Here is a 121,896-nt window from a genome sequence, read left to right on the forward strand (position 1 = left end):
AGGTGAAATGGATAGATTCCTAGAAAGACAAAATTCCTAGAAAGACTAAATCATCACAAGAAATTAAAATGTTAACAATCCTATATATATTAAGGAAATTGCATTCCTCTTTAAAACATTGCTATAAAGAAAATTCAAGCTCCAAATGGCTTCATGGTAAACTTCATCAAATATTTAAGAGCAATTTAATATAATATTAAATAAACTCATAAAATACAAAAGAAAGGAACACTTCCAAAATGATTTTATGAGACCAACTTATTCTGATACCAGAAACAAAGATACTATAAGAAAACTAACTACAGGCCTACATTCCCTGTGAAGAATAGATTTTCAGGGGCACCTGGTTGGCTCAGTGGGTTAAAGCATCTGCCTTCTGCTCAGGTCCTGATCCCAGGGTCTGGGGATCGAGCCCTGCATTGGGCTCTGTGCTCAGCGGGGAGGCTGCTTTCCCCCCCCCCCCCCGCCCGCCTGCTTCTCTGCCTACTTGTGATCTCTGTCTGTCAAATAAATAAATAAAATCTTTAAAAAAAAATAGATTTTTTAAAAAAAATTTTTAAATTAAGTTTATCCAGCAATATATAAAAAAGCCAATAAATTGTGGTGCCTGGGTGGGTCAGTTGATTAAACTTCCAACTCTTTTTTTTTTTTTTTAATATTTATCTACCCATTTGAGAGAGTGCAAACATGAGCTGGGGAAGAGGCAGAGAGAGAGGATCCCCAAGCAGACTCCCTACTGAGCGCTGAGCCAGACATGCCTGATTCCATGATCCTGAGATCATGACCCCAGGTGAAACCAAGAGTCCTATGCTTTGAAACCAAGAGTCCTATGCTTAAGCAACAGAGCCACCCAGGCGCCCCAAGTTTCCAGCTCTTGATTTAGGCTCAGGTCATGATCTCTGGGTCATGGGATGGAGCCCTGCTTCAGACTCCACTCTCAGAGGGGCATCTGCTTTAGATTCTCTCTTCCTGTCACTCTGCCCCTCCCCATGTTTACTCTCTCTGTTTCTCTGTCTCTCTCAAATAAATACATCTTTAAAAATAAATAAATAAATAAATAAACAAGCAAGCCAATAAATTATTACCAAGTTGGTATTTTCCCAGGAAAGCAAAGTTGGGTTAACATTCGAAATTTATTCATTATAATTTATCATATTAGCAGAATAGAGAAGAAAATGCGGATGATCACTTGCTTAGATGCATAAAATGTTTTACCAAATTAAACACCTATTCACAATAGTAACTCTTAAAATATTAGGAATAGAAGAGCATATTCTTAACCTGATTTTTAAAAAGCTTCTGTGAATCACACTGAATGATGAAAGGCTGAATGCCTTAAGCCTGGGAACAAAACAAGGATGTCCACTGTCACTACTACTCTTCAACATTGTACTAGAGGTCCTAGCTCATGTGAGAAATGAAACTACATAAATAAGAAAAACTAACAGGTACACAATTAAGAAAAGAAGTAGAACTGTCTTTTCTCACAGGTGACATAATTATGTATGTAGAGAATTCTAAGAAATCCATAAAAAAAAAAGCTACCATAACTGACAACTCTTAACATGTTTCTAGGATACAAAGTCAACATACATAAATCAATTTTATGTCTATATGCAAGTTAACAAACAGTTGGAAAGTGAAATACAAAAAAAAAAAATGCTACCTACAGTATCATCAAAAATCCTGAAGTACTTAGAGATAAATGTATCAAAATATATATAAGACCTGTAAAATAAAAATCATAAAATGCTGTTGAGAGAAATTGAAGGAACTCTAAGTAAATGGAAGATACAGATATACTAACCTGTAGATTCAATGTAATCTCAATTAAAACCCAGAAAGTCTTGCTTGTATTTAAAAAAAATAGAGAGCAGGGGCGCCTGGGTGGCTCAGTGGGTTAAGCCGCTGCCTTCAGCTCAGGTCATGATCCCAGGTCCTGGGTTGGAGCCCCGCATCGGGCTTTCTGCTCAGCAGGGAGCCTGCTTCCTCCTCTCTCTCTGCCTGCCTCTCTGCCTACTTGTGATTTCTCTCTGTCAAATAAATAAATAAAATCTTTTAAAAAAAAATAGAGAGCAATTTCAAAAGACTGGTATAATCTAAACAATTTTTATAAATAAATAAATAAATAAATAAATAAATACAGAAGCCTATACTACATCATTCCAGACAATAATTAAAGTGTGTGGTATGGGCATAAACATGAACATACAAATTTTCTAGAACAGAAAATTCTGAAATAGATTCATACATTTATAGTCACACATTTATAGTCAATTCACACATTTATAGTCACTTGAATTTTGGCAATGTGTCAAGGTTCTTCACTTGGGAAAAATAATAACCATTTCAATATTGCTGCTGGAACAACTAGACATAAATATGAGAAAAATGTACCTTAACTCTGACATTGATGTACCTCACACCATATATAAAAATTAACTTTAAATTGATCATAAACTTCTACAGATAATTTTAAACTTTAAAACTTCTAGGAAAAAAACAGATAAAGAAGAAAAAATCTTTATGACCCTTAGATGGACAATGACTTAAGAAAAAGGAAAATCAGACTTATTCAAAATTTAAAACTTCCACTCACTAAAAACAAAACTGCAAACAGACCAGGATAAAATGTTTTCACTATATATTTCTGACAAATCTAGAATTTTTTAAACTTACAAAAGAGTAAGACAAATAACAAAATTGGCCAAGTATTTGAGCAGACACTTCACAGAAGAAGATATGTAAATGACCAAAAGCACATGAAAGGTGCTCAACATTATTAATAATGAGAAAAATACAAATAAGGGCGCCTGGGTGGCTCAGTGGGTTAAGCAGCTGCCTTCGGCTCAGGTCATGATCTCAGGGTCCTGGGATCGAGGCCCGCATCGGGCTCTCTGCTCAGCAGGGAGCCTGCTTCCCTCTCTCTCTCTCTGCCTGCCTCTCCATCTACTTGTGATCTCTCTCTGTCAAATAAATAAATAAAATCTTTAAAAAAAAAAAGAAAAATACAAATAAAAGCACAATGAGATACTACTCCACATACACTAAAATGGCTAAAATGAAGACTAACGATACCGGGGCACTTGGCTGACACAGTCAGTAGAGAATGTGACTCTTGATCTCGGGATTCTGAGTTCAAGCACCACATTGGCTGTAGAGATTATTTAAAAACAATTTTAGGGGCACCTGGGTGGCTCAGTGGGTTAAGCCTCTGCCTTCAGCTCAGGTCACGATCCCAGGGTCCTGGGGTCAAGAAGAAAGCCCATCAAGCTTTCTTCTCAGCAGGGCGGCTACTTCCCCTTCTCTCTCTGCCTGGCTCTCTGCCTACTTGTGATCTCTGTATGTCAAATAAATAAATAAAATATTTATAAAAAAATAATTTTAGGGGTGCCTGGATGGCTCAGTGGGTTAAAGCCTCTGCCTTCAGCCCAGGTCATGATCCCAGGGTCCTAGGATCAAGCCCCAAATCAGGCTCTCTGCTCAGCAGGGAGCCTGCTTCCTCCTCTCTCTCTCTCTGCCTGCCTCTCTGCCTACTTGTGATATCTGTCAAATTAAAAAATAAATAAATAAATAATAATAATAATAATTCTAAAAATCCTAAAAAAAACATAAATAAATAAAAGACTAACAATACCATGTGTGGGTGAGGATATGGAGAAACTGGAACTCTCATGCATTGCTCATGGGAATGTAAAACAGTACACATGCTTTAGAGACCATTCAGTGTTTGTTAAAAATTTAAATCTATATTTACCATATGATCCAGCCATTCTATTCTTAGATACTCATCCAAGAAATGTATGTCTATAAAGAAGACTTTTGTTCATAGAAACTTTATTCATAGAAGCCAAAAACTGAAAACAACCCAAATGGCCATCAACAGGTAAATGGATAGCCAATTGTGGTATATTTATGCAATGGAACACTGCTCAGAAACAAAAAGAACTACTGACATGCAGAGAAACGTGGCAGAATCTCAGAAACCATATGCTAAGCAAAAGAAGCCAGAAACAAGAATACACACCATATTGTTGCATTCATTTAACATTCCTGAATAGTTAAAACTAATCTTTAGTAACAGAAAGCCCTCATGGCCTGGAGCTAGGGTGCAGGGCGTTGTGTGTAAAGGGCATGAAGGCATTATGGAGGATAATATCTGGATTCTGTATCAGATGTCTATTCGGTATCTTGATCGCGATGGTTACATGGGTGTACATAATGGCCAAAACATTAGATGGTACACTTAAAATGACTGCGTTTCATTATAGGTAAATTAAATCTTAATAAAGTTGTTCTTTAAAAAAATGAAGAGTCAGGTGCAAAGACAGAATACTTTTTCCAACTTCAGATTAATTCCATTTCTCATGAGGTATGGGTCTCCCAATAGACAGTGTGCTGAAGGTGCTGATAAGCCCACGTTCTGAGCTGAAAGTTTCCCATTAGTCACATCAACTGTCACAAGCAATGCCTGAGATACATCCTTGAGAGCCCTTTAAATGGGCCTCAGGTCCTTAATGGCTATGAAATTTGGAAGGATGGCAGCTCCTGTCTTCCAGTCCAGGGGATGAAGATGGCCTTCTGATTTAAGGACCAAGTAATATCCTTGTCAGCATAACCAATGTGTTCTCCCAGTGGCTGCTACCAAGGGAGACTTGCCCTTGGCCCTAGCAGTGAACAGACCTTCGCTGAGTTTGTGAGGGCTGCAAAATTGCACACAGGAACACCAGAGGCATTATACATTATTGTTGCCAAATAATTTTAGGACTTGTCAACATCTAGTAATCCCCTATAATGCAGGCATGCTTCTAAAATGGCAAACAATTGTTTACTGGAGCCAATAGAGGTTTAACAATTACAAAACTAATTAAGACCAAAAAAAGAAAAAGAAAACAGTGAATAAATAATTGTCCGTGCAGTTTTCCACCTTCCTATCATCAAGAAGCGAGTAGTTTAGCTGATCTGTGCTAAGGGGGTTATGGCATATGCTTTTAAAGAATACATATCCAGAAAGGAATTATTTCCTGAATGTGTTCCATCTAAATCAGGGATATTAAGAAGTAGGCCAGGAAGAAATAAATCAAACAAAGAAGGATAAGTTCCTGAATTCAAGGATTTACTGAAGAATTCTGTAGAATTTTGCTGTGTCCTTAACTTTCTCATCAAAGGGCAACATTCAGATCAGAATACTATGAAACAAGAAATGGGAATGTGGGTTTGTTTGGGGGAAAGGAGAGGAACCAAATCTTCTCCAATTTTGTTTAAAACTCAGGAGGTTTGGGAGCTAGAAGGGACCCTCAGGTCATGTATCTCTGATATCCCCCACTTCGGGAATGAGGTGGTAATGCCCACGGAGACAGATGAAGATTCAAAGGCAAACATGGCTCAGCTTCTAAGATAATTCTGTGCACTTAGAAGGTTTCCTGCACACACATTACTAAATATTAAAACAAACACAGATATACTATGAAGTCAAGTGAGCAATTTGCCAGAAATTTTTAAAGGGACCTTGTCAAAAAGCTTTACTGATTGTACTGGCAGCTCCAAACCCATAGGCCTTCTCTCCTCTCTGCCACCAGATGTACCCAGTGGAATGTCAGAGAAGAACAGAATGAACCAACTCCTCACCAAGTCTATGATGATGGAAAGAGGGACCCAGGAAATGAAAGGGACTTGTCCAGCCCCTACTGGGTCTATGGGCACAGCCAGAACTCGGTTCCCCTTTCTCCTCTTCCAGGGCTCTTCCTCTGACCTACGACAGGGTGGAACTCAGAGGGGGAGAGTCTGCCCAACTCCATTTGCTCCAGTCTGGGCTTTGAGGTAAAAACAGTTTCCTTCGTTCCTCTTTTCCTGGAGAAATCAACCCCTGGGTGATGGTGCATGGTCCTTCTCTAAGAGGCAGGTCACATCCCTTCCCACCCTGTTTCCACTTTCCTACAACACTCTCCCACTGAAACAGAGCTGAGTACCATCTGCCTTTGTGGGTGGTGTTTAAGAGAACCCACACCTTCATTCATTCCTTTACTCTTATCCTATGCATGTTGATGGAAATACAGAGCTAAGTAACAGCCATTGCCTCTCCCCTCAGGGAGGTTACAGTCTAATCCAGCAGGAAGGTAGGGAGAATGGTGTCCATTCACTTGACACATAGTGTGAAGTCTCCATCTTGGTTCTAATTCCCAGTAAGAGTTTCAATGACAAAGAAAATGATTTGCTCTACTCATGACCAGTAGCTGAGTTTGCTCAGTCCTATCTCCCCAATGAGGGAAAGTAAATGTTCCTTTCTGGTCCTGCCCCCACTAATATTAAAAATATCCACAAAATATCCAAAAAATAAACAGTGGAACTGAAGTTCTAGAAATGAGTCCTTGAGGAAAATACTTGTCTGATGGTGATGAAGCCTGCAGCAAACTTCAGGAGAACAAGTCCTGGTGCTAAGATGGAGATTCAGAGGCTTTGAGTATCCTAAGGATTTTTTCCCCTTTTATCTAGGTGGTGTATCCTCCCCTCTACTTGCCACCTGTGTCCATGTGAAGGCAGGATGGAGATTAAGGCCAAACATCCTGACCAGCAGTAACAGAGTGTGGCCCCAGGGACTCTCAACCAAGCAGCTTCTTCTCCCTGCCTCCCTCCATGAGCCACACCCCTTCTTCTGGTCTTCCTGATGCCTCGTGTTTCCCTGCATCCTGTTGAAGGAGGGAGCACCACAAGCAGCCTTCCTCTCCCCCTGGACCTTCTAAGAAGAAGAAGACCTGGATGTCAAAGGCCAACCACCCACCTAAAGTTGAAGAGAAGAGCCAATCAATGTTTGCAAATACAACTGTTGAAGGGTAGATTGTGTTCCAAAGCATCACTCTATCTTGCCATTACTACCTCTCTCCATACTCTACTTTAAAAAAAAAAAAAAAAGCAGGGGAGGAGTCAAGATGGCAGAGAAGTAGCAGGCTGAGACTGCTTCAGGTAGCGGGAGATCAGCTAGATAGCTTATCTAAAGATTGCAAACACCTACAAATCCAACGGGAGATCGAAGAGAAGAAGAACAGCAACTCTAGAAACAGAAAATCAACCACTTTCTGAAAGGTAGGACTGACGGAGAAGTGAATCCAAAGCGATGGGAAGATAGACTGCGGGGGGAGGGGCCGGCTCCCGGCGAGTGGCGGAGCAACGGAGCACAAAATCAGGACTTTTAAAGTCTGTTCCGCTGAGGGACATCGCTCCAGAGGCTTAACCAGGGTGAAGCCCAGGCGGGATCAGCGTGGCCTCAGGTCCCGCAGGATTACAGAAGGATCGGGGGTGTCTGAGTGTCGCAGAGCTTACAGGTATCAGAACGGGGAAGCCGGCTACAGAGACAGAGCCGAGGAGTGAGCTCTAAGCTCAGGGTTACCTTGAACCGGTCGCAGGCTCGGTCAGCTCGGAGCGCGGCCGGAGGCCAGGGTGACAGGAATAATTGGGCGCTGTTCTCTGAGGGTGCACTGAGGAGTGGGGCCCCGCGCTCTCGGCTCCTCCGGGCCGGAGACCGGGAGGCCGCCATCTTCATTCCCGCCCTCTGGAACTCTACGAAAAGTGCTCAGGGAACAAAAGCTCCCGAAAGCAAACCCAAGCGGATTACTTAGCCCAGCCCCTGGTAAGGGCAGTGCAATTCTGCCTAGGGCAAAGACACTTGAGAATCACTACAACAGGCCCCTCCCCCAGAAGATCAACAAGAAACCCAGCCAGGACCAAGTTCACCTACCAAGGAGTGCAGTTTCAATACCAAGGAGAGCATCGAAATTCCAGAGGAGGAGAAAACAAAGCACGGAACTCATGGATTTCTCCCCATGATTCTTCAGCCTTGCAGTTAATTTAATTTTTTTTCTTTTTAAATTTTTTTTCTCTTCTTCTGCCAATTTTTTTTAACTTTTACCCATTTCTTTTTTAACGTTTTTAAACTAGTTTATCTAGTATATATATATTTTTTCTTTTTTATATTTTTTCTTTATTTGTTTCCTTTAACCCACTGAGCCACCCAGGCGCCCCGTTTTTGTTTTTTTTTTTAAAGATTTTATTTATTTATTTGACAGATAGAGATCACAAGTAGGCAGAGGCAGAGAGAGAGAGGAGGAAGTAGGCTCCCTGCCGAGCAGAGAGCCTGATGTGGGGCTCGATCCCAGGACCCTGGGATCATGACCTGAGCCGAAGGCAGAGGCTTTTATTTGTTTTCTTTTTTAATTGTTTCTTTTGTTTTGTTTTGTTTTTGTTTTTTCTTTTCTTTCTGAACCTCTTTTTATCCCCTTTCGCCCCCCTCACGATTTGGGATCTCTTCTGATTTGGTTAAAGCATATTTTCCTGGGGTTGTTGCCACACTTTTAGTATTTTACTTGCTCCTTCATATACTCTTATCTGGACAAAATGACAAGGCGGAAAAATTCACCACAAAAAAAAGAACAAGAGGCAGTACCAAAGGCTAGGGACCTAATCAATACAGACATTGGTAATATGTCAGATCTAGAGTTCAGAATGATGATTCTCAAGGTTCTAGCCAGGCTCGAAAAAGGCATGGAAGATATTAGAGAAACCCTCTCCGGAGAGATAAAAGCCCTTTCTGGAGAAATAAAAGAACTAAAATCTAACAAAGTTAAAATCAAAAAAGCTATTAATGAGGTGCAATCCAAAATGGAGGCTCTCACTGCTAGGATAAATGAGGCAGAAGAAAGAATTAGCGATATAGAAGACCAAATGACAGAGAATAAAGAAGCTGAGCAAAAGAGGGACAAACAGCTACTGGACCACGAGGGGAGAATTCGAGAGATAAGTGATACCATAAGATGAAACAACATTAGAATAATTGGGATTCCAGAAGAAGAAGAAAGAGAGAGGGGAGCAGAAGGTATATTGGAGAGAATTATTGGAGAGAATTTCCCCAATATGGCAAAGGGAACGAGCATCAAAATCCAGGAGGTTCAGAGAACCCCCCTCAAAATCAATAAGAATAGGTCCACACCCCGTCACCTAATAGTCAAATTTACAAGTCTTAGTGACAAAGAGAAGATCCTGAAAGCAGCCCGGGAAAAGAAGTCTGTAACATACAATGGTAAAAATATTCGATTGGCAGCAGACTTATCCACAGAGACCTGGCAGGCCAGAAAGAGCTGGCATGATATTTTCAGAGCACTAAATGAGAAAAACATGCAGCCAAGAATACTATATCCAGCTAGGCTATCATTGAAAATAGAAGGAGAGATTAAAAGCTTCCAGGACAAACAAAAACTGAAAGAATTTGCAAATACCAAACCAGCTCTACAGGAAATATTGAAAGGGGTCCTCTAAGCAAAGAGAGACCCTCAAAGTAGTAGATCAGAAAGGAACAGAGACAATATACAATAACAGTCACCTTACAGGCAATACAATGGCACTAAATTCATATCTCTCAATACTTACCCTGAATGTTAATGGGCTAAATGCCCCAATCAAAAGACACAGGGTATCAGAATGGATAAAAAAACAAAACCCATCTATATGTTGCCTAGAAGAAACTCATTTTAGACCTGAAGACACCTCCAGATTTAAAGTGAGGGGGTAGAAAAGAATTTACCATGCTAATGGACATCAGAAGAAAGCAGGAGTGGCAACCCTTATATCAGATCAATTAGATTTTAAGACAAAGACTATAATAAGAGATGAGGAAGGACACTATATCATACTCAAAGGATCTGTCCAGCAAGAAGATCTAACAATTTTAAATATCTATGCCCCTAACGTGGGAGCAGCCAACTATATAAACCAATTAATAACAAAATCAAAGAAACACATCAACAATAATACAATAATAGTAGGGGACTTTGACACTCCCCTCACTGAAATGGACAGATCATCCAAGCAAAAGATCAACAAGGAAATAAAGGCCTTAAATGACACACTGGACCAGATGGACATCACAGATATATTCAGAACATTCCATCCCAAAGCAGCAGAATACACATTCTTCTCTCGTGCACATGGAACATTCTCCAGAGTAGATCAAATCCTCCGTTCTAAATCAGGTCTCAACTGGTATCAAAAGATTGGGATCATTCCCTGCATATTTTCAGACCACAATGCTCTAAAGCTAGAACTCAATCACAAGAGGAAATTTGGAAAGAACCCAAATACATGGAGACTAAACAGCATCCTTCTAAAGAATGAATGGGTCAACCAGGAAATTAAAGAAGAATTGAAAAAATTTATGGAAACAAATGATAATGAAAACACAACGGTTCAGAATCTGTGGGACACAACAAAGGCAGTCCTAAGAGGAAAATATATAGCGGTACAAGCCTTTCTCAAGAAACAAGAAAGGTCTCAGGTACACAACCTAACCCTACACCTAAAGGAGCTGGAGAAAGAACAAGAAAGAAACCCTAAACCCAGCAGGAGAAGAGAAATCATAAAGATCAGACCAGAAATCAATGAAATAGAAACCAAAAAAACAATAGAACAAATCAACGAAACTAGGAGCTGGTTCTTTGAAAGAATTAATAAGATCGATAAAACCCTGGCCAGACTTATCAAAAAGAAAAGAGAAAGGACCCAAATAAATAAAATCATGAATGAAAGAGGAGAGATCACAACAAACACCAAAGAAATACAGACAATTATAAGAACGTACTATGAGCAACTCTACGCCAACAAATTTGACAATCTGGACGAAATGGATGCATTCCTAGAGACATATAAACTACCACAACTGAACCAGGAAGAAATAGAAAGCCTCAACAGACCCATAACCTGTTAGGAGATTGAAACAGTCATCAAAAATCTCCAAACAAACAAAAGCCCAGGGCCAGACGGCTTCCCAGGGGAATGCTACCAAACATTTAAAGAAGAACTAATTCCTATTCTCCTGAAACTGTTCCAAAAAATAGAAATGGAAGGAAAACTTCCAAACTCATTTTATGAGGCCAACATCACCTTGATCCCAAAACCAGGCAAGGATCCCATCAAAAGGAGAACTACAGACCAATATCCTTGATGAACACAGATGCAAAAATTCTCACCAAAATACTAGCCAATAGGATTCAACAGTACATTAAAAGGATTATTCACCACGACCAAGTGGGATTTATTCCAGGGCTGCAAGGTTGGTTCAACTTCTGCAAATCAATCAATGTGATACAACACATTAATAAAAGAAAGAACAAGAACCATATGATACTCTCCATAGATGCTGAAACAGCATTTGACAAAGTACAGCACCCCTTCCTAATCAAAACTCTTCAAAGTGTAGGGATAGAGGGCACATACCTCAATATTATCAAAGCCATCTATGAAAAACCCACCGCAAATATCATTCTCAATGGAGAAACACTGAAAGCTTTTGCTAAGGTCAGGAACACGGCAGGGATGTCCATTATCACCACTGCAATTCAACATAGTACTAGAAGTCCTAGCCTCAGCAATCAGACAACAAAAAGAAATTAAAGGCATCCAAATCGGCAAAGAAGAAGTCAAACTATCACTCTTCGCAGATGATATGATACTCTATGTGGAAAACCCAAAAGACTCCACTCCAAAACTGCTAGAACTTGTACAGGAATTCAGTAAAGCGTCAGGATATAAAATCAATGCACAGAAATCAGTTGCATTTCTCTACACCAACAACAAGACAGAAGAAAGAAAAATTAAGGAGTCCATCCCATTTACAATTGCACCCAAAACTATAAGATACCTAGGAATAAAACTAACCAAAGAGGCTAAGAATCTATACACAGAAAACTATAAAGTACTCATGAAAGAAATTGAGGAAGACACAAAGAAATGGAAAAATGTTCCATGCTCCTGGATTGGAAGAATAAATATTGTGAAAATAAAGGAATCTACACATTTAATGCAATTCCTATCAAAGTACCATCCATTTTTTTCAAAGAAATGGAACAAATAATCCTAAAATTTATATAGAACCAGAAAAGACCTCGAATAGCCAAAGGAATATTGAAAAAGAAAGCCAAAGATGGTGGCATCACAATCCTGGACTTCAAGCTCTATTATAAAGCTGTCATCATCAAGACAGCATGGTACTGGCACAAAAACAGACCCATAGATCAATGGAACAGAATAGAGAGCCCAGAAATAGACCCTCAACTCTATGGTCCACTAATCTTCGACAAAGCAGGAAAGAATGTCCAATGGAAAAAAGACAGCCTCTTCAATAAATGGTGTTGGGAAAATTGGACAGCCACATGCAGAAAAATGAAATTGGATCATTTCCTTATACCACACAGGAAAATAGACTCAAAATGGATGAAGGACCTCAATGTGAGAAAGAAATCCATCAAAATCCTTGAGGGGAACACAGGCAGCAACCTCTTCGACCTCAGCCGCAGCAATATCTTCCTAGGAACATCGCCAAAGGCAAGGGAAGCAAGGGCAAAAATGAACTGTTGGGATTTTACCAAGATCAAAAGCTTTTGCACAGCAAAGGAAACAGTTAACAAAACCAAAAGACAAATGACAGAATGGGAGAAGATATTTGCAAACGACATATCAGATAAAGGGCTAGTGTCCAAAATCTATAAAGAACTTAGCAAACTCAACACCCAAAGAACAAATAATCCAGTCAAGAAATGGGCAGAAAACATGAACAGACATTTCTGCAAAGAAGACCTCAAGATGGCCAACAGACACATGAAAAAGTGCTCCATATCATTCGGCATCAGGGAAATACAGATCAAAACCACAATGAGATATCACCTCACACCAGTCAGAATGGCTAAAATGAACAAGTCAGGAAATGACAGATGCTGGCGAGGATGCGGAAAAAGGGGAACTTTCCTACACTGTTAGTGGGAATGCAAGCTGGTGCAACCACTCTGGAAAACAGCATGGAGGTTCCTCAAAATGTTGAAAATAGAACTACCCTATGACCCAGCAATTGCACTACTGGGTATTTACCCTAAAGATACAAACATAGTGATCTGAAGGGGCACGTGCACCTGAATGTTTATAGCAGCAATGTCTACAATAGCCAAACTATGGAAAGAACCTAGATGTCCATCAACAGATGAATGGATAAAGAAGATGTGGTATATATACACAATGGAATACTATGCAGCCATCAAAAGAAATGAAATCTTGCCATTTGTGACGACATGGATGGAACTAGAGGGTATCATGCTTAGCGAAATAAGTCAATCGGAGAAAGACAACTATCATATGATCTCCCTGATATGAGGGAGAGGAGATGCAACATGGGGGGTTAAGGGGGTAGGAGAAGAGTAAATGAAACAAGATGGGATTGGGAGGGAGACAAACCATAAGTGACTTTTTTTTTTTAAAGCTTTTATTTATCTATTTGACAGAGAGAAATCACAAGTAGGCAGAGAGGCAGGCAGAGAGAGAGGAGGAAGCAGGCTCCCCGCCGAGCAGAAAGCCCGATGCGGGGCTCGAACCCAGGACCTGGGATCATGACCTGAGCCAAAGGCAGCAGCTCAACCCACTGAGCCACCCAGGCGCCCCCCATAAGTGACTCTTAATCTCACAAAATAAACTGAGGGTTGATGTGGGGAGGGGGGTTGGGAGGGGGGGGTGGGGTTATGGATATTGGGGAGGGTATGTGCTATGGTCAGTGCTGTGAAGTGTGTAAAACCTGGCGATTCACAGACCTGTACCCCTGGGGGTAAAAATATATGTTTATAAAAAATAAAATTGAAAAATAAATTTTTTTAAATGATTATGTTTTAGATTTAGATTCTGAAAAAAAAAAACATCTTTTCCTTCTTGACTCATGATAAAATAGGATTTTATTGTTCTGCAGCCTGTTGAGGCAGGAGACTTGGATTCTTGAAAACAGATTAGCAGATGCCTGCTGGGTTTATAAGCGGCCCTGTAATTTCTCACATAGATTCTTCTTGTCCAGCTTGATTTGAAAATGCTTGATTTGTTGGGGCGCCTGGGTGGCTCAGTGGGTTAAGCCGCTGCCTTCGGCTCAGGTCATGATCTCAGGGTCCTGGGATCGAGCCCCGCATCGGGCTCTCTGCTCAGCGGGGAGCCTGCTTCCTCCTCTCTCTCTGCCTGCCTCTCTGCCTGCTTGTGATCTCTCTGTCAAATAAATAAATAAAATCTTTAAAAGAAAAAAAAAAAGAAAATGCTTGATTTGTGTATAGTTTACTACCAGGTAGTTTAATACTTATAATTTTCCTTGATCCTTGCTACAATTCTGTGAGAACTTTTTGTATTATACTGGGGAAGAAATTTATTCAGCCAATACTTACTAAATGCCTCCAAGTGTCATCACCGTGAAATAGATACAAAGCTGAGCCAGACACACCTCCTGTTTTTAATATTTCCAATACTCTGTAATATAGGAGCCTCACCACCCCTGTACTATCCAAATAGTATCCATTAATACATGATATTAGTGAATGCTGATGGTTGTCCTGTCATCTGCTCTACCTGGAGAGAGCAGGGGAAGATGTAATGAAGTTATTCTGAAGAAATCTAATGAAGATATTCTAGCAGAAACTTGAAGGAAGACAACTTCCAAGTGAGACCTTTGAGGAAAAGAGAAGAGGGTGTTCTCCAAGAGGCAACAGGGTATGCAAAGGTCTGGTAGCATTCATGAGTATCATAGCATGTTTATGGAACTTCCCAGTAGAGATGCTGTAAAGTGACTTCTCTCAGGTCCTGTGACATCAAATTTGGGGATCAAGGTCAGCTTTCTACCATATCTTTCTCCCCACTCGTAAGGGGCCAGGCCCTCCCAAACACACTGAGCTTCCCGAATGGAACTCTGCCTGACCAGTTGCCCTCTCAATGGGTGCTCACAGCAAATCACCTCTGTTATTTATGACTTTAAGCTGCATCTCTTTGGACAAGCTATCTCAATACACTGGCAAATTGCAATAGATATGATCATAGTAATAACATCACAAGAATCATCAGATGCTATTGAAACAAAAATGTACCAATTTAGGCTAGGCTTCAGCCACCATAATGTGCATTTACGTTTATGCACATTTATGATTTATGGTAAAGATGATGCCCTCTATGATTCCCTGGAAGCTGTGATAGCTGCCCCCTTCGCAATCTGGTTTTGTTCGGCAATTTATCTCCCCTCCCCCCATCCTCAGTTTTGCTGCAATCTGAGCTTCTCTGCATGCTAACCCAAGGCTAAAATCATGATGAACTACTAATTGATAATTCCTTTCAATCCACTTTTCACTGACCAGGACCAGATTGGGTTTGTATAAATAACCTTCCTGCAGCAATCAGCTCAGCAAGTTGGTCCCTTTATCATTTTCCTGAGGCTGGCTGAATACCACATTCTCTTGCCCCCTATCTGCTGCTGTCATTCCAGCTGCTCTAGTCATTTCCAGACTCTTGAAAGCAGACAGTGTCTGCCACTGATGTTCTCTGCAGAAAGAAGCTGTCTGGTTGGTTGGAAGTGGGGGCCAGAAGACTTTTTTGAAGCTCGCATATCAAGAATATTGGGTCGACTTCAGATGTGTACTTATTTGAGGAGGCTGCAGGGAACCACACATAGAAAAGGTTGCTTTGCTCTTCTGTACCTACTTTAAATTCCATATTTCCCAGTAGCGTTTTCTTCCAGGAGTCCAGGAAATATTTTATTGACAACCAGGGACATGACCATAAGAGAAGGAGGCACACAGAACTGCAAACCCATCTCTCTAGCTCCACAGTCACCTTGGTGCTCTTCACCTCTCTGAGTGCTTATTATAGTCTCCAGGTACTAGGATTACCAGGATTATCTAGGATTACCAGGCACTAGGATTACTAGGTTTGTGTATCTTTTCTCTATTCCATGTTGAGCTTAAAGGACAAAGAGTATCATAGTTACCTCTCCCTCCCACATGTACAACAGAAGTTCACTAAAACCTGGGTAGCTTGTCAAAGGCAAAAACATGTCAGTAATATCTCAGTAAAGCTGTGGGGAGAGGCAAACACCAGATGAATAAGACTGATTGTATTCAGGCTACCGCAATAAAAAAAGCACCCCAGATCCAAAGATCAGGACCTCTCCACAGGGTGGTTTTGCCTTAAACTTTGAGGGGAGCAGAAGGAGAATAAATAAGTTGCAAATGAGGTGATTTACAGTTGGGGTGGTTTCACAAGCAGGACATGTCTCAGTCAGTTATCTGACCAGGAAATATTTTCCTTGGTGGGTAGCTAGTTTCAGTGGGACAAACAGTTCTAATCTCAGCTAATCAATCATGAGACAAAGAACAGGAAGTTGGAGAGGCTGTGTCCAGCCTTGTCAGCAGGTTCAGACAAAAGGAAGAAGGGCTGTGTTTGGCCTTGTCCTGGGGAAATAAGGGAGCCACCCCGACTTCTTATTGGAGCCACAAGAAAGAGTAGACTTTGAGTCTTATCTAAGTCATAAGGGGAAGGATAATTCTTTGTGATAAACTGTTTCTTGGAACACAAAAGGCTAGAAGATTTCTTAACTGTCCCTGTTTTCCAGGAACAATGGGCTCAGGTCAAGTTTGATACTGTGAAAGGAAATAAGCAGATATGCTATAAACACATGCACACACACAGAATGTTTGTAGAGAGTATATACATATTATATACATATACATCTATATCTTCAATATATCAGTTTATATTGGCCAGTGGTCTCTTCAAAGAAAGAGTATTCCTGCTTTCTTTCCCTGCCTCTTTTATCTGTAACCTACTCAAATAAAGAACTAGAGAGAGAAGACAGAAAGTCCAAAGGGAAGAATTGCCTTTGAGGTGACTAGATTCTAAAACTTGCAGGATAAATATCACATTGGCAACTGAAGGTGTGAGAAGCAGTGAAAACAAAGAGTGTTTCTACATGTGTATTGGGTGGTCAAGGGCCTGTGATCTGAAGAGCTGTAGTAAGGAAATCATGAAGGTTTGGTGTGATCCTTGTTGACCCCCTGGTGGTCTATCACTGGCCATCACCACAGTCTGGTAGAGCTGAAACCCCAAATCCCTACTGTTCTGCAACCACCCGCCTATACCTGAGGCTCACTGGGTTAGCGCCCCTGAGGAAAGAGTACACATTTCTGCACATTTCTTGCTCAGGGCAGGGAGCTTGCACTCATGTACATCTAGCCCAGACTGAAGAGGAGAGAGGAGGCATGAGCCATAAAGAAAAGAGTTTTAAGGTGAGGAAGTTCTTTGAAAAACAAGCTTTGTTTGAAGTCCCTCTTCTTTTTTAAGTTTCCATTTGTTTATTCCTAACAAAGAGTAAATGAGCAGCACTGGATAAAATTATTCAAAAGAAAAAAAGGAGGGGGCGCTTGGGTGGCTCAGTCAGTTACACATCTGCCTTCAGTTCAGGTAATGATTCTGGAGTCCTGGAATCCAGCCCTGAGTTGCATTGGGCTCCCTGCTCAGAGGGGACTCTGCTTTTCCCCACTCCCACTTGTGTCCTCTCACTTTCTCTCTCTCAAATAAATAATTAAAATCTTAAAAAAAAAAAGATAAGCTAAAATTACAGAAATTCTTGTCTTGTGGTATTTGGTGGGGTGCCCTACTGTTTTTAACTCTAATACCCTATTACCTATTATAGTCTTTGGCATATAGTAGGTACTCAATTAGTGGTTATTAGTTGACTGAATTGCCTTTCAATGGTATATCTCATCAGGAGATGTAGCCGTACCTCCCAACATTTTGTCTGGCTTGTCAAAACACAGCAAGGCTTATTTGTTTCTGAGATTTTAAGAAGCTGTCCTTGTCATTAGTGTGGCAGGTGAAAGACTTTACCCACAGACCCAGAAGATGAAGGCCAACTGCTCAAAGACAGTACAGGTGGATGTCCAGGAGGTGCCAATTCTCAGTCAAAAGGAAAAAAAAAAGTTCTCTTCCACTTGACTGATGAAGGTTGACTTTTCATTCATAGAGAACGAAGTTTTTCACACCATGATTCATTTTGGCCTTGGAGGCCCGGGTCCTCCCCCTCTTCCTTCCAGCCCTTGTTCAATGGAGCTGAATCTCGGGCTTCTGCTTCATCTCTCCTGATTCATGGAATCGGGGCATGGTCAACCTGGGAAATGGCCATAAGGGGCCCAGGCTTGTGCCAGGAGATATGGGCAGCTGAATCCAAGGTTCCTACTCTAGGAGCAGGTGTGAAAATGCAAGGCCCCTGAAGGCAGTGTAAGGAGCACCCTCAGAGCCTTCCCCAGGGTGGGGTTTGGGGTTGGGTAGTGCTGGGGAAACTTTTCTCCAGTGACAGGGACTCACAGGGAAATCAGAACTGAGTTGGAGAGCAAAGCTCAGAGCTGAAGCCTCGTTCCCACATGGCCCAGTCCTCCTGAGGTGAAGCTTTCAGGAGATGCCAAGGCCAGGCTGTACATCTCCACCAGCTGGTCTCCCTGAGCTGAGTATTATTTAGGAAACTTCTCTAGCTTGCTTTGCTGTTTGACCTACTGGCACCACCAGTTTCTAACTTTCCCAGACTAATTTAGAGAGGTTTTTTGTTTTTTGTTTTTAATTTTTTCTCTCATGCAATCTGAGCAGATTAACCCACTGAATACCAATGTGTTCTGCAAAGTTCTGCTGTGGGAATTTCTCTACCTCCTTGATGCAGGGCTTCTTCTTCCTTTGGCCTTTTTATAGTTTTTCTGACCCCCAACCACCAATTCTCTGATTCTCCAGACACCAACTGGGTACTCGGTAATTCAATTCTGATACTTAACCACCCAGAGTTAGTACAGACCCGTAGGTTTAGGGCTCAGTCCCACAAGATTGCCCCCCAACCACTTCAGGTGCCAGCCACAAGTCCTGGGCCTCCTGTACTTCTGACCAACAGGTTATAAGGCAGAAACACCCAAAATCCCTTCCTAGGGGTTGAGAACTTGCTAGGTCAACTCACAGAGCTCAAGAAAGCACCTTACTTATTATTAGCACTTTCTTATAAAGGGTACAACTCAGGAACGCCCAAGTGGAAAAGACACACAGGGCAAAGATGCATAAAGAAAAGGGAACTCAGGACTCCCTGCCCTCTCCAGGTATGCTGGCTTCCTAACACCTTGAAGTTCTTGTTTACCAACCCAGAAGCGCTCTGAGCCCCATTATTTAAGGGGTTGTAGGAGGTTCCATTTCATAGGCGTGATTGATTGAATCACCGGCCATTGGTGATTAATTCAATTTCCAGCCACCATCCCTCCCCAAAGGTTGAGAGGTTAGGGCTGAAAGTTTGAAGTTCCTGATCAAGGCCTTTCTGGGCCTGAAGCTATCTAGGGGTCTGGATAGAGTTACCTCATTAGAACAAAAGAGGCTCCTATCACCCTCATCACTCGAGAAATTCCAAAGTTTTTAGGAGCTCTGTGCCCAAAACCAGGGACAATAGCAGCTCTCTAAAGTGTTTCCTGCTCCTTGTTTCAATAAGCTCATAAACAATTAGATATGGCATTTTGAGTGTGTGTAGTGAGAGGGAAGCACAAAAAGATAGGAAAGACAGTGTCACTTCTACAGGGAGGCTTTTGGCAATGTCACTAGTAATTAGTATATTGATTACAGAATTATCCAAGGCAATGTCTTATCAAGTGCTGAAGTGGGCATTTTTCCAGTTTCCTGCCCAGCTAACACTGCCTCCCATTCCCATGTCAGAGAAACTGACCCCACCCACAACATGTACCCTTGGCTGGGTCACAGCTGATTGAACCACAGTGGTGTCCAGTGAAAACCAAAGCGGGCTTAAAGAGTGTCCCTTCCAGGGTGCCTGGGTGGCTCAGTTGGTTAAGTGACTTGATCTCAACTCAAGTTTTATTTTTTTGGTTTTCTTTTTTAAGATTCATTTATTTATTTGAGAGAGAAAGAGAGAACAGGGGGACGGGCAGAGGGAGAAGGAGAGAAAGAATCCTAAGCAGACAACCCACTGAGCACAGAGTCAGAAGTGGGGCTCAATCTCACAACCCTGAGATCATGACCTGAGCTAAAAGCTGAAAGCAAGAGTTGGGCACTCAACTAACTGAGCTACCCAGGTGCCCCAATCTCAGCTCAGGTCTTGATTCCATGATTGTGAGTTCAAGCCCATGCTGGGCATGGAGCCTACTTAAGGAAAAAAAAAAAAAAGTATCCCTCCCACAACATTGAAATTCCTGTGTATTTCTTTAAACTGTTGAACTAGAAGGACATGTAAGAGCAGAGGGATACTGACCAAGTAATGGACATGACATATCACAGAAAACATTTATATGGAAAAGCAAGACACAAAGAAAACCTGAGACCCACAAGAGAGGAGCAGACTTGCTTCCTGAAGGCTTTCAAGTCCCTCATAAGGCCCAGCTACATGACCTACTCCTCAGTTTCAGGAGATACATTTGTGTCCTTCTAGTACATTCTCTTCATATGCCTGAGGTTGGAGTAGCGTTTGCTGCTTTTGACCAAAGGAGATTGACTAAGACAAGTGTTCATCTACATGGTCTAGGCCCTGACTGCAGTAAGAATTCAAAGAAAGGAAAGGAGCAGCCAGAGAAGATGTCACAGGAATGAGGGTTCAGGTTGGGCCTTAAGAAGTTAGAAATATTTGGAGAGGAAGGCAGAGGAGGAAAGAGAGTCACAGATGGTGAAAGTAGCAGGACCAGAGGCAAAGTGACAGGAATGGACATACGTAGTGGAGACCATGGGGCCAATCTGATTAACAAGATGTGTTTATGTTTTGAGTCTATGACAAGTAAGAGCAGGAAGATCAGAAATGCCCATTTTGAGGGAGGTCATGGTTGTTGCCCCTTGTAATGTTGACCTGAAATATCAAGAATGCAACATGAGAGCCTTCCAACTTTCCATTGCCTTTCCATTACCCCTTTTGCAAAATGCTGTGACCAAACAAGGCAGTCAGTTGTGAACAGCCACACTGGGTGGGACCCAAAGCTATCTCCATCATTTACCAGTGAGACTGAGCAGGATACTAGATGATCTGGCTTCAGTTTGTTCATGTTTAAACTAGAGATAATAAGGGGCACCTGGGTGGCTCAGTGGGTTAAAGCCTCTGCCTTCGGCTCAGGTCGTGATCTCAGGGCCCTGGGATCGAGCCCCGCATCAGGCTCTCTGCTCGCAGGAGCCTGCTTCCCCCTCTCTCTCTCCCTGCCTGCCTCTCTGCCAACTTCTGGTCTCTGTCTGTCAAATAAATAAATAAAATCTTTTAAAAAATAATAATAATAAATAAATAAATAAATAAACTAGAGATAATAATACCTATGCAGAGGCAATTTAAGGCTAAATGAAACTATGTATGTAAAGTGCTTGGTACAGTCTCTCAAAGATGTTAAAATATGTGCCATTACCCACATCCACTGTACATCAGTATCACTGTTAATTAGGTTTATAACACAGCACTGATTAGGAATTATGATAGTAATAATAACACTGTTGATTACTTGTTGATTGAGCACACACTCTGCCACAAGCCCAACATTAAATGCTCTCTGTCTTCTTATTCAATCCTCACAACAACCGTGAGTGAGACATTCCAGTACAAGTTTACCCTTATAAAACTCTCCAATGAAATTATGGCCAAATGATTATCAAGTTTAAACAAACAAAAGCTTCTCTGCTGTGAAGAGGAGTTGGACACTGTCATGAAAACAAATGCTCTCCCTCAAATCTAAGCTCATCAGGCTCCGAAGAATATGGCTTTGTTCTCATGAGAAGGGCGGGTCAGAGTTCAGAATTCAAAGAGAATTAGCTGCTCATAAGTTGGTAATGTGAGGAGAAGGTAGACAAATATGGAAACAGTCCAAGTGTCCATCGACTGATGAAGGGATAAAGAAGATGTGATGTGTGTGTGTGTGTGTGTGTGTGTGCATATACTATATATATATGCAATGAAATATTATTCAACCAAAAGAATTAAATCTTGCCATTTGCAATAACACGGATAGAACTAGAGAGTATTATGTTAAGCATTAAGAGATCAGAGAAAAACAAATACCATATGATTTTACTCATGTAGAATTTAAGAAACAAAACAAATGAGCAAAGGGAAAGAGAGAGAGGCAAAACAAGAAACAGACTCTTAACTTTAAAGAACAATCTGATGATTACCAGAGGGGAGGGAGGGGGGTAGATGGGTAAAATAAGTGATGGGGGATTAAGGGATACTCTTGTTGTGATGAGCACCGGGTGACATATAGAAGTGTTGAACCACTATCTTGTACACCTGAAACTAATAGAACACTGTGTTAACCAACTGGAATTCAAATAAAAACTTTTTTAAAATAAATAAATAGTAGCATAGGAAGGAGACTTTGGTTCTAGATGCAGATTTGCTATATACTTAGGTTCCTTACATGACCCTCAGACAAGTCATTTGACCTCTCTGGACTTGGGTTTCTTCCCTTGTAACAGATGAGTTTTTTCATATATAAAGAATGTGCCTTAGATCAATGGTTCTAATGCCTCATTACACATTAGAGTCACCTGGGAAGAATTGTTTGGGGTTTTGCTTTGTTTTGTTTTGTTTTTAATAGGATGTCCAGGCCTCTACCCAGGCCAATTAAATCAGTCTCTGGAGAATGGATCCCAGACACAGATGTTTTTTAAAATTCCCCTATGTGATTCTAATGTGCAGCCAAGTTTAAAACCCAACAAACTAGATGATTTTCAAGAGTTCTTCCAGATTTAAGATTCAAAGTACCAGACACTTGAAACAAGATGAAGAAAAAGTAGATATCCCATCATTTGAATTGGAAAGAGTCAATGAATATAGTGTGGTACAAATAAAAGTTATGGCTGCCTGGTGATTTGGGGCAACTATTTGAAAGGCTAAGCCCACTGTGGTGAAAAGATGTATGAATCTGGACAAAGACTATGGGGTTGGCAGTAAACCTAGAGTTCAGCATTCTGGGAGACTTACTGAATTTATTAATCAATAAATATTTATTGAGCACATAGGCCAATCACTGTTGGATTATGTAGTTGAAACTCAGGTAAACTGGATGTGGATAGCTAGATATGGGCATAATAGAGATCCTAGCAGTGGAGACATTAATCGTTTCTCTGTAGGCATCAGGAATTGCTCATGGAGGAGGTGATATTTGAATTGAACCTGAAAAATGGGTGGAAGCACGTGTACATGCAGAACTCAGGTTGAGGGTGGGAAGCACTTTGGAGACAGGAGGAAGAGGGTATATTTAATCAAGGAATTCTGCCTGCCGCTGGCACCTCTCCTCTTTCCGCCTGGAAAAGTCCTCTCCTTTCTCAACAGCCAGCTGAGAGTAACTTCCTCTAGGACACCATCCCTGAGGCAACGTCTGTCTCCCAATACTTCCCTATGCTTGCCTCCATCGTGACACTCACACATAATAGCCTTGGTCACTCTGAGAGCTCTTCAAGGGCAGGAACGACCTATATCTTCAGCCACAGTCTGGTTTCCATTGTCTATCACATGTCCTGGCTCATAGAGTCTCCAGTAAGTGTTTATTTAGTTGAATAGGGAAAACAGTCTTTTTCAAAAGATAGATTGTATCATTCTTTAGCTGAAAATTTTGTAATGGTTTCTTGTTTACTTTAAGTAAAATCCAGACTCCTTACTGGGAGTCTATGTACCTAAAACAAGTACCTAAGACTATGTACCTAAAACAAGACTTCACAGTCTTGAGCCACATGTAAATTTAACTGCCTTCCAGGACCAAACTTCACTCTTCTAACAAGGAAAACAATAAAATACAGAGAATCATACTATGGCACGTAGCATGCAATCAAAACTTTCTAGTTATTTGAAAAAGCATGAAAATATGACCTAAATCATATTGACTGAGAGAAATCAGTCAATAGGAACAGATACAGAAATGAAAGGAGTGGCGGGGCTAGCAGAAAGGGCTTTAAAATAGCTGTTAAAGGAGATCAAATACATAGTAAAAAAAAAAAGTCTCAGTTGATATTAAAGAATGCTGGAAAGGAGGGGAAAAGGAACAAAGAACAGATGGCCCAAATAGAAAACAAAAAGCAAGATGGTGGATTCAAACCCAGTTAAACATAAAAGAATTAAACCCTCCAATTAACGGGCAGAGATTGTCTGACTGGATAAAAATAAAATTGAAAATAATCACATGGGAAATGAGAAATGCCCAGTTTAACCAACTCATCAGGTATGAAGATTTAAGTAATGAGTGATACAATTGGAAACCCTGACTGAAGCCAAATTATGTTGGGTCACAAATATCAAATCCTATATTTACTTTGGGCACTTGTGCCTTCTGTGTGCAAATAAACAGTCCACCCCATAACATGGAACACCCTTCTGGAAGAACAAGTATAAACCTGACTTATTTTCCAGAATGTTTTATTTCATAAGAGAAGGAAAGCTTTCTCCCATCTGATTCTTCTTACCTTCCTCATGAGGAAACAGAGCAGCTGTAGTCATGTATCTCAGCTGCCCAAGCTACCAATGCATAAAGAAGGCAGGGGATAAACAAAACCTCAACCTTTAAGCTACACACTATGATCTTTCTTTTAAAAGTGAAAATATATTTGGACACTGAAGAAAGTGTAAGTCTAATCTTCTCTTGTCATTAAATCAATAAAGAAATTAAAGAAAACATTACTCAAAACTGCAGTTCTTAGAAGATATCACTTTTTTTATGATTGTCATTATTATTATTTCATTTTTCAGTGGCCACTGAGTATAAAAGTTCCTGGAGTTAAAGGCATAGTAAGATATAGAAAAGATATTGCTTTTGCCTGAGTTTCATGAAGCTGATATCAATCTTTTATTTCATAAACGTCAGGCTGGTTATTGCTTTAAACACAGGCTTTGGTGCATTAAAAGTGGCAGTGACAGGAATACAAATAAGAGAATTCCCAAGGATACTAAGCCGGGGCCAGGGGAAGGATTGGTTTCCCTCCCACGCCTGGAGAATGATATTCAGGAAAGGTCACATAACAGCCAGACTTTAGAGATAAATCTGAGCTCAACTGACTCAGTGAGTAAGTCAGAGGTACTGTGTTTGTTCTTGTTTTTTCTCAACCAGAAGAGAAAGGACAAAGGATCTGACTGAGACTCAGAGGGAGGTCTGGCTGTGGGGAGGTCGAAAAGGCCCAGACTTGCACAGAAGATCTGGAGTTTACCCCACAATTCGGCCCCCGAAATAGTGTCCCCTGGAGGCCTCAGTTGGGTTTGTGCAATAACAGCATTTCCAAGCACACTCGCTCTGAAAGTCCTTTCTGGCTTGAAATTTTAAGGATCTAATACATACCTGCATGGAGAAATCGCTGACATTTGGAAAATACTCTTCAGAACCCCAGTTGTCTCAGTGCCAATCACAAGTTCAAGAGGAATGAAGGGTAGAGTTGAATACATTTTTAGCTAAACTGAAGGCCGAACAATTTGAGCTAATTGGCTTCAGACCACATGTCTTCAATCCTATCCCACACTGCCTTTCAACAAAGAACATAACGCTTATTTAAAGGGACCATTCAGGGCACCTGGGTGGCTCAGTGGGTTAAAGCCTCTGCCTTCGGCTCAGGTCATGATCCCAGGGTCCTGGGATAGAGCCCCACATCGGGCTCTCTGCTCAGCCGGGAGCCTGCTTCCTCCTCTATCTCTCTCTGCCTGCCTCTTTGCCTGATTGTGATCTCTGTCCGTCAAATAAATAAATAAAATCTTTTAAAAATAAATAAATAAAGGGACCACTCAGAAGCATCTGGGTGGCTCAGGTCATGATCTCAAGGCCCTGGGATCGGCCTACTTTGGGTTCCCTGCTCAGTGGGGAGTCTGCTTCTTCCTCTGTCACCCCATTCATGCTCTCTCTCTCTCTCTCTCAAATAACTATTTTTTTAAATAAAAAGGTAAGAATAAATAAATAAAGGGAACATTTAAGCAAAATCAGGAAATGGCGCTTTTGAGTTCTGCAGGAAGGATTCGGATCTGGGATCCAACTATAAAAATGGCATGGGGCCAACCATCAGGTCAGGATTAAGAATGGAGTTGGCCTACTTTGGGGTATATACTCAGAAGAATTGAAAACAGGTCCTCAAACAAATCATTGTCCACAGATGTCATTAGTGCCAAGGAATAAGAACAAGCCTTTAGGCAGGACATCTGGAAATTTCTCCATTGGCAAACCCTTAACTTCCAAAGTCCCAAGTCATCTGCCTGCTTTTACCTTTCCTCACTACTCTTTACTTCAGGTACCTCATGAATCAGTCAGCCAAAGGACAACTGTACCTGCCCTACACTCTCCTGATACCATATCCTTGCTCACACTATTTCCTTGGTTCATAATTGGATTCTCTGCCTTCATTTAACATATCTCCACAATTTGAGATGCATCCTCTGATTCTTCCAGATGCAAGGGCTTCTCTCTTTCTCCTCTGCATACTTGACGTCTTTCCTATACTATAATTATTCCTGAACTTGCCTTAGCTCCCCTCTTAAATGGTACATCCCTTTAAAGCTAGAGAAATTGTCACAGGACCTAAATTTAAGGATTCAAACCAATCTTATCTTGGTCTTTAGGGTTAGGTTCTTAGCCAAGAACCACTAATTGTCATCTCAATTTGGAGATTATACAGCCCATACATAGTAAGTGTTCAATAATATTTGTTAAATGTGGGCGCCTGGGTGGCTCAGTGGGTTAAAGCTGCTGCCTTCGGCTCAGGTCATGATCTCAGGGTCCTGGGATCGAGTCCCGCATCGGGCTCTCTGCTCAGCAGGGAGCCTGCTTCCCTCTCTCTCTCTCTCTCTGCCTGCCTCTCCGTCTACTTGTGATCTCTCTCTGTCAAATAAATAAATAAAAATCTTTAAAAAAAAAATTTGTTAAATGTTATTGCTTTACTTATTCATTTTATTTTAAGGCCACTTCAACAATAAAGCTCTCTTTCAACATTTATTCTCTAGTTTATTTTAAAACTGGCTTTTGGAGTAATATTATTTAATACTAAAATAAATTTGCAAAATAGCTATGGACGTCTATGATTTTTTTTAAGATTTTAGTTATTTATTTGTCAGAGAGAGAGAGCACAAGCAGGGGAACTGCAGGCAGAGGGAGAAAGAGAAGCAGATTCCCTACTGAGCAAGGAGCCCAAAGGGGGACCTGATTCTGGGACCTTGGGATCATGAACTGAGCTGAAGGCAGATGCCTAACCAATTGAGCCACCGGGCATCCCTTCGATGAACATTTTTAGGGAATTTTCTTCTAGAAAAAATGGAGGCGCTAAAGAGCAAGACTCAAGATGTCTTCCCCGTTGCTGATATTGTCTGGAGAAGCTTAGCTTTGGAGAATTTTCCTCATGACATGTTTTTAAAGTTCCCAGATGAAAACATGTTGAACTGAAAGGAAATACTTTCATTTCATTGCTTTAAACCCTTATTCGCTTGACTACTAAAATACATACCTAATCATGACACATATTTAAAGCCATGAAATATTTACAGTGTACTGCCTAAGGCAAATGATGTATTGTATATTCATCCTACAGTTCAATAAATTATGGATACAAAGACACAAGCTGATGCTTTCAAGTGATCATGTCAGTGCAAACAAACTTCCCTTAAAAAACAGTTCTTCATCTCCAGAATTTGATTTTCATTCTGAAAGATGGCTTTCTCTAGATGTGTCTCAGATGACATAAATAAATCTGGGCTGTAGCTCTCTCCCACAGCCATCAAAGTACATTCTGCCTTGCGACTGAATCACTTCTGAACCGGGGACACTTCCTGCTGCTCCTAACAGCAGCTACACCGTAAAAGGCTACGTCAAGTACGTATGTGATAAATGAAATAAACATTCTCCGTTGAATTTCCCAGAGCTTGGAACAACTTCCCACCACTGTTCTGATGTCTCTCAGGAAGTGCTGGCTACCTCAGGGAGTTCATAATCCTGGAAAACCACAAACCAGACAGTAGACATGAATCGAAGTGTGGCATGCCAAGAGCCTCTCTTTGTCAGAGACTGAGAAACTGTTGGACTAACCACTAGTCTTTACTCATTTGCCTCTTTAAATCTTATTGTCTCTGTAACTTTCCCTCTTCTGGTGATTCCACCGCCATTATGTTTTGGGCTTTTCCCCCCGCCTCTCTCACTTTGTAAATAGTCACTAATATCAGCCCATATGGCTGTTCAGTACACACTTGTTGAATGAATAGAAAATTATTTGTGAAACTGTGTTACCAGGTGTGAGGTACTATGCTAAGAGCCTAGAAGCCAAACTGTGAGAACAAAGAGGGCCTCTTACACTGTGGACCTGACAGTCTGGTGGGGAAGACAGACTGACCGTCAAATCTTGACCAAATAAATGTTGGCTTACAGATGCTATAAGTGCTACGTAGAGCCGCAGCTGTGGTGGTAAGAGGGTCCTGGGGAGGGGGAGGTTCTGAGCTGGTCAGGAAGGTCAGGGAGCACTTCCCTAGGATGATGAAGCTTTAACTGAGATCTGACTTGTGAGTGGGAGCTGACAGGTGGAGACAGAGGAGGTAAGCATGCTTAGCAGAGCTATTGGCATGTGCAAAGGCCTGTGGGAAGGAGTCTGGAAGTTACCAGGGGCTGAAAGTCAGGTTGTAGGGCTGGAACAAAGGGAGTTAAAAAAAGCATGGAGAGAGAAGCTTAGAGAGGGATGAGTATGTCAAGTCACGCAGGCCCTTAGCTCCACATTCCAGGGTTCTTATTCTACGAGCCTCAGAAGTCATTGGAGGATTTTGAGCAGAAGGTTGACCTAATTGGATTTGGGTTTCAAAACCAGAATGAAAATTATCTGATACAAAAGGAGGAGGGGGTATCAGAACCGCCCAGTGAGGGGAGAGAAATAGTAACCAGAAGGCTAAGATTAACAGTATGTTTTTGTGATTGAGCTTTTACCATGTCCCACTCTCAGAGCTAAATTGACCATCTATTCCTAGAGGAATGGTCTATTTGAAATTATCTCCAAGTAGATCCTTGCCAACCCAACTTCCTGTACTAACTTCCAGCTTTCAGAGCCACTAACGGAAATTATGCGAGAAAGAGCATTCCTCTGGGGCCAGATATTTGAAAGTATGGTGCACCTGCTGGTGGCCGTTAGCTCACTACGTTTCTGCATGAGAAGAGCTCAAAGGCCACCTGGTGTGCAGTTTCCGGGCCACTGGGAATCACAATGTCCGCTGTGCAGCCAGCTCCAAACTGCACTCCTGGTCTCAATGACCATTACTGAGCAAGGACCTCAGTCACGTGCCACCTCATTCTTGCAGGAACTCTGAGCATGTGACTTTAAGTCACAGGTCCATCACATTAGTTTTGTGTATGAACCAATGGCCCTATTTGCTTTTCCTTTAGGGTGTTTTAGTGACAGTGATTCCTCACTAAACCTGGAGTTTTAGTACATAATAGGGGACTGTCTGATAAGTGAGGAAACTTTTTAAATGAGAACCCTATCAACTTGGATGCTTAATCATATTTGTGTGGATTATAGGATTAACTTTGGGACTACTGTTTATTTAGGAAGACTCCCTCAAAGATATTCTACCTGACCTATATCTGAACCTATATCCTCATTTCTATCTTCCTAACTGAAACTGAATAGCCTGGTCCTGGGGAGGGGGTCTCACTGTCGAATCTGCTATGTTCACATATCCAAGGGCCCCCCTTTTCCTCTCCCTTGGTTGAAATTCCACCAAGCATCAAGGTCCCTATTTCTAACACTACCTCTTCTGTTGAGCTTTTCCTGATTATTGCCCTCAAAGGGCCATGATAGCTTTCTTCTCTAAATCTTCCAAAGCTTTTACAACACAGTTTGCCTTTTAGACCGATGCCGCCACATACACACTCCCTAGGTGGTAAGTTGTTTGAAGGTGGGAGCTTCAACAATGAGCATCTACTGAGTGCTGAAGTTCTCAGGGGGTGGTCCATGTGTTGAGTTGAACTTTGACACGTAGATGGTCCCTGAGAGCCCCAAACGTAACCCCAGTCCTCCCAAGTCTGTCTCAACAAGGTAGCAAAATACATGTTTTACATTTGAGCTACTATTTCCATCAGCAAGGCTGGGTCTTCTTATTGCCAAGATAATAAGAAAGATGAATCCAAGCCTACAAAATGAGAGAACTGCAATCCCAAGTGTGTAAATTTGTGAAAATCACTGAAGAGAGCAACAGGTGTGTGTGTGTGCTACTGTATACAGGGGGCTTATTCATTTATGTAAGCAGCTCTTGGCTTTCCTTGCAACACCTTATGTGCTGAGGGGTTGGGGCCACTCTGATCTTTGTACTCACAGCACCCAGAACTATGCCTGGTTGGTAGTAGAACCCCACAAATATTTGTAGAAAGTGATTCGGATATGCCTCGCCACCATGATCAAAGTGAACTATGCTCTAACAATGTTAGAGCATAGTTGTATTTCCATATATTTCCATGTTAAAAAGATGTATTTCATCTTTCTAGATGTATTTCCATGTTAAAAAGGACACCTGCAGGGGCACCTGGGTGGCTCAGTGGGTTAAAGCCTCTGCCTTCAGCTCAAGTCATGACCTCAGGGTCCTGGGATCAAGCCCCGAGTTGGGCTTTCTTCTCGACAGGGAGCCTGCTTCCTCCTCTCTCTCTGCCTGCCTCTACTTGTGATCTCTGTCTGTCAAATAAATAAATAAATCTTAAAAAAAAAAAAAAAAAAAAAGCGGACACCTGCAGAAAACACTCAGGCTCATTCACCGCCCTAAAGGGAGCCATGAAGGCAACGGGATAAACATGGAAGAAAGAGGGGTGCCTGGGTGGCTCAGTGTGTTAAAGCCTCTGCCTTCAGCTCAGGTCATGATCTCAGGGTCTGGGATTGAGCCCCGCACTGGGCTTCCTGCTCAGCGGGGAGCCTGCTTCCTCCTTGCTCTCTGCCAGCTTCTCTGCCTACTTGTAATCTCTGTCTATCAAATAAATAAATAAAATCTTTTTAGAAATAATAAAATAAAATAAACATGGAAGAAAGGGAAAAAAAGGGAATCCAGTGTGCCCAGTTCTTAAGGAGATTATGGAGCCTGTAATGGAATTTTCCATCAAGATCTACTCAAGGGGAGGGGCCTTCATGGGAAAACTCAGATCCCCCGTCCCCACAGGTGTGCAGTCACCTGTGCAGTTGAATCTCCTTCGGAACAGCCCGTTATAAGGTGATCCACCTCAAACCAAATCAGCCTGAGGCTATGTTTCACGTCACTAGTTTGTAAAAGGGTGCACCAAAAGCTCCTTTTTATAGGTAGTGTCCTGGTCCATCTGACATAAGATTTCTTACAAACATAACTTTTTTAAAAACCTTGTATACTGCATAAAGTAAAATATGTATCAGGGCTCTCTGTCACTGGTGTTTTGTCACTGGCTCAACAGGGGGCAGTGTTATAGTTTTATTTTGTTGTTGGCTCTCTAGTCTTCAACCCCCACCATTCCATTTCTGGTAGCCCCTTCATCTCCTGTTTGGGAGAAATCACCAACTTTCAAGGCCTTGGCAGGAGGTAAGCCCAGCCCCTGCCCCCTCACACCGCCTCCTGTACTAGCAGAAGTCAGGGGGTCATGTTGTTTCTCCACTGCCCCCTGAGGCAGGCCAGCGACCCAGGCTTCACAGGGCAGGTTCCTGGGACCCTGAGCCTTGGCCACGGGTGCTGAGTCGGAGAGATGGTCTGAAGGGCAGATTCAGCACAGGACTGCATCCTGTTGACACAAGCTGCTCCTAACCACCCTCCATAAACCTTTTCTCCTTCCACTTTTTTCCTCCTAAATATGGAAAGAGTTAATTTCTGGTTCTGACAAATGAGAACCCTGCTGGTACACTTCCTACCATAGGTGTAGTGTGGCCATAAGTCCACTCAGTAAGACCTACATCCAAAAGATCACAGATTCTTAGATGGTAGAGACAAGTTCTATTATCTCTTCCCATAGATGCTCAATGAGAGGGCTGGGCGACACTGGCTGACAGTAACAAAAGAAAGAGAAAGGGATTCAATGACCTCACAAGTGAAGGTATCCAAACTTAGTATGAAGTTCTCTGAAAAGAGGCCAAATAGGCACCTTAAATCTCCCGGAGGTGGATTTGGTTTTAAATAATACAATAAGTTAGCTTGCTAAAGTGTAAGAATATAAATAACTCCACTTCACATCTGCCTCATAAGACTTGACGTCTTAGGTAATTTTAAAGTCACACTGAACATTATGTTTTAGTTAACGAACCTTGCTTCATAAGGCAATGAAAGCATTTCTGCCAATTAGCATCAGGTCTCACTTATACTCATGTCCTCTAATTCTGCACTTGCCCACCAGGGTCGGGGGTCATGACTTCCCTTCTACTTCCCTTTTACTTTACTGTCCTTTTACATGGACACCCATGCACATGGGTGTTTTCACCCACTGGTACCTCAACTTTGGTCACTTCTCTGCCAAAGGACAGCTGAAACATTTACATCTGCCTCTGTAGACGTAGTCCTTGGCCCACGATCATGGCAAATAAAATTCCCTTCATAGCAGAAGCAGCAGGAGTGCTCCCCCAGGGGCCCAAGACTTCCCATCACATCCAGCTTGTGCAAGGAGTATATCCAGCCCTGCAAACACCAGCTGCCTATGTGGGATCAGTATGAGCGTGGGGATGAGGGCAGTGTAGCCTCTCAGATAGGAGCACAATCTCCAGACTCAGAAGGTCAGGAGAGGTTCCTGGTTGCATCACTTACTGACTGTGCAATCTTGAACAAGTCCTTTATTTCATCTCCTCTTTAGCTTCTTTACATACAAAATTCTTTACATACAAAATTGTGGACTCTTAGTAATATCCACCTTATAAGGTTTGGAGGGGGATTATAGGAAAGAAGAAATGTGTAGTACTTAGAAGAGGACCCACGCATAGGAAGTACTCAGAAAAATAAGAGCTTTCTATTTGTTCGACTTCTGACAACGTACTTTGTAGAGATTTTCCTGCCAGTCTTTACAGTGAACTGATAGACACAGATGTTCCAAATCATCCATGTCAGGGTTTGTGTTTGTTTCATTTTTGCAAGCAATGCACCTTCCTTACCAGATGTTCTCTGAACCAGGCACCCACGGTGGTGATGGGCTGCACTGTCAACCAGGCTCCCTCACCGGGTTGCAACTAGGTCCAGTGCTATGGAAGTTAGGAAGCAATGTGTTTCCTGATGCCCTGAGAGAGAGGGGCAGACCACAGCAGGGAGTGGCCCGGCAGGATCAGGGATGGGAACCCACCCACCCCAGGGGGGCAGGCAGCAACACCAAACAGCAACAGAGCAGTGGTGCTGGAAACGGAGTGCAAGGCAGGGTCCCAGGCTAGTGGCACCTCTGCAGAGGCCAGCAAAAAGGGAGTGTCCCACCAGGATGAAGGGACCTGGTGTTCTGTAATCTGGGTGTGAGAAAGACAGACAAATAGTTGGCACCAATCAAGCTGGGACATTCCTGGTCCCAGGAATGCAAAGACAGAGGAAGTGGGAGAATGAGAACTAGCAAAGGAAGAAACTGGTTCAGAGAATTCAGGGAACAAAACGAAGGTCAGACAGTGGGTAAGTGGTGGGTCTACTCCATCCCACCAGGTTAGTACTTCTGCCCTTGTGAAGTCCAGAAGCCACCAGAAGGCTGAGCAGGAAATAAAAGTGGACCTCAAGCAGGCAGGATTCTTCAGCAGCCCAGGACCTGTCCTAGAAGTGGGCACAAGGGAGAGACCCAACTGGCAGATAAAAGGACTCATAATCAGCTCAGCATTCAGATGGGTAAGGTCCTAGAGCCTGGGAGGGATGGTCCTGCAGGTGGGAACTACAGGACCTCATTTTTAGACTGAAGAGATAAGGACAAGAAAGGAGAAGCCAGGACACCATGACAATGGTGATGAGTTTGAAGGTATTGGCTATGATCATGGAACAAAAGAAATCTGGCTCACCTGGGGTCCCAACAAAGGATTCTGATCTTAGTGGTTGGTGCTGAGCTCCAAACCACCAAACTGACCAGACTTCCTGAGTCCTAAGGCTACAAAGTACAAAACACAACACGTGGAGAGGGCAGAACGTTTCTAGGGTCCTAGCGAACATCATCCGTTAGCCCTTGCTTAGATAGGAAATGGCACTATGGACAGGAACCCGTAGCTGTATATTTCTTGCTGCAGATAATGAAATCCACATGGAGTTTCCTTGTTCAAGACAAAACAGGACAAAATCAGGGGAAAGCCATAAAGGGCTGCAAAGCAAGAGTCCCAGAGGGAGACTTGCCCTCTGGGACAAGATGAGATTGTTGATGGCCAAGATGAAAAGGCTGCAGCCACTGGAGAAGACAGTTGGGCAGTTTCTGACAAAACCAAACACACTCTCACGATACGTACCAGCAACTGTGCTCCTTGATATTTACCCAAAGGAGTTGAAAACGTGTCCACGCAAAAACACGCCCATGAATGTTTAGTTCATAATTGCTGCCTTATTCATGCTTGCCAAAACGTAGAAGTAGCCAAGGTGTCCTTCCGAAGGTGAATGGATAAACTGTGGTAGCTCCCAACAGTGGAATATTAGTCAGCACTAAAAAGAAATGAGCTGTCAAGCTTTAAATGAGCCTACAACCTTAAATGCACGTGGCTAAGTGAAAAAAGCCAATCTGAAAAGGCTACGTACTGTGTGATTCCAACTCCAGGACATTCTGGATAAGGCAAAACCACGGACACAGTAAAAGACCCAGGCTGGCAGGGGAGCCGGGATCGGGGGGTGAACCGCTGGAGCACCAAGGTTTTTAGGGTAGTGAAAAATTCTGTATGATACCATAATGATGAATACCTGTTCTTATACATTTACCCAAACCCACAGAACGCAAAACGCCAAGGGCAAAACAGAATATAAACTATGGATTTTAGCGATTATAATGCATCCCTGTAGGTTCATCAAATGTAACAAATGGACCACTCTGCTGAGGGGTATTAATGACCGGTGAGGCTGTGCAGGTGTGGGGGCAGGGGTATCTGGGAAATCTGTCCCCGCCTCTCAGTTTTGCTGTGAATCTAAAACTTCTTTTGAAAAAATTAAGTCTTGGGGCACCTGGGTGGCTCAGTGGGTTAAAGCCGCTGCCTTCGGCTCAGGTCATGATCCCAGGGTCCTGGGATCGAGCCCCGCATCTGGCTCTCTGCCCGGTGGGGAGCCTGCTTCCCTTCCTCTCTCTCTCTGCCTGCCTCTCTGCCTACTTGTGATCTCTGTCTGTCAAATAAATAAATAAATAAATCTTAAAAAAAAAAATTAAGTCTTGGGGAGCCTGGGTGGCTCAGTCCTTTAAGTGTCTGCCTTCAACTCAGGTCATGATGTCAAGGTCCTGGGGTCAAGTCTGTACCGGGCTCCTTGCTCGGCCCCGAGCCTACTTCTCTCTCTGCCTGATGTTTGCCCGTTCATGCTCTCTCTCTCCCTCTCTGACAAATCAATCTTTAAAAAAAAAAAAAAAATTAAGTCTTTTAAAAAAAAAAAGAAAGGTCGGGAGAGCAAAGCTGTGGTGACTGTCTAGCATCTGGCACGGTGAAGCAGAGCAGTCGCTGTCTTACTTAGCCGGATGGGCTCCCAGAGCTGGGACGTTCTGAGGCAAGCACCCAAATGCCAATGGGCCGGAGCACTGCAGGGGGTGCCTTAGAGAGGTTCTGCAGAAACCTCCTGCAGGCCCCACTTACACCATAAACCCCTGTGTGGTAGTCACCCGGCGACACGTGTCTGCCTGAATGCACCTGCTCTGTGAGAGGCCCCGCCGGGTGCACCTCTCCGCGACCATCACACCCAGCTGAGGGGCCCACCAGAGCTGGCATTTCAGTCCTTCTTTGTTAACTGAACTCTCCCGACATTCCTGCCTACAGACACGGGCTGGGTACAGTGATCCCTCAGAGGACACCGAGTGGCAGCCCCGTGAGCAAGGGAGGGTTCTCCGCAGGTCTTTCCCAGCCCCTAGAGTCCCACGCACGTCCCGGCCCGGCTCTCTGAAGAACCGCACTGCCATCTGCTGGCAGAACACGGGAGGGCCGCGGAGGCCCTCCTGTTAGTCCACGCTTACAGTCCTTTCCAATTGTTATGATAAAAAAGACGTCTTCCAGTAGATGAATGTATGAATAAACTGGAGTATCTACGTGATCGAATATTATTCGGGGATATAAAGAAATAAGAAATAAGCTATGAAGTCATAAAAAGTCATGGATAAAGCTACATATTGCTAAGAGAAGTCAGTCTGAAAGACTCTACATACTGTATCGTCCAATTATATGATCTTCTAGAAAAGGCAACATTCCAGAGACAGTGACGGATCAATGGGTGCCAGCCAAATGCGCAAGAGGTGGGTAGTCCGAATAGGTGAAGCCCAGGGGACTTTTCAAGGGTGGTGAAGCTATACCGCACGACGCCGAAGGTGTGGATACGTAACACTACGCATGCTCCGACACCCAATGATCCGCACAGCACCAAGAGTGAAGCTTACTCCACTCTTGGGAAAAATCATTTAGAGGTTGGGAGAACGCCAGGTTGGAACACAGACTGTGACAAGACACTTTAACTGTATTCAAATGTGGGAAACAAGTGTTCTGAAGGGAGGGGGGGGAGGGTGCTGACTTAAGTCACTTTGGAAATGAGTGATGTCTGCAAACCAAAGCACAAGGCAAGCACATAAACAGTGTACTCGAGTTGATAAAAGTTCTTCCCACTGTGGCACAGGCTCACCATCCTAATACTGCCACACATGCACATCAGAATTCAAGTTAGGCAAATGGAGTAGGAGGTTCCAGATAAGGGGGGAGGGGCTTTAAGAATCATGGATTAGAGCTGGAGACATCAGTACAAGCTCACATCTAGCTTAATACAGACACAAATGGTTACATGTAGAAATTGATAGGTAAATGGATGACAGATAGAGAGATGATAGACAGAGATGGCTTAGTGTACATACATACATTTCCCTGCTCTTAGCTGGAAAGGCCTCCAAACAATGACAGTCCAGTAGCAAAGAACCCATCTACTGCCCAGATGGTAATTTTTTAAAGTATTTTATTTATTTATTTGACAGACAGAAATCACAAGTAGGCAGAGAGGCAGGCAGAGAGAGAGAGGAGGCAGGCTCCCTGACAAGCAGAGAGCCCAATGTGGGGCTCGATCCCAGGCGTCTGGGATCGAGCCCAATATGGGGCTCGATCCCAGGAGTCTGGGATCATGACCCAAGCCAAAAGCAGAGGCTTTAACCCACTGAGCCACCCAGGCACCCCCAAGATGATAATTTTAAATACCTTTCTCCAATAAAAGGAACTAGGGCTCCTTGGAGAAATGGCTGATTCTAGAACTGAGACAAGAAATATATAAGATGAGGCTGGGGCTTCTTGGAGTGCCAGAAAATAAGAACATGCTTAACACACACACACACACACACACACACACACACACACACACACACACACATATTACGGGAGTGTATCAAAAAGACAAAGGAGCCAACTGAAAGAGTTCCCTATGACCAAAGATGGAACAATTTGAGCAGTAGTATTAATTATAAACTAAAGCATAAGTCAATTTGGATATGAAATGATCAAAAAAAATGTGAGAAAAGAAACAAATCTATGCAGAATTCCAAATAATTGATTTAGATAGACCACCCTCGAGAAAATTGAGCACAGCTTAGTAGGCTACACATAGTAACTTCCTTCCAGAGGACAGTGTGGAAATGGGAGATTAAAAGAGTAACTACAGTGGAAAAACCTGACAAACACCACCACAGCCCAAGGACCATGGTCAACAGCAATGGGAAAGTCAGGTTCTAAGTCTGTACCTTGATATGATGCAGCAAAATTGACCCTTTATCTCTGTGGTTTTCCTCCCCAAACCCATAACCACAGTCTAGTCATGCGAAAAATACCAATCGAGGGACATTCTACAGTACTCCTCAAAACTGCCAACGTCACCCAAAACAAAGAAAGTCCAAGAAACACAGATAAAAAGAGCCTCAGGAGATATGACCAAAAAATGGAATGTGATATCCTGAATGGGACCCTGGAACAGAAAAAAAGACATTAGGTGAAAACTAAGGAAATCTGAGTAAATTATGATCTGTAGTTACTAATGAACACCAACATCAGTCCATTAATTGTAACAAATGTACCATAACATGAAAGATGCTGTAACAGAGGAACCAGGGACATGGTGTAAAGGAACTCCCTATACTATCGTCACCATAAATCTGAAACCATTCTAAACAATAAAGTTTATTTTTTACAATAATGATATGAGAAAGAGGAAATAGGGGGAATAAGCAGAAAATTCAAAAAGAGCACCTCACCTTCTGCTTAAAAATATAGGTGTCCCAGCTAATTGACTACTTACTACTTTACCTGTCTAGCAGTAGGCTAAGAGTTTTGTGCACAATTTTTCACATAACCCTCACAAATGTGCTAACAGTAAATACCGTATCGTCCCCATTTACAGACGAGGATGAGGCCAGAGAAGATATGTAATTTGCCCCACACTAGCTCTTAAGAGGTGGGACTGAATTCAATTCACTCCCGTGATTCACTCTGTTAACATGTTTGGGATGTCGTCCAAATATTCACTGAGTACCTACTGTGTGCCCAGTCCTGGAAATAGCTGGTGTTGGACCCCAACGAGCTACAAGTCTACTTGGAGAGATGTGGGCAATGTTTGGTTTTAAGAAGGGAATATCCACTACTGTTTGTGAAGAAAGTAAATGTAACAGAAATTTAGAGCAGTGACTTTCAGAGACTTCACAGAGACTCTGAAGAAGGGAAGGAATTAGAAGGACAGGAGGGGACCCCCTGCGGGGAGGCTGGAGCCAGTGGCTGTACCTGCTAGAGGTTGGGTGTTGGGCAAGCAGCTCTCCTCGGTGGAAAGTTCTGGCTGGAGAGCCAGGAGACCCAAATCGGTGTGGGCCTTCCATCTGACCTATTTCCTCCTGTGGTCCCTATCACCTCTTTAAAAATAATAATAAGGGAGCCTGGGTGGCTCAGTGGGTTAAGCCGCTGCCTTCGGCTCGGGTCATGGTCTCGGGGTCCTGGGATCGAGTCCCGCGTCGGGCTCTCTGCTCGGCGGGGAGCCTGCTTCCCTCTCTCTCTCTCTCTCTCTCTGCCTGCCTCTCTGTCTACTTGTGATCTCTCTCTCTGTCAAATAAATAAATAAATAAAAATCTTAAAAAAATAAATAAATAAAATAAAAATAATAATAAAATAACAAAAATGAGAAGATGTTAGAGTCCACACTAACAATGAGAAAGAGCCCCTCCACCATGTGACCCGGTGTGTCTTTTGCAGCCTCTCCTTTCAGAGAGAGTGGACGGGGCTACAGGAGCCCCCGGTGTCCGGGTGCTGCCGGACCCCAGTCACCAGGCCTCGAGGCCTGTCCCGGAACTGACAGTCCAACGAGGAGACACCACAGCCACCCAGGAACCAAATTCAGGTCCCACGTGTGTGTTTGACCCACATATGTTTTTGTTTTTTGTTTTATGTGAAGTCGGTTGTGGATGTTCAAAAATGGAGACTGTCTCTCTCTCTCTCTCTCTCTCTCACACACACACACACACACAGTTTCAGCTCCTCTTTAAAATCACATTAAAAAGTAATAAAATGAAAATACGATCACATTTTAACGCTTCTCTTGTGAGCCCACCTTATCACAGGTCATGCGAGCTACAGGCAGGCACCTCCTGCCTCCTTCACACCAGACACACAAAAAGACATGACACAAATGTGGGGGCTCAATGAATTATAATGCACACCCCAGTCACCACAACCCCATGTTCCTTCTGACCTAAAATGTTGCTGTGCACAATTCTGGATGGCAATCCCATATTTTTCCTACTGTTAGTTACTGGATCATTTGTTTGAATACTAAAGGACATACTCGTTTTCTTTAAAGTATGGTAACTTTTAAAAATAATAATAATAAAGTATGGTAACTTTATTACAATATGTCCTGTTGGTCATTCTGGGTCTATTTATTCAGTCTGGGGGTGTTCTCCTGCAATGCATAATTTCAAACTTTTTGGGTTTTTTGTAATCCTGGGAATGTTTTTTAAAATTATAGTTTTTAATTTCTGTTCTATTTCCTTGCTTTAGTTTTCTTCTTTGGGGAAACCTATTGCATAAATGTTAAAACTTTTGCCTATCTTTTATAACTGCCACTTTCTCTTAAATCCTTTTTATTCATTTTGGTTTTATTTTTTATTTTCCTCTATTTATCTTCTATTGATTTTCAAACATTGTCACACTGATTCACTCCTGTGCTCCTTCTGGTTTTTCCTTCCTATTTAAAATGCTTCCTTTTTCTAATTCTTTCCTGAGTTCCCAATTTCCCATCTTTTCTAGTTTTGTTTTATGTTGTTCTTGCATGTTATTCTTAAATCTATAGATACCTTTTTGAAACATTGTTGTCATTTTTTTATAGGCATGTCTTGATGGTGTGATTTCACTGTAGGCAGGTCATTCTGTGCATTATTTTTAGGCTTGCAACAGCACGTTACCTCAATCTTTTCTTCTGTTGCCCATTTATAGGTGACATTCATTCTTCTGGAAGAGAAGCTTGAACTAAGGTAGTTTTATTCAGGGCTCTAGAGCCCCCTTTGCTGTCGACTTTGTGATGTGTTTAAAAATACAGCACTTCCTTGCAAAGTCCTGGCTCTGTTCCCTCTGGATGGAGGGAGAGAGGAGTCTTTCCTTTGTCTCTCCTGCCCCAGCGCTTGCTTCCTTTGGGATCCCATCCCCAGCAGCTTCTCCTCAGTGTGGGACTCTGTCCTAGGCATTTCTGGGACACCAACCACTCCAGCCCCAGGAGCCTTACCGCAAATCCCTCCTGCTCACCTACTGGAGTGTGCAAACTACCCCCCAGTTCCAAGGGTTGCTCTCAAGTTGGCTCACGGAGATTTCAACTTCCTGAGGGTTATTTGGGGGTTCCTGGGTCCACTAGACCTTCAGCTTCGTCCCACACAGATGCTGATGACATGCTCAGATTAAGGGCTTCTGTGGATACTTGTCACCTTTAACTGGTATAGACCTCCTCCATGAGCTTGAGTTTTGCTATCCCAGCAAAACCCCATTTTCACGGCGTGATTTGGGGAGATCCAAAAACTACAACTACTATCACCTTGCCAAAATCTGCACTTTTGTTTTTAAACATGGACACTGTGTATTTAATCCTGACTCTGTACTCCAAATACTTTCACACCTAGCAACCACAGTATGGGCTCTACCTGCCAAGCCCTTCCCTGCCCCTCTGCATCTCCCCTCGGAGCCAAAAGTACTCTTTCAAGCTCCTGCATGAAATGTGTCACAAAGTGCTTCTCATCCACTCCTCACATCCTTGCTGGCATGAATCCCCCAGCTCTGGGGAAACAAGACGGCAAAACATCCTCCATGGCTCACAGGTACAATCTTGCCTCCTTGCACAACTACCCACTCCTATCTCAGTGCTGGGCAGCCAGTGCCAGGACAGGCTCTCAGGCTGGATCAGCAATGAGGGCTGGTGGTGGGCAGGCCCCTCACACCATGCATGGGAGACAGACGGACTTATTTGACCAGTGGGAAGTCAGCCCCTGATGCAGTGTCGGTAGTGTGGACCCCACATCTGTAGCCTTCCTGGAATCCTCTCTACCTTGTACATTAAACTTCACCAAGGGATAAACTGAGCGAGAAAATCAGGTATCTGGAGCAAGATGGCAGAGGACTAGAACTAGTATCATTGGGGCCCAGGAGTTCAGCTAGATAGTTGTCAAATCATTCTGAACACCTACAAACTCAACAGGAGATCGAAGAGAAGAAGAGCAGCAATTCTAGGAATAGAAAAGCGACCACTTTCTGGAAGGTAGGATGTGCGGAGAAGTGAATCCGAAGGGACGGGAAGATAGACCACGGGGGAGGGGCTGGCTCCCGGCAAGGCGTGGAGCAAAAAATCGGAACTTTTTGAAGTCTGCTCCTCTGAGGGCCATCGCTCCAGAGGGTAAGCAGGGGTGAAGCCCTCACAGAGACAGCATGGTCTCAGGACCCAAGGGGTCACAGAAAGATGGCAGGTGTCTGAGTGCAGCAGAGCTCCCAGGTATCAGAGCGGGGAAGCTCACTACTGACACGGTGCCGAGGAGTGAGCTCTCAGCTCGGGGTTACCTTAAACCACGATCCAAGACACAGTCCGACCACTGATCTTCGAGCAAGGACCCTACAAGTGGCAGATCCAGGGAGACTCACCTTCCTCCACCGGGAGGAACAGCGTGGCAGGAATCTGCTGGGTTTGGAGACTCCAAACAGGGCTGTGCGCCAGAGCTGGAAACGCTCAGTCACAGTCCGGGTGAGCTCGGAGCACAGCTGGAGACCAGGGAGACGGGAGTGACTGACCCCTTTTCTCTGAAAGCACACTGAGTGGGACCCCGAGCTCTCAGCAACTCCAGGCCGGAGATTGGGAAGCCGCCATTTTCATTCCCGTCCTCCAAAGCGGTACGGAAAGTGTTCAGGGAACAAAAAGCTCCCGAGAGCAAACCGAGCAGATTACTTAGCCCAGCCACCTGGCAAGGGCAGTGCAAGTATGCCTCCAGCAAGGACATTTGAGAATCACCGCAACAGGCCAATTCCCCAGGAAGATTAGCAAAATTATCCAGCCAAGACCAAGTTCACTGATCAAGGAGAACAGCAGAACTCCAGAGGAGGCGAAAGCAACACAGAGAATTCATGGCTTTTTTCCCATGATTCTTTAGTCTTTCAAAGTTAAATTTTTTTAATTTTATTTTTTTCTTATTCTCCTTTTTAAATTTTTCCTCTTTCCTATTTTAACATTTTTTAACTATTCTATCTTATCAATACCTTTTAAAAATCTTTTTTTAATTTTCATTGTTACAGTCATATTCTATCCCTTTATTGTATTTAGCCTAATTTTTTGTATACATATAGGTGATTTTTTTTTGGGGGGGGGGATACAATTTCTTCTAACAGATCAAAATATACTCTAAACTTAGTGCATGGCTTTGTTCTAGTCTCCAGCCTGATCATTCTTTTTTTTTTTCTTTTTTCTTTTATCAACCAGCTTCTTATCAATTCCTTTTTTAGAATCTTTTTTTTAATTTTCACCTTTACATTCATATTCCATCCCTATATTGTGTTTACCCTTATTTTTGTATATAAGTTTTTTCTTTCTTAAAATTTTGGGAGGCAGTTTCTTCTAACAGACCAAAATGCACCCAAAATCAAGTGTGTGGCTCTGTTCTATTCACCAGTCTAACAGTTTCGTTCTGTTTTCTCCTTTCTTCTCCCCCCACCCCCCGCCCCAGTTTGGGGTCTCGTCCAATTTGGTTAGTGTATATTTTTCTGGGGTTGTAGCTACCCTTTTAGTACTTTGTTCTCTCATTCATATATTCTTATCTGGATAAAATGACAAGGTGGAAAGACTCGCCTCAAAAATAGAACAAGAGGCAGTACCAACTGCTAGGGACCTAATCAATATGGACACTACTAAGATGTCAGATCTAAGAGTTCATGATGATGATTATCAAAGTGCTACCTGGGCTGAAAAAAAAAAGCATGGAAGATACTAGAGAATCCCTTCCTGGAGAAATAAAATCCCTTTCTGGAGAAATAAAAGAACTAAAATCTAACCAAGTTGAAATCAAAAAAGCTATTAATGAGGTGCAATTAAAAATGGAGGCTCCTACTGCTTGGATAAATGAGGCAGAAGAAAGAATTAGTGATATAGAAGACCAAATGATGGAGAATAAAGAAACTGAGAAAAAGACAGATAAACAGCTACTGGTCCACAAGGGGAGAATTCAAGAGATAAGTGATACCATAAGACGAAACAACATTAGAATAATTGGGATCCCAGAAGAAGAAGAAAGGAGGTTGGGGGCAAGAAGGTATATTGGAGCAAATTATAGCAGAGAATTTCCCTAATTTGGTGAAGGGAACAAGCATCAAAATCCAGGAGGCACAAAGAGCCCCCTCAAAATCAATAAAAATAGGTCACACCCCATCATCAAACAAGTCTCAGTGACAAAGAGAAAATCCTGAAAGCAGCTCAGGATAAGAGGTCTGTAACACACAATGGCAGAAATATTAGATTTGCAGCAGACCTACCCACAGAAACCTGGCAGGCCAGAAAGGACTGGCATGATACATTCAGAGCACTAAACAAGAAAAATATGCAGCCAAAAATAGTATATCTAGCTAGGCTCATTGAAAATAGAAGGAGAGTTAGAAAGCTTCCAGGACAAACAAAAACTAAAAGAATTTGCAAACACCAAACCAGCCCTACAGGAAATATTGAAAGGGTCCTCTAAGCAAAGAGAGAGCCTAAAAGTAACAGACCAGAAAAGAACAGAGACAATATACATTAAGAGTCACCTAAAAGGCAATACAATGGCATTGAATTTGTATCTTTCAATAGTTGCCCTGAATGTAAATGGTCTAAATGCCCCAATCAAAAAACACAGGGTATCAGAATGGATAAAAAAGCAAGACCCATCAATATGCTGTCTGCAAGAAACTCATTGCAGAGGCAAAGAAACCTTCAGATTTAAAGTGAGGGGGTGGAAAACAATTTACCATGTTAATGGTCATCAAAAGAAAGCTGGAGTGGTAATCCTTATATGAGATAAATTAGATTTTAAGCCAAAGACTCTGATAAGAGATGAGGAAGGACACTATATCAGACTTAAATGGTCTCTCCAACAAGAAGATCTAACAATTTTAAATATCTATGCCCCTAACATGAGTGCAGCCAATTATATGAACCAATTAATAAAGAAATCAGGGGCACCTGGGGGCTCAGTGGATTAGGCCTCTGCCTTCAGCTCAGGTCATGGTCTCAGAGTCCTGGGACTGCTCTGGGTCCTGGTATCAAGTCCCGCATCGGGCTCTCCCAGCTTCCCCTTTTCTCTACGCCTGCCTCTCTGCCTACTTGTGATCTGTCAAATAAGTAAATAAAATCTTTTTAAAAAGTAACAAAATCAAAGAAACACATCAACAATAATACAATAGTAGGGGACTTTAACCGCCCCCCTCACTGAAATGGGCAGATCATCTAAGCAAAAGATCAATAAGGAAATAAAGGCCTTAAATGGCACACTGGAGCAGTTGGATATCACAGATATATTCAGAACATTCCATCCTAAAGCAACAGAACACACATTCTTCTCTAGTACACATGGAACATTCTCCAGAATAGATCACATCCTGGGTCACAAATCAGGTCTCAACTGGTACCAAAAGATTGGGATCATTCTCTGCATATTCTCAGACCAAAATGCTTTGAAATGAGAACTTGGCCACAAGAGGAAAGTTGGAAAGAACTCAAATACATGGAGGCTAAAGAGCATCCTACTAAAGAATGAATGGGTCAACCAGGAAATTAAAGAATTGAAAAAATTCGGGGAAACAAATGAAAATGAAAGCACAACTGTTCAAAATCTTTGGAACACAGCGAAGGAGAGGAAAGTATATAGCAATACAAGCCTTTCTTAAGAAACAAGAAAAGTTCCAAGTAAACAACCAAACCCTACACCTAAAGGAGCTGGAGAAAGAACAGCAAAGAAAGCCTAAACCCAGCAAGAGAAGTTAAATAATAAAGATCAGAGCAGAAATCAATGAGATAGAAACCAAAAGAACAGTAGAATAAATCAATGAAACTAGGAGTTTGTTCCTTGAAAGAAATAATAAGATTGATAAACCCCTAGCCAGACTTATTAAAAAGAGAACAGAAAGGACCCAAATAAATAAAATCATGAATGAAAGAAGAGAGATCACAACCAACACCAAAGAAATACAAACCATTGTAAGAACATATTATGAGCAACTATACACCAGCAAATTTGATAATCTGGAAGAAATGGATGCATTCCTAGAGACACAGAAACTACTAAAATCAAATAGAAAACCTGAACAGACCCATAACCAGTAGGGAGATTAAAGCAGTCATCAAAAATTTCCCAACAAACAAGAGCCCAGGGCCAGACAGCCTCCCAGGGGAATTCTACCAAACATTTAAAGAAGAATTGATACTTATTCTCCCGAAACTGTTCCCAAAATAGAAATGGAAGGAAAACTTCCAAACTCGCTTTATGAGGCCAGCATTAGTTTGATCCCAAAACCAGACAAAGACCCTCCATCAAAAAGAATTACAGACCAATATCCTTGATGGACATGGATGCAAAAATTCTCATCAAAATACTGGCCAAAAGGATCCAACAGTACGTTAAAAGGATTATTCACCACGACCAAGTGCGATTTATTCCTGGACTGCAAGCTTGGCTCAACATCCACAAATCAACCAATGTGATGCAATACATTAACGAAAGAAAGAACAAGAACCATATGATACTCTCAATAGATGCTTAAAAAGCATTTGACAAAGTACAGAACCCTTTCTTGATCAAAACTCTTCACAGTGTTGGGACAGAGAGTACATACCCCAATATCACCAAAGCCATCTATGAAAAACCCACAGCAAATATTATCCTCAATGGGGAAAAACTGAGAGCTTTTTCCCTAAGGTCAGGAACATGACAGGGATGTCCACTATCACCATTGTATTCAACATTGTACTAGAAGTCGTAGCCTCGACAATCGGACAACAAAAAGAAATTGAAGGCATCTGAATCGGCAAAGAAGTCAAACTCTCACTCTTTGCAGATGAATGATACTTTATGTGAAAAACCCAAAAGACTCCACTCCAAAACTCCTAGATCTCATACAGGAATACAGTAAAGTGTCAGGATATAAAATCAATGCACAGAAATCAGTTGCATTTCTATACACCAACAGTAAGACAGGAAAAAGAGGAGTTGGTCCCATTTACAATTGCACCCAAAACCATAAGATACCTAGGAATAAACATAACCAAAGAGACAAAGAATCTGTACTCAGAAAACTATAAAGTACTCATGAAATAAACTGAGGAAGACACAAAGAAATGGAAAAACATTCTATGCTCATGGGTTGGAAGAACAAATATTGTGAAAATGTCTATGCTACCTAAAGAGCAATCTACACAATTAAACATTATGTAATACAATCCCTATCAAAATACCATCAATTTTTTTTTTTTTTTTTCAAAAGAAATGGAACAGGGACGCCTGGTGGCTCAGTTGGTTAAGCGGCTGCCTTCGGCTCAGGTCATGATCCCAGCGTCCTGGGATTGAGTCCCACATTGGGTTCCTTGCTCAGCAGGGAGCCTGCTTCTCCCTCTGCCTCTGCCTGCTTCTCTGTCTGCTGCTTCTCTGTCTGCCTGTGCTCGCTCTCTCTCTCTCCCTCTGTCCCTGACAAAATAAATAAAAATAAAATCTTAAAAAAAAAAAAAGAAATGGAACAAATACTCCTAAAATTTATATGGAACCAGTAAAGACCCCGAATAGCCAGAGGAATGTTGAAAAAGAAAACCAAAGTTGGCAGCATCACAATTCCAGACTTCAAGCTCTATTACAAAGCTGTCATCATCAAGACAGTATGGTACTGGCACAAAAACAGACATACAGATCAATGGAACAGAATAGAGAGCCCAGAAATAAACCCTCAACTCTATGGTCCAACTAATCTTCGACAAAGCAGGAAAGACTGTCCAATGGAAAAAAGACAGTCTCTTCAACAAATGGTGCTGGGAAAATTGGACAGCCACATGCAGAAGAATTAAACTGGACCATTTTCTTACACCACACACAAAAATAGACTCAAAATGGATGAAAGACCTCAATGTGAGACAGGAATCCATCAAAATCCTTGAGGAGAACACAGGCAGCAACCTCTTCGACCTCAGCTGCAGCAACTTCTTCCTAGAAACATCGCCAAAGGCAAGGGAAACAAGGGCAAAAATAAACTATTGGGACTTCACCAACATCAAAAGCTTTTGCACAGCAAAGGCAACAGTCAACAAAACCAAAAGACAGCCAAAAGAATGGGAGAAGATATCTGCAAATGACAAAGCAGATAAAGGGCTAGTATCCAAAATCTATAAAGAACTTATCAAACTCAACACCCAAGAACAAAGAATCCAATCAAGAAATGGGCAGAAGATACGAACAGACATTTCTGCAAAGACGACATCCAGATGGCCAACAGATACATGAAAAAATGCTCCACATCACTCGGCATCAGGGAAATAAAAATCAAAACCACAATGAGATACCACCTGACACCAGTCAGAATGGCTAAAATTACCAAGTCACAGAATGACAGATGCTGGTGAGGATGTGGAGAAAGGGGAACTCTCCTACACTGTTGGTGGGAATGCAAGCTGGTGCAACCACTCTGGAAAACAGCATGGAGGTTCCTCAAAAAGTTGAAAATACAGCTCCCCTATGAAGCAGCAATCACACTACTGGGTGTTTACCCTAAAGACAGAAATGTAGGGCTCCGAAGGGGCACATGCTACCTGAATGTTTATAGCAGCAATGTCCACAATAGCCAACTATGGAAAGAACCTAAATGTCCACCAACAGATGAATGGATAAAGATGATGTGGTATATAAATATAGTGGAATACTATGCAGCCACCAAAAAAAAAAAAAACCCCAAAAACAAAATCTGGCCATTTGCAAAGATATGGATGGAACTAGAGGGTATTATGCTAAGTGAAAATAAGTCAATCAGAGAAAGACAATTATCATATGATCTGTCTGATACAAGGAATCTGAGAGGCAGGGAAGGGAGCTGTGGGGGGTAGGGAGGGAAAAATGAAACAAGATGGGACCAGGCAGGGAGACAAACCATAAGAGATTCTTAACCTCAGGAAACAAACTGAGGGTTGCTGGGGCAGGGGGTGGTCACTGGATGACGGACATTAGGGAGGGTATATGCTGTGGTGAGTGCTGTGAATTGGGTAAGACTGATGATTCACAGACCTGTACCCCTGAAGCAAATAATATATGCTAATGAAAAAAAAAAAAGGTAAAAAAAGAAAAAGAAAATCAACTTCCCTGGACTTAGTCCATAAATTTAGCATACTGCCTGTTTTTACATTCAACCTTTTTTTTTTTTAATCATTTATTTAAAAGTAAAGTCTTTTGATTCTCCTGTATCTCATCTTCCCTCTGAGGACTTGCACACTGCAGTTTTATTCCAGTTCTCCGTCTTTCTGGGATCAGCTATGCCCACTTTGTCTCTTGGACTTCAGACCATGACATGCAGATCCAGGCAGGAAGCTCCAGGCACCCAGGACCAGAAACCTTTGCTCCTTGGGCTTGAGCCCATTGAATCAAACTTTGCTCTAAGCCTGCCTTGGGAAGCGACAGGCTTATCAGCCTGAGGAACAAACAGGGGCCTTGCTGTCACACTTGAATTACAGTCTGCTTGAACTCCAAGTCTACTGCAATCCACAGCTCCCCGTTTTCTGAGAGAAGAAACCCTCTGGGGGAGCAGAGGAGATCATGGTCTGAGTCAGAACAGGGGGTCTTCTAACTTTTAGAAGCATGATGGAGGACAAAAATGATTAATACATCCTGTCATTGAAGGAGAAACTTCTTTTAAGAACAATCCTATGGGGGGCGCCTGGGTGGCTCAGTGGGTTAAGCCGCTGCCTTCGGCTCAGGTCATGATCTCAGGGTCCTGGGATCAAGCCCTGCATCGGGCTCTCTGCTCAGCAGGGAGCCTGCTTCCTCCTCTCTCTCTGCCTGCCTCTCTGCCTACTTGTGATCTCTGTCTGTCAAATAAATAAAATCTTAAAAAAAAAAAAAAAGAACAATCCTATGGGACACAGAAATAGGAGCAAATGTTAAATAAACACATTCAAGAATCATCTCTGGGGGATCAAGATAGTCCTGTTATTGGGTCCACATCACAAATACAACCTCAGAACCAGCCATATAGCATGCTTCCTCCCACACAGCAAGTTGGAACCAAAGAGCCTTCAGAGAAAATAAGAGGGACAAAGGAAATGCTGGCAAGAGTTTTAAGGCACTCTGTCACTTAAGGTTCATCATATCGGTGAAAACTTCCCTGCTGACACCGTGGTTCTGAGTGGTAAAAATAGATTAGCTCACGTCATTTTCTGCTTCCCCAGCTGCAAAGTAGCGGACGTAGCCAACCATGCTTTCTTTGGTGGATGGATGAAATATGCTTTTATTTATTCATCTTTCAAAGCGATCCAAATCCAAGATATGGTTTAAGATTAAATGAGACTAGTTTAAAAAAGAACTAGCCACACAATTAAATATCAAAACTAGTCAAATCCACACGCACCAAGATAAAAAAATAACTCGGACATACTGCCAAGTTAGAAAGCATATTGGTAAGTATGAATAGCATGACCCAATGTGTGTGTATGCATGACGTGTGTGTGCATGTGATATGCATGTGCTGTGTATGTACATATACATCTTTCTCTTTTATGATTAAGGAGGTTATTTAATTACAACATTTTTCAGATATTAAAACCATAAATCCAAAAATGGAAAATACTCATGTATCTTTCAAATTTCCCTCAGTTTCAGAGATCTGACATCTGAGTTTTGAACTGATCATTCCATCTTGGCAGTAGAGAAGAGGAAGACATACTTTTAAAGTTACTAATTAATCCATCAAACCAAACACAATGTGAATTTTCTAATAGATTAAAACTAGATTTACATTGTATGTATATAATGCTATCAATTCAGTCAAATACCTTTCCATTTCTGATGTTCAGTGTTAAATTCAGACTGGAAGCAGTTATCTCTAATTTTTTTTCACTTTTTTTCATTGACATATAATTGACACACAATGTTGTATCAGTTTCTGCATACATACTCATTTACGCACATATACTTGCTCTATATGTTACTGAACACTTAACACAAAGAAAGAAACTGGAGAAAATATATAGCAGATTAGTAGCTGTTATCTCCAGGTTATGTCTTAGGGTGGGTTCCTTAAAAAAAGCAGGCCCAGGGCACCTGGTGGCTCAGTGGGTTAAGCCTCTGCCTTTGGCTCAGGTCATGATCTCAGGATCCTGGGATCAAGTCCCGCATCAGGCTCTCTGCTGGGCAGGGAGCCTGCTTCCCCCTCTCTCTCTGCCTGCCTCTCTGCCTAATGATCTCTCTGTCAAATAAATAAATAAAAATAAATCTTTAAAAAAAAAAAAAGCAGGCCCTAAGACAAGGATTTATATGCAATTGGTTTATTGGGGGATGGCCCTAAGAAATGCCGGTGGGAAAAAAGGGGAAGTGAAACACAGAAGGAAAGGAAGAAAGTAAAGGTGTGTTCTGTAACAAGTTAACCATGGTGGGCAATGGGGCTCCATCCCACTGAGCAGCTGCATGAGACAGTATAGACCACACCTCAGACATCCCAGCCAAGGGCTGAGGAAGTCTGTTCTCCCATACCCAACCACGATGGTCTGAGGTCACAGGGACATCAGATCTTTGGGACTGTCCCAAGTGTGAAAGTCCCCATGGATGGGGAGTCGCAGGCACTTGCCACAGAGCGCTATGTACGAGTGAGGAGACATGAGGGCTGTGGTGCTATGGTACCATGGTGGGGGGCAAGGGGAGAACACACAACATGTAACACAGGGTGGACCAACATTATACTCACCAAATATTAAGTTTTCCAGAGAAAAGAAAAAGGCTTTCCAATTAAGCCAGACAATATGTGGGGAGGCCAGGGATCTCTCCTCAAAGGGGACCTTCTGTCTAGACAATGTCTCCCCCAAAGGCCACCAGCCCTGGAGATGAGCTCCCCTAAGATGCGGTGTAGACAGTGCTGAGAGGAAAGACACGGCTGAGACAAAGCACATTCGGACATTTTATTCACTGATCATAAATACAGTCTCATGAATCAAGGTGATCATGAATAATGTACTAGCACCTGGAACTTGACCATCAGTGTCAACTCAGTGTTTCACCATCACTGGCCAGAGAACTCCCTGTGGCTGCTCAGGGCATCTCCCCTGCTCGAGTGTTCCGCTTTGCAGGGACCCTCCTTCTGGTGCAGCTATTTTATTCTTGGCTAGTTCTCAACAATTAAAAAAATCATAAAAGATTGAGTGTTTGCAAGAAAATATCAAAGAGGATAAGAAGATTTTCAGTCCTTCTTAGAATCTCAAAGTAAAAAGGGGAAGTAAGGAAGGAGAGGAAAGGGGACAGATGTCAGGGATCTGCCAGGTTTCTTCCCTTCCCCAGAGCGTTTTACAAAAACAAAAATCATGAGGCATTAGTGCTGCTTGGAGATGGGCTGCGTCTCCCTGATGAGCCACTCGAGAGCTTCCTGGCGGCCCTGCTTCTGCAGCTCCTTCCCAATCACTTCCCTGCAGGTCAGGTGGTAACTGTTGAGCCAGTCGCACTACAAGATGGGAGAAAGACAGGCAGTGTTCACACCTCTCACAAAGGCTACACAGGCAAACAGGGAGAGGCCCCCAGGCACAGAGATCACGAGTTGAGGGCAGAGATACACAAAACCTTTTCTCCCTGCTCAGGGACAAGTGACTTCCTTGGGCTCCATTTCCCTTGAAATTGAGGGGACAAGGCCACACTGCTTATGGTAAAATGCTTCCAGAACAGTCTAGTGCAGTGGACCGGCAATGACTGTGAAGAAACTTTAATTCCTGAGAGCAAGTCATGGCTTTGGGTTTCCAAAGTGCAGAGTAACCTGTACCCAGGTATACTTCCCAACAGGCCCCCCAGGACACCATGGGAGGGACGGGGCAGGGGGTCTGGTAGGTTTCTACACCCACCCATGTGGCCTCCTTCCCTTATACCTCAGCCATCTCAGGGTGGCAGTAGAGGAGAGGGGGGCTGAAAACTAGCCCCTAGATGCCTAGTAAGACTTCTGCTAAGAGACACACCTGAAGGTGTCCCACCAATGCACTGAGTTTCCACTGACTAAGCTGAGTAAACCAGGATGAGCCGAGCCCCCGTGGGTGGCTACCTGGACGCAGCCCAAACCTCTGGTAACCAAGGACTGTGATGCTGCAGGGTGGGGCCGGGAGCTTAACCTTCAGATGCTTGACAGAACGTGCCCACCGCCCCAGCAGATGTTTTAAAAAGAGGTAAGAAGGAAGGAGGTCTGACAGGACTTGGTGCCTGGGTTGGGGTGGATCCACTCTGGCGATAGTTCTGCGCCGTAAAAGGGTGAATTCTCTCCGCTGGGGCAGGACAGGAATGAAGCAAGTTCTACCCAGAGGACGACCACCCGTTCTCTTCACTGGCCAGGAAGTGGGCCCGCCCCGACACTCAGCTGCGGTGAAGCGGGCAAGACAGACACCGCCATCCGTGCCGCCGCTGCAATGACCCACTCGCCACCTGGGAAGGCAGCAGTGTTACAAAAGCACGGGCACGGGGACTCCAGTCTGGACCAGGTACCACAGACGAGCTCAGGGGCTGAGATGGGCGGACAGATGCAGTGGTATAGCCAACGGGCTCTGACCCACCCAGGGCTCCACTCCCCACTGGGGAGAACCTACTGGCCCCTACTGGGAATTGGGGAGCAGGGCAGGGAGCGAAAAGCAAGCAAACTGCTATGGGTCAGGCAGGGCTAGAAGACAGCCAGCGGTCCAAAGCAGCCAACCCTGGAGCCGAGGTGACACTCCCAAGACCCTTTGAGTTGTACGCACACCCTCAGGGGGCCCTGACCAACATCCCAAGGCCCCGAGAATGTGCAGCAGCCCATGTTCATGACCAAAGTCCTCAGCTGCCACCTCTGATAAATGATGGGGATGCAACCCCTAAAAGTCCCAAAAGTCACTGAAAACAATCTATTTGGGAGACGGTAAAGGACATGACCAAGTATTTTAAAAGCCAACTGGAGAGACTCTGGTTGTGGGGTATTACTGTGCCTTCCGACAGAATGAAGCCCCAGAGTTATTAAGTAATATAGAGAAGGAGATTTTCTTTTTTTTTTGCTAAAAGAGACAATAAATGTACTCTGCTTGGTATGTTAAATGCATCTACTGTTATTTGTAGAAACTTGCTAATGATCTAAGGAAAGCAGCTATTATCTGCTTGGCAGAAAGAAGAGTTCAGTGATTCGGCTACGCAGGGTATAGTAATGAACCACTGAGTACGACAGAGCCCACGGGTCCCTGTTCAATGTCATGGGGTGCACTGAGTCAGGTTAACAAAATTTCTCCCTCAGGGAAGAATGGCCTCACTCAACCTTCCTCACGCACTGTTTCTGTAGATAAAGTGGATTGTCGCTGGGAGGAATGCCTCCTGGTGAGTACACTGCATGCGGCAGCAGGGACCTCACGACCTAGAGCTATAGCAGGAAGCCACAGCCTTGGGCTTCCAAGAGCAAAGTGACTTCGTACTTGGAGGGTCCCTTGCTGAGACCCTGGAAGCTGTACCTGAGGCCATGAGAAGAGACCCCGGCTCCTGCGGTGCACAAAGGATTCAAGCAAGTGGCTTCCATGCCTGCTCATGTGTTCTTGTCCCCTTCCCCTAAGCCAGGGACCGCTGGAAAGACTCTTTCTGCCAGACCCACACCGGACACTGGGCCACTAACAGGCTGTTTCCCATCCAGCGCCATGAACAAGCTGAATAAAACCGCATCAGTCGGCCTCGTTGAGTGGGGGTGTCTGGCTGCCCAAGCAAGGTTAAGCAGTGGCGCCCATGCTAAGCAGGAAGCAGTGACCTTTTTCCGTCACCCCTCTGTGAGCAGGGTCAGGCGGAAGAAGCTTCTGGCTGGGAGAATCCCATTCCACAGTCCAACAGAAGGGGCCTCCTCGAGCCTCAGAGGCACCTTTCTCTCGTGCCAAGCATGAGGGCACACCACGGAGGATGCCTGAAGAGGCACTTCACCGCCCCTGGGGTGAGGCCAGGGGCTGTACTGGGTAACAAAACTTACTCCTACAGTGACCTGCCATGCTTGTCCCGCCCTCGGCTCCCATCAATCATCTGAAGTTTGCAGGGACTTCTGACCACCTGCCTTGCTCTGAAACTTGTGTCCTTCTGGCTTCTGTCTTCCTGGCTTGGAAACTGTTTGGTCTGTCCAGTGCTGACTGTTCCCGCCCAGTTTCTGGCCCCGTCTCTGCTCTGATTTTGATCACCTGCCTGATCCCATAAGCGTTATCCGGGTCCCGAGACCCGCCACCTCACCTGGCCTCATGGGCCTGGGACCCAGCACAGGGTCTGAAGGGGTTTCATGACCTGCATTACTCTAAGCCTGAGAGTGAGCACCACTGGGCTCCTAGCTTTATGAAGAGCTTCACAGCCCGGAGTGACCAGAAGAGGAGGCACCACCTCTCTCCTTGTCTGTGTGACAACTGGGCATATGATAATAGATTTTGCTTTTCATTCCCTTAATGTTTCATTCAACATGAGAAAACAATCTGGTATATGCAATGGCCAACAGGCCCTACCACCCATCTGGCTTTTCAGAGGGAAGACGCATGGCCCACAGTTTGTTGAACGCTCCCCAGCGCAGCTATGGCTCATGTCCTCAAGGAAAGCAATGGCAAACTAATCCTACTCGTGAAACCTTACAGCACCCCCATCCCACCCCCCCGATGGTGCAGGATGGACTAGCTCTACCTGGAGAGCCAACAAAAGAGGAGAAGCATCTATAGTCCTCAGGAGACCTCGGATTTTCAGACTCAGGTGGCACAGCCCTCTGAAGTAAAAAGTGGGAACAGACAAGAGAATGGAAGGTAGCTCTCCACCCCAGTCCCACTCTGTCTCCTCCAAGCCACCCTCATTACCTCTTTGTCTGTTAGAGAATCCACATCTATCATCTTGGTCTGTATGGGAACCAAAGTTAAAGGTTCAAAGGTCAGGCTTCCCCGGTTATTGAAGTTATACTGTTGGAAAAGGAAGAAAACAGAAGCTTTTACTCCTCTCTTACCACAGAGAGCCACCATGGAGTCATTCCCCCCAGACATGACCACCCCCCCAGGGCCAGGTGTGTGACTGGGAACCAAAACGGGGTTTGCTGGTCGGCATCTCCAGTAGGCCCAGGAGGCACAATGAACCCAGCTGAAGCCACCGTCCTGGAGCTGCCCCACTCTGTCAACAGCTGCCTTCAGGAAAAGCCGAGGGGCTCTGAGCAGCAGGTCCCCAGGCTAACGTCCACTGTGATGGAGCAGCAGTAGGGGCAGGGCATGACAGTGTCTAGACAAGGGGCATTACTGCTTTTGGTTCTCAAAACTCTACTAGAGTGTAAGTCCCCAACATCACTTTTATTTAACAGTTAATGATGTGTCCTCCCTCGACCAGCCAGTCCCATCTGGTGGCAGATAATCAGGTTTGTCCATTCTGCATAGTACAGAATGGCCAGGGCACCTGAGAGTGTGCTTGGTCTCTGCTCCTGGCAAGGCCTCTGGGAGTGAGGGGAGAGGCCACTCTCAACGACGGTGACTTCGATGTGGAAGCAGAGAACAGAAGCCTGCAGGCTAAGGAAGCCACTTGCCTCCAACTATTCGATTTCCACCACCACCCACAGAAGAGGAGTGAACAGATCTCTAGTTAAAGCCTAGCACCTAAGCCCTGGCACCTCTTGGTAACGGTGAAGGGGAGAAGGTGAAGTGCCTATCTTCCGGAAGGAAAGAGACCCATCTAATCACAAGCCAATGGGGCCCAACCCGCCAGGCCCCTCAGCTTTACCTGACAGAAATCATCTGAAGCATTTGCTGAAAATACAGTTTCCAGGCCCTGACCCTGGCCCTGGGTCTGGGACGGGCCTTCAAACAAGCACCTCCCACATCCCCAGCACGTGTACCCCTGACGTAGAGGAAGCATCGTGACAAGGAGCCCCAAATCCCATCAGGCAGGGGCCTGCCTGGCACCCCAGGAATTCCAGTTCCGGGTCCCAGTTCATTCCAGAGTTTCCTTCTGGCTTCTGCAGAGGACAGTGATTTCTAGGAGACTCTCTGATATCAGGGGGAGGAAGCTCCAGAATGGCACATTCTTGGCTCCAGAGACAGACAGCCTCGTTCATCTTACCTCATTAAGAAATAAGGAAAATTTAAAAATAAACAGACCATTACCTACCTTGGTCTTCACAGGGACCACCAGGACAACATTTTCAATGCGAATTCCAAAAGCCCCATCTTCATAATAGCCTGGTTCTAAAAGAAATCAAACCCAGAGATGAGAAGCAGCCAGTGACAAACAGGCCCGCACAGACGAGAAGCACTCACTCCTGCGATGACAGCCCCACCATGAAGGAGGAGGAGAGACAGGCCAACAGCCTGCTCAGCTCCGGGGCAAGAGCCCAGAGACAGCTCTGCCTCCCACACGGCCACTTCCAACAGGTCGTCAAGGAACAGACAGAGAGATTCTAAAGTGCCTGAGAAACGGCGCCAGGGCCGGGAGGACAGTAACAGAAGATTGACCAAACAAATCCGGCGCTTATTCCTAAGACATAACGAGGCAGGCATTAAAATATATGCACAGAGATCTGGTAATGACCTGGGAAGAGGAAGTACATTAAGTTAAGAAAGCTGAATACAAACAATACATCCGGTATAATCTGAATGATTAGGAGAAAAGATATATACGTATATGAAAGACCCAAAGCTAACACATCAAAATATGAAGGAAGATCTCACCTGGGTGGCTGGATTACAAATGATTTTCATTTTTTTGCATATGCTGCCCCACAGCCTCACCTTTTCTAAAATGAACACATATCACTTTTATAATTGTAAAAAGTTGTTGTTCTTGTTTAATTCAAGGTGACCAGAGGGGGAAATTATATCCAATTTATTTTAAGATAATCAAAAGCTAAGAAACAACAGAGAGCCTTCCAACAGACTCGAAGACCTGCGCCTACCCAGGATGGGAGGGACACTTACCATCAGTGACAATCATGCCCGCCTCCAAGGGCTCATCAGAGAACGTTTTATAACTGATGCCACAAGGACCCTCATGAACATTCAGAAAAGATCCAACACCGTGTCCCGTTCCGTGCAGGTAATCCAGGCCAGAATCCCACAAAGCTGAGCGGGCAAACGAGTCAAGAAGGTGTCCTGAAAGACACATAAAGAACCACTCAGTGATATTTGTCCAGTACTTTTCAATTTGCAAAGCACTTTAGATATTAGATTTATTATGTTTGGCTCCAGAAAGTGAAACAGAAACCAGCGGGTAAAAGTTACTGGAGGGTTCCGATTTCAACCCAGCACAAGAAAGAACTAACAGTCACAGCTCCTAAGACAGCCACTCCCCAACCCGCCAGAGCTCAGTCCAACGATGGAGGTCTGTCTGTCCAGGAAGCCAGTACAGGGGCTGGTCACCTGCAGCAGCTAAGGGTGTGGGTGACAGACACATTCCCTTCCCAGGCTGGGACCCTGAGGTTTCAGAATGACAAAGATGAGACTCTAACCAGACTGCAAGGAAACAGATGCCCAGGGAGATGAGTGCAGACCTGATCTAAGCAGATTCAAGGCCCAGGTCTAGTCAACTCCCCGCCCAATGCCCCATCCATCAGTCCTCAGGCAGACTGGTATATATCTGAAGTCAGGTTCCCAGTGAAATAAATCCCGACAAGCATCCGGAAAGGAGACAATGGCCCAGCAAAGCAGGACAGTGAAGAGGGTGCACCAACCAACTTGCACTTGGGCCTAGAGGCCTTCATGCGCTAGCCACCTTCTCCTGGGAGCCATCTGCCTGTGTCATCTGACACCTCAGGTGGGCAGGAGAGGTGTACACAACTGACATCATACCAAACCGAGGCCTGGCTCCCTGGGAGGCACTCACTCCACGCAGCACTTGCCCTGGCTGGGCCTAAAGGGGCCAGGGCTGCCATGAAACAAAGGACACGTCCTTCCACTCAAATTTAGACATGTTTGGTGCCTGAACAAGAAAATGCCTGCCAGATGACAGAAGGAACCACCTACCTTTGGTTCCAGTCGGGAACACGGCTGCACTCACAGCTATGTGGCCCTTGAGGACATATGTGAAGCATTCCTGCCAAAAAAAAACCCAGGGGCAAGTTGTAGAACGAGGACAGACGCTTCAGTCCTGGAGCTTTCCGGCAGCTCAGAAAACCTTGCTTCTAAAGGTTATTAGCAATACCACAGAGAAAATCGGAGGAAAAAGAAAAAACTCTGGTGGAAAAAAAAAAAAAGCTTGCCCATGGGACCGATTTTCTAGAAAATCTTGAAATTAAATTTAGTTAAAAGAGAACCATCAGAGATGACCCCACAGGTCCTTCCCTTGAAATGAACATTCTGACACACTCCAGCTGAGAAAGATGAACAAAAGTCACAGAACTGCTGATGTCACCAGCTAACAGTCACCGAGCTACTCCTCCGGGCCAGACATGGTACTGAGCACTGAACCCTTAATCCCATGAGGGATGCCGGAGATGCTGCTGTCATCCCTACTCGACAGAGAAATTAACTGGCCTGCTGGACAGCGTAGTTCTTAAGGAGCAACGGCTGGCCTTGAAGCCAGGCAGTCCTGCAGCAGTATCTGTACCCCTTCCTGATCTTAGACTCGGGGAGATCCCTACTGCCTGAAGAAGAAAAGTGCTGCTTGGAAGGTTAGGGGCTTGCCAGGAAGGCGCAGAGCCAGGACTAAACCCACACACTCGAGCTGGTCGGGAGCTCTGTACCCAGCATGGAGAGAGTCATACCAAAGGTATGTGGAGCCAAGGTCAGATTCTTCTAAGGCGCTCGTGCCTGCAAACAGATGAGGCACAGGACTAAAAGTATGAAGTGTGCTCTGCTGCACTGTGTGAAACTCTCTTCCTTGGATAAACTCCCTGCAGGAGCTCCTAGAAAAACAGACTCACTCAAGGACTCAACCGACATTCCTGGGTTAGTGACTGATCTGGGAATTTGCAAGGGTCGTGGAACCTTTATAACCAACCTTGGAGGCAGGTACTCGTATCCCCACATTTATGGATGTGTCTCAGTGCTTTATTCAAGGTCACAGAGCCAGCAAACAGCAGAAGGACCTGAAGTCCGGCCTCCAGACTCCTACCTCACCGCCATCTCTACCTCTCCAGGCCAGACAGACCAGAAACTGAGCAGTGTAAACCATTTTAGAGGCTTCCTGAGCTAAACCTGTAAGTGGAAATGCTGAACTTGAAAAGAGAAGGGGGGAGGTAGCTTTCAGAATCAAATCTAGACGTTGTTTGTAAAAAGTATACATTTCACTATCCCACTCCCATCCCCGAAGAGATTTCCTGATTTGAGAACACTGACTCTGTTTAAACTTGACTTTGACTTGCTTTGACCTTAGCAGACAGAATGCTTTTAAGATTTCTCCAGTAATTAATTAAATGGACATCATAAAGCAGATAAGCCTGACTCCACAGTAATGAGCTATTTTACTAGCCCACATATAAATTTCTCTTCATTATACAATTCCTTTTCATGAGAGCAATGCTGTTCTTAAGAAAACAGGGCTTTGCAGTTTTCTGCCCCACCTTACCTTCTCATAGGCTGTGGGGGTCCCAAAATGCATGGTCCGTGTCACATCTGTCGTCCCATCCCTTTCCAAAGAAAAGGACAAATTAGTTTTCACTCAAAATAAGCTTTGGCTCAGGGGACTCTAGGTGGTACAGTCAGTTAGGCATCAGACTCTTGGTTTGGAATCAGGTAGTGGTCTCAGGGTGGTGAGATCAAGCCCTGTGTCTGGCTCGGTGCTCAGCGCAGAATCTGCTTGAGATTTTCTCTCCCTCTGCCCCTCCTGCTTGTGCTCTCTCTAAAATAAATACATAAATCCTTTTCTTAATGAGACAAAGTGTGAGAGCAAGGATGGCCACAGGTAGTGAGAGTGAACTCAATCAGGTCCTGACACACACACACACTCTTGGTCTGCAGTGTGAGGCCTGTCTCATGGGTGACACGATCATGGGGTTATAAATGAGAGGGCGGAGGACAAAGGAAATAGGAGCAAGTAGGAGCCTGCTTCTAGCAAAAGGGGGCCAAGCTCTAGTTCCGCCCATCAGGACAGCAAAGGAGTGGACCCTACAATTACCCAAAGACCTCTCTTGGAAGCACTAATCCATACTAACATAGAAAGAATAACTTCTGAAATCCTGCTAAAATTTAGACGTGAACCAAAATTTACACCAGTTACCCAATTAATACCCTGAGCTCTAAGATGTTATATTATGAATACAAACACACACGTGTCCCAAGGCTAAGCTATGGTTTTCACCCATGTGGCAGAGCCGGCTTAATAATCAAGCTCTCCAAAAAAAATAAATAAATAAATAAAAATCAAGTTCTCCAGGGGCACCTGGGTGGCTCAGTAGGTTAAGCACCTGACTCTTGGTTTTGGCTCAGGTCATGATCTCAGGGTCATGGGATGGAGCCCTGCATAGGGCTCTGCGCTCAGAGCAGAGTCTGCTTGAGAATCTTTTCCCCTCCTTCTCCCTCTGCCCTTCCCCCTGCTCTCACTCTGGTGCTTTCTCTCCCTCTCCCTAAAATAAAATCTTTAAAAATAAAAAAAATAATCAGGCTCTCCATCAACCACAGTCCCAAATGCAGTGGCTGCCCGTGCTCTCTTAGTGCCGACAACACCCATTCCAGCTCCTTCCATGGTTCCACAACAAGACCCAGCCAAATCTTGGGTTCTCCTCTGAGAAACTTTCTAGAGGAGGAATATGAAAGCAGCGAGACATGAAGATGGAAATTCAGAAATTCAGGGGCAACCCTAATTTCTCATTTACTCATTTAAAATTAATCCCCCACTTCCCAAAGTCAGGAGGCCGCTGCAAGTGCAGAGTTAACAGGCAGTTTATGAACTAGAGCAGAAGTCTTTCCAGTGGTTTCGAAAGCTTGCTTTCAGTTATTTATTTAGTATTTAACAACTTCCGGCCAAGAACTAAACATTTCTATCAAACAGTCTTTTCTGAGAAGAGTCACCACTGGATAACTTCAAGCAGGGGTGAAAAAAAGGACAAGACATGAGAAGGATTCCATTAGGGGCTGGCGCACAGTGAGATTCCCATCTGGGTGCCCTTGGCTGGAGCTTGGCTTGCCCCCTATTCAACTTTTTTGACCCAGCACCATCCCCCTCTATGGCAGCGCTAGTTCACTTACTTGTATTGGGCTCCCGAGTCGATCAGGTACACTTCATCTAGCGACAACGTCCTATTCGTCTCAGGGACTGGCCTAAGAAAGTTAATTAAAAATTAATTATTCCACAAATGTACTTGCTGAATCTGGGAGGAGACGTATAAAACTTCCTTATACTATTCCTACAACTTATATAGGTCTGAAAGTATATCAAAATTAAAAGTTACCCACCAAATTGATTATTTCAAATAATTTAATCTTCTAGAACTACTCAGTGATCCACTCTGGCTATCTCCCCAACTGGATAAAGAGCTCAAGAGAAGGAATAATAATGTATTTCTTTGTATCTATCTCCATTTGTGTCTGAAACAAAACAGTTTCATGAAATGGTTGTAAAAGTTACAAAAATAATAATCATTAGATGCAAGAGGACCAAGCTAGAATCCTGAGAACTGGGAACACAGCAGCGACGAGTCATCTGTCTCTGTGGCTGGGGGTGGGGGGGAGGGGGGGAACCAGGCCCCATGTGCTTCCCAGACCCCCAGACAGACAAACATTTTTATTAGGAAAACGAGTGAATCACAATGTTCTTATGCCGTAGCACTTTTTTTAAACGAACAAGAAGTATTTTTAAAAAGTGATCTGATTTCCCCATGACATTTCCAGACAGTCCCACTGCACTGGGAAATGCTAGAAGGGGTAAGGACATCCCAAGTCTCTGCCCACAGCTGAAAGAAGGACTCCTTCATTTCCAGGCACCACCCACCCCCTCTCTTCAGCACAAAGGGCATCAGTGATGATCACTCCAGCTGAACAACTGGAACCAGCTCTAGGCCCCGATTCTCAACAGGCTTCCAACAGCCCACGGCGAAAAAATGTCAAAGTAGAAGCAGAATTCTCCCCACTTAAGCTGAAATTTTTTAATGTGTTAATTACATGCAAAATTCTAGGGTAGTATCCAGCCAAGAAATTCACCACCTGAATTAAACAGAAGACAAAAACTGAAGTCCTTTTTATATTTTAATTTTGGAACAGAAGCATTACTAGGAGAGAACTACACAATCACATCTGTGACGGTCTCCCACACACAGGTTCAAAATGTGCCCCAAGACTAAAAGCTCTAAAAGCAATTATTAGAAGATGGGGGGGATCTCCACCTGTGTATGGCACAGTGAGAAAGACCAAGTGTTCCTCCACTGACTGTACATCACAGACATGGAGCAAAGAACTCAAAATACCCAACACTAGGCAAAACCACTCGACTGGGCGAATCTGAGGCTGGCGCCCAATGGCCAAGCCAAGTTCCATTTCCCACCGTCTCTGCAGGCAACTGAGTCCTAAACTTATCAGTGCCCCTCCTGTCTCACAGCACAGAGAATGCTCCGCTCTGTGAATCCACAGGCTCTCGGAGCTCATCTGCTGAAATTCCCCATAGGCTGGGAGCCCAGCTTCAAGCCCGCAGGGAAGGATGAAAGGGTGCTGATCACCTCCCTCACCACAACACGATGCTCCACAACCTAGTGCTAAGTTTTTAAGTATGGAGGTGACAGAGCTCACAAGATGTCTGGACTCATGCATCAGGAAGGCTGCCATTATCAGGAAAGACAAACACTAAAATAGTCCGCTCACCATGATGAAGAGCTACGGAATACAGCTTCAGTTGCCTCAGAAGGCAAAGAAGGGGACAACCCGTCTGACTACCTCATGGAGAAGGTCAACGTCATACACCTGGGCCTCAGAGGAGGCTGCCGAAAGGCAGAGACTTGGAGATTTAGAGACAACGAGAGAAAACAAGTCCTCAGTTCCCATCTAAGAACAGTCTCAACAGACACAAGGAAGTGGGCACTAGGGCCTCAGGTCAAATACTGTCTCTCCCCTGCTCAGGCTCCAGTGCAGAAGCAGCAGCAAAGCCAGGCAGAGAGCAACTCCGCATGCCTTACGCGTAGTGAATGATGGCGCCATTGGGTCCCGTACTGGAAATCGTCGGGAAGCTCAGGTCCACGAAGTCAGCCTGTTGCCTAGAACAGAAAGACATAGAGAGCAGTCCAGCTTAAAGGATTTTACCGTGCCGAGAATCAGGGCCCTCTCAGCCTCATTTAACTCACAAGAGAAACAACCACAATGTTCAGCAACTCCCGCCACACACGGATCTTTACCTGCGAAATTCCTCGGCTTTGTCAGCAGCTGAGATCTCGGTCACACCACCTTTGGGCACCTACGAGGAAGTTGCTTATAAATCATCTGGGGTGATAAATTCATGTGCTTCATACAAGGTAAAGGGGATGCATTAAAAGCCTATTTTGTCCTCACTTCCCACGTCCCCACTGTCCCACCTACGAGACACAGCTGATGGCTCATCTTTAACAAGGAGGGAATTTCCAAAGACTCTCATCAAAGCTACCTAAACTAGAAGGATTTCTATCCTTTCAATTTCTCACTCAGCTACAATTCAAAGGCATCTCCTGCTAGGATATCATCCTAAGAAAGTTATCCTAAATAAATAAAGAAGATAAATATGCAAAGATATTATTACAGGGTGATTGATAATAGCAAAAAAAAAAAAAATTAAAAATGATCTCAACACTTGAAAACAGGAGGAATGGCAAATGGGTCTAACCACGAAATGCAACCTCTCTACTTGGATCCATTTTTTTTTTTTTTAATGCGAATAGAGCTGACACACGATGCGATGTTAGTTTCAGGTATATGACACGGTGATTCAGCAATTCTGTGTTATGCTGTGCTCACCACAAGTGTAGCTACTATCTGTCACCACACAACGCTTTTACCATTTGGATCCTTTTCTAAAGGCCTCCAAGCACGTGGAGAAGGCTCACACTATGGTACAGAGTGAATAAAGCAAAATACAAAATCACATCTATACACTGAGAGACATGTAAAAGTGATTTACACAGAAGAACACCAGCCAGAGGGAATAAGCTAGTTACACAGGTGGGAGTGAGGGTGATATTCTTTTTCCAATTTAAGCAACTTTTAAAGAGTTGTTTATGTAATATTTAAAGGGAACATGAGACTGTTCAACAACGACACAAAGAATCCCCTGCTGTCAACCAAAAGGAATGAAAAGGCAAGCAACTAATGGCCAAGGGTCAATCTACTATCAAAGGTTTTACATCTTAAACTGAAGTCCAAAATGTACACAAAGACCTTTTCCTCTTAATACAGTCAACTTGCCAATAATATTATTTTGAGCCATTTTTCCTTATAATGAAATCCCACTTAGTTATAGGACAATGCCTTGACCCAGAAAGGATCCTCTCAGTTAAGGAAATTCCTTCCTCATCCGTATTACTATTTTCTACAAATAAAAAAAATTTCTAAATAACACCAAATTTCCAGGAAGAACTACCAAGAGAAGAGCCCTAAAATTAGATCAAGACCTTGGACCTCATGGTCAACAGAGCACGGAGGGGGCCATGGTTAGAATCACATGTTGACAGTTTCTGAATAATGGCCACCCACGTGTTAAACAAAGACTAAGAACCAACCTCTTTCTCTAGCCAGTTAAAGAGTTCACAGAGGGCAACAGCATCTTTAATCTGTGGAAACAACAGAGACTTTTTTTAAAAGAGTTGTTACTGAAAATCAGCTGGGCAAATTCAGAGCCTACCCCAACACGGGCCTGAAAAAGCCAGACCCACAGGGCACAACCACCAGCCGTCGGAGCTTTCCACGCGGGAGCTCCCTGCTATCAAGCCCGCAGCAGTTCCCACCAGCAGAGACAGGGCTCCTGGGCTGCTCAACAGCTCGGGCACAACCAGGAAAGGGCCTGCCGGAAAGCAGGGGCAAATCCCTCAGCAGGTGCACTCCCGCTCTCCAGAGGCGGGAAAGGCAAGCCACTGCAACTTTCCAGACCCACCCCTGGCCTTGAAACGTACTCTGGGCCTTTTCAGAAGGAACAGAAGCATCACCTTTTTCTGTGGTATACGCTGGACTTTGTGAAGATCTAGCATACTATTTTATCTCATTCTCTCATTAACACTGCAAGGCTCAAAGCATTTCCGACCTCGTGCCAGGCTCAAAGCCATGCAGCAGGGGAGGGCCTGGGCCTTCCGACCCCCATACACCCCCTCCTCTGCACTGGCTGCTTGACTCACGTGGGCTCGCCTCATGCCTTCTGATTCGGCAGAATTCTTCACAGCTTTGGCGATGCAGATGGGAGTGTAAGGCATACAGCATCGATGGTCCTAGGAGCAAAAGGAGTCATGTGGGAAATCAAGCCTGGCTCCACACACCCAAGACCAAGGCGATCACCTCTTCGCCTGGCACATCACACGTCATCTGCAGACCCCCCTACTCAGGACCCATCTCACTGTGTCTGGGGACTGAAGACCAGCCCCTTTTGGTTGAGGACTCTGAGCATGACGAAAGGGGCTTGAGCTCTTCCAAAAAGACAAAGTACATCAAGCAAGGCATTTCTCTTCTATCCCCCGCATCCTCGACTCTTTGACACTGCTGGCCGCCGGCCATCAAGACATTGCTTTTCAAGCCTCCATGGTCATGGTCAGAGTTCGCTAACGATCAAAGCTTGACCAAAATAACCCCTTTCCTGCCACACAAAGGAGGCTTTTCCCCACTGTCTGGGGACACATGTGACTGATGAGGGAAGGGCTCCCACTCCTCCCTCCATCTTGCTCCGGAATCACACGTCACCTACTCTTCACGGTCTGATCATGAATGGCTAGGAAAGGCCCTTCCCAACTTAAGAACAAGTTAGAACCCAGCCCTGCCTTACAGGCGGGGGATTCAGGGCCATCGTGCACTTGCACAGAGCTTGCTGAAGGGGTGCAATCTCTCTCCACTCTTACTCCCTCGGTCTCCCATGCACATCCCCCATGAAACAGAGAAGGCAGGCATCATCCCCTTACTTGGGTCAAGGAAGCAAATCTGAGTAACTGAGGGTCACACGGTATGAGAGTGGCAGGGTACACTCGAGAGGCAGGTCTAGGGGGCCAGACCTAGGCTCTTCCCAGGATGAAGAGAGGATTCCCCTGGGCCTGTCCAAGGCCACTTGGCAGCCAGAGGCCCAGGGCGGGACAGTCGAAAAGGCTACATCCAAGGTGGCTTAGATTCCAGCCCTGCCCTGAGCCCCAGTTAAAATGAGGAGACAGGAGACTGCTTAGCACCACCCAGCAGGGGCTCAGTAAAGGGCAAGGCTGTTACTATCATCTGATCTCCGACAAGTCCCCAACTTCCCAAGCCACTCTTCCTAAGGGCCTCCAGTCTCCTCGGCTGTAATGTTCAGTGAGAGGGGGCACACAGAGTGTTTCCCAGACGTCAGGCGCTCTCTTACCACCTACACAGCCCCTATCCTAGCTGCCTATCCTCTAGGCCTTTATTTACATAACACTTTTCTTTAGACCATCTTTAAATCAACTTAGTTTCTTCAACCCTGACTTATGAAATAATTTTTACAATCTCATGGTCTCAAATGCTAGAAATTTTTCTAGTATACACTAAATTTCTTCTGAAACAGATAACATTTAAATAACGTTAAGTTTTAATGTATACCCCCTAAAATTATCTCTCGGGTCACACTGTGGAAAACACAGAGGACTCCATGAGTTCTACAGACCCTCAGACTCTCAATATGGCTCAGCCCAAATGGCTCTTCCAGGGAGAGGGCATCTCCGGTCTGAGAGCCAGTCCCAGAGATCGTCCAGAACAACCTCTATATCAAAGACAAAGCTGCAGGATGCCAGGACTGGGAAGGGGTTGCAGCGGGAACGTGGTAGGCTGTGAACGGGCCTCGGCAGGACTACCAACCTTGGGGATGGCCTCGCTCACGGCATAGCTGGCCTTGTCGCTGACCCACACCTTCTCCCTTGGGGAGAGATTGGCACACAGAGCCTTGAGCTCGCTCAGGATGGACTTGTAGGGAAGCACCTGGATTCTGTATTCAGCTTCCAGGCCCAAGTCAAACAGCAGGTGCTCCTTCACACTGGGGGCATCTATGCGGTCACCATCAATGAAGAGCCTGCAGAGGGGCGAGAGGTGAGGTGACAGAGAGACGAGGGCATGTGAGCAAGACCGGGGGGAGTGGGGGGCCACAGATATACAACGGGCTCCATCTTCTAACAATCAAAACCAAGCAGCTTCTCCTTCTTCCCCATTCCCTTCCCAAATCCTGTTCTCCACGTTGTGTCCCCATCCCTGTATATGTTATCACCATCCATCTCACTCCCCCAGCCAGGACCTGGGCACTGTCCCTGATGTCCTTCCTCCCCTCCGCTAAGATCTCCAGACCTACAGTCTAAATCCCCATCAAGTCTGTCCAGCTTTGCCTCCAGCCCTGCCCAGTCACCAGCCGGGTTCAGGTTGCCACCGTCTCTCCATTGGATTGGTGCCATGGCCTCTGAGCTGGTCTCCCGACATCCAGTCTTGCCCCTGGACACCCAGTCTCACAGCCACAGTATTCTCTATGATTTGCAAACTTGATCATGTGGTTCCTTATGAAAAATCCATTCAGTAGCTCCCCTGTGTCCTCAGAATAGAGGTCCAAGCTCCTGGATTTGTCTCACTGGCCTTCCTTTGTGGGGCCCCACTCCCCTTCCAGCCTCACACTCCACGTTCCAACCACACTGAACCATTCCAGTCCTCCACAAGCACTGTGCTCTCTCCTGCCCAGAGCCATGGCCCATGCTGTTCCCTCTGCTTAGATCACCATTCCCTTTGCTCCCCATTCACTGAGCCAACTCACATGTGCCCTTGATCTCTGCTTCAATTATTACTGGTCAGTCTCCTCTGACCCCCTCAGTGGAGGCCAGGCCCCTCCAGTAACACCCATACCCATCCCACTGACAAGTCAGTGCCCACTAAGATGCCTGAATCCCCAGCTCTAGCCCAGGACCCTGCCTGTCTCAATCGTCCTAGCACCCAAGAGAGACCCTTTCAACTTAATAAACATTATCAGAATAGAAAGAGCCATCCAAATCGAAGAGCAACCACAGGAGGGCCACAAGCAATTCTTTAACAGACAATTCGACAAACCACAACTGCGGGGGTTTTCTTGTGTCATTTCTGACCTTCCAAATGCCTCAGTTTATTTGAATTGTGGACCCAGGATTGTACAATGGAGCGTAGCCACATCTCCCTTTGCACCGGCTGCTACAAAACTTAGAATCAAATGTGGGGCCTGACCAAGACCTTGCAGCAGAAATTTTGTGAACTAACCTCACTGAGTTTTGGTTTTTTGTTTTTTGTTTTTTTCTCACTGTGGTTTTGTTCTGATGTCTCTGCCTAGTTATTTTTTTAATCTCCTAGTACTAGAGATACTTTCTTTCATAGATCTCAAGTCATTTGAGAGATTAAGAGAGAGGCAGGATGTAAAAAATACCTAGTGTTTAGGAAGACCAGAAGGGAAAGGAAGAGAGAGGCAGGAAAGGGGAAAAGTGGCGCCTCAGCAGGATCTCAGGCAGGGATGGGGTTGGCCAGCAAGGGGGACAGAACCTCTGAGGAGCTGCGAGGAAGGAAGGATTTTCCGGTGTGGGGCCAACACTCACATGATCGTCTCCAATCCTATGATTGTATAGGAGAAAAACACCGGATTGTGCTCCACATCTGACCCTCGGAGATTGAACAGCCCTTAAAAAAAAATAAAATAAAAAGACCCTGTCACCTGCCTGACTCGAGACTTGAACAGGCAGATTACAGAGGGAAGCACTTTGGCATGCATGGAAGGCTTCCGTGGAAGGATTCCGTGACATCTCAGAAAAGCAGGAAACCTGACTTCCTGGTTCCACCTTCGGGCTGCAGTTGCTCACGTCCACCAAAGGATGGCACCAGAACTGTATCTTATGCTGCCACATCACCGTCCCGGGAACAGAATGGAAGTCAGTCAAAAAACTTGAGGATGACCCTCCAAACAGAGAGTTGAAATGGTCCGCCTGGTGGTGACCTGCCAGGCCTGGCCTGGCCACAGGGAAAACCTTTGGCTCTCCCAAGTGAAGGGAAAAGAGCCAAGCACTCTCTCAGTTTTAGACCCACCCAGGATGAGGGAGCCCAAATAAGGCCCTCTGGCTCACAGCCACGGAGCCCCAAGGAGGTGGAGCTTCCCAACACAGGAACAAAAGCAGTGAGTCAGCAGGGCTTGGGCCCAAGAATGAAACCCAAATCCGAGCCCACCCAAGGGTAGGCTGTGGTGCCAAACCAGGGTGGAGGACCCTCCTACAGCCAGTGTGGAGGGGGTTTGAGGAGGTCGTAGGTTTAAGAGACTATGGAGGCCAGCAGAGAGCATTGCTATCCCCGGTCCCCTAGCTTCCAGCTGCCTGAGGCTCTCCTGAAGTATAAAAAAGTATAAAAAAGACCCTGGTGAGAAAAGTGCTGCCTCTATTTGAGAACAATGGTTTCTCACAGTAAAGCAATGAAGCAACATTTTTTACCTATCAGACTAGCACTTTTTAAAAATGACAGTACCCGGGACTGGCGAGGGTGTGGCCAGACGGCCAAATTCATGTCCGTGCAGGTAAATGTCAAGACGGGTCCAAAAGCTCTGCCAGGCACACACCCTCTAACCCGTAATACCACCCCTAAAAGCCAACCTCAAAGAGAAGAAAATCACCAGAAACCAAGACACAGACTTTGATGTGCTAAGATTTTGATGGCAGCATCATAATAAAGTCATGGAAAAATCAGAAAATAAACCCAAAGGTCATCCTTAGCGTAATTGTTAAGTAAATTACGGTATAACCATATGATTAGGTATTTATTTTTACTGTATTATTATATATGCTTAGAATATACTGATACATTGGAAAAATCAAGCTATAAAATATATATATGCAGAGACTATTAACAGGGACTATCTCTGGGTAACGAAACTATAGGTTGAGTTTTTTTCTGCTTTTTACTTCCTTTACATTTTCCAGCTTTTCCACAACAGGAATGTGTGTTCTTAAAATCAAAGGGAGAAAATAACTTTATATATGTTATTTTCTCTATTGTCAAGGTTGTTAATTAATTAAGAATATTAATCACTGACACAGGCCTGTCAAGCATCACTGATATTTGATGAACTTTTGAGGCTGGGGACTGGAAAGATAGGACACTGTGTAGTAGGGTCTCTTTCTCTAGTGAGAAAAAAAAACGATAAGGTACTGCCTCTTCTCAGCTACCCTGGGCCAAATCCAATCAGAAAACAAAGACAGGACAGGAAGGTTCAACCAGATTCCTTCAGGTTCTGAAACAATTACATAAGGGTTACATAAAGATTCACAAACTATTACTGTATCAAAAAGGCTGAAGAATTTTCAGTTCCTGAGTTTTCTGAGGTCAAAGTATTTCGAGAACATTCTCACTGTTAAGAATTTAGGGAACTAGAGGAAAAGTGTAGAGAAAAAAATAATCTCCTAGGATGCCACTTCTGCAGCTAGAGACTCAGGAGTGTTGACAGACACAAAACGTTAAGAAACGTCCTTCCTCAACAGTGTCACAGTCCTGAAGAGACTGGCCAGAGGTGGACATCATCTCTGATTTACTGAAATACTGCTCTGGGCAAAGCCACATTCCTCTCCAAATTCTCTGTAATTTTTTTCCATCCTATTCGGTGTATCAAATACCCATTGGTGACATAGTCTCTTGTTTACTCCCTGGCCACGCAGAAAGTGGACTGGCCTGAACACACAGATTCCCAGAGAACCAAGAAAGCAACTGGGTAACATGCCCACACAGTCAAGCCAGAGCTCTTACAGGCAATCTCATCCAGGGCAGTGACCACAAACCACACGACGTTCCTCTCAGCCATTTTCAGCCGAAGGTCCGCAACCTTGTCCTTCCAGGAGATGCCTGCAAGAAACAGATGTGCTTGGGGCGCCTGGGAGGCTCAGTGGGTTAAGCCTCTGCCTTCAGCTCAGGTCATGATCTCGGGGTCCTGGAATCGAGCCCCGCATGGGGCCCTCTGCTCAGCAGGGAGCCTGCTTCCTCCTCTCTCTCTGCCTGCCTCTCTAATTGTGATCTCTGTCAAATAAATAAATAAAATCTTAAAAAAAAAAAGAAGAAGAAGAAGAAGAAGAAGAAGAAAGAAAGAAAAACAGATGTGCTTGCGACTGTGGCTCCAGGAACCTACGGGAGTCACGTGAAAGAACCCATCCCAAACACTGTTAACCAGCAGCCACATCTTAGAGGGAGCGTGTTACTGGAGCAAACAGGAGTGCTGGATTCAAACCTCTGTCCAACTCTGTCTGACGTTCGAGAGCCCTGACTGCCTCACCCACAAAATTAACGCATCTGCTCATCCAACAGATGTGCATGAAAAATCTAGACTTCCCAGGCGTAGCTACTGTCAGGCACTGTGCTGGTCACCGCGGTTCCAGCTCTGAAAGATACCCAGCCCCGGCCCTTGGGGCTTATAATCTAGAAGGGAAGACCAACAATTAATTCAGCAACAGTCACATTTCTCTGTACAGGTTGCTATGAGAACATACTGCCTGGCAGAGAAAACTGAGCCAGTCCTAGAAGCCAGGGGAATATCACCCACCACCTTGCGTTTTTGGAGCCCAGAGACTCACGTCTTGGTGCAAGACCTAGGAACTCCCTGCCATCTGACTCACTGTGACTATTGCTTCCAAATCACACTTGCCCTGTCACAGCCAGGATCTCCCTGTGGTTCTCCAGATGAAACTGCAGCCCTAGAGAAGCTCACCCCATCACCACCACAACCACCACCTTCACCCGCCATGACACAGCACTTACAACTCGGGTTACACCCCTGTGGAAACGGGGTAACCATCTGCCATATTCACCCAGCACAGTGTCCCGCATATAGTCAGCACGCATGTTTGCCCAAACAAAAGCATATCCACCCCCTCATCTGCTCTTCCCTCTCCTAAAAGTAACAAGTTTGAACCTCTGATTCAGTTTAAAAAAAATTCAAAACATGCTCATGGAAAATGGTTAGCTGACCCTGGGCCACTCACCGGACCTATCCCCCTCCGTCCACGCGACCCTCCAGTGAGGGCATCACAGGGAAAGCAAGCTGGGGGCTGCCCCCACAACCAGCACCGCTTTGAAGATCAGCTCGGGAATGCTGTTTAAAACTTGGCAAGAGTCTGGGCTGTAATGCTTTCTTCCCAGGACCCCTCTGGGCAATCTGCCTACATTCCAGACATCCCCCATCCACCTCTCCTCTTCTGTTTGCACCGCACGCCTCCCTCCCCGGCAGCCCCACCTCCCTGGCCTCTCTCTGCAGCCCTCGCCGTTCCATAAATCCACACTTTCAGCTCCCACGAATGGTTCGCAGTGCTCACTCCTCACCAACCACTAACACACGGGCCAAAGAAACCCACCCACGCCCAAAGCCACTAAAGCAGAAGGTTTCTAGATGCGGGGGTGGGGCAGGGGAGCTAGGAAGGTAAACCTACAGATGTGGGCAGAAGAAAAGGAAATGGAACCTAGAACCCACCACCCCCTGCCCTGGCCCTGCTTCCAATATCAGACATGTCAGAGAGGCAGTTAGCAACAGTGTGGTAAAAAAGTAATAAAAAGTAAAAAAGTAAAAAAGCCATCTCAGCAGTGGCCAAAGGTCTACCCAGAAGAGCATGGCAAGAATAAATTATGCAAAATAAGTGGCAAGTAGGTGGCCACCGCGGAAACATAAAAAGTTCCTGCTTCCATCCAATGCCACTGGGCCAGGATGGGACAAAATCCTGCCACAGGCTCAACTCTGATGCGGTGGGCTGGCATGGGTAGAACGATGAGAGGTGCAGGGAATGGGGACGATGGCTGGGGGCCCTTTGGGTGCAGTGGGGGTCTGACCTGTGTAATCCAGGCCCAGTGTGAGGAGAGGCTTGCACGGGCGCTCAGGACGGTCTGTCCAGATTTTGTCCACAAGGTTCTCCTTGACAGGAATGAGGTGGTGGCCTGCACTTCTCAGAACCTTGGCCATCTTCTTCCAGTAATCTGGGGAGAAATACACATGGCCCAGCCGTGCATGAACCAAATGCCAGTTCAGCTGAGGGAAACAACAGTGCCTTCTGAAAGGCGATCCTCCCATGGCCTAGCGCTGGGTCTGCAGGATGGGGAACTATGGAAAGGTTATCTTCACCACCCACAGCCTTCCCCTGCCTCTCTGCCAGAACTCTTTTCTTCACCTTGACCTTTATCATGACATCAAGTTATACTGAGCCCCCGATGATCCAAGTCCCACAAGCAAATTAGGAATATGGAGAACCATCTAGAATCCACGTCCTCACCCACGCTGGAAGGACTCCAGCTCACTCACCTGTAGGAATAATCAGTGGGTCCACACCAACCCTGGATCCTTCGGGAAGTACACTCACCAGCCAGTCTTCCTGAGTTGGTGTGTCCTTCAGACCTAGAGAGGGAAGAATGTAGAAGAAACAATCCCCAATGCACCCAAGCTCGTCGTCCTACCCAGAAGGATGCAATTCACCAACATCATGTTAACAGGGTCTTTACGAAGCACCTTCTTTCTGTAAGATGGACGGGCAGCACTTGGAAAATCGGAACTTTCCTCAATCCTGGAAGGCTGCAAGAAGGGTAAGATGGTATATGTAAAAGCATATGATGGAGCACCTAAGGTGGATCAGATGGTTAAGCGTCCAACTCTTGGTTTCGGCTCAGGTCGTGATCTCAGGTGTGTGGGACTGAGCCTCGCATCGGGCCCTACACTCAGCACAGAGTCTACTTGACATTCTCTCTCCCTTTCCCTCTGCCCCTCCTGTTTGTGCTCTCCCTCTCTTTCTAAAATAAATAAATCTTTAAAACAAAAAACCAAACATAGGGGTAAGAAGAAAGAAGGAAGGAAGGAAGGAAGGAAAGAAAGAAAGAAAGAAAGAAAGCAAGCAAGCAAGCAAGCAAGCAAAAAAGAAAGGGCAGATTTTCATTTGACTCCTGGTAAAAATGGCATCCTGGGAACCACTGCAACAAAGGTACAAGTGTCATTGCAAAGGACATCCTCTCAGCCTTTGGCCACTTTGCCACTCCTGGGCACTTGATGAGCACCTGGGTGGCAAATGGCGAAGGCTGGGAGCGGGGGACCTTCCTCACATCTCACACCAGGTAAGGGAAACACGTGCCACAGTGCTCTCCCCTCACTGGAAGGCAGGATGGTAGACAGGAGGCTCCCAGCCCTGAACCAGGCCCGACTGGATGGCTAACACAAGTCTCACCAGCAAAGAAATCTTCCCAAGGATTACAAGAAGGCCACACAGGTCCAGTCACCATCATCTTTATGATGGCTCCCTGGCTTCCCAATGCCCAAGAGCAAACAGCCCTTCGCGTTTCCAAGAGACTAGTCACAGGACACCAAATGAGCTTCAAGAAAGGAACTGAAGTTATTTTTGATATTCCAGTTTTTCTTTAATCTGAGCCAATACCTTCTATGTTTGGATGTATGCTTCTTAACTGATCAAATTTTTACTAACAAGTTAACTTCTTGGTGAAATAGATCTATATTTAGAGTGAAAGTTCGTATGTTCTAAAACAGTACTTATCTTTACTGTTTTCCCCCATGACTGCTGATAACCACATAACCACAGAGGGGAAGTTCAAAGGCTTATAAAGAAATGAGCTCATAAATCTCAATTCCAAAAAACTGCCTAAAAGCTGGCACTGAGTAGTTATTTTGCTATTTGATTCTTGGCTATTTCTTTCCAAACCGCTAGAAAGCCACTTACTAACGAAGTTTCTTTTAATGCCCCTAGTATGACTTCTATAGGATGAAGTCATGCTATTTCCTAGCAGACAGATAGCTGGCAAAATCCCAGGGATGATTCACTCCCCAACCAAACCCACCAGAATTTCCCTGCACAGGAGAGATGCCTGAGTAAAGGGGGGCTTAGGAAAGACACGGTGAAGTAGAGAGGGACTTGGAAGGAAGGAGGACTCCTCCCCAGGGCCACCACATACCTACATGAAGGAGCAGGCAGATAGAATTTGCCCCTCTGACACTCTGACCCCTAGTGTGCTGACAGCTGGAGAAGTGGGCCCCAAAGATACCCATACTCCAGGGGTAGACTGAATGGTCCACTGGGGTGAAGCAGAAAGTATTAAGATGTCTATTTTTTCTAAACAATAAAGAAATTAACCTGTGCTCACTTCTGAAATGCAGATGGACACCAGTACGTATGTATACACACAGACACGAGTAGACACATATGTGCAGGATGCACACACCGTAACAGAGGCATGCGGTCAGAAAGTCTAAAGTCCGCCACCTGTCCATTTATAACACATGTCTGCCTCTGGGTGTGCATGTGCGTGTACGTGTGCATGTGAGAGAAAGGGGGCTTTCCTGCACCATGAACTGGGTTGCATCCCCCAAAACTTGTATGTTTAAGTCATAAGGGTGGCGCTCTCATCTGATACCATCATTGGCCCTTTCAGAAGAGAGATCTCTCTCTCTGCCAGATAAGGACACAGTGAGAAGGCGACGGTCTGTCAATCAGGAGGAGGGCTGTCCCCAGAACCTGACCAGGCTGGCACCCTGATCTTAGACTTCCAACCTTCAGAGCTGAGAAAACAGACTTCTGTTGTTTAAGGGACCTAGTCCATGGGATTTAGTTATGGCAGTCCAAGAGGACTAACACACCCTGAATTCTCGAAAGGGTCCTTGACCTCATCAAAGGGTTAAGATCCAGACACCCTGAGGAATGCTCAGGTCCCTTCCCAGAGCTGGCCAGCTGAAGTCGGTCTGGCCGAGCCTCTACACACCCATCTTCATGAGCGTCCAGTTGCTGTCCATCTGCTTGGCCGCCTGGAGAAAGTAGCGTCCGTCAGTCCACATGGCCGCGTGCTCTTCCGTGACGATGGCCGTGCCTGGAGCAGGGGAGCAAAAAAAAAAAAAAAAAGAAAAGAAAGGCTTTTGACAACCACACAGACAACCACACATGACAGCAGCAGGCCAGCAAGCCCAGTGAGAAGCACCGGCTCTGTGCGGCCCAGCCTCACACCACCACTCACTCTAGGGGACAGGTGGGCCTCTGAAAAGCTCTAGGCTAGAGAAGTCGATGCCCCTGAGAACCAGCTGCGGGTTACGCTCTGAAGGAAGAAGTCCTCAGGCAGCCCCGGCTGACTGGTCCCAGCACAAAACCCCACTTGCAAGACCGGCAGAACAGGGGGCTAAGCACCTGCAGTCAAAATGGTCTCATATTGAACAGACAGACGTGGAGAGGATTCCAGCACAGTGATCACAGCAGTCTGCTCCTGCAAATGCCCCGAGGGAACTGCTGCACCTTTCCTGAGAGAAACCAAGTGGAGTCTCAGTACTCACAGTGACTCGCTGGTCACCAGCAGGGAGTTCACGCCTCCCACCCCTACCTGCCCTCAGTCCCCGCAGGCCCCACAGAACCTGGGGCTTTTGGCAGAGCGGCCAACCAACAGGAGCACGTCTATGAAAGGAAGCAGTTCTTCCCGAGCCTAGGAGCCTAGCTAGCTTAACAGAGGGGAATCTGAGGCAGGGGGAAATCACCCGAAAATTCAGGAGCACAGTTTTGGAAAAGTTAGGGCAGGGCAGCAACGCAGCTCAACATGAACCTCTGTTATTTAAACTGAAAGTGAAATTATTGAACCTGTTATTACACAGGACCAGCAAGCTGAGGCAGAGGTTCTGGGGTGCGGTGAGGGTCCCATTTCTTATGTAGAGTACTAGTTAAACAGGTATTTTCAGTTTAATTGATGTAATTTTCTGTATGTATGCTATATTCAATAAAAAGTTCAAAACGTTTTTAAAGAAAAATGTTTTAAAACTTTAAGAGCAAAACAAAAAAAATAAGTAAGAAAAATAAATAAAACTTTAATAGCAAAAGCATCAAGAAAAGGGCCACTGAAAGGTGAACTTTGAGAGCTGGGGGATGCTGGGAGTTCACACCTCTCTGCAGAGGCTCCAGGGGGGAGTGTCTGGTTTACATTTTCTCTCTGGTTCTGTCACAGGCTGAAACTTGGCCCAGTTATTTTTGGGAAGTGAACGAAAGTACAGAAAGAACCAAGAGAGAATTTAGCAACTCACCCGCAGAGCCATCAAATCCAGAGACGAAGGCCCGCCGACAGTCACACGGAGCAATGTACTCGCTCTGGAAAACAAAAAGGAAGGAGAAGTGGACCTCGACCGGTCACGGGCGACCGCTCTCCACGTGCTCAGCTGTGTGCGAGGCCCAGCAGGGACACAGAGGCTGGCGAAGCCTGGGCACCGTCGAGGAACAGACGGCCTAGCAGAAAAGTCAAGCTGAACATGAAAAACAAATGGCGCACACAGCAGAAGACCCTAATTAATGAAGGGCTAAGAGGGCTATTCCCGCCAGCCTCTATTTCTTCTTCTGGAGAACAAAACGCAAATCAAGACAAAACATAATAAACTGCGATCTCCTCACTGACATCTTACTCAAAAAACAAACCAACAGCCTTCTCCCTTCCTTACCACTGACATTTAGGCATCTGTTATTTTTCTGAAGGGAAAGGCTGAATTTCTGCTTTAGGTGCCAATAATTCTCTGAGATCTCTTTAGGCGTGAGCTTGTTTCTGAACTTCCTGTGTGGGTTCCCCTCCAAGGCAGCGTCACCAATCGCTCCTATGCAGACCCTGTCCCTTCCTATTAGGAAATACATGGAAACGCTCCCTCCAATCCAGGAGGCTTCAGCAAAAGAAAAACGTCATAACCCAAACCAGGTCTTTGCCATTCCCCTGCCTCTAAACGCAAGGGGTGGGAGACTGGAGAACACAGTAGGTTCTCATTCCCGTGCAGAGGGTACATGGCCACGGGGTGCCTTCCGCCAACAGCCCGTGAAGCACAGAGAGTTAAGTAACTTCTCCAAAGTCCCACGAACAGCAGAGGTAGGCCTTGAAGTTGGGCTGTGAAGCACTCGGCCATGCAGCTGCCATATGACCCATCATCTCCCATCCTCATAACAACTCTCCAGAACAAGACTACTGGCAAAAGAGAAACCTGAAGGGTGAAGACAGAAACTTTAATCAACCTGCCCACCCCCAGGTCAGCAGCAGGGCCAGGATCTGCTGGGCCGGAAACCAGAGCTGCAGCTCCTTCTGTTGGCAGCTTTCTCTGGAGCTAAAGGACCCGGCGGGGTTAAGAATGCTGAGGATGGAGCGTGGGGCAGCCGGACCAAGGTCTTTTTAGATCAACAAAGAAGGGATGAGAAGGCATCCACGTCTCACTCCTGCCCCTTTTACCGAGGCAGCTGCAGCCACAGCCCCAAAACGGCCACAGGACTGCTACCCATGGGGATGCCAAAGGAGCCAGAGGAGGCAACCACAATAGGGCTCTAGGTGACACCTGCCACCAGCAGGCCCTGCGATGTGGTCCGCAGCAAGGCTCACAGCATCTCTCAGGCTCAGTTCCTCATTTCTAAAACAGCTCTCTTCAGATTGCAGCAAGTGACAGCAGGCACATGTTTTATTCTCAAACCAGAGAAGAACACTTGATCTTAGCAGTAAGAACAAGAAGAAATGGCCCCCAGCAGCATTTATGAACTGCAGAATTCTCATTTGATTATAACCCAGTAATCACTGGGTGCAAGTGAAAAATGGAGGGCAGAGGAGTTCCCCCCCTTCTTCTGGGGTTGCTGTGAGGAAGAGTAAGTTAATGTTTAAAACAACTCACCAGAAAGCTGAGAGGGCTGCATATATGCAATGAAACAGAGAGTATTAGTTTCTTCCTGAACGATGAGAAAGCAGCCAAGAGGCTGGGCAAACTAAGTCAACGAAGTAAGTCTGGTGCTCTAACTCACAGTACACAATGGGGAAGACCCAGCGGACACTTCTGCTGGACAAGGAGGTTCCCCTGCTTGGGGCTCACCCACCTGTGACACATAGTGAGGATGCCAGCAAAGGGCAGGCAGAGAAGTACTGCTCATCTTGGCACAGCCAGACTCTTCCAGGCAGGGACGCACCTCTCCAGGAATGCCCCACCCGTACCCGGGCAAGCCCGAGGGGAGGGACAGGGCCTCTCAGAGGAGTTGCCTATCCACAAAGGAAGGAGGCAGGTTTCTCCAAAGGGAGGTGGAATTAACAGCAGGTGAACATGTTTGGTTTGGGATCAAGACAAGGTCTGGGCAGGAATGTCTAGACATGACCTAAGTAGTCAACATGCCAGGAAGCCGTCACTGACCGAAGCTGTCACCTCCACACCAACAGGCTAGGCAGGGTCCAGACAAGCACTGGGCCTGGGCCTCCCACTCTTCCCCAGCAGTGGAGCTGGCAAAACCCAAGAACATTCTCCCTAGAGAACAGAAAAAGGTCTAAAATAAGCCAAAGCCTTAGCATGCTGGGAAAAAGAAACAAGGAAGCAGAGCTATTGGCTTTTTCTCCAAAACCACCATTTCTCTCCATCTCTAAGACCAGCACTCAGTCCAGGCCTCCAACATCTCCACCTCGACCAAGGACCCAAAAACCCATTCTTCGCACACACTCAGAGTGAGCTTTCCCAAATGTCTCTGAAGGCCCTGTTAGCATCCTGTTCAAAACCCACCAAAATCTTCCCATCATACTTAGGATAAAACCCAAACCCAGCCCAGTGTCCAATGAACTGCCCGACTGGGCCCTGCCGTCCTCTCAGAGCTCTCCTCCACTCTCCCAGCCATTCGAGACATTCAAGCTACACTGCCTGCTTTCTGTTCTCTGTACTTCCCAAGCTCATTCCTGCTTCAGGGCCTTTGCACAGGCTCTTTCTTGTGCTTACCAAAGGCTCTCCTTGATGGTGGCACGGCAAGCTCCTCCTCATCACTGCATTTCAGATCAGATGTCACCCCCGCAGAGGGGCTTGCCTGGACCACCCAGAGTGGCCACTTGGCCTTTACCTCTGAGTACAGCACATTTTTCTAGATGCTCTCTTCTTTCTTACATTATTATTGTATTAACCTGCCCCAAAATAGAAGTTCCATGAGTCCGGGGTATTTGTCTTTTTTTGTCCCCATCCCTAACCCTATCACAGCATAGGTAACACGTACTGGTCTGGCCCTTAACCAGTATCTGCTGAAAAAACGAACAAGCAGAAGGAAAAATGAACCTTTTTCCTCTACCTAGTTAAAACCTTAGTCATCTCTGAAGGTGAAGGAAGGGCTACATCCCAAGGAATGAAGGTGGCCTCTAGAAACAGGAAAAGGCAAGGAAACAGATTGTCCCCTGGAGCCTCGAGAAAAAAACACAGCTGTAGACCTACTGTAGACTCCAGAACTATACGATAATAGGTTTCTGTTATTGTAAGCCACTAAGTCTGTGGTCATTTGTTACAGCAGCAGTACGAAAATAACACATTTTTCAGACCAGCAGGGATTGTAACTGTGGGTTCAAACTTCAATGTCTTGGGGTACAGGCAATTAAACTAAGTAAGTAAAGCAGGATAAGGAAGTAACTTTTCCAGAGAGCAGCTCTTCTCAGCTCTGAGTCCTGTCTTGCTAGAATGCAAGCCACATGTTCCCACCCTGCAGTATTTCAGAAGCTAAATAGATGTGTGTTTGTGAGAGATCACCTAACTTTTAAGGGTTGGCACTGAATTCAAACAACGTAAATAATACACAGCCAAATAAAGCACATCTATAAATAAGGAAAAAAAAAACTTTAGCCACCTCTCAAAATCCAGCTCAAACATGTTCTCTTCCCCAAAGCTTTCTGACCCACTCCAAACTCAGAGAACAGCCATGTGTCAGAATTTTTCAGGATCATCCACACTGGCATTTATCCATGCCCTGCCTTAGGTGATGATAACACACCCCCACCTGTTGCCAACAACTATATTCCCATCTAGGACTTCATTTCCCAGGTCCCCATGCAGCTAGGTGGAGTCACATGCCTAGTTCTTACCAATGGAATGTGGGGCCGAGGTGATGTCTGGGTCAGGACAGTTAAAAAGCAATGTGGCCTCTCCATACTCCTCCCCCTTCCACGAGCTAGAATAATGGCATCAGAGGATGGAAAGAGCCTGGATCTCCGAATCACTCTCTTCCTAGTAGAAGAAAGTCACACATCACTCCAGACCACTACGTAAACAAGAGACAAGTACCAGGCCACTAAAACTGTGAGATGTGGGACCTCTGCTAGCAATACTCTAATTAATACAGTGGATAAAATCACTCTGTGATAAAATCACTACTCCACTCTAGAAGAGAGTCTGTTTAAGAAATACAAAACAGGAAGCTGACTCCAGGAAGAAAGGGAGTAGGACAGAGGTTAGGAAAATCTGATTCAAGTCTTCCAGAAGGAGGAACCATAAAAATAGCCAAAAACTCAAGTTGGCAGAATCACCTCTGACAGAACATGACCCTTTGATTACACTACGCCCAGGAGCAGAATATGAAGCCTTAAAGATGGGGAGGATAAAGACTCTGGATTTCCAAGCAGTGCTGGTACAGCTCTGGCCCTAACCAAGGATTCTCCGGGTTTGGAGCCAGTGGCACGGCTGAATCTCAATGTTTGGCTTAGATGGGACATGAAAGCAATGAGATTCCCGGAAAGAATGGACAATTCCTCACTGTGAAAGTCCCCCTGGGCCCAAACTCATGATTAACACAACCCTTGTTCCGGGTTTACAAAGAACGAACCCTCAGAGTTGCAGAGGACAGTGAGAAGCAGACTCCTGGTGTGCCTCGTCCTCGCGTAATTATGCATTTGGGGTGCATTTTCTCTCTAGCACGGAACAGTGTGTGGGTGTGTGTATTTGTGTTTCGGAAAGCACACAAAGGACAGAATTCAAGATTCCCCTTCACTCTTCAGCACCCTCCCTACCCCACCCGTAGGAGAAATTCCATCAACCCTCAATCAGGCCTGAAACGAAACAATCAGGAACAAGAGCCACAGAGAACAGCAGCCTCTCTATTACTGGAAAAGCTGCTGTGGCAGGTCACACACAAAGCCAACCCTTCCTTGCTCCTTGTCCTCACAGTCCCAGCAAGGCCCCAGAGTCCCAAGTAGCAGTCACCCCAACTATGCCCCACCTCGCCAAAGGTACTGAAACAAAGAGCTCAGGACTTCTCATTTGTTTCTCTGGATGACCCCACAAATCCTCCCAGGTTCCAACCTTCCCAAGCCCCTCTGCCATCTACCTATAAGGTCCACACTCAATCTGTGTTCTACTGCTTCTCCAAATCCTTCCACTGTTCTCTGCTCCTAAAGCCAGCACCAAGTCCAAGCCCTCCAGACCCTGACTCCGGGATCCCGCAATGGTCTCCCAATGGCTTCTCGGCTTCCAGTATGTCCCTTCTCCAAACCACACTCAACACTGCACCTTTGATTAATTGTGTCACTCTCTTGTTCCAAAGCCCTCAGTGGGTCCCTAGTATCTGATAAAAACCTAAATCCCTAACTCACAGATTCCTCATCCAGGGAGAAGCCATCCAATTATAAAATTCTGGGATCATGGGGCGCCTGGGTGGCTCAGTGGGTTAAAGCCTCTGCCTTTGGCTCAGGTCATGTCCCCAGAGTCCTGGAATCGAGCCCCACATCGGGGGTCTCTGCTCCGCGGGGAGCCTGCTTCCTCCTCTCTCTCTCTCTCTGCCTGCCTCTCTGCCTACTTGTGATCTCTGTCAAATAAATAAATAAAATCTTAAAAAAAAAAAAAAATTCTGGGATCATTATCAGGGGATGAAGAGCTGTGGAGAACCTGGAATGTCACCTGTGGTTTGGCCAGTCTCACTGCCATTCCCAAGTTTAACAAGGAGCTGCTTTGGGCATATTAGGCCCAAATCAGGGTATCAGATTAGAAACAACTTTATAGGGCGCCTGGGTGGCTCATTCAGTTTGGGTGTCTGCCTTCGGCTCAGGTCATGATCCCAGGGTCCCAGCATTGAGCCCCGTGTCGGGCTCCCTGCTCAGCAAGAGGCCAGCTTCTCCCTCTCCCGCCCCCCCTGCTTGTGTTCCCTCTCTCGCTGTTTCTCTCTATGTCAAATAAGTAAATAAAAATCTTTAAAAAAAATTTTTTAAATAAAAAAAATTTTAAAAAATAACAGCTTTATAATAACAAGAAAAAAAAATGGCTCAAGAACACCACCCAGGGGGTGCCTGGGTGGCTCAGTGGGTTAAGCCGCTGCCTTCGGCTCAGGTCATGATCCCGGGTCCTGGGTTCGAGCCCCACATCGGGCTTTCTGCTCAGCGGGGAGCCTGCTTCCTCCTCTCTCTCTGCCTGCCTCTCTGCCTACTTGTGATTTCTCTCTGTCAAATAAATAAATAAAATCTTAAAAAAAAAAAAAAAAAAAAAAAAGAACACCACCCAGAATGAAGAATATCGAAATAAACCTGGCTTATCTTGGCTAAAAGGACATCCCCTACTAGTACACATATAGACTGTATCCTAACTCCAGGAAGAAGAATACAAACTGAAATCCCAACCCACCCTTAACCAGAAAACTTTCAACTTTTAATTCAAATAACAGTCCAGCCTTTCCTCCACCAAGGCCTCCCCTAGAGGTGAAGGCTCATGAATGAAGCAGAATTGTAAGGAGTCTTCCGCCGGGACGCTACAACAGGCTGTGTGACCCTCTCAGAGGGGACACCCGATTTCACACAACAGTGTGCTAGGGGACTGTGAGGGCGAATTTTCTGTGTCACCCTGGGGGTTAAGTCATCCCCAGAGAGCTAGCTGGGAAAACACTATTGAGGTGGTTTCTGGAAGAGACAACATCTGAATCAGCAGACTGAAGACTGTCCTACCTATGTGCTCAGCATCCAATCCGCTGAAGGTATGGAGGAAAGTGGAATTTGCTCTCTCATTAGAGCTGAGACAACCATCTTCTCCTGACCTCAGAGATCACTGTTCCTTGTTCTCAGGCCTTTAACTCAGACAGGGACACACGCCATCGGTGCCGTCTGCAAACTGGAGAACTAGGAGCCCTCGTGGTGCAGTTCAAGTTCCAGTTCAAATTTGAAGTGAACCAGGGAAGCCTCATGTGGGAGCCTATCCCTCAGGATTAGTCTCTAATACATCTCTGTATCTCCTATTGGTTCTGTCCCTCTGGAGAACCCACACTGAGATAGTGACTCACTGAAGACCCCACACCAATTGCCACATAATGTGCTCCCACCACAGGAACCATCATCCTGCTCAAAACTGAGATAAAATGGTTGCAATCCCATCAGTCCAGGGCAACTGCCTGATGCTGGGAAGGCAGAAACTGGAAAACATCGCAAGTGCATCAGTACAGAATCCACATGACATGAAGCATAAGTCCAAAGGCTAAAGCCTGGCACTGACAGGAGATTGGGGGGGGGGAGGATTTCTTCAGGGACAAGGCTAGAGTCTGCCCTTCCTAAATGCTGGGGTGCCTGTCACCTAGGCCCCATGACTCGGGCCCAGACTGTGTTGACCAACCTACTTATTCACCTAGTCCTCAGCTAAGATGAAGCTTTGGTTCCTGTGAAGGTGGTGAGTCTTGTTCGTCTATCCTAGAGAACAGAGGTGAATGGAAGAATCGTTACCAACCCCCACCCTACACTGCACCCACCTCCCCCCACCTCCCCACTGCCTACTCAATCCAACAGTAATGGACCCCACCACCACGGCTTCTTCACATGCCACCAGCCCCCGCTCCAGCCGGATCCGCTACTTCTCCTATACTCACAACTCGTACTTTCTTGCCTCCTCCTTTGCCCACGTTTACATGCAGAACCCCAGTCTTCGGTGGCTTCTCCTCCCCACACAAGGATCTCCCTTTCCTCTCACCTCTCCAAGGATCAAGTTCTGACCCGTAATAGCATGAAAAGTACTACTGTGGGCCAATGCACCAAGGAATTCCATGAAACACGGAGTCCCTGAGCCTGCCCCTGAGAAGACTGTGGGAATTCCATGAACATTTTAAGTCTAGAAAATGCTGAATACCTCATCCTCTCCTTTTAGTTGCATAGTGCACATCTGCGTATTAAAGGCCCTGAGAAGTCCTGCAGTTATGAAACTGTTCAAAAGAGCAAAGGGCTTGAACAGACATTTCTCGGAAAGAGACATACAGTTGGCCAACAAGCATAGGAAAGATGCTCAACATCACTAATCATCATGAAAATGGAAATCAAAACCACAATGAGATATTACCTCATACCTGTTAGGATTCCATTACTGAACAAAAAATAAAAGAAGTGCTGGCTGGAACCCTTATGTACAGCTGGGAGAATGTAAAATGGTACAGCCACCATAAAAAGCAGTATGAGCAGTATGAGTTCCTCAATAAATTTAAAAAGAATTACTGGAGCACCTAGCCAGCTCAGTCAATAGAGGCATGAGACTCTTGATCTTGGGGTCCCGAGTTCGAGCCCCACATTAGAGATAGAGTTTACTTTAAAAAAAAAACATAGAACTGCTATATGATTCAGCAATTCCACTTCCGGGTATACATCCAAAATAACTGAAAACAGGCTCCTGAAGAGACATTTATATACCCATGTTCCCTGTAGCATTATACACAAGAGCCAAGAGCTGGAAGCAACCTAAATGTTCATCAATAGATGAAAAGATTTTTTTAAATGTGGTATATATAAAAAAAAAAAAAAAGGCATATACATACAATGGGTTATCATTCTGCCTTTCAAAAGGAAATCCTGGGCACCTGGGTGGCTCAGTTGGTTAAGCCACTGCCTTCAGCTCAGGTCATGATCCTGGAGTCCCGGGATGGAGTCCCGCATCAGGCTCCCAGCCCCACAAGGAGTCTGCTTCTCCCTCTGACCTTCTCCCTTCTCATGTTCTCTCTCACTGTCTCTCTCTCCCTCAAATAAATAAATAAAATCTTTAAAAAAAATAAAAAATAAATAAAAAGGAAATCCTATCATAAGCTATACCTTAAAGACATTATGCTAAGTGACATAAGGCAGCCACAAAAAGACAATGGTTTGATTCCATTTATATAAGGTATATAAAGCAGTCAAACTCTTAGAAACTGAAAGTAGAGTGGTGATTAGTGGGAGGCGAGGGTAGGGGACATTCAATGGGTACAGAGTTTCAGTTCCACAAGATGTAGAAGTTCTAGAGATCTATTACCTAACAATGTAAACACAGTTAACACTATTGTGTTAGTTAGAAACAGTTGAGATGGGGGCGCCTGGGTGGCTCAGTCAGTTAAACATCTGCCTTCAGCTGAGGTCCTGGGTCCCAGGGTCCTGGAACTGAGCCCCAGGTTGGGCTCCCCGGGGCTCCCTGCTCAGCAGGAAGTCTGCTTCTCCCTCTCCCTCACAACCCCTCCTCGCAACCCCCCACCCCACTCATGCATGGTCTCTCTCATTCACTCTCAAATAAATAAGATCTTAAAAAAAAAAAATAGCTGAGATGATAAATTTAATGTTAAACTTGCTTACCATAATAATAAAATAATAACAACAGGATAATGATAAAATTAATAATAATAATAAAAAGCTCATTTCACTATTTTCTTGACCACTGAATATGCTTTCTGCAGAACACCTTGAGACACAACAGGAATACTGTGAAATACTGTTTGGGGAATACTGTTCCAAACACCAAAGTACACTGAACTTCACGCTATTGCCCCAAAATATCCAATCCCTTTGGTTATTCATTTCAGCCCTTCATTTGCTCCTGAGGCCAGGAAATCTTGTTTCCAGGCAGGAGTCCAAGCTTCCTGCTACCCTAGGTTAACGCTACTGTCGCCACCATGGGGTCTGACACCTTTGGGAGGAGCAGAAGAGAGGCTAGTTAAAGTGGACATCTTTTAGCAACTGTTCAATTTAACAGTAATCTCTTCCATGCCACCCCTCCATCATGGTGGACCCTCACCAGTCATGTCAGCACTACATGCCATCCCACATAGGCGCGCGCACACACATGCACACACACACCAGGACCCAGGTTCAACACCAAGCTACGGTGCTAATCAAGTTCTCACCCAGGACTCTGGATGTTGGGATTGAGGTTCTAGCTCAGTCTGGTATCTTGAAAGTAAAAAAGAACAAGAGATATAAATGTGGGAACTGTTGGATGGCCCCCTACTTACCATCTACCTTGCCTAAAAAAGGGAGAAACTGATCTACAGCAAGAGCTGAAGCCCTTCCCATCCCAGTTGTTCTGGGCCAGCTGAGTTCCTGCCCTCAGGTTCCATGAGACCCCCCCCCCCAATCTGAGGCCCTGACATTCCACAAGTCCAGATACCATCATTCACAAGCTGGAGTTGGCCCAAAGCAGTGGCCCTGCCCTTATAGCCTTATAAAGCCTTTTCATTGTTCAGAGGACCTCAAGGCAGTTTTTATTACCTACAACTTAAGGATCCTACAGGACTAGCTGTATTTCCCCCTATAGCTTATGCCCTCCTTGGGCTTCTGCCAGGGGGATTTGCCATGGTGTTTCCGAAAAGCGCTTCAACCTTCCCTGCATCTCCGCCTTTGCTCCTATTAACCTTGCCACCCAGAATCCTTTCCACTTCCTCTACTTATCCAACTCTACCCATTCTTCAACATCCAGTTCCAATGCCTCCCCTGCTCATGAAACCTTCCATCATCTTCCCTCTCACCCTCAAGCTTCCAGTGCTTTGTCCGCATTTCTTTTTTTTGTTTTGTTTTGTTTTTTGTTTTGTTTTGTTTAAACAGACAGAGATCACAAGCAGGCAGAGAGGCAGGCAGAGAGAGAGGAGGAAGGAGGCTCCCCGCTGAACAGAGAGCCCGATGCGGGGCTCTATCCCAGGACCCTGGGATTATGACCTGAGCCAAAGGCAGAAGCTTTAACCCACTGAGCCACCCAGGTGACCCTGTCCACATTTCTTGATGGCACTGCCACATTCCACCTCGTCATACAGACATGTCTTTACTTCATGACTCAACCATATGCTTCTCGAGAACAGGGCCATTCTCACCTTCGTGTCCTGCAACTCACCTAGGGCAGTGCCTTGCACATAAGTGAAGGCTATAAAGTATATATGTAGAGATGACTCCATGTAAGAACAGTACTTTTTATGTTATCTCTTTCCTCTATCAAACCATAAGCATAGTGAGGGCAAGAGTTTAATCTTAAATTCACCTTTGGAACCCTGCAGTCCCATTCAAACACTTGCTGACTCAACGACCTCAAAGAGTAGATACTAGAATCCTTTCACCCTCCTGCCCTTCAGCCCCATCACATGCAGTCTCCACCTCTCCAAACCCAACTCCTCCATGTTTAGGGCACTAGTGTTCTCAGAGGTAAAGGGCATTTACTGAGTTGCTTCCATCAAAGGTAATGGTTGGTGGGGGAAGGAGAGGAGAGGGTGGTGTTCAGAATTATGCCTACAATCTGCTGGGGTAGAGATCACGACAACTTTCTGGCTGTTCTTCCAGCCATGTCAGAGGGATGGGACAGTCTGGATAGGGAGAAGGTAGGCAGGACGGACAATTCTTGGAAGGACAGGGTGTGACAGAAGATGGGGTAAAGTATGTAAGCAACACAAAGGCCTAGACCTCTTCCCCTCCTTTTGTCCATTAATGCTTCCGCAGGTTATTGAAAGCTGGCTACATTCACCAGAACTAAGGAAGTCAGGGCCAAGTCAACAAGCATTCAGTGAGACCCTATTAGACACAGCCCCTCCAGGGCTTGAGGACATGCTTCGTTGTAGACTGACAACTAGAATCCTACAAAGACACTGGGGATGGGGGAAAAGAATGAAAACAGAGGAGAGGCTGATGAGATCCATCACCGGCCCATCTCCACTCAGTACCTGGTGGGCATCTCCCGACGGGATGATGTAGGCCTGGATTGGTTCGGCCACATACTCCGTGTTCCTCATGGCTTGTCTCAGCTGCCGAAGCAGCTCAGAGGTGACCTTTGGAGCCATTCCACCCTCTGAAACAATAGCAGAGTTAGTTCCAAAACCAGTCTGCCCCATGCAACTCAATGACTAGTTCAAAGGGAGCCCTAGAGATGCACCTGCCAGCTGTCCCACCCCAGGGGCATCTTCAAACTACCCACCCCACCACCAGACCAAAACCAAAGGTCCCAGAAGCTCCAAAGGTCACAGTTCTTATATACCACTTCCAAATAGCCATTTGTGGCAAGAAAAGTTGAGCTACTAATGCTCATTTCCAAACTGATCTGTTACCTCTTTCACTTCCAGAACTATTTTCTAAAGAAATAAACAGATGCACAAAGATACCTGTTTATCTTTGTTTATAATGAAAAAGAAAACTGGGGGAGAAATACATAACTGGGTAAATGCACTACAAAATCATTAAAAGTTACAAAGACCAAAAAAAAAAATTACACAGATCTATACTTAACTTGCAAAGACACCAACACTGGTGGGTGATTAAGAACAGATTACAAGGGGCGGTCAGTCAGTGAAGCGTCTGCCTTCAACTCAGGTTGGGATGGAGCCCTGCGTCAGCCTTCCTGCTCAGCAGTGAGCCTGTTTCTCCCTCTCCTTCCCACTTGTGCTCTCTCTCTCGCTCGCTATCTTTAAAAAAAGAAAAGAAAAAAAAAGATTACAAAAGAAGATGTATAAAACCATTCTTATTTAAAATCATGTATGTGTATAATGCACAGAGAAGTTTCTAGAAAGCCAGTCACCCAAATGTTAATTAGTGGTTACCTTTCAATAGAAACATTTGGAGTGATTTTTTTTTTAAAAGATTTTATTTACCAAAAAAAAAAAAAGATTTTATTTACTTATTTGAAAGAGAGAGAGAGCAAGAGAGAGCACAGTCGGGGAGGAGAGGGAGGAAAGGGAGAAGCAGACTCCCTGCTCAGCAGGGAACCCGACACAGGAGCTAGATCCCAGGACCTGAGCAGATGCTTAACCGACTGAGCCACCCAGGTGCCCCTAGAATGATTTTTATTTTCTTTTACTGGTGTCTTTCTGCTTAAGTCTGACTGCATTAAAAGAGGTATGATTTATACTTTTGTTAAACAGCCAACCACAGATTAGGAATAGAAAGGTGAGTCCACTACAAATCAAAGTCAAAGTCATGTACTCTAGTGAATACCTGCTATCAACTGGGTGTGCAACCTGAAGGAGAAGGGGATAGGACCCTCAGTGGTCTGTGTTTGCCGTTCTAAAATATGGCGGGAGCAGAGTAGATGCAGGGTTTTCAAACAGCCCTGAAAAAGTCGCAGGGGTCCCTAGGAGTCTATCCCAATAAAGCTAGACCTTTTGGGGAGAGAGTCACCAGCTCAAGGAAACAGAAATATGAAAATCATTAAAAAGAAAATAGTAAATGTAGTCTTACTAGAAATTCTTAAACTTTTACTAATTTCTATGTACTCAAAAAGAGCACTGCCTCCTAGTGAATACAGACTATTTCTATGTGTTAAAGGCTCAGATGATGTAAGCTTACTTTCAAATCACTTTTGCTAGTTCTTCAAAAAAACTTTTTCTCAAAAAAGTACCGGTATCAGCAAACAGTTCTGATAAATCATACTGTATGGTAACTACAGATATATGACTAGATAAGGACACTCTCTAGTTATAGTCCCATGGATATATAACAAAGTAACTTCACAAAAAGCCAGTTATAAAACAGTGACCATACATATTTTTCTATATCCCATTTAGTAGCACAAAACTATACTACTAGAATTCAGGTTGAATAATGAGTTTTTCCAGCTCATTTTTAAAATAGATTTTTTTTTTTTAAGAGTTATAGATTAACAGATTTATACAGAGTTCCCATATACCTCCCTTCTCCGAACATAAATGCCTCCTCCACAATCAAGACCTCCCCACCTACGGAGCAAGAGTGTATTATGCTAAGTGAAATAAGTCCGGGAAAGACAAATACCAGATGATTTCACTCATATGTGGAATTTAAGAAACAAAACAAATGAACATGGGTGGGGTGGGGAAGGAGAGGAAAACCAAGAAACAGACTCATAACTACGGAGAGCTGATGGTTACCAGAGGGGAAGTGGGTGGGAGGAATGGGGGATGGAGATTAAGGAGGACACTGGTCGGGGCGCTTGGGTGGCTTAGTGGGTTAAAGCCTCTGCCTTGGGGCACCTGGGTGGCTCAGTGGGTTAAAGCCTCTGCCTTCAGCTCAGGTCATGATCTCAGGGTCCTGGGATCGAGCCCCACATCGGGCTCTCTGCTCAGCAGGGAGCCTGCTTCTCCTCTGTCTCTGCCTGCTGCTCTGCCTACTTGTGATCTCTATCTCTGTGTCAAATAAATAAATAAAATCTTTAAAAAAATAAATAAAGCCTCTGCCTTTGGCTCAGGTCATGACCCCAGGGTCCTGGGATCGAGCCCCACATCGGGCTCTCTGCTCTGCGGGGAGCCTGCTTCCCCCCCCCACCGCCTGCCTCTCTGCCTACTTGTGATCTCTATCAAATAAATAAAATCCTTAAAAAAAAAAAAAAGGAGGGCACTGGTTGTGATGGGCACCAGTATTGTAAGTAAGTACTGAATCACCAAACTGTACAACTGAAACTAACATCACACTGTATGTTAACAAACTGAAGTTTAAATAAAAACTTGAAAAAAAAAAAAGTAAGTTTTTATAAAAAGATCCCTTGCCAGAGTGGTATATTTGTTACTCCTCCAAGAACCTACATGGACATGTTATTATCCCCCTAAATCCATGGTTCATACTAGGATTCACTCTTGGTGTGGTCCATTCCATAGGTTTTGAGAAATGCTTAATGTCATGTACCCAGGATATAGCATCATATGAAATAGCTTAATAGTTTTCATTACCCTAAAATCCTCTCTGCTCAGTCTACTTATTCCTCCTCTCACTGCCCCTCCACCCCTGAAAATGACTAATCTTTTTACTGTCTTCATAGTTTTGCCTTTTCCAGAAAGTCAAACAGGTGGAATCATAAAATTCAAAGCCTTTTCAGACAGGCTTCTTTCAGTAAGCGATATGTATTTAAGGTTCTTCTGTGTCTTTTCATGGCTTGACAGCTCATTTATTTTTAGTGACGAATAACAGTCCGTTGTTTGGATATACCACAAGTTTTTTTTTTTTTCCTTTTTTTTTTAAGATTTTATTTATTATTTGACACACACACACAGAGAGAGAGAGAGATCACCAGCAGGCAGAGAGGGGAAACAGGCTCCCTGCTCAGCAGAGAGCCCAATGTGGGGCTCGATCCCAGAACCCTGAGATCATGACCTGAGCCAAAGGCAGAGGCTTAACCCACTGAGCCAACCAGGCGCCCCTACCACAAGTTATTTATACGTTCATTTTCTGAAGGCCATCTTGGTTACTTCCAAGTTTTGTCCATCATGTATGAAGCTGCTACAAACATCCATGTGCAGGTCCTTGTGTGGACATAAGTTCTCAACTCCTTTGGGTAAATACCAAGGAGCATGACCACTGGGTCATAAGGTAAGGATGTATCTAGTTTTGTAAGCAAGTGACAGACAAATGGTCTTCCAGAGTGGCTGTATACCATTTTGCATTCCTGCCGTTAATGAATGAGCATTCTTACTGCTCTCCTTCCTCACCAGCATTCGGTGCTACCAGTGTGTCAGATTCTGCCATGAAAAATATTTTACTTAACCAAAAGCACCCTAAATACAATGCTGTAACACAGAGTTAAGCTGGGGCCATTACACTCCCAGCTATCTTCAAGGACTAACGTCCAGACTCACTGTAACTTGAATCCTGCTAGGTATGGATCTTTTTAAGTTTCTTTTTCTTCAACATTTTCATCTGCTTCTTCTCCATCATCACCAGCATCTGGAGCTACAGAAGTTTCAGTCATGATGGTTACCTCCCATAGATCCCCCTATGAGGTACTATACTGACCTTGGGACTCACTGAAAAAGTACCCCATCTTTTTTTTTTTTTAAGGTTTTCTTTATTTGACAGAGAGAGAGATCACAAGTAGGCAAAGAGGCAGGTAGAAAGAGAGGGAGAAGCTGAGCAGAGAGCCCAATGCGGGGCTCAATCCCAGGACCCTAAGACCATGACCTGAGCCAAAGGCAGAGGCTTAACCCACTGAGCCTCCCAGGTGCCCCAAAGTACCCCATTCTTAATCTGCAAGGGTAGCTTCAACCACCAGCCTTAGGACTCCATCTCAGAGTCTCCAAACGACAGAAATACTTAAAAGACAGAGTCACTGGAAACGGGCCTATTCACAACTCCAACGTGCCCATGTTCCTTGCATTATACCTGCTTCCGAATACTTTACTGAGGAGCATCCTTTCCTTTTGTCTAATCTACTGAGCCTGTAATTTCTCATCTATCTAAGAAAGAGAGATCACAGTTATCTGATCCAACCTAAGTTTATATGTCAACACTTCCAACTGGGTTCAAAATAAAGCCCACTGTGACCTTGTAAGCTTGCATCTGAAACTTTACTAGGACATTTTCAGGGGTTTCAAACCGTATTTCTAAGCAAGTTAACATTAAAAAGAGTCAAGCCAAAATGTGGACTTCCCCTGGAGCAGTATTTCAACCTTGGCTGCAAAAGAGAACTACCTGGGGGACGTCTAATTTAACGACTCTGGAGAACAGCCTGGGCATCTGGAACTTAAAAAGCAAACACGTGACGCAAGCAAATGTATTTTCTGTCAAGATCATTCATTTCCTTACAGAATGTGGCTTCTATTTAGGCACATTCTGACTTAAGGATTTCAATGGCACTGACTATGGTACATATCAACATTGTCACTGACTTCATCAATAAAGTCAGCAAAACCAATGGCAAGCACAAAATCCTCAATTACAAACTGAAAACCATCCAAGGCGAAACGGAACGGGTCGAAGGCATCCTCTGGCTCCAGAAGCTCCTCACCACCACACTCCGGCCTTCATCACCATTTCCTGCCTCATCCTCGCCTTGTTCCTCTTGACGGTCGTACTCTACTACAGTGGCATTTCACACTTCTCCACACAACGCCACCTGCCGTCACCACCATCTCTGCCTCCTGCTCCTCCTCCTCCTCCTCCTCCATGCCCTTCACGAGTGGTTGGCCTGCTGCGTCAGATGCAGCCACTTTTTCGTCACCCCTACCAGACAAAAAGAAAGAACTCCCAATACCACAGCCCACAGTTAGGACATGGTGAGCGGCAGCGGCAGCGGCAGCCAAGGTGAAGAAGACCATGAGTGACAAGGGCCAAAGCAATGGGCTGTGGCTGCGGAGGCAGCTTCCATGCATAAATGTGGCCGGGGCCGTTGTAGCCCTGCAAGTGATGGAATGGGTGAGCAGCCAGCATGGGGGGGACAAAGCAGCCGCCCAGAGAGATTGGGCCCAGGTGGGGGCGGGGGGGGGTCTTATAAGGATCAAATAGGTTACTATATACAACACACTCAACACACTTAGAAACAGTGCCTGGCACATAGTAAATGTCATGTGTGTTCAATTCATAGAGTTAGATACACAATTAACTAACCATGGAAGCAGAGCGATAAATAGTGCAACACATGAACCTAATGTTTCCCCTCAAGAAAGGGACATGTCATCCTCATTCCTGAATAAGACCTACATATACGTGCTCAAAGATGGCTGAGCAATGTCCCAACTTTGTGTCGTGATCTTTTCAGACTCAATACAATCAACAGTAATGCATCTTCAGTGAAAGAGGAGAGCTAGGATACTAGACGACGTCGTATTACAGCATCTGCTCAACATTTCCACATTCCATCACCTTCAGAAATTTAGAAGCAGCCAAGAGTTAATCAGGGTGTGCAGGGAAGTAGGAAGCCAAGAGCAACAAGCCTAGTCCATGATGTAACCTTAGCCCAAACACTGCCAGGTATTTTTAAATCGTGCTTTAAAGAGAATGACTCATTTCAAAGTCTCTTGCATATGTGGGCTTGCTTTCAGAAATAAGTTCCGAAACCTTCAGCCTTTATCATAAATGCAACTTTTCTCTTAGAAGTACATGAAAAGCACACTGTGTTTACCTCACCAGGTGGACAGAATTCAGCTTGAAACAACACATGTGAAAGCACCATGCACAGCATCTGGTACATTATAAAAGCTCAAGAAATATTATTTGAATCTGGATCTGCAAAACCAGCTGGGTTTCCTACATGTCTCATTATAAGAATAGAAGGGGCTGGTTTACTCCAATTTCAGCATCTTAACAAACACAGAGCTGCCAGGCTGCTCCGCCAGCATCAATCACTTTTCAGGCACTGGTTTGCTTCTTGGTCTCACTGCTGAGTGAGGACCAAGGGCTTTACATACACAGGCGGCCAGTTCTCAAAATAACCCTCCCAAGAGAGGCTGCGGTATTCCCATTTTACAGATAAAGAAACAAGAGTTAAACACTTGCCCCAGTCAACAGGATTATCAAGCACCAGGACCCAATATCTATCCAACTCCCAAGTCTATGCTCTATTTTACCACATTACCTAGAGGACATGACAGAGGCTCTCTTAAAGTATTTGAAGACCAATGGAATCAAAACAAGTGGGCTCCGGTTTCTAGTTGGGATCTGCAACCCCAGACAACTGATGTTCCCTGCAACCTTCTTTCTTCAGACAAACTAAAGAGAAGTTCTCTCTGAACTCTACATTTGATAATTGTCACTATTTACCTTCCCTTATTCTTTTTCCCCTTCCTTCTTCCATCTTCTTCTCCTCCCAAATACCACCCAAAATATGTTGGATATATTTATATTTTTAAAGAAAAGGGACCTAATTGCAAGCAGTTATAGCACTGCTCTGCCAAAAAGAGAACAGTCATGGTTGATGAACTTCAAGTAATCAATTTTTTCAATCGACTAAAAGGAAGTGCTCTGGTTTTCCTAGGCGGCCCAGAGAAAAGCACTAGTTTCCTAGGGATAGAAATAGAATAATTTACCACTTTTCAGAATTCAGGTTTCTAGCAACCCAACAATACAACTAACCAGTTCTGGGAAGAGAGCATGGTTCCAGAAATTTTTCCCGAAAAGATTTTCCTGAATGCATAATTGATACAGCAGAGTAGGATACTATTAACTTTTCTCTTTTCAAAATTTTACAACAAAAATTGAAAGCCAACCTCTAAAGTAACCACTAAAAGTTTACATCAGAGATGGGGAAAACTAGAATTGGGCTTTTGGTGGGGTGGGTGGGGTGTGCACAGTGGGGGAGAGACTCTTAAGCCTGGAGTCAGATGCTGGGCTCGATCTCACAAGCCTGAGATCATGACCTGAGGCGAAATCAAGAGTGGGAAACTTAAATGACTGAGCCACCCAGGCACCCCTAGACCCTAGAACCGGGCATTTTCAATAAGAATCTCTCTCTCCTCCTCCTCCACCACTGCCTAATCCCGAAGGAGGACATACAAAAATTATAATTCTGTAACTTACTACCTAAAGAAAGTGGTAAATACATAAACAGTAACCAACTACCCAGAACCCAAAGGACAAAATGGTTTTTAATTTCCAAATATATGCCCCCTTAGTCCCAGCCACGAGGAATTTTTAATCCTTTACCCTCTCTTTTCTCCCAACTTGGGAATAGGGTACAGGGACCTAAAATTCTTTCGAGACATTCCATCTAATTAGTAAGCACAATATTACCTCTTTCCACACCTGGGTCTCCTGAGTGTGTCACCTCGTTAGGCTCAATTATTCTTAAATTTTTCAGCTGAAAATCCTGGTGATTCGCCCTTAAGAAGAGAAAGAACAGGATATTGCAGACTTTGACCATAGGAAACGTGGCAAGGCTTAGTTAGAGAGGATATCTACTTGACTTAGCAGTTTTCCTTCATGACTCAGAAGGACTCTAACCCTGGTATCATAACGAAATAAGTAAAAGTCTCAGATAAAACTTGCAGCTAGAACAGCACCATGGAAGGCAAACCTTCTCAGATCTAACCTCTAATTCTTGAATTCTCTTCAGCTATGTCTCATCTCCTAACTAGTCTAAAAAGACTTTATTTGCAATAACTGTATTTTTCACACGTATAAATTCTATTTGGTTCTTTTTAAACTGCCTGCTCTTTCCTCATGGTGTCCCATTCTTTCACTACGGTTTCCATTCCTTCTCTTAGCTTTAATTATTTGGGGCTCTTATTTTAGAATTCCCATTAGAAGGTCAAAATCTTCAAGTTCGCTGGGTCTGCTGGCTTCCCCTCACTAAGTTATTCCTTACATGTTTTGTAATCTTTTATTAAGAGCTTATCTTCAGGGGGCACCTGGGTGGCTCAGTTGGTTAGGTGACTGCCTTTGGCTCAGGTCATGATCCTGGAGTCCCAGGATCGAGTGCTACATCAGGCTCCCTGCTCTGCACGGAGTCCGCTTCTCCCTCTGACCCTCACCCCTCTCATGTTCTCTCCCTCAAATAAATAAATGAATAAAATCTTTTAAAAAAAAAATAAAAAGAAGAAGAAGAGCTTATCTTCAGTAGAGACTACTTTATGTATGAAAATTAGACATGTCCTAGACAAACACTACTGTCCCTGTTGTTTGCTTATAAAACTAATTTCCACTTTACTTTCTTTGATAGGAGATTTACCCACAATTCTCCCATCCCCATACAGGGATAGTATGATGCCCTGGACCCCAGGTATGAAGGCCTCTGAGTGTGATAACCCCCCCAGGCTCAGCATACCAGCTACCATTCAAGCTTTAAGTTCGCCCAAATTTCTGGCACCTGAGGATTTCTTTTCTCTCAAGTCCATTCAGTCAACAAATATTCATTGAAACTCTTCTATAATCCAGGCCTAGACATAACATACTCTAGACATAACAGTGAACAAAACAGACAGCATCTCTGATCTCAGGAGGTATACAAGGGTGGGGGGTAGGGGCTAGAGGATGCTGAAAAGAGAAGGATCCAGTTTAACCTCCAAACGATAAAAAACAAGAATATGGTCTATCAGGGAGTATGTGTTCTATGAAGAAAAGTAAAGCAGGGCAAAAGGAAGAGTGTCAGAGAGGTAAGGTGAAAGGTGATTTTATATGGGGTTGCCAGGCAAGGTCTCTTTGCTAACAGATGATATTCTAGATAGAGTCCTTTAAAAAAGTGAGGAATCAAGCCATGTGAATGTCTAAGAAAAGAATGTTCTAGAAAAGGGGAATTTTAAGGGCAAAGGCCCTAAGGCAGAAGTATGCCTGGTACACATCAGAGAAAGCAAAGAGGCCAGTGTGGTTGCACGTGCTGGCAGGAAGAAATGTATACGTGGTTAGGAGACAAGATCAGAGAGGCAACAAGAAGCCTTTAATAGGTGATACAAAGGGTTTGGATTTTATTCAGCTATGAACATAAAAGTAATTTTATTATATTTACCACATTTTTATGTGTCAGTAGAGGGAGAAGAGCCCACATTAGGTCAGTCTACCACACAGAGAACCAGAAGACCAGAGATTTTCACTAATCACTCCAGGTCGATTCCCAGAGAACTTAATTTTGTAGGACCGAATGGGATGTTCTTTATTGAGGGAATCACATATTCTTTCATTAAAAAATAAAACATATCAGTATTTCTTATAAATATAAGTGCAAATGTCCTCAAGAAAATACTAGCAAAACTGAATCCAGTAACATATAAAAAAGGATCATACACCAGGACGCCTGGGTGACTCTGTCAGTTAAGCGTCTGCTTTTGGCTCAGGTCATGATCCCGGATATCCTCGGATCGAGTCCTGCATCAGGCTCCCTGCTCAGTGCGGAGTCTGCTTCTCCCCCTGCCTGCTGCTCTTTCTCTCTCTCTCTCTCTCTGACAAATAAATGGGTAAAATCTTTAAAAAAAAAAAAAAAAAGATCATACTCCATCACCAACAGGATTTGTCCCAGGGAAGCAAGATTAGGTCAACATACAAAAATTAATGTAATAAAAATTATCAATAGAATAAAAAATAAAAACTACATGACCACCTCAACAGACAGAGAAAAAGCATTTTGACAAAATCCAACACTTCTCCATGATAAAAGCACTCCGTAAATCGGAAGAAGAGAAATTCCTCAAACTGATCAAGAATACTACAAAAATCCCCAAGCTAGCATCATCTTTAATGTTAAAAGGCCAAATGTTTTCCCCCTAAGATCAAGAACAAGACAAAGATGTCCAATCTTGCTACTTCGGTCAACATTGTACTGGAGGAGGCACCTAGATTAGAAAAGAAGGAAAATTATCTCTACTTGCAAAGGACATTATCTTCAATATAGAAAATCCTAAAGAATCTACACAAAAGAATTAGAACAAACAAGCTCATCAAGGCTGCCAGATACAAAATTAATATACAATAATAAATTGTTTTTCTATATACTTAAAATGAAGAATCCACAAGTGAAATTAAGAAAAGTTCACTTAAAACAGCACCAAAAGAGTAAATACCTAGGAATAAATTTAAAATAGATGCAAAACTTACACTCTGAAAACGACACACCACTCTTGAAAGAAGTTTAAGAAGACCTACATAAATGGAAAGACATTCCATGTTCATGGATTAGAAGACTCAATATTGGGGCACTTGGATGGCTCAGTGGGTTAAGCCTCTGCCTTCAGCTCAGGTCATGATCTCAGAGTCCTAGGATCAAGCCCTGCATCAGGCTCTCTGCTCAGCATGGAGACTGCTTCCCCCTCTCTCTCTGCCTGCCTCTCTGCCTACTTGTGATCTCTCTCTCTGTGTCAAATAAATAAATCTTTAAAAAAAAAAAAAAAGAAGACAACTCAATATTGTTAAAATGGCAATACTCCCCAAAATAATCTAGAAGCAACCCCTATCAAATTTCAGCTAGCTTGTACGTGCAGAAATTGAGAAGCAGATCCTAAAATTCTTATGAAAATAGAATCCAGAACAGCCAAATCAATCTTGAAAAAGAACAAAGTTGGAGGATTCATCCTTCCTGATGTCAAAACTAATAAAACTACAGTAATCAAGACAGTATGATATTGGCATAAAGACAGACTTACAGATCAATGAAACAGAACAAGTTCAGAAATAAACCTCACATTTACTGTGAATTTTGTGTGTGAGTTTTATTTTTATTTTTATTTATTCTCAAATATTTTTAATTAACATATAATGTATTATTTGCCCCAGGAGTACAGGTCTGTGAATCATCAGGCTTACACAATTCACAGCACTCACCACAGCACATACCCTCCCCAATGTCCATAACCCAGCCAATCTATCCCTACCTACCCAACCCCCAGGAAACCTCAGTTTGTTTCATGAGTACTGCCAATTTTTGACAACAGTGCCAAAACTATCGGAGAAAAAAATAGTTTCCAACAAATAATGCTAGGACAACCAGATATCCACATGCCATAAACAAAAATTAACTCAAAATGGATCATAAACATAAAATGTTTTCTTAGAAGAACAGATATAAATCTGCCTGATCTTGGAGTGGGCAATGATTTCTTAGATATGACGCCAAAAGAGTAAGCAACCAAAGAAAAGAGATACGATGGATTTCATTAAAGACTTCTGTACTTCAAAGGATACCATCAAAAAAGTGAAAAGACAACCAAAAAATGAGTCAAAACACTTGCAACTCATATCTGATAAGAGTCTAACATCCAGAGTATATAAAGAACTACTACAACTCAACAATAAAAAGACCACCCAATTTTAAAATGGTCAAGGGCATCTGAATAGACTTTTTTTTTTTAGATTTTGTTTATTTATTTGACAAACAGAGATCACAAGTAGGCAGAGAGGCAGGCAGAGAGAGAAAGGAGGAAGCAGGCTCCCCACTAAGCAAAGAGCCTGACATGGGGCTTGATCCCAGGCCACTGGGATCATGACCAGAGCCAAAGGCAGAGGCTTTAACCCACTGAGCCACCTAGGCGCCCCCGAATAGACATTTCTGAATACACATTTCTCCAAAGAAGATATACAAATGGCCAATGAGCACATGAAAAAACTTTAAACATCTTTATCCATTAGGGAAATGCAAATCAAAACCATAATGAGATATAATTTCACATGCAATAGGAAAGTTATAATAAAAAAAAGACAATAACAAGTATGGGTAAGGATGTGGAAAAATTGGAACCCTCAAACAATGCTGGTGGGAATATAAAATGGTGTAGCGACTTTGGAAAACAGTCCAGTATTCCTCAAAACATTAAATAAAGAATTATCCCGGGGTGCCTGGGTGGCTCAGTGGGTTAAAGCCTCTGCCTTCGGCTCAGGTCATGATCCCAGGGTTCTGGGATCGAGCTCCGCATCAGGCTCTCTGCTCAGCAGGGAGCTTGCTTCCCTTCCTCTCTCTCTGCCTGCCTCTCTGCCTACTTGTGATCTCTGTCTATCAAATAAATAAAAATCTTTAATTAAAAAAATAAATAAAATAAAATAAAATAAATAAAGAAAGAATTATCCCACACTCAGTAATTCCACTAGGTATGGGCAACTGAAAAATCTAAGTCCACATAAAAACTTGTATACAAATGTTCATAGCATATTCGTAATAACCAAAAAGTAGAAACAACGCAAAGGTCCATCAACTGATGAATGGATAAATAAGTGGTCTATCCATACAATGGAATATTATTTGGCAATTAAAAAGGAATCAAGTAACAATAACATGCTACAACACAGTGAAGTTTGAAAACATTTTACGCGAAGTGAAAATAGCCAGTCACAGAAAACCGTATTTTGCATGTATCTGTACACAATGTCCAGAAGAGGCAAATCCATAGAGACAGAAACTAACTGGCCACTGCCTAGAGCTAAGTGAAGCTGGGGGAAATGAGGACTGCCCGCTAACGTGTACAGGGTTTCCTCTTGGCAGGGGGATAAAGAGGTTTTAAACTGACAGTCCTGATGGTTGTACAACTCTAGTAAATATTCTAAAAGCCACTGAAATGTATGTTTTTAAAAGGGGAACTGTGTGGTACATGAATTACATCTCAATAAAGCTGTTATAATATTTTACAAAGTAAGAAAACTTTTTTTTTTTTTTTTGGACAGAGATCACCTGATTTCCCTTGACTTCATATACCCATTGACAAGACGGTGAGCCAAGGAAGTCAGTTTCTCTACACATTCGGAGTTAACTGGTCCCAGTGACTAACTGGGACACGGGCAAGAGAGCTGGAGGGAAATTATTCACAAGTAACTCTACTCATTCACTTGATAAGAGAACAAAGATAACGTACCACAGGCCATACACAAGTGCAAAGACAAGAAATCAGGTCCGACACAGGATGCTCATGGGAGAATTTGAATTCAAACTCTCTCCCTAAGCATAACTACCTCTACCTTCCCATCAGGCTCAAAGGGGCCATGAAGCAGGTAAACATTACAGTTGTTCTGCTCCTGTCCTACCCTGGTCTCTGCAGAACCCAAGATCCTTGAACAGATACATTCTCAGGCTCAGTTGAAGAAGGGTTATCATTTTTTTCTTTTTTTTTTTTTTTAGGGGCTATCATTTAAATGTTAGAGCTACAGGGGCACCTGGGTGGCTCAGTGGGTTAAGCCTCTGCTTTCGGCTCGGGTCATGATCTCAGGGTCCTGGGATAGAGTCCCACATCCGGCTCTCTGCTCCACAGGGAGCCTGTTTCCTCCTCTCTCTCTCTCTCTCTGCCTGCTTCTCTGCCTACTTGTGATCTCTCTCTGTCAAATAAATAAAATCTTTAAAAAAAAAAAAAAATGTTAGAGCTACAATGTACCTCAGGGACCATCCAACTCAGCTCCCTCCTCTAGACAAAGAAACAGAAACAGAGATCAAACAACTTGCTGGAAACCTCAGAGCTAGCTGGTGACAGAGCTTGTCTAGAACCACAGTCCAGGCCTCCCAACTGCCAGCAGTTCTCTTCCCATTCCCAGGACTTCCTCAGCCTACACCTTCTCAGCGTCATGATGTACCATGTGTCAGGAGGTGTGTCTGGGGAAAGAAGCATGTGAAGAACTTCTTGTTCAATCTTTGCACAAGATGGGTAGGGTACCTCTTTCTCTCTCTTTTTAAAGAAATCCCAGCAGGGTTGTGCTTATCATCCCCCTTACCCTGGTTCATGAGAATCATACACGTCTATCACTGGGATGGGACCAAACAAGGACCAAGTTGCTCAATCACACCTCAGTTCAGATAAGGGTATACTGAAACAAGTTTTAGGGTGCGGTAGTGAGAAATGCAGTCTTTTCCCACCCAAAGTCTACCCCTCCCTCTTTTGGTCAAAGCACAATGGTTTCCATCTGAGACTGTCTTGTCTCCATTTTCAGTCCACAGAGTAGGGATGAATCTCATCCCCTCACCCACCAAGTTCTGGGACCCAGGCCTGGGCAATCTATTCTTGTGGCCACGACTGGTTCAGGAATAAACATAAGGTCAAGTCAGCCCACTGGAAATCAGATCTGGGATTTGTGCTCCAACCGTTAGGAAAGAGGGCTCTATTCTGCTGGGGCTCTATTTCTGCTACTTGTACTTCCAGAAGGAAAGTCTGCCTGAGAATGAAGCCAATACTTAAGAAATCAGAGCCAAGAGATGCAAAAAAGAGGCCAAGTCTGATGCCAGTGTTGGTCTCCTGTACTCAGTTGCACTAGAAGCCAGCTCAACCCTTTTTTACCTAAGTCAGTTTTACCCAAACCGCAAGAAGTTCTCATGTTTACACTGAGTAGCTCTTAAATTTTGCCACTAGGGAAAGGGCCTAGGGCAAACAGCCCTTCTCAGCCTCTCAATTGCCTTCCGTGTGTGGTAAGGAGGCTCTGCCAGATGATGCTCAAAGACCCTTCTGCCCTCAAAATGTTGTGATTCTATAAATCTAATCTTGGTCCTCAAAGCTACTTACGTGACTAGGACCTGATTCATCATTAGCCAGCCACCTGCCTAACCCCATTGTCAGCAGTTAATATAAGGCAACTCCTTCCACACCAGGTTTGCCACACCTCCCCACATCCTTCCACAAGATAGGCCTGGTTCTCTACTCATCCCTCCTTCTCTACTCATCCCCAACATGATATGGCAAGGCCAAGGCCAGGTCAAGGTCAGCTTGCGATCTGTCCACTCAAAATCACAACTACAAGCCACGGTCTGTGTTCAGAAAGTGAGCCTGGCCATGCTTCCAGGTGTATTCACTCAAGTCTCAACTGGCCTGAGGATGACTGACCCCAATCCCGTGTGGATCGCCAAGGATTCTGGCTTCCCGTCTTTGTGATCTCCAAACATTTCTCAGTCTCTCACTTTGTCAGAAGTATAGACGGTTGTGGCGGGAGAATAAACCGAATTGTGTCTGAGACGAGGAGATTACCCTTCCCACCCGCCCTGTCCCCACGGAGAGCCCAGGACAGGTTACTGGTGGGATCTTGGAGAGATTATGCCAAACTATTCCCTCACACAGCCTCTGAAACCATGCGGGTGGGGATGGGCCCGCGGGTGCCAATCTTCCTGGCGATGGTAGATCAATAAGGCGAACTGCTGCTGTATTGTCAGGGCTGTAAATCTGAAGATTATATTCCGCGGGAAGAGGGGCAAGGACAGGGGCTCGCCCACTTCCCCGGGAAACCCGGAGGCGCCTAGAGGGGCCAACTTCCTGCAAAAGCGGGGGCCTTCCTGCCAGGCCAGGGGTAGAGGTGGAACACCGACACCGACCCTCGGGCTGAGCGCCGCAGCTCTGCGGGCACACACGTCCGTGGGCCGGGATCGGGCTGCCCGAGGGTGCACGCGGCCCTCCTGAAACGAACCTGAACTTGCCCGGCTGCAATGGTCCCCTCCCCCTGCTCCCGCTCAGGGGGATCCCGCAAGCCGGGGCCCTCTCCGGACTATGGTGGGCCGCCTGCTGCTTCTCCCCTTCTGGTTCCTGCCCTCTGGGGTGCAAAATGCGCGTCCGGGCCCCGGGGATCGCGCACAGCCCAGAAGCCGGCTCCTGGGCAGAGTCCCTCACCTTACTCGCGGTGCCTTTCTGGAGGCTGCCATTCGGCGGTGACGTGCCCCGGCCCACGTCAGGGGAGCGCAGACCAGCTGATCACCCTGGGAAGAGCAGGAAGGAGCGAGGCCGGCGTGCACGCTGCAAGCGCGCGAGCCGAGCGGCCACGCCCCCTTCTGTGGCGTGCGCTCGCGCCGCGGCCCCGCCCGCCAGCCCGGAGCTCGGGGGGTGTCGTCAGGGAGGCTGGAAGCAGGAGGCGGGTCTGCGTTTCCACCCGATGAGGCTTTGCCTCTTTCCCCCGCAGCGAGTTAAGGAGTGGAGGCCATACCACGGACCGTCATATCTGCTGATTTTTCTCACTGTTCCCCAAAGAGAAAAAAGAGGAACTTTGCCGGCTGAAAGGGCTGTGGCGCGAAGAGCTGCTCTCCAGGGAGTCTCCGACCTTGAAGAGGGCAGAGAGAAGAGAGACTAAGCCAGTTCTGACAGTACTCCAGCAGGGTCTCACTTCCTGAGGCTTTAGAGATGTCCCCCCAAATCACTTCCCCAGGCAACGTCCAAATCCAGCTGGCCACTCCACACGGAGAGCTAACAAGCTCTTCAGACTTAACTTGTCTGAACCAAGCTCCCGGCCCAAATCATGAAAACAAAACAAAACTGCTCCACCAGTCTTGGCCATCTCAGCCAGTGGCTACTCCATTCTTTCAGGATGCTCAGGCCAAATTCTTGAAGCCATCCCTACCCTCTTCGCTCAAACACCCCCCACCCACCCCACTCCCCAACCCCTCCACCCCGCCGGTCAGATCCTGTTGACTTGTTTTTAAAATAAATCCCTAATCCGAGGCGTCTCACCACCCCTCCTGTCTCTGCTCTGGTCTGGCGCACTTGTGTGATTGATTTTACTGGCCTCTCTACTGCCACCCACACCTGCACTGTCTAGACTGAACACTGCAGCCAGGTCTATCCTTCGAAGTCTGAGATCATGTTGCTACCCAGCTTAGCACTTCCTGATGGTTCCTCAGGTCACGCAAGCTGAAAGCTCTATTTGATCTGCCCCTAACTTCACTTCCTTCTATTCTCACCTTGCTCACTTGGCTCCAGAGAAAACTAGCCTCCTTTCTAGTCTTGAAAAAACTAGGCACACTCATGCCCCAGGGCCTTTGGACTTGCTCTTTCTCCAAATATTAGGGCTCTCTTCCTCACCTTTCTCTCAACTTGCCTGTGAGTCTTTGCTCACATATCATCTTCTCTCTTAAAAAAAAAAAAAATTATTGATTTGAGAGTGAGAACGAGCAGGGAGAGGGGCAGAGGGAGAAACAGACTCCCAGCTGACCGGGGAACCTGATGCAGGGACCTGATGCAGACCTTCTCTGACCACCTTGTTTAAAATACAACCTTGCCACCAATCCTAATCCCCCCTTACCCTGCTGTATTTTTTTCCATAGTGCTTATCACCTTTTACTATGATAAAAATTTACTTGTATTGTATTGTATTCTTTCCCCTCATACAAACACATAAACACACACACGCGCGCGCACGCATGCACGTGCGCACACACACACACAATAGTCATCAGTGCAAGGATTGTGTCTCTGCTGTTTAATGATGAACAATTCCTGCCATGTGGTAGGTTCTCACTGCATATTTTCTGCGTGAATGAATGCGCCTAGAATGTGCAGTTCTCAAGGGTAAGGGATTCTGGTGCTTAGAACAGCACTTGGCACAGAGTCAGCACTTAGGAAATATTTGCTAAGTGAAAGTAACCACGTTTTTAAGTTGATCTACATTTCTTGCTTTGACCTTGGTGAAGGCCTTAAGACACCTTATCAAATAGATCCTGCCATCTGCAAGAACTTGAAGTTCTGGTTGTTATTCAATAAGCATTTAGATAAGCTAAATTAGGCCCCATAGAAAAAGTCTGAAAGAACGAAAAGATGTGGCGCCTTGGAAAGCAGCAGACGGCTGTTTCATGTCCCCAGATTTATAGAGCCAAAAAAGAAGGAGATTGTAAATAAAATGACTGGTTCCAGCCCACATCTGATAGATGGTGGGAAAGATCAAGTTGTAAGAGAAAAAAGGAAATGTCAGAGAGGCGGATAAGTGGGACGCAAAAGAAACAGGTATTTCGTAATCACACTGCCTAGGAAGAGTCTGCTCAGAATTTACAGCATCTGGCTTTAGCAGAGAGAATACTTTGTGTTCCCTGGACCAGATTTGAATTCCGGTTTGCTGTCTTACAAGGCAGCCCTTCCCATCTGAAGCTTCTTCTGGGACAAACTCAGAGAGAAATTGTTGGGCCAAATTATCACGAAAGGTGAGAACACTGGGGTTATGTCAGTGTTCTGACTCTTCGGTCCTCACATGTCTGGAGAGGTGGAACAGTCACTAATGTTTGCTGAGCGCTATGTGCCTGGCCCACAACAACCAAGGAGTGGAGCACAGTTATGCTCATTTTACTGGTTAAGGAGACTGAGGTTTGCAGAGGTTAAGTCACTTCCCCAAAGTCCACAAGCTAGGCAGGGGTGGGGCTCCGTGGGATACATTCAGGCAGCGGGATGGATTCCTAGCCCCTAAGACCTGAAACACAAAGGGACCCTAGAGGTCACCTCATCCAACCTGGTAGTCCAAACCCTGGCCAGAGAGAAGCAGCCAGATTCAACATTCAAACCCAGACTGCAATGGGCCTTAGATATAGCCAGAACATTAAGTGTGTAAAAAGAATGAATTGTACCCCTCACACCCGCAATTCGTATTTTGAAGCCCCAACCCCTAGTATCTCAAAATGTGATTGATCATATTTGGAAATAGAACCACTGTAGATGTAATCACTCAAATGAGGTCATACTGAAGCACTGGACCCTTAATCCAATAGGACTGGTATCTTTATAAGAAGGGGAAACTTGGACACAGACAGAACACCATGTGACAATGAAGGCAGACATCACAATGATGCATCTACATGCCAAACATTGCCACCATATGAGCAGAAGCTAGGAGAGAGGCATGGAACAGATTCTCTTTCACAACCCTCAGAAGGGACCAACCCCACCTTGATCTTGGAGTTCCAGCTTCCAGAACTTGTGAGAAAATAAATTTCTGTTCAAACCACCTAGTTTGTGGTACTTTGTGACAAAAACCCTGGGAAACAATACAAAAATAGTTCTACATGTTCAAGCATGTGAATTGTGGAGCTTATTTTGGCCATACAATATTCACCCATTCTCCTTCCTTTCCTACCTCCCTCCCCAGCTCATTCTCAGTCTGTGTTATTCTGGTGAAATACTTGGATTCCAGGAGTCCTTGATGACCTGGGCGCAAGCTGCGCGGTGAAGACTCAGAGATTGCTATGGGACCAGGGCAACGTGGTTTACATGGTGGGAGCTGGCACAGAGCTTTGTTCTCCTCTGCCAGGTAAAAACCTGGATGCATGTTTTCTGGAACTGCTGCCTCTGCTAGCAACATGTGAGCAGCACCAAAGCAGCAGAAGGCAGAGCAAAAGGAAAGGAAGAGAAGCTGAAACATCATTGTAAGGACCTATTTAGCAAGAGGCTTTCATTAAAGTTAAACTGTCCCTGCTCCCTTCTGCCACTCTCTCTCCCTCTCTCTCTCTCTGACAGATAAATAAATAAAATCTTTAAAAAAAAATGTCTACTAGGGTAAATTATAATTCAGTTGGTCACCTAGCATCACTGTGGAGTTTCCTGTGTGTGTTACAATCTCATTGGTCACCTGTGCGTGGCCAGACCCAACCGCATGGCCTTTGCTCTTAAAAGCTAGTCTGTGAAACAGAGAAGGGTCGCCCTCTCTTGTAAGAGGTGCGTCCCCAAACGTTCGGTTAGATTCTTGATGCTTGGCGTGAAATAAAGCTTTGCTTGACCTTCGCTTTATATCAGTCTCGCTCCTTTAATCATGGACCCATTATTGGGGCATAACATCATCATGTAATTTGAGCCCTGAATCCTGCCATGCCTGAAACCAAATCTCCCACTGGACTTTTCAAATATCAGCAAAAAAATTTCCCTTTGTGTTTACGTCAGTTTGACATGGATTTTCTGTCACTTGCAATTGAAAGACTCCTCCCTGAATCATTTAAGTAAGTTGCATTCCATCTGTGCAACTGAATGTTATGCATGAAGTAGATATAATTTTATTAATACTGATAATTAGTTATGAACTAAGATGGAAAAGGCCGATTACAAAATAATGTAATATCCCATTTTTATGATTATATATGCACATATATCTCTACTAACATAGATACCTTTTTTTTTAAAGATTTTATTTATTTATTTGACAGATAGAGATCACAAGTAGGCAGAGAGGCAGGCAGAGAGAGAGAGAAGGGGAAGCAGGCTCCCCGCTGCGCAGAGAGCCCGATGAGGGGCTCGATGAGGGGCTCGATCCCAGGACCTTGGGATCATGACCTGAGCTGAAGGCAGAGGCTTTAACCCACTGAGCCACCCAGGCGCCCCACATAGATACCTTTTTAAAATAAAAGGAGAATGATCCACAAAGTGTTAACGTTTATCTTGAAGTGACAGAATTTGGGGTGATCTTAATTTTGCTCTGCTTCTTTATTTTAAGATTGGTTTTGTTATTTTTAAAAAGCTCAAAACACGGGCGCCTGGGTGGCTCAGTGGGTTAAAGCCTCTGCCTTCGGCTCAGGTCATGATCCCAGGGTCCTGGGATCGAGCCCCGCATCGGGCTCTCTGCTCGGCAGGGAGCCTGCTTCTCCCTCTCTCTGCCTGCCTCTCTGCCTACTTGTGATCTCTGTCGGTCAAATAAATAAATAAAATATTAAAAAAAAAAAAAAGCTCAAAACACTACTCCTTTCTCTGACCCTTTCTCCTTTAAAGATAGAATGACAGACCTGTTTCATTCTCCAAATATGAGCAGCACAAGCAAAGTAGCCCTCCAATACTCAATTTAATAACTGGTTGATGGCCTCACCATTGATGGGGGAAAGGGAGCAACATCCCTTTTGATAAAACCCCAGATGAAAGGACTGAAAAAATAAAAATCCTTGTAGGATATCAAACAAAATTACAACTTTAGAGGAGGCTTTTAACCTTTTCAAACATTTCAGTTTGTTCTAATAAAATTGATCGCTATAGAACCAGTGATGAGTGAGGCTCTCATAAATTGGTACAATATGGCCTTATTTTTGTAAAGCTAACCAAAGATAGGCTTGTGGTTACACCCTAGAAAGGAATGGGAGAAGAAAAGCCAACTTTTGGGACTGTAGAGTCTGCCAAAACAATGTACTGTAAATTAAGGGTGGGAGAATGCATTTGGCTCAGTTCAGAATCTACTCCCCCTTTGTATTCAATGAAAACTGAACTCAGACCTTTTGATATCTGAGTTCTATTTACTCTTGGCAAAGTTCAATTCTTTGGTTCAAACGAAAAAAAAAAATTAACTTAAAGAGACCCAAAGGATTTCTTGGACATCAAATGGTTCTTGCACAAACAACATAATGATGAGCTAAGTGTAAATGAATCAGGAATATACAGAGTAAGTGACTGAAACACGCAGACCTCCCCATGATTCAGGAAAAGAGGCTCAGGGAAGCATTGTGTCCTCTCTTCCTTTAAGGAGGATTCCTTTTTACCATATTTTATCCTTTTCTCAAGGAGTCTATGAGAGACCTTCAGAAAATGTGGGAAAAGGATGAGAGTATATCCAGCTGTTCCTGATGTTGACTTTTCACAATCCCTTCCCGGCTCTGCCTTGAAATCTGGGCTTTGGATAGAAACAGCATGGCCTAGAGGTAAAGGTCGAGGACAAGTTCTGGCCCTAACTCTGCCACTAAATAGCCGTGTGACTTTAGAACTGGCAGATCATCCTCTTCTCCTGTTTCCTAGGAATCTGGGGTTGACCAGCCTCTTCCAGACCTGCTATGCATTTGATCAAGTTCTAATCAAAAGACTTGAAGCTGGCAGCCTGGCAGAGCTTTGTGTGGCTCTCGCTATAGTCATTTTTCATAACAGTTTTATTGGGATATAATTCACTTTCTATACAATTTAGCCATTTAAAGTATGCAACTCCATGGCTTTTAGTATATTCCATTTTTTTGAACATTTTTATCACCCTTGGCATTTACTGCCCATTTCCCTTGGCATTTACTTCCCATTTGCCTCCATCCTTTCTACTCTAGGCAATCACTAATCTACTTCCTATAGATCTGCCTCTTCTGGCTGTGTCATATAAATGTAGTCTTACAGTATATGGTCTTTTGTAGCTGACCTCTTTCATTTCGCATAATGTTTTCAAGGTTTATCCATGTTGTAGTATGTACTTGATTCCTTTTTATTGTCAAATAATGTCCCATGTAATGTTCATCCATTCATCCGTTGATGGACATTTGGGTTGTTTCCACTTTTTGGATATTGGGAGTGATGCAGCTATGAACATTCATGTACAAGTTTTTGTATGGACATGCTTCCATTTCTCTTGAGTATATATGTAGGCATAGAAATGTTGAGTCATATGGTCACTCTATGTTTCACCTTTTGAGGAAGTGCTAAGTTGTTTTTCAAAGTGGCTCCACCATTGTACATACCCACCAGCAATGTATGAGGGTTCCCATTTCTTCACATACTAATCAACACTTGCTGACATCTTTCTTTTTTATTTTAGTCATCCATTATAGTAGGTATAAAATGGTAACTTGTGGTTTTGATTTGCATTTCCTGAGAACTAATGATGTTGAGCTTTTTTTCCATGTGCTTATTGGCCATTTGCATATCTCCACTGGAGAAATAGCTATTTGGAACCTTTGCCCATTTTAAAATCGGGTTGTTTTTTCAGTATCAAGTTGTAAGCATTCATTATATACTCTAGATGCAAGTCCCTCATCAGACATATGATTTGCAAATATTTTCTCCCATTCCGTGGGTTGTTGCATTTTTAAATTCTAGTTAGATAGCAACATTTAAAAAAGGAAAGGTTTGCTATTTAAAAATCCCTATCTTCAGTTTCTTTTGAAAAATCAGGAGATCGGTTTGGCAACAATGGCCCTCACTTCTATACAGCAACAAGCAGCATGAACAGAGCAGGGGCTTCTCCCTTAAGGTGGGACAGGGAGCCCTCCATTTAACCACGTAGGTTCTTCTGTTACCTGCCAGGCCCATGTAGACATCCCCGTATGTGACTTCTAAGGAATTTGACAAAGCATGGCCTGGATTACAACTCCACTGAAATTGCCCTTGTGCAATTGAACTAAATCAACCACATCTTGCCGAAATGTTTTACCCCTGGCACACAAACACAGAATGCCCCAAACTTAGCACCAACTAGCAAGTCCTTCACTCTTCCTGTTTAGTGACTTGGACTTTGCAAGGCATGGGGCAACTCACTGGGGCTTGGCAAGGTCTGCAGAATTTTGGCAACCCTCTTGGTACTTATGTCATGAGTGTCCCTTCCCATAACGCATCCTCATTATTAACTCAAACAAGCCAAACTCAAACAAATGGAATCGAAAAACAGAGGAGCAGTCTGCCTGAACTTCAAAACACTACATAAAAATATCAGGAAAACAATTTCATGCTTAGGACCATAGCCAAGAATAAAAATCACAATTTCTGATTGTTAAACATCCCTTCCTCTAACCATAATTTGCCTGCTAAAAGCAGCCCCTTCTCAGTATAAAATGAAGAGCTCTAAAAATATGTATTAGTAACTTAATCTAATCTATAACATTCTTTTCTTCTGTTTCTCATTAACCTTTGTTTACATTTTTATTCATACATCCCTTCATTTAAACCTTTTTATCCTTACTATTTCTTTTTTAAACAGCTGCATTGGTATATAATTCACATGTCATATAATTCGCTCACTTAAAGTACACAAGTAAGTGGGCCTTAACATATTTACAGAGTTGTGCCAACATCACCACTATAACCTTTTAATCCCTCCTAAAGAAATCCCTCACTCCTCACTTCCCCATCCCCCCCGGCCTTACAAAACCACTAATCTATTTTCTGTCTCCATAGGGTCTCCTCTTCTGAGCATTCCATATAAATGAAATTATGCAAAACATCACCTTTTGTGTCCAGTTTCTTTCATTTAGCGTAATACTGTCAAGGTTCATCCATGTTGTGGCCTGTATCAGTGTCTCGGTCCTTTTGATGGCAGAATAGTATTGCATTGTATGGATATGCCACACTTTATTTATCCATTCAAATGAATATTTGGGATATACAAGGAACTCATGCAATTCAGTAGCAAAAAGAAATAACCCAGTTTATAAATGGGCAAAGGACCTGAATAGGGATTTTCCCAAAGAAGCCATACACATAGCCAACAGGTTTATGAAAAGGTGCTCAACATCACTAACCATCAGGGAAATGCAAATCAGAACCACAATAAGATATCACCCCACACCTGTTATAATGGCTATTATCAAAAAGACAAGAAATAGCAAGTGTTGGGGAGAACGTAGAGAGAAGGAAACCCTTGTGTATTGTTGGTGGGAATGTAAAATGACACAGCTATTATAGAATATAGTATGGAGGTTCTTCAAAATATCAAAATAGAACTACCATATGATCCAACAATCCCACTTCTGAGGATATATCCAAAAATCACCATCTTAATAAGATATCTGCACTCCCATATTCATTGCAGCATTATTCATGATAGTCAAGACATGGAAACAACCTAAGGGTCCATCAACAGATAATGGATAAAGAAAGTGTGATAATATATACACAGTGAAATATATTCTGCATTAAAGAAAAGGAAACCATCCATTTGAGACAACATGAATGAACCTGGAGAACAATGTGCTAAGTGAAACAAGCCAGACACAGAAAGACAATCATTTCATGATCTCACTTATATTTGAATTCTAAAAAAAAAAAAAAAAAAGTTGAACTCATAGTAACAGAGCAGAATGGTAGTTAGCAGAGGCTAGCGGGAGGTGGAGAGTAAAGGGGGAAGAGGTAATATTTATCAAAGGATACAAACTGTTAGTTATAAGATGAGTGAGTTCTGGAGACCTAATGTACAACTTGGTGAATATACTAATGATAATGTATTATATATTTGAAATTTACTGAGAGAGTAGATTTTAAGTGTTCTCACCACAAAAAAAAAGTATGAGAGGTAATGGATATGTTAATTAGTTCAGTTGTGGTAATCATTTTAGAACATATATATATCAAAACATCACACTGCATACCTTGAACATATATAATTTTGTCATAAATAAATAAATAGATAAAATGTTCAATGGACATTTGAACTATTTCCACTTTTTGGCTATTGTAAATAATGATGCAAATATTTATGTATAAGGTTTTTTTGTAGATATATATTTTCATTGCTCTTGGGTTGTACCTTGGAGTGGAATTGCTAGGTCATATGGTAAGGTAATTCTATATTTAATATTTTGAAGAACTGTTTAACTGTATTCTGAAGTGGTTGCACCATTTTATATGCACACCAGCAATGAATAAGAGTTCCAATATTTCCACATCCTGGTCTGTTCTTATTATTCTTTATCAATATATTTGTCCTTTCTCCATCTTCTCGCTCCATATTTCAAATGAAATCTCTTTTTTTTTTTTTCTAAATGAAATTTCTAATGACTTTTGCCACTGGGAAACTGAGGTAGCACTTCATATTAGAGTGAACCCTTCCTTAGCCTCTCCTTTTAGGGAAACAGACAGGAAAAATTACACCACAGAGTTCCCCTATACTCTAGTAAATTAGATTTATTTCCCTAGGGCACCATAAGCCTGAGTCTCTAAGTAACTAGTCTAGATTATTTTAGGTACAAACAAAAAAAAGAAATACTAATTCAATCACTTATATTAAGGCCATAGATTTATGGAATTTGGGAAGTGGTAGGATCCCTTCATCTAAACCTTCATTTTATAAATGAGGATGTTCAAACCAAGAGATTCATGTGAGCAAAGCTACCCAGCCGGGTTACTGCAGAAGACTTGTCTACTGCTTCCCCTCTATTCCTCTTGTTCTTCAGGCTATGGTCTCTCAAGTCAGCTGTGCAAACCCAACGTAGCAAACCCTGGATAGTTATAATTTCAAGAGCAAGGGCTACATCCATACACACGTGAAGCAAAATGAAGAATTAGGGGATTCCTTGGATAATTTCCACCACAAAATTCATGCAAGTGAAAACCACCATCAAAGGTTGTAAATTTGGTACTGAAGGACTAAGTCTGGCCCATAGGTATTTTAGCTCATCCCACATGATATATATATATTTTTAACACCAGTTCTCATCGATCAGGTCAAACATATTGGAGGGATGTTCTTGCTGACCTTTTTTTTTTTTTTAAGATTTTATTTATTTACCTGACAGAGATCACAAGTAGGCAGAGATGCAGGCAGAGAGAGAAGAGGGGAAGCAGGCTCCCTCCTGAGTAGAGAGCCCGATGCGAGACTCGATCCCAGGATCCTGGGACTATGACCTAAGCTGAAGGCAGAGGCTTTAACCCACTGAGCCACCCAGGTGACCCCCCCCCATGATATTTTAAGATTTTTTAAAAATAGTTGCCAACACAGAAAAATGAAGAGATTTCACCCCACCACCAAAAAAAAAAAAAAAAAAAAAAAAAAAAAAAAAAAAAAAAAAAATCTGTTAAGATTGGGCCTGTGGTTCTTGCTAAAATTTTGCAACCAGACATGGTGGAGTCTGTTGGGGTCGATTCCACGTTAAAACATGTTAAACCCTTAGGGCCTGCCTCGGCCTACTTAGTCAGAGTGACTCCATGTTGCCTAAGTAGACATTTTGTTGTTTAATAAATACCTCAACAGTTATTGATATCAGTTCCAGGTAACTGTTAATAAAACACACACCTAAAACAAGGCCATTTTGTTTATATCGGTTCCAGGTAACTATTACTAAAACACACACCTAAAACAAGGCCATTTTGTTGTTTAATAAACGCCTCAACAGTTACTAGTATTGGTTCCAGGTAACCGTTACTAAAACACACAGGTAGGAGACATCCAATCAGCCAAAGCCACATATGTAGAGGTCTGCGATTGTGCCCTATAAAAACTAGCCTGTAAGACCAAGGGGCGTCGCTCTCTTCGGAGGCGGCCCTGGCCGGTCAGTCTGACTTCTAATGCTTGGCATAGAATAAAGCTTTACATAACTTTTACTTTGTCTCAGCCTCGTTTCCCTGGCTGGTCAGTCTAACTTCTAATGCTTGGCATAGAATAAGGCTTTGCGTAACTTTGTCTCAGTCTCATTCCTTTGATAACGGACCCAACAGAGTCGAGCAGTGGTGCCCAGTACCCAGCCAGTGGGTTTCATGTGTCATGCTATCTGCCTTGTTCCTGAAAGTATTGAGCTGGGGACTCTTAATCCAAGTAATTGAGACATCTGTAAGGTGTTAGTACATTTGCTGTCTGCAGGAAGGTTCTAGGTGCTTTCACCATAACATCTTGGCTGCAGGGATTTTTGCCACATTAACTAACTGGCCATAAGGCAATTTTGTTACACAAGATAAAACCATGAAAAATAAAAGAGGGACATTCATTTAAAAGAACATAATGAAACATGAAAAATGAACAACAAAATTTAAAAGACTATTACAAAATGTAAATTCTTTTTTTTTTTTTTTAAAGATTTTATTTATTTATTTGTCATAGAGAGAGAAGCGAGAGTGAGCACAGGCAGACAGAGTGGCAGGCAGAGGCAGAGGGAGAAGCAGGCTCCCTGCCAAGCAAGGAGCCCGATGTGGGACTCGATCCCAGGACGCTGGGATCATGACCTGAGCCGAAGGCAGCTGCTTAACCCACTGAGCCACCCAGGCGTCCCACAAAATGTAAATTCTTGAATATATTCAAAACATATAGTATAGGTTCACCACAATACTGCACAAATAACTGATTTTATTTTGTGGGCTGTACCTATGCACTTTTCTTCAAAGTCTTTTGTTTATGATATTATTTTTCTTCTTGTTAATTCATCTTTTCATTCAGCATCACTTTTTTTTTTTAAGATTTTGTTTATTTATTTATTTGACAGACAGAGATCACAAGTAGGCAGAGAGGCAGGCAGAGAGAGAGGAGGAAGCAGGCTCCCTGCTGAGCAGAGAGCCCGATGCAGGGCTCGATCCCAGGACCCTGGGATCATGACCCGAGCCAAAGGCAGAGGCTTTAACCCACTGAGCCACCCAGGTGCCCCCAGCATCACATTTTTTTTCCCACTAAAATTTCTTCCTTCATTAAAAGAAATACTAGGATGGATATTTGTTACTGAGCTTTGTATTGCATTGTGAAAGCCTTCTTTTTAAAAAAATTATTTATGTTTTTGAGAGAGAGAGTGTGTGTGAGCATACAAGCTGGTGCAGGGGGAGTGCAGAAGGAGAGGGAGAAGCAGACCCCCCCAATCCCAGGACCCTGGATCATGACCTGAGCCAAAAGCAGATGCTTAACCAGCTGAGCCACGCAGGACCCCTTTTGAAAAACTTCTATACTGGCATTTCCTCTTGGCATATTCCCACATGTCTGTAGATAGATGTTCTAAAGTTTTATGGGAGATGTGGGTTCAAAAGTGCACCACTGTATAGACCATTATGAAGGTTAAGATTTATATAATAAAAAAACGGGAGTACTGCATCTAGAGAAATGAAACTAAACTGTGTCAACCAATTCTTTTTTTTCTTTTATGACACAAATGCCTTATGGTCAATGACTTACGCAGTGAAAGCATTTGTGGCAAAGGTGCATACGCCAGTGATGGTTACAGTGACAATACCAGACATGCTGCAGGACTGCTTCCAGTCTATACGGCTCTGGTTCATAGAGAGAAAGACAAACACCAGACAGACAGATACTGGTGGGCGACTGAAATCTTTGCAGGGTTCGAAGGCTTATCAGGGGGGCAGATGATCAAAAGAGGAGTCCCAGAGTGCCGAAAAGGTAGGGCGAGGAGGAGGCTGTGGGACCTCTTCAGGACCTCCTTTTGGCCAAAGTTCACAAAATAAGCAGCAGATGCTGTAGGAACCCCACACATTTCAAAGAGAAGTAACCACAGTGTTGCCTCAGAGCACAAGTCGCCAAGGGAGAAAGGCTGGGACAGCATGCGGTCTTGTGAGCTGGGGCCCTTCAGGTGCAAGGAGCTGGGCTTCCCTTGTTTCCAGAAAGTGCGATCTCATTTGCTCTGCTGCTCAGCACGTTCATTTCTTGTAATCAATTGCTTATTGCTGATTGGGAAAAAGAACAGGTGACCCAAAAGGCTATCTGAAATGAGACAAAAGAACACACGAGAAGCACTTTGCACTGTATCTGGAGCCCAGAGAGAACACAGTAAACCTTAGAGCTCTGTTGTTATTGGTGAACTCCCACAGTGCATTTTAAAAATCTGATCTCTATATATCTTCATAAAATCATGACTGTCAAAACTAGAGTCCTTGGAGCCTTCTAGTTCACTGAACTTTGAGAAAAGCAGTTTCCTCCCCCAGAGGAAGAAGTGGGGGCCCTCCCCAGTGTGTGGCCCTATCAATCTGGGGTTTTGTCAATGCTCTGATCCTGAAAAACCAGGCACACCTGTAGATAGGAGGGGAGCTTGGCCCAAGGGGTAGGCCTTACTCTTAGGCTGAAGAGTCACCTTTCTGGGCAGTTCTGGCTCACTATTTAACAGTCAGAAGTTAAGAGGCCCCTGGGTGAGGCTCAGAGACAAATGAGCTTGGAACACATGGGGGAGGGCATGATTTACATCCTCTCCCTCCTCAATGGAGTCGCTGGAGTGTGTGAGGAGTGGGATGGACGGCTCTCAGGTTGGAGTTCAACACAGCTGTAAAAACAGCCCATCCCCATGACACCGCCCCCCTCCCCCAGCTCTCTGGCACAAAGGAGCTGCAGAGTGGCTTAAGGAAGTAAGAGCCAAGCAGGAACTGCTCTTAAGTGGAGAGAGAGTAAAACAGAAAGTTTCTATTGTATGACCTCATCAACAATCAGGTCTTTCTTCCTTTCTTTGGAATTAGGAAGAACTGGAATCATGTGGGTGTTAAGTAATTAAAAAAAAAAAAAAGTTGTAAAAAAAAATGTTGTAGATCAAAAAGCTCTAAAGAAGATTTTGTTGTCTGTCATGATCACCAGTTCTCAGGGCCTAACAACCACAGACAGACTTTAAAAATTGAAAAACCTGAAGCTGCTATGCTGGGTAAGACCCTCTCCCACCATCCACCTCATCAATGCCCCTGTCTCTGGACTCCAGCCCCACCTTCCAGCTCGTCCAAGGAAACTCCCTTTGTGCCCCAGAACCTTTGCACAGTGGAAATGCCCCAAGGCGCTTCATATTCCCTGAAACAACAGCAGTGCTTGGGGTGAGACAGCTGGGACTGTCACAGAGCTTAAAGTAAAGGGGATCCAGCTGATTGCTCAGAGCAATAGCAGGACAAACTAGAAGGAGAAGGAGTCCTGGCTCTTAGAAAACCTGGCTCTGCCAGTGCTGAAATGTGTGACCTCAGGAACCAATGCCCCACTGGGCCACAATTCAAGAAGCTGTACTCTTCTAATGTATGCACTTTCCTGGAAGCATATTATACTTCAATTAACGTTTTACTTAAAAATACTTTTAGAAGAGAATACAGGAGACTACCTTGGAGTGAGGAAAGATCTTGGGGTAAGGAAAATTTAAGAAAATTTTCCTTAGGGCGCCTGGGTGGCTCAGTGGGTTAGGCCGCTGCCTTCGGCTCGGGTCATGATCTCAGGGTCCTGGGATCGAGTCCCGCATCGGGCTCTCTGCTCAGCGGGGAGCCTGCTTCCCTTCCCCTCTCTCTGCCTACCTCTCTGTCTACTTGTGATCTCTCTGTCAAATAAATAAATAAAATCTTTAAAAAAAAAAAAAGAAAATTTTCCTTAAATCAATAAGGAAAAATTGATTAATCAATAATATAAAAATGTTTTTTTCTTTTTCTTTTTCTTCTCTTTAAGAGAGAAGCAGAAATAATAATGGCAGTGAACCTACAAACAGTTACATTATGATAAGGAATAACATCATGAATAGGTAACGCTTATTTTGCCATGAACTATGCCATGCCCTTCGCAAACATCACCCATGGAACTTTTATAATGACCCTTTTGGGTCAGTACTCTGATCATCCCTTAGCCTCTCATTCCCGGAGTTGCCCCCAAATGCCTGCTTCATTCCAACCTCTGAACACAGTTTCGTAGTTTCTCCTATCTGGAATTCCCTTCCCCTTCTCTTCAATCTACTCCTGCAATCCTTCCAGGCCCACCCAGAGCCATGCCTGTTCTGAAGTCAACCTCTGTCACTCTAGGTCAACCCTGCCCAGTAGAACTTTCTGCAAAGTAAAAATATTAATTTTGCACTGTGCAATATGGTGGCCACTAGCCACATGTGGCTGCAAAGTACCTACTATGTTGAGGAGGACCCAGAAACTAAGTTTTCATCGCATTCCATTTTAATTAATTTACACTTAAATAGCCACATGTGGCTAGTGGTTACCTTATTAGATAACACAGCTCTGAACTGTGCTGATTCCCTGTATTGCCTTGATATTTTGCCTTCTCCCAGAACTAAATACAAAGTTAGTTAGTTCTCAAAATATTTTATTTGTGTAAGTCTTATCTTTGGGGCTGGACCATTAGCATAGGAGGGAGTTAAGGTAGGATAAAGCTTCTTTAGTGGCCCTACCATTGGCGCACAGTGCTGAGCACAGAGCAGGTTGGTCTCCTGCTAAAATCAGTTGTCCATCAGAACAGAGAGGAGGAAAATGCAAAGCCAAGAGCACTTGGAACCCCAAGTAGCTGATGCTCCACTAGGAGGGGTAGTTGGGGGCGGGGTGAGATTCCAGGGAAGAAGCTACTAGCTCCCCTGTTAGAGAAGGCAGCGCCTAGAGCCCGGATGAAGAAGGCAGCTTTGGCTCTAGCCAAGTGCTTAACCTCTTCTTAAACTTCCTGCATTTCCGGAACCCTCATGTTGCACCTCAGAAGTGACTCACACTTTCAGTAAACACCTGGGTCTGAGGCAGAGGGCAGAGATGGTTCCATTGTGGCAGGGGGGAGGGAGCCCCAACCACAGGTGCTAGTTAGAGGCGTTACCCATGAGGCGCTCCTGAAAAGCTGTGAACTCCATCTTCCCTTCTCCAAGCCATAGAAACACCCTCATGAAGACCTGCTTTCTGAAGTGTTGACTGAACAGCAGGGCTTGTAAGAGGAGGTGGTCCAGGGACACCTCGATATGGGCCCGGTCACTGCAGCTTGTCCTTAGGCTCTGTCCACCAGTCCAGGGTGTTTGCCACGGGGACAGTCATGAGGAACAGCACTCTCAGAAAAGGAGAAGGGGCTCTGAGTCCACGGAGCCAGGAAGATGGGAGACATACAGGGGCTAAAGACTGTTGAAGAATGTTCATCAGATCCGCCCAAGGCAGTCCCCACAGGTCAATCGGGGATTTTGAAGTAGACAAAAGTTGAGTTGCAAGACGAAGATAGGAGGGAAAGTGAGGATTTGGGGAGTATGGATGTTGTGGCAAGTAGTGTACACATTAGGCAATCTGGGAGGTCCTTGAGTGGAGTTTGAAGGGTCCCCAACACCTTCCTTTGGGGAAGGGGGAGGTGGAGAAGAGTGGAGGTACCCACTATCC

The 121,896-nt window shown here is 44.4% G+C and overlaps 1 protein-coding gene across 4 annotated transcripts; it reads right to left on the reverse strand.

The window, feature by feature from the left end:
- Positions 1-51,548: 51,548 nt before the first annotated feature.
- XPNPEP1 (X-prolyl aminopeptidase 1) lies at positions 51,549-105,479 on the reverse strand. 4 transcript variants are annotated; one of them, XM_047702221.1, is made up of 22 exons: positions 105,325-105,479; positions 97,070-97,158; positions 89,329-89,453; positions 77,715-77,778; positions 76,421-76,525; positions 73,968-74,060; positions 73,502-73,645; positions 71,438-71,533; positions 69,253-69,334; positions 67,517-67,727; positions 65,848-65,937; positions 65,239-65,289; positions 63,886-63,944; positions 63,670-63,747; positions 61,754-61,825; positions 60,135-60,195; positions 58,592-58,661; positions 57,548-57,721; positions 56,742-56,818; positions 55,454-55,552; positions 54,407-54,477; positions 51,549-52,100 (listed from the first exon to the last, which is right to left on the reverse strand). In XM_047702221.1, exons 1-22 carry the CDS (start codon positions 105,354-105,356, stop codon positions 51,851-51,853), a joined length of 2,193 nt encoding a protein of 730 aa, XP_047558177.1. In that variant the 5' UTR covers positions 105,357-105,479; the 3' UTR covers positions 51,549-51,850. The 4 variants fall into 4 exon arrangements, with proteins under 4 accessions (XP_047558177.1, XP_047558174.1, XP_047558175.1 ...); XM_047702218.1 differs by lacking the exon at positions 54,407-54,477 and having other exon boundaries at positions 51,844-52,098; XM_047702219.1 differs by lacking the exons at positions 54,407-54,477; positions 97,070-97,158 and having other exon boundaries at positions 51,844-52,098; positions 105,325-105,471.
- Positions 105,480-121,896: the final 16,417 nt, after the last annotated feature.

The sequence above is a fragment of the Lutra lutra genome, chromosome 14, assembly GCF_902655055.1.
Source record: "Lutra lutra chromosome 14, mLutLut1.2, whole genome shotgun sequence".
In the NCBI taxonomy this organism is placed as follows: Eukaryota; Metazoa; Chordata; class Mammalia; order Carnivora; family Mustelidae; genus Lutra; species Lutra lutra.

Excerpts from the sequence above, each read along its gene's own strand:
- XPNPEP1 (XM_047702221.1), bottom strand. The coding sequence starts at position 105,356 with ATGGCAGCCTCCAGAAAGGCACCGCGAGTAAG. Across the intron at positions 63,945-65,238 it reads TTAACTGGCTAGAGAAAGAG|GTGCCCAAAGGTGGTGTGAC; the intron begins GTTGGTTCTTAG and ends ACTTCCTCGTAG. Across the intron at positions 63,748-63,885 it reads AAAGCCGAGGAATTTCGCAG|GCAACAGGCTGACTTCGTGG; the intron begins GTAAAGATCCGT and ends TTTCTGTTCTAG.